Source organism: Scomber japonicus, chromosome 14 (genome assembly GCF_027409825.1).
Source record: "Scomber japonicus isolate fScoJap1 chromosome 14, fScoJap1.pri, whole genome shotgun sequence".
NCBI lineage: Eukaryota > Metazoa > Chordata > Actinopteri > Scombriformes > Scombridae > Scomber > Scomber japonicus.
This window is the reverse complement of record NC_070591.1, coordinates 13,998,726-14,142,904: the sequence shown is the minus strand read 5'-3', so window position 1 is coordinate 14,142,904 and position 144,179 is coordinate 13,998,726. Positions and strand designations below refer to the sequence as shown.

The following is a 144,179-nucleotide window of genomic DNA, read 5'->3' as shown; positions in this document are numbered from 1 at the left end:
GAGCCGTGGCTTGTTGAGGTTGGGAAGGCGGGGTCTTTCTGTCTCTCTGCAATGTCTCTTGAGTCATCATCACGCAGACATTTGAATGGTTATTGGTTGAATGTTGTTTTGGATTCTTATCAATCTTGTTTGGTTTTCTGCTCTCCCTCTTCTCCTCAAATGCCCACTCTTCTTATGGCTCATTGTGTCTGCTATATCTGCCTGTCTCTCCCACACACACACATATACACACACACACCCACACACATACACACACACACACACACACCTCGATCAACCCAGTCTGTCAGCCAATCAGTCAGTCAGTGCCGAGTGCAGTTCTGTTCTGTTCCATTTTCCAGTAAGCTGATCCTGCTGGCAGAGGCTAGTGGGGAGACTTCCTTTTCTGGAAGGACCTGATGCATCGTGTTAATGATCCTCTCTCTCCCTCTCCCTCTCCCTCTCTCTCTCTCTGTTTCTCTCTCTCTATCTCTCTCTCTCTCTCTGTCGCTCTACTGGCCTGTCAGAGGAGCAGAGAGTCTCATTTCATATCACAACGCCTGTGTAGGGAGCAACAGCGGAGATCATCCAGCCGGCAGAGTGTAGCGACTGAGTGGATCACACCCACCCTTTCTTCTGTCTCTGCTCGTTCTCTCTTTCACTAACACCAGTAACACCGTTTCACACTCTTTTCCTTCATTCTCACTCTGTCTGTCTTTCTTTTTTCTTTCTCTCTGACCCACCCATTTTTCTTTCTTACCTTTCTTACTCTCTTTGTATCTCTTCTTTGTGTGTGTGTGTCTGTGTGTCTCTCTCTCTGTGTGTGTGTGTGTGTGTGTGTGTGTGTGTGTGTGTGTGTGTCTTTCTGTTTTGGGAGAGTGTCTCCAGTCTCCAGCCTCAGGTAGGCAGCACCACATCTAGTCAGGAATACACTACTTCAGTCTACCTCGCTTTCTTTCTATCTATTCCTCCTTCCTTCATCACACATATCAACACTCCTTCCTCCTCTAAATCTTCTTCTTCTGCCTCTATCTCTCTACTCTCCTCCTGCCTCCACACCCTGCCTCTGAGTGAGCTGGAGAGTGTCACCAATTGCGCACGCCAAAGGCAGCAAGTGGGAGTGGACCTCGGCGAGCGTGCTTGCAAGTGTGTGTGTGTTTGTGAACGTGGAGAGGAAGAGGAGAGGAGGAGGAGGAGGAGGAGGAGGGAGAGCATCAGCACAGTCCTCCCAGTCTCTCCTCTTTTTGCGCGCACTCCCACTCTGCATGGAACAATCCTTCCTTCACTGCTTCTAAATGGACATTTCTGTGGCAACGTTTCACCAGTGAAGACAGCAGCTGCCGCCGCTCCACTTCACAAGCTCCTACATGCTGGATTTTAAAAAAAAGTGAGGAGCGGAGAGGAACAGGGGGAGATCTCTGATCATGAGTGAGGAAGCTAAAGAGAAATCAGGCAGTGGGAAAGCAGCCCATCGCAAGAAGAAAGGCAAAAAGGTAAGAGAGAAGAGCTTTCTTTGTCTTGGCGTGTGCTTCCTTTTGCTCAATTGTTGCTTACACTTGGCAAAAAGGTGTTTTTAATGTTTTTGAATGGGAAGTGAGAGGTAGTTGGATAAGGTGAGATTAATGGGTGAGCTTTGATAAACCCATTATAAAGTGACTGAAGGTGTGTTTGACCATGTTTTTATTGAGGTTTTTTTTTCTTTTTTTAATGATTTATTCTGATTAATTGATTTGATAACATCCAGTTGATTCAAAGTATAGCCTGTACACCTGGTTGTTTTCTGGTGAATCTTACACAAGCTTGCATATGGCTTTTCATGAGCAAAAGATATTTGTTTAGTCTCACCTGGAATGCTACTAAAGCCCGTTGAAATGCCGACTGTCAGTCACCAGTGATTATATTCCTGACGATGCGACTGGTCGGTCTGGTTGTTTTGCTCTGGGTGATTGGTTTGGGGGGAGCGGTGGTATGTAAAGTGGAGAGAGAGTGTGTATAATCGGAGGCAAGGGGATGTCCTCGGGGGTTAGGGTGGGGGCAGCAGAATGCACGCACCGCACAGGCATCTGTTGTGCTGTCAAACTCCTCCACAGTTGCGTGTGCGTGGATGTGTGTGTGTGTGTGTGTGTGTGTGTGTGTGTGTATGTATCCAGTGACACATGCACTGTCTGTAACATATGCATTACTGTCCTGTTGTTTCCTTCAGGAGCTGTTATTATGGTTTCTAATTGACAGCGTTTGGAACCACAGAAACATGTTTTGACTCATGAAGTGGAATGTTGCTTTTTGTGTGTGTATGAGCTTGTACTCACATCTATGTACTCATATGTGATATGCTGGTTGTAATGTGCTACTTAACACTGTGAGCATGTGTTTTTGTGGTATGAACAATACTAAAGCACAGCTATGGTGAGCTCTTGTGCTTCTTGTGCTCTTGTGTCAGTGGGACTAGCATATAATAAATATGTTTTTGTGGTGAAAGCAAATGATCGTACACACAGTCTCACAAAATACACACACTTCCCAGATCATTTGAGCTTGGATGGGGCTAAAGCTACACTCAGGGTGGCCCTTGAGATCAGGGATTTGTAGGATGGGGAAAGACCAAAGCAGATCAAAGGAGCACAGTCACAGTAGATAGCTGCTATATGTTGTATAAGGCTGAGCGAACTGGTTCTTGAGAAGGAAACGTTTTTTGTGTTTACTTTTAAATGGTTTATACGTGCTGTGATATGTGCCAGTCTCTGTGGTAGAACATAAGCTGTCAGTCTGGTTCCTCAATGGCTCCAAGAGATAATACGTTAACATTATTGACTTCAGTAATGAAATGTTGACTCACCGGAATCTCACTCTAGTGGTGGATGATCTGTTCATTACACCAACTCTCATTTACCTAAACTACGAACTCGTATATAATAACAGTGGCATGAAAAGAAAAAAGATCCAATATAAGGAAATTATATTTAGTATATATGAAAATATATCTAAAAGAGAAAGTTTTCATGATGGTCACTTGGAGCCCAAATATATTTGAAAGTTTAGGTCAACTGAAAAATGTACTGTGCCAATATTGTCTTATGCATATTGGTGGGAATGTCAGTCAATAAGTAACCAAAAATTGCTGTAAGATATTTTATGTTTTCATTTCTAATATAGAGGCAGTGTCTCCATTACATACTTAGTCCACCAAAAAGATCGCAAAATGTCCTGCTTAATACATTCTAATTTTCATGTTATATATTCATGAAAAAATACAAAAAGAATGTACTGTATGATGTCAGATTTTTATCAGCCTCAGAAGTCCAGTATCACTCAGGCTCTTCTTGATTGTACGGAGACATTGAAGTTTGAATATTGATTTTCAAGCAGAACTTTAGATATATCATTGTCAGTGCAGCCCAATATTTTGGAAGACTCAACTCTTCTCAACATTGGCTCCATTTCCCAACGGATTAAGATAAAGAAGGTTGGGTTAAAATTCACCAGCAGGATTATCACAGAGGCCCAAAGTTCTCCATTTATGCATTTCCCCAACAAGCCTTGGCCCGTTATCTCTCCCACACAAGCTCCAGACTGCAGCCAAGAAACACAAAACGGCGCAGAGAAATCATGCATATTAATGCTTTCTACATATGTATGTTGTTAGTTTGTTTGTTGTGTGTGTACATGTGCAACTGTGTGTCTTTGTATGCGTGCGTGAGTCACTCAGTTGCGCATGTGCATGCCAGATAACTAAGCCAGATGTGTTAATGATTGTAGCCATGGCAACTAGTTTCTCTTCTGAGCGAAAGATGTCGAGGGTGAGAGCAGGCAGGAGTGAGAGAGAGTGAAGAGGGGGTGGACTGGTGAACTTGGTGGCCAGAACAGAAATATATTTTTCATGAGGCAGCTGCTGTGATGGGTGAAGCTCAAGGATACAATCAAGTATCTTTTGATTCAAGGTCCCAGACTTAACCCGATTATGATGGGGGTTGTAAATCAACACCAAACATAATGTTGTGTTAGCCTTTTTTTGTGGGTGTCTGTGCCCATCACAGTCTGTGTGTGTATTTAAGTCTAGCGTGTGTGTGTGTGTGTGTGTGTGTGTGTGTGTGTGTGTGCATGCATTTGTGTTTGACAGTGACTTTGCGTAGCACTTTGATGTGTCTCCAAATGCTCCATGATCTCACAGAGGCTTAATGATAAGAATTTGATGTAGTGATAGAGATAATGAGGTTTACATAACACGCAAACACACACACACATGTACAGGCACACGCATGCAGCATTAACAGAAATTCAATTGTGCACATTCCCAACACAGAAGCATTTGTTGGGTCAAGCGAAAGCCGTTTTATCGAATATTTGTGTGTGGGTTTGCTCGTGCACGTGTGCATGAAGTACACACTTGTCATTGGGCATCTGGTTTGCTGTGTTCTTTTGTGTTTTAGTGAAGTTTAGTTTAGCTGCTTGAATTGCTCACAGAACGGTTTTCTTGCACTAGAGCAGACAGAAATAAGGGGGAAAAAATGTGTCTACAAGATAAAGAAGACCCCAGGGGACTTGATATAGAAATATCTCACTTCCAGAATCCTAATAACTTTAACCAAGCTCAACAAAATGTAAGCCTTTGATATGAGAAGCAAAGAAAATACTTAAGAAGTGAGGATTGTAAAAATGTATTTTAGTTGCACAGATGCAGCAACTTACATAAGTTTCTTATTTTGTTTACATACAGTAGCCTATACAGTTCCAAATACAGAGCAGGTCCAGGGTAGGTGCAGATTATTAGAGGATCTGATGTGAATCTGCTGCAAATTAAATTCAAATTGAAGTCTTAGATGACAGACAAGGCAATAAAGATAACTCTCATTCGTCTGCATCAAATTACTTTCCCAAATAAATCTCTTCAAACAAAGTAAACACAATAATAGTAAGATATGCTCAGAGATAAATGCTTTAGGAACAGGTTTTACCAGGTTTACATCTTCTAAAAAAAGACGGCTCTAACTACAAGGTGTGGTGTATGTTTACACTGTAGATGCTCGTGTGAAGAACAATGGTATTTCTGTCAGAAAAACCTAAGCAGAGCTGTTTGTTAGTGCTGCTGCTGATGAATGGAGACAGTTGAGAAATGTGGTACCACTAAAATCAAGCCACTGCTACTGATCAGATTTCACCACAGCTACTCCTACATATTTCACAACTAAACACGACACAGAGATTTCATTTACTTATTGCTGTATTTTTGCAGCTGTTAAAAGATAGAGATGAAACGTCAATAGCACACATTAAGAGATAGAGAGATGATAGAAAAAAGATGATTTCGGCTCATTTTCACTATCATTCCATTTTGCACTGGACTATGCACTTCTCTCTTTTGTGCCTCTGTTGTCTTGTGCCTAATGAGACAGCCAGGCAGCAAGCTCGGGCAGCTCTGTTCTTTGTCTTGGATGGAAAAACCCTGGTAGAGACCGTGAGCCCCGCGTCTGGAGGACTGGTGAAATAAGCTGTTCTGTGACAGTGCCTTCAAAGAGAAATGGCACATCACATCCCCCCAGATAACAGTGGGGCACTGGTGAATGTGCTGATGGAAGATGTGAAGTGTGTGTGTGTGTGTGTGTGTGTGTGTGTGTGTGTGTGTGAGAGAGAGAGAGAGAGCAAAGTGCTGTTTTTGTTTTACAGATTAGTCTAATGGACTTGGCACATATCAAATCCTTAAGAGGTGTAGGTTATGGGCAGATGAGAGAGAGAGAGTATATGGAGCAAATGTGTGTGCTTGGAGGAACATACTGTAAAATAAATACAGTATTCTACTTAAGGAGGAACCAATGTGTTGGTTAATACCAGCCTCAACATGTTCAGTATCTAGCTGAAGCTGATTTGTTTTATTTGCAAGAATACTGAAAGAATGACGACTGACAAACATTTGAAATGTCAAACCTGGTTAAGATTCATTGTAGAATTACTAATATTTAACTCTAAAATGTTTAGTTTTCCTCTTTGCAAACATTTTGCAGTACCACACACACAGAAAGAAAAGCCTGAATATTGATATTGGTATCAGGCCAAAGATAAAATCCTATAACCCGTGATTCCCCATCACATCACCTCCACCTGCAGCACAGAAATGTGATAACTTACATAAAGCTGTACACATGCACATGTGCCAAGTGTGGAGGTGTGAGTATGTGCACATGTGTGCTCCCTCGGTAGCTCTATAAATGTATGCATGCATGCGTGTAGGTGGGTGTATTCCTGCCGTTTCTGTGTGGATGTGTGTTTGGGGAGGTAGGCGTCGCAGGGCTTGGGCACAGCTGCACGGCCTGGGGAGAGGGCAGAGGGATCAGCCTGTCAGAGCTCCATCACACGCAGATGAACTGTGTCTGTTCTCTCTTTCCACTGAGGGAAGGGGGTGGGGGGTGAGAGGGGAGATAAGGTGAAAAAAGAAGAGAGGATCCACGGGAGAGAGGGATATGGACGGGAGAGAGAAGGAGGTGAAATAGAGAGGGCCAAGAAGGCCGACTGAAGACAGAGAAGTGTGAGTGAGGTGTGAGCTGGGGAATGACAGAGGAGTGGATGGAAAGGACGGAGAGAAGAAAGTGTGAAGGAGTGTTGCTGTCTGGAGCTGCTTTATCTCTTGGTGTCCAAACTGCTGGAGAGGCGTTATAGGAGTCCTGCATGGATGTTTACTTACCAGTTGACTGGATTGAATAGGACATAACAGGTTGACCAGTAATTCCATTGATGTGACTCGTTGGTTTAATCACAAGTCAGCTTTCTGGATACAAACCTGAGGCAGGTGTTGTTGTCAAACTAAGAAACATGCATTCAGATATACTTGAGCAGACTTTACTATGAACACAATTATACAATACACTCAAACCTGCTCACAGACCTTAGATAGAAATAGAACAGCCTTGGCCAACTAGCAAAGGCTGATAAACCAGACCTAATCAACAAAAAAGCCTAACAAGAGCTTGTTTCTCTTCACTCTATCAATCTATCCTCCTAACAACAAAAGCAAGCAATTTGAAAAAAATGCCTGGGTGAGTTTTTTTATGTTCTGTTGGTGAGAATAAATCGATACCAGTGAGAGCCCAGCACAATTTAAAATTAGTTTCTCTGCCTGTAAGAAACAGCCAGCGTCAGTGTTTGACTGTTAGCCGTTATCAAAACGCTTCTGTCTATTAAACACATGTGACACCCTGTCAGTAAGTTTTAACAAAGGTCAGGCCCAAGGGCGTAGGAATGAGTTTAACATTGGGGGCGGGGGCATATCGGAATCCTGACAGATCTGTTAATGGTTTCAACAGAAATATGTCATAAATTAACTACACTGCAAAACATTCACAAATATATTTTATTGTACTAAAAAGATACATTTGTAAAGGTAAAGGAAAACACATTTTGAATAGCAGTAATGAACTGATAAATATCAAATATCAATTCTTTAATTGCGGGCCTAATCCACTAACTGGCTGATATAACTCTGTCCAGTTTGTTTCTCTTCACCCGTGAAGAGAAACAAACTGAAGAATGAGGAATTTTTTGTTCAAAGGTTACTCCAGAAATGTTATAATTAAGATAAGAACCAGTTACCTTCCCTTTCCAATCCCACCCAAAGCTAAAGAAGTTCACTTTAAAATGTTGAATGAAATCTAGCCATGCAATGACTTCTTACATTAATGTTAAGGTTTAATGTAGAATTAAATATTTGTATTTTTTGTAACACAGATATTGAAACAATAGAACATCTTCTTTTTTTCCTTTTGCCCTGAATATGTCATGCTACAGGGTTCACAAAACCTACCTCATGTTTTACTCAACCGTCTCCTTACTTTGTTAGCTAACGTTAGCAGAAAGAAAGACGATACCCATTTTTTTCACGATTAGCTCATTAGATAGTGCTAAATCTGAATGTTGATAAGTTTTCATATATTTTATGAGACACATTCTGGGTTTTTTCTTGCAAATTTTAGAAATTTAATTTAATTTATCTGTTGATCCACAAGATGATAGACTATCCTGTAGATCCACTTTGGCAAGATAGACTCTCCAGGGTAGGTTACAATTATGGGCACATCGTGTAGGCAAGTCATTCTGAGAGGTACTGTAGGTTAAATTTTCAGAACACCGGCTCTCCCTGCATCACCCTCACCACTGTTAGTGTCCAGCTGAACTTCATCTGATCTCTAATATGAAAGCAGTGGACATGAGTAAGGTATAGAAAAATACTGATGGGAATGTCAAGAACAAGCAAAAAACATACAGACTAACTCCTTTCTAGATGTGGGAGATGTGTAACGTTACTCGTTTCCAAGTTACATGGGTTAAGTTCATAGAAAAATCATGTTCTTTTACATCCATCTTAAATACTGTATTTAGTGTCAAATCACTTTTGTCCGTTACTGGAAAGTCCGCTATATTTTTGCCAGCCAATGTTGCCTAGTAACATTAATAGTAACAATGTTTACCTAGCAAGAGTGTACTACACTCCCAAACACTCTGAGCAATTGAGGGGGCGGTCCGGTGACAAGATACTCTGTTGCACTTTCAAAATAAAAGCAAGTGAATTAATGATTTCAAAATCAAATATTTTTCTCTTCCGCAGTATAATTTTTGGGTGGGACAAATGCGTCTGTCTCAAATCCTACGCCCTTGGTCAGGCCTGAAAATTAAGTGTACATTTTGGACAATCAAAATTCAGCACTACAGCAAAAAATGACCCATTTCATATGAATAGAATAACTGAATAGCAACCAAATTTGAATGCAAATAATTCCAACCTGCACAGCTTGGTGACCCAGACTGGCGTTGCTTTGAGACGACTACATTGTATTAATGTGTGCTTTCATATCCACTCTACTGGTATTTTCCTCTGCTGGCAGTCAGTGCTGCCTGAACCCCGCAGCCTCTTCCGTTTCCCACAGCTCCGTCCGGAAGGCTCTTTACTTCTCGCCCTGTTGTGCTCTTTCCATCCCTCTCTTCCCTTCTTTTCCTCTCCTCTTCAAAAGACTCCACAGTACGAGTCAGTAATGGAAAACAAGAGAAGAGAAGAAAGAAAGAGAGCGAGTCAAAAAGAGAGTTGCACTGTCAGATTTAGAAACCCCTTTTATCGAGTTGGGGATCCTCCTTAAGCCTCTCCTGGCTCAGTGTCGCCATGGCAACTGTTAAATGCAACAGAGCAGGATAACAAAAGCTTTTGTTCTGTACCAAAAGCAATAACAGTGGTTTATGCTCAATGTGTTGTCTGCTGACCTTGTTGTGACCGCGGCATTGTCTCACCTTATTTCTCAATTTAACATCAGTGCTCTTACTGTAGCTCGTACAAAAAGGGACATAATATACAATCCGATTAAAATAGCTGCTTTATTTATAGTTCAACTGAGTCACAGATGCACAGCCTGTTAATTATTCTGAACCAAAAAATTAGCACCACAGAAATTGATGTTAGAGTTGTTAATAGGGCTTATGTCACGATGCAGGGAGTACGGTACATTAAAACTATTGTGTAAGAATTGACAAAGATCACACTCTTCCCAAGCTAATTCCCACAATAAAGCAGCAGGGAAAAGACATCTTGTCATGTGACGTAAATTCCTGTGCATCGTGTTTGATGTGCAGACTGATTGTGTTTGTTCACAATAAATGTGCACTGCACACTGTGGTGGGTGAAAGCAGTTGAGATTTCAGTTTCAGATTTCATTTCAGTGGCCCTGCCAAGAGGCTGATGCATGCTTGTGACAGAAAACCCAATGTAATTTGTAATGTGTAATTAAAAGAACACATTAAACAAAGGAGGAAAAGGGGTCTGCAACCCTCACTGTGTCTTTGGATCTCAGGTGTTGTTTATTTGACTCATACAAAGAGCGATGTATTGTGGGATCAGTAATACATCTGCAGTGGAGCCAACCCAGCTGGCTCACTCCAGCTTCCTCCATGGGATGAAGAATGAAACCTCGCTAGTGAATAAAACAACTATATGAAATGAAGAATGAACTGTGTTATCCCAGTCAGAGCAAATAGCTGCTGTCTGCACAATTTTTTGAGAGTGCACAGAGTCTGCACTCTCAAAAAGGCCATGTGTTAAGACCTTTCTGCTGGCTCCCAGCTTGAAGACGCACTTAACAGCAGGAACTGGCTTCCACTAACATTCAAAATGTCTGACAGAAGTGACGCCGTGTTTTGAAATGTAGAGCAGATTGCCAATTTAGCACTATTCACACTAAACTGTTACCGGAAAACCAGGTGAGGGAGACATCCTGGAGATGTGCTGTACTTAGAAATATTTGTTCACTGTCATCCGTTAAAGCTTTTCATGGTCTACTTGTGTTCATTTGCATTTTTCATACAAACCTTGTCTCTAGAAATGACGTTTATATACTGCTAATTTCTTTTTGCCAGTTAGGTTTTTCTGCCTGGATTATAATCAGTTGGCATGTCAGGGTGGATGTGGGCATGGAAAACTTTTTTTTGCCTTTTTTTCTAGAACTAAACCAACATTACTATCTTTCTCTAACCATAGCCAAGTGCTTTCAGTTGTCTAAAAATAGCCATAAAAAAAGTCATGGGAAGTCATGAAATCAAAGATATTTAGATAGAAAAAAGCAAATTAAACATTTGACTGTATTTTTTACTCTATATTTCTAGGATACACATTGTTCAGACAGGCAAAAAATCCTCTTCAGACAAGATTTGTTCAAATAAGTAATCAGTTGCCTTGAAAGGTTCCCTTTTTCCCAAAATGCAGGGCCTTTGTTCTGGGCTTCTTGTCAAAAGACTGCCCTGCTATGAAAAGAAGGATTTCCTTTTGGTGATCAATGAAACATTGGATAACTGTAACACTCATGTGTGCATATCAAATTTTGCATGAATATTGGGCTCTCTGTCAGCCTTCAGCAGGGGTTCCACAGTGTTATGCTTTCCTTACTCATGGTTTTATGGTTTTTCCCAGGCTGTCTGGAGGATTTCTGCAGGGGCAACCTTATCAGTGGGGCTCTTGAAACAGCAAAAGGGAAGAGGTGCGGGGGTGTAGGGAAGTATGCCGACTCTGAGGACCAAATTAAATGCTCCCCTTTTTCTGTTCATGGATGACAGCAGTGTAATGTGAGCCCAGAGGCAACATCACCTGAGCCAAACGGTAGTGTGGGGGAAGAGGATTGAAAGGGGTGAGTAGGTAAGGCGAGGCAGGGAAACGGTGATGGATTAGAGACAGGAGAAGACTGGGAGAATCACATCTTTAAAAGAGAATGAAGCACAGAGGATCATGGCAGGTGAAACCACAGGAGACTGTGAACTGTTGAGCAAAAGAAAGAGTAGGAGGGAGGAGCTGTAGGAGAAATGGTTCAGAATATATGCGAGTGAATCTTCACATGTTCACCTGAAATAAAACCCTCCAGGCATGCATGGAATTAATTCCCAGAAGCTTCAGTGACGGTGATGGTATCCGCACAATTTTCTCTATCACAGTGTTGCATAACTCAAGATATAATTTCCTTGCTACTGTAATGAAAGCATGACATTTGTTCAGGTTTCCAAGAACAAAAAATGTTCACCTCATCTCTTCTGTATCACCCACTCTCCATTCCTCTCACTGTTACAGAGTTGAGGAGCCAGACAGACGAGATTTGCTTGATATGGATATGGATAACTCAATTTCTCTTGTCGACAATGTGGTTTTGATCTGATGATATTCTGTGTGCTCCTTGGGGATAAAAGGAGCCTGTCTGCTTGCTATTTATGTGGCCCTCTGTTTGCCTGGAGACATTTTAAGCCTTTTCTCAGCAAGTTATTGCCCAATGTTGCAAACTTTATTCATTAATGATTAGACAGCCTTGTTGAAAACACAAACAGCAACATCAGAGTAGCCACAACCTCTCCTCTCTCCAACACACCCATCCATTCTTCACATCATTGAATTTAATGAGGGGCCTGCAGTGTTTATATGTGCCATCATTTTCCAAAACACCTGCTTCGCTCAGCAACACACATCTCAAGATGTTATTGTTGTTCGACTCAAGACTTCCATTTATGATATACACAGTACAAACAGCACTGATTTAATGGCCCATTAAATGGAAAAGTTGCATACCATTAGACCACATTTCATGATTGTGTGTACGATTCCTGTGGACAGTAAGGGTAGAAGCCATATTTTTCCCAAGCTATGCATACAGTACTGTGGATAAAAGTACTCAAATAACCATTTGTTCCATACCGTAAAACAAAACTGTTATGACAGAACAAGAGATTAACAGCTAAATCTCTTTTTCTCTGTTTTCTTTTGGGATTCAACTAGATTATGTTCAACATTAGACCATTTGACTAAAATGACGTATTCTGACTGACCGAGTAGGTTGAATCTCCCTTCTGTCCCTCTGTGATCACTTCAACAAGGCTGAACACTGAATACAGGTGTTATCATTGACTGTTTTCAGATGACAGCATGAGCATTAAACAGTGATTTGATTGAGGGTCAAAAATGCTTCATGCTAACCGGCAAACTCATGTAACTCCTGAGCAGCTGTGTGGAGAATCTCGACAGACAGTTGGCATCTATAACCTGACGCGCCAGATGGTTTGTTAGACAGAACCATCTGAAAGTCGCCCTTGGAACCTGTTTGGTGAAGGGCAGGCTCTTTCAAAAAATACTTGGCAGGTGATTGGATGAACCATCTGTCTGTCACTGTCTGTCACCGTCATACATGAGGCAGCTGGATTCACAAGATCACGCGAGAATCCTCATACTGTAGGATGCTGATTGGTCCAAATCATTGGTTTATCAAAGCTTGATAAAATGGATTCTCACATGATGCTGTGATGTGTGATCTTGCAAATCCAGCAAATTTGCAAGGTGATTGCATCTAATGATTGCTGCTACATTCGAGTAGTTAACCATGTTGGCCAATGTTGACGACCACTTCAGCAATTTTGTAAAGATCTGTTTTCTCCGTCGACATTACTTGACTCTTTTGGTATATATTTGGACCCTGGAAAGTGTTTTTTTTTTACTTTCTGGGCTTATAAATTGCCAGGTTATTATGAAACAGTAGACATTTTGTTGTAGACAAGTGATCATTTATCATGGCTGTAGTGCATACTGCCCTCTAGCCACAGTTGCCGTTGTTGTTGTATAAATACACTTCAAGCTGAGGTGTGAAAGTAGCAGTCCCCGAGGCTTGGATGGGGCATCTGAGAATTTTACAGGGATTGCTTAGTGATTATCAAGCTATATATATACATATACATATATATAGATATATATCTATATATATGTCGTCTGGGTTTCCATTTCTGTTTGTGTGCATGTTTGTGTGTTTTAGTTGTGGATTGCCCCAGTGGTTCTGCATAAGGTTGGTGTGTGTGGGTTGGTTTATTCTTACAGTCTGAAGGGTTGATCTGCCCTGTGATCAGTGACAGTACACACAATGTGACAACCTCCAGCTGTGAGAGTGTGAGTCTGCTAATGAGATTCCCTCTGGACCTGTACATTGCAGGAATGTGTGTGTGTTTATATGCATTTGTTTGTTAATGGAACAAAATGGACAACTTACTAAGAGGTCATGCAGAGATCTTTTCTGTGATGAGCTGCCATGCTGATTGAGCCAGTAATTCCCAACTATTTGAAGGGAGTTAAATAAAAGTGATAATTAAAGCTAAAAGGCAAATTCTGTGCTCATGACAAATGTTTAAGTTATCACATTAAACTAAATACACTGCCTTACAAATTCAACTTCTGAACAAATTCATGTTTTTTTTATATGCTTGATGTGAAATAGTCTATCTGTACACATGTACCAAATGCAAGGGGAGTGAAAATGAACTGCTTCTGACTCACAGTGATTTGATGTGATTAATATAAGTAGGTAGAAAATTAAAGGGGGGTTTGAGGGGGGATGTGGGCACTGTGGTGGGATACAGCAGAGAGGATGTGAGGATGCCGTGATGGTATCCAGGAAGCAGCTTGGGAAAACAGGAGCAGGGATTAGAGAGGAACGCTGAGTCTTCACCCACTTGAGTCATGAATAAATCACCGCTGAGATCTCCTTGCTGTCTAGTCCAGTGTGGACCAGTATGCTTTCATAGTTATAGCTCATCCCAGATGGCCTAGTTTACCAACAGAGAATAAGCCAAGTTGTAATTTACCAGCTGGGAACTCTTTATGATTGCTTCATCCATCATCAATTACCCAGCACAACCAATTTAACAACGTGGACATCCCCAGTACTGAAATAACGTGCGTAAGCAGGAGGGAAAAAAATAAATTAAAAAGAAGATTGATGAAACTGACAAATGTACCTCAATCCCCAAAATATTAAATATAAGATACTGTCTAAAATTCACAGCCCCCTCTAATACAGTCACAAAGGAGGGTGTTATATAAAAGTGAGTAGGACGACATGATCAGTGCCGAAAAAAGGAAAAAATTGAGTCAAAGTTACTAAATGATGTAGCCTCGTCAGCTCGGTACAGTACTGCACACCCATACAGACAGTAATGGAGTTGTAAGGGAACAAAGAGAAACCATTTCCTCCCTTAGTGTCATTAAACAATGGAGACATCCTCCTCGCTGGCCAAGACAGAGAGGGATTGAGTGGTTCTGGAAAGACCTATGTTTCACTATGGCTGTGATTGATAATGTTATTCGTCACAGCTTCTGTGTGCGTCTGTATGTGCGTTTCTTTATGACAGAGGCATGTAAAAGGCACAGAGACAAAGAGGGAGACTGAACTGAGCGCCAAGGATGAAATTTTCCATTTTCTCTACAAGAAAAGCATTTATCACTAGTAATTAGGACCATCCTGGATTAACACAAGTCAGAATGTAATGTGACATGTAATCCAGGATAGCTCACATAAGCCTCAAGCCACTTGAGTCATCTGGAACATATGATTGTCTATTGATCGCTGTCCACAGACTCAGTCTCAGCAGGTATCACAAGCTAGCTGCAAGTAAATAAAACTGCACAGTTTGTGTAGCCAAAGACACTCAATAAGGGAAGATATAAATCTCTCCAATACCCTGTTTGCAAGTGAAGCCACATTTAACTGCAAACTACATTGTAACTACAAGTTCTGGTTCAAGCATGATATTGGGAGATGATTTGTTTTTGGTTTTATTTTGGTTTCCAAATCCAACTATGTCCATCCACTGTCTTGACTCGTGCAGCAGTGTTCAATAGATAGTTGCAGTTGACTTGCTGTACCTGACTACATCCTTGTATTTCAGACATGGACTTTAAGGCATCCTCTTGAGCAACTGACTGCTGAAACATCTCTTGGGCCATACTTAATGACTTTCATCAAGATGGCAAAACATTTCATAAATGTATTACATATGCAAGGTGGCATGACCAAAAAGACATTTCAAGCAGCTAACATATTTTGATTATCCACATATTATCTCTGAGAGATGCCATCCTCCATATTACTATTTGTCACAAGGCTGCTCTGCTGGAAGCTTGTGTTTAATTCAATAACATCAACAGATAGTTTTCTCATTACCATCATGGTATTAATGGCTCCACACAAGGCCCTCCCTGTGTAATAAAACTTCCAATACATCTCCAAGAAAATATTATTTCCTAACTCAAACTGGCAGCTAATTGTCTGCTTTACCAGCAGAGTCACAGCCAGAATCGGATAAAGACAGCATTAGTATTGACCCTACATGGGCCTGTGACTGGGTAATGTGCTGAGAGCCGCTCAAGAAGAGATGTGGCTGACAGCATAGTAGACAGATGCAAATTAAGTTAATGTGACTTCTGCTCTGCTTTTGAAATCAGCGCCTAACTGGGTTTACACACAAGAGCAGCTTATCTGTTTAGGTCTAGTAAATTACAGCAAGAATGTTAAAAAGCCAGAGGCATTTAAGGCGAAGACAGAGAGCTTCCCTTTTCAGTGGCTCTCCTCGATGAAGTATCTATCTAACTTTGTAGTTATAAGTGAACTGAAGAGTTTCATTCAAAATTCTGAGGGGATGTTCTCTGTTTTTTGCTGCGAATGAGAACATAGAAGAAGAATGTCTTGAAGCATGCAGGCAACGCTTCAAGACACTGTAGTATAGAGCAACAATATAAAATTGTTTATTATTCATAACATGAGCACCATATATCCACCACCACTCCATCCACGCCTGGACCAGCAACTAAATGCATGCTTGAGTTGTTCCATTTCCCATAAGCATAGTTTCACATATGGTTATTAATTGTGGGACACCATATTATTCTCATTATAACAAGAAACTGAGCAATTTTTTTTTCTTGTCATGGTGGCAGCTATACGCTCCTCTGCATTCACACTTTCTGGCTCAGTGCAACAAAACATTATCCACTGTTTGACCTCCTTTTTACCTCACACTCTCTGCCTACTGTGTCTCTCTCTTTCTTTCCTTCACTGTCTACTTTCTTCTCCCTCTTTCTCTTCGGTTTCCTCGCTCACTGTCAGCTTTCTCGTTTTCTCACAGCTGCCTCAGAGTGACAGGAAGGGACTGTGAAAATCCAAAGGAGGGCAGAATTTTTGACTAGTAACACACACACACACAGTCCCCTCATCAAAGCTCCCGTTATTCTCTGCCTCCCGACTTGCCAGATCACTAGGAAGACCAGGAAAGAGAGAGAAAGAGAGTTAGAGGGTTGGAACAGCATGTGAAAGAGATGGAAAACAATGTCCAAATGTTCTAATGTGTGTGTTTTGTACATCACTATATGCCTCATGAAGCTGTAGAGGAAATGTGTGTGTCATGCCCGGTCCTACGTCTATTTCCTCTTCTGGCATAGCTGACAACCCTTCAGCCCTGCATGTGGCATCTGGAACCTGCCTGCAAGCACACACTAACAAGGCCCCCAGAGTGTGTGTGTGTGTGTATGTGTGTATGTGTGTATGTGTGTGTGTGTGTGTGTGTGTGTGTGCACTCATAGCGTGACTATGATGAGAAAATGTCTGTTCATCTGAGCTTGCAAGTGTGCTCTGTTTCTCCTGTTGCATTGCTGTAAGTTGGTTGCATTAGCAGTGATACAGGTAAGATGAAGAGGATGGTGTTTCTTCTGTCGGCGAGGAAAGACCTCTCACACTGTATCTCTCTCTCTCGTTCAGTTTGTCTGTCTGTGCCCCTGTCTCAGTCGCCCACCTCCTCTGTCTGGGTCATCCACTTATACTTTGTCATCTGTTCACTTCCAAAACATTCAACAGCCTATATGTCTGCAACTCATATAGCTACATGAGCCAAAGTTTAATACTGAATAAATTAGCTACAGCATATTTCAACTAACAAAGCAATACGTGATTAATATGGGCAGTTTTTTTCTGGCTGGGATGGATGCTATTCCAATAAAAATAGTAAAATCAAGTCAATTCTATTTGTATTACGCTGTATCGCAAATCACAAATTTGCCTCAGAGGCCTCAGTGTGTGCAACATCCTCTATCCTTAGATTCTTGATTTTAGAAAAACTCTCCAAAGCTCCGCAATAGAGCAAGAAAGCAAAATTACAGAAGTACAACATGGATAAACAGGATGACAAAATTATAGATGGATTGATAGAAGAAGAATCTGATCAGGAGGATGTCGAGCAACTTCCAGGTGTCACCAAAAACAGATAGGATCCAAACCACTCCATCACCATGGAGACCTGGAAAAAAGACACACTCCACCTACACTCATGGGGAAACTCACAACACACCATTCACAGACACACAGACACACACATAGGAAGGAGAGACCAGAAACCACACACATTTAAGTTGTTGCAGAGCAGCCACTGTTTGCATAGGCTTGACAGCAAAAGCCATTTCCCACTTTTGTGACTGCAAAGTTTAACAAACACTGTCTTAGTGTGTTTACATCAGTTTACAGATGCTCTTGGTGGAACATTAACAGGTATAAGCACAGAGTCATTACCAGACCGTGTCCATATCCTGCTTTGGCACTGACAAAAAAAAAGAGAAAAAAAAATCCATTTAGCATTTCAGCTGAGATCAAAATGCATGTAACCAGGCAAATGGGGGACTGGGTGAGACATAAACACCATCTTTTAAGAGAAATCTGTAATGGCTTAAAGATGGATTAAAATGACTGGCAGCGCAGCCATAACATGCTTAAATATGCCAGACACCGTTGTGTCTGACATATTTTTTCATCAGGCTGTAGGCTTGTTTTTTTGTTTTTGTTTTTGAAGCACAATTAGACAAGATACACAGTGAAAGACAGGAGGCATCAGGTGTGCACAGAGACGGCCTACTCTGAATTTGTAGCATACAAACAACACTTTGATTCCAGAGGGTGTGAAAACGTCTGGACTGGAGTCTGTGAAATGCCAGTAGGAGGATGCTTGTTTTTCTCTTCCCTTTGCGAGGGTCTATTCGAGGCTCCCGTGTGTCTGAACGTTCCTGTCCTTGTTTCCATGGAGACCAAAAAGAGGTGTGGAGAATCGTGAAGCCCTTCTGTGGTCATTGGCTTTGTCATACATGCTGCCAGCCGCCACCGCTTACCCTTAATAGCCCTTCACAGCTGGACGCTTTGCAAAGGTACAATGTCTTGACATTGCTAATTAAAAAAAAAAAAAAAAACAGGTGGTGAACACGTTGGACTAGTTCCTTTGGAGCCCATCCAGTGCTCTCAGTCATTGTCAAATATTATGCTTTCAGTACGTCACTCAAACAAATGAACACTTTTCCAGTTTGTCACATTTAGATACTTAAAAAACAAACCTTCAGAGGATGTGTTGTATCGAGACATCAGGTCACTTCAACAATCAGTCCAATAGGAAATTATTCCAACTGAAATTCCCACCAGCAGGCACAGCTTAATGCCTCTGCTGTAAACCACATCCTCATTTTAATCTGAATTATGATAGTAATACGCCCTTTGTATTCCTCCTGTTGTCCTCTTACACAATGGCATTGACCTGGTCTATTGTCTGTGGAGTTGTGTCCTCCTTTTCAGCACTGAGAGGCTCATTTGTTGATCTCCTAACTAGATTAGCACTTGTCTGATTAACTGCCTGTAACCCCTGCTGCTACTTGCAGCTGAAGTGGGTTGGGCACGGCTTTATGTACACTCTCACTGGCACGTCTTTTCAGTTCATGGCTTGCGATATACTTTCCATTTTTGAACCCATTGCCCTTGACGAGTGGACGATGTCACTGGCTGTCAGAATTAACTGAAGATGCGAAGAGTTGGAGGGGTGAGTTTGAGAGCCACATGGAGTTGAATGTCAGTGATTTTCTGTATGTACAGTACAAGCGTCCCGCAGAGTGGCTAATGCTACGCTGGCAGCGCTGTGGTTTTGCTAATTGGAACACACTGGTGACCTATATATTTGCTAGTTAGATAAGTCAGTGAGTAAGTAAAGGTAAGGTCAGGTTAAGCAGGTTCCAAGGTTCCTTCTCCTGCCACTACCTTGATGGCCAATGAGTTGGAGCACTATTGCAATACCTGAACTGCTTGACAAATATTTGATGGATTGCCATCAAATTGAGCATACGTATTCATGCCCCCCTCAGGATGAATTGTAATAACTTTTGCAATCCTCTGCTTCTGCGTGTAATCTGATGTTCACATACCTGGAAAAATTATTGACATCATCATCAGCTGCAGTTGTAATTTTGTGTTTAGTGCTAATTGGAAGATGTTAACATGCTACAGTAACATGTTATACTAAGATGAACTTACACAGCAGCCACTGAACTTATTTGCATGTTATCATTAAGCTCAAAGCACTGCTGTGCTTAAAGGTATATTATGCAAGTTTTTTCCCCTAAAAACACCATGCTTATAAAAATATAATCCTTTTTAATCAAGCCTCTCTCTCTCTCGCTGCTTACGTGACTGTAGTCTCTCAGTTATGTTCTTGAGTAAACAACATACAGTCATTGTTGATTAAGTCTGTCTGATTACAATTAATTTTTAAGGCAATATTCCAAATATTCCAAAAAACAAAACATTTAGGCTTTGATTGATAGAGGAACGTGGCCCAAATGACTTCCTGTTTCACCTCTGACCCCTCACCTTTTCATTCTGGCCCTTGCCTGAGTTACCATGACAGGTTGAACTCTCAGGACGAAAAGGTGAGGACACGATATGAAAGGGTTGAGGGAGCCGAATCACAGTGGGGTTTTCAGACACAAAGATACATGCATGGCTGAACAATTTTTGCCTGCGAGTGCCGAAGTCGGGGTGACAGCCATCGTGTGGGGACAAGGAACAATGGGGCGAGGGAGTATTGTATATATGTCCGTGTATGGCCTTTGCAGCAATACTCCCCACGCTATCCAATCATTCTGGCCGTCGACTGGAGTGACATTTCAGGAAATTTCCACTGATGTGGGACTGGGGCCCCAGCTGTCAAGACAGAGCAGCAGGGATGGGTGGGGTGAAATGAGTAGGAGAGAGGGAGAGACAGAGAAGCGTTGGATGTTGCTTATCAGACTTGGCAAGATCTCGCAGCTTTATGGCTTATGGCGGAGAACATTGATAAGTTCTCTCTCTTCCTTTCTTCCTCTGTCTCTCTGCGTTATTGCTTTCAGTGATAGAGCAAATGATAGCCCCTCTGTGGTGTTGGCAGCATTAGATTTATCCCGCAAAATGGCTTTGGTTTTGTTTTCTGAGCTACCTAAGATGAGATAAATTATGCTTTCAGCTCCACATTTATGAAACCGTGTGAGTGCATTGACTGTAAATGGGTTTCTGGTCAGGAAACTCTCTTCATCCCAGTACTCTAAGTGGTTTTAGCAGCATTTCAATTAATATATTTTTATGTGGTGCTTTCTTAAGAGTTTCACTGACATATTTTTTGCAAAGTTGAAAAATATCTATATGTAATGTTTTAATTACTTACTATAAACATTTATATTTGATTCAAACATTTTCATCTCTTATGTGTATGCATGAGGCACGAGATGGAAATGTGGAGTAAGAGTCTTCAAGTTTGTAATGTGGTTAGTGAGAGGCCTTGACATTTACACCACCTCTATCTTGCCCTGCCCTCTGCCTAGGATCGCGACCGTCCAGCAAGTGTGTGTGTGCATGGCGATCATTGCTAAGGTGTGAGGAAGATGAGGTGATTGGCTGCATCTGACCCAGACTTTGTTTGTATGTACAGTATGTGAGCTTGCACATGCAGTTCGCCGAGTGCGCTGCTCTGCTCTCACCGTGCAAACACAATTATCTCATTTGCATCCAATTAAATCTTCAATAAAGTCCATCAGTAACCTTTCATTGCTCTCTCATTTCCAGATACTATATCATACGCCATTTTGACCTTTTGCCATCTTTAATAGTAGAAATGAGATGAGCTAAGTGTAGTAAGGCTACATTTTCATCACTACGAACAGGTTACAGACACTCAGTGGATGGTTAGCACCTTTGGCTGACTCAAGACCTCTTCTTCCATTGACTGAAAATTAAGCTTGCATGTGCTCAAACGTCTGAGTTGTTACTGTTATTGGGCCAGAGGTTACTACTGGAGCAAGTCCAGCTGAGTTCCAGTTTGTTGCTTTTATTCTCCTCTGAATTGTATATATTACAAATGTGTATACAAGCATATTTTGAAAAGAAACTTGTGCATTATCTGTTTCCACCGAGGATAGTACAATTGAAAAGTGTTTTAAAACACAACTTGAGCTTTGTGGAATTTGTCCACATTAGATCTTAAGGCAACCAGCTGAAAACCACTTAAAAATCTGGTCAATGGACTATTCCCAAAGAGTATATTCCACCTGTTTTGAATGATTAACAGTGTGATGTAATTGAGAGCATTGAGAAACTGATAGTGGTGAGTATTTATATTTCACCTTGCTTTGAGGATACTGCTAAAAATAGAAAAAGTTATGTTGACCTTACAGTGTGTTTATTGGAAATTATTTTATTGAATATTGCTTCAACACACACATTTAATTGGCGAACCTAATAACCATGATTGACTTTACATTCTTACTCTACAGTATCTTGTTAAATCACCTGTACAGCACATTAGCCTGTAGAGGTGAATAAGCCTTATGTGTATTAGCACCATATTTATAAAACACTGTAATCTATTTACAAGTACTTTTGAGATATATATTAACAATTATTATGGCAGAGACCAGAAACTTTATGGTATAAATATCTCCATGCTCATAAAACATACAGACTGTAAATACCCAGGTAGCATTTGACCTTTCCTCCATGAAAAGATGCAATAATATATGACAGTGTGTAAGCGTATTTGTCCGTGCTTGGATATGCGTGCTCTCTGCAGTAACATTAAACTTTGGGGTTCTCGGTGTCGAGCAGTACTTTCCAGGTGGTTGCTTTGTGTATTTGTGCGTGTGTGTCTGATGATACTTTGATATGGGGCTGGTGTAGTGAGTGAGAGCGAGAGAGGCTCCCCAGGCACAGCGCTTCTTGGCACATCTCTGTGATTCCATCATGACGGGGAAACTCGACACTAGGGAGGATATTCCACTGCCCAGCAGCTTAGGGAGAGTAACAAGGCAGCACAAACACACGGCTCCTGCGATTCCAGTAACAGGGTTTGGTGAGGTTATGCCAACACACAGCTTCACACACTCCTGCACTTTATCACTTCAATGCACAAACTCATGCAAACATGGTCACAGATATTGAGCTGATATGGAACTCTTTGTTGAAGTATGCACAACGCACACATACAGATAAAATATATTCACACTCGTGCGCACACCCCTATCCCAGGACTGCACTAATGAACACTCCCCTTGCTGAGCGGACAGTGAGATGATTGGCACAGAGAAAGCATTACACCAGCACATTCAGGCATATGGCATGTGGACCCACTGATGGGCACACACATATGGTGCTGGTGGCTTCTGCTGCTTCGCATGGGAGAAAGGCACTGTGCTCGCCTTTGATCAGACTCCAAATCGCATAGCACAGCACACAGAGTACAGCCTAAAAAATCTCTAACTGTTTCTGTTGCATCATTTTGTCTCATTATTTAAAAAAACAAAAAAATAAATCACAACTGAATGCCTTTTGTATTGAAGCTCCCTCTTCAGTTTTTGTGATTCTACAATGACAGGATTCATCATGAAATTAAAAAAAAAGAGTTGTTTTTTCACAATGCAGTATAAAACGCTATCATTGTATTGCATCATTTGTCTTTGTCACACACACATCAGTGTAAAATTGCACAAAGACACAGTTGTCTCATTGAGGAGTCAATTGATTATAAACCAATAATCTCATAAATATATGAGGAACTTGTTTGTTTTTAAATTGAAATTAGTTGAAATTAGATAATTTGTGAAAGAAAGACAGTTTTATGGACATTATATTCTTTTGGCATTTTGTATAAATAGTAGTTTGTTTTTTTAAAGGGACAATGCTGTTTGAATTCATGTGAAGTGCCTCTGTCTAAAATGCTAAAACCAATGACATCATATTTTTTGATACATCAATCTGGCTTAATAAAATGTATTTTTGTTTTTTGAGAAAAGTGGTGCAGTTGTCAGTCCTTTAACACCATCTTAATGCCCACCTCAGCAAAATCAAGCTGAGTTGCCATGGCAACATTTGTTTTCTTGATGTTTCCTGTGTGTGACGTTCTTGGAAAATCCCTCCACCTGGCCCATCACAAAGAGTTTCTGAGGATCTCCTCTGGGACTGTCATTACCCAGAAGTTTATATGCAGGATGTAGAGCTGAGGTCTGTGATTGGATGGAGCAACTGGGGACCTTTTATCCCCATGGGCCAACAGGTCACTAATTCAACAAGTCTCTCTCTTCCTCTTTATTCTTTCTTAACACATCACACCTTTATTTATGTTGCTTTGTTCATCAGATGTCTTTCCTTTCCTTATCGCCCCTTTATTGCTCTCCCATGAGATTAATGGACCACAATTTTTTTTCACTAATGTTTCCAATTAAAAACCTCTCAGGCTAACTCATAATGTGTTTAATTAAAGGGTGGGTCCATTATTATTTTGGTTTTTGAGGTTTATATTAGTGATCCATACTCAAAAATTCAGAGTTTGGTCAAAGGACATATGTTTTAGCTTCAAAATACTGTTTTCTCCAAGCAAGCTCTTCTGAAAACTTTTTCCCATATAACTTGATGAGGGTTTCTGCATGATGGTACATATCAACCACCTAGCCTGCCTACCACGGATGGAGCACTCATTGCTGCTGCTGCTGCTCTGCTAAACATGCTAACAGACAACTCACTGTTGCTGCAGCTCAAAGTTTAAGAAATGAACTCTGAGCTTTTCTCCCGCTGGTAAACAGCTCTGCTCTTGGCTCTCTCCTCCAGAGCTCCCAGCACTCAGCTATCCGTCCCTCCGCTCCATCCGGTGCATTTATCTCAAATCTCACAGACTCAGGCCTGCAACATCGCACGTAGCTTATCTGGACAATCTTTTGTGCTGTAACTTACAGCAAGTGAGTATGTTAGGAAGACATTGTCAGCGAACTGCATGTGTGTTATTGGAGGGGACATTAGTGCTTTTTGCTAATGGCTGAGTGAGTGTTTCAATTTGGGAGGAAAAAAACACAGATGGAGTTGTCCTTTAATGTCATCATTTGAACCTATTCCTCTGCCACAAATTTAATCACTCTGACCATAATCTAATTGGACTTACTGTATATCAGCAGCAAAGTAAAGTTCAAGTTCAAAGTTCAAAGTCAACTTTATTGTCAATCCTCTACATGTACAGGACATGTAGAGGATTGAAATTATGTTTCTCTCAGACAGTGAGGTAGACAACAATAAAATAATAATAATAATAATAATAATAATATTAATAATAGAAGTGTACAGTGGGACATATAATGGAAAGATGACATCACTTTTATTAATGATAATAATAATAATAATAATGCATTTTATTTAAAGGCGCTTTTCAAAGCACTCAAGGACACCTTACAAGGCACATACTGTAAAACACAACAACAGTACATCAAACAATATAAATCCGGTAACATTTAGTGCAAAGATAAAGAATAAATATGAATGTGACTATAAAGTGAAAAAAATAAACAAGAATGTGATTGCATAGTTAGTGTGAGACAGAGTATTCCACTCTGAATAGGGGCATTTTCAGGCGGGATTTAAAGGTGGAGACAGAGTCTTTTAAATAAGTTTAGACATTTTCAGCACCTGGCTGACCAATTCTGTCTCTCATTCTTTTTTACAGCATATTTTCTACTTTTCTACTCCACTTGACTGTATTGTGCTGTAGTGAAATGACTTATTGCAGTATGCTATACTGATATAAAGCAGCCTGTGACTAGGAAGACACTGGGTGTGATTGTGCGAGGCCATGTATTACTGTTCCCAACAGACCATGAAATTGTTTATTCTTCTGCTGCCATTTCTGTGTAAAACAGAAAAGGGATCACTTCCCCCCACTGAACAGCCATCGCTGTCAGACCACCACTTGTTTCAGCCAAGAAATTAACTCCCCATTGATTACTGGAAATTCTTAATCAACAGGCAACTGGTTTCTGTTCTTGTTTTTATGTGGATATCCGACTGAAGTCACAATAGCCTGAAGGATATAGGGAAAAAAGCTTCCACTTTAAAATTAAAATGATTGATTACATTTTCTTAGTTGTCCTTATATTGACTGGAGTTTATTCTATAATACTACCTTCATGGTGAAATGGCAGATGAGACAATGTGGATGTGAGCAGTTTTTCCAGTGTTTCATATTGTTGTTAGGTCAAATGAAGCTTCTCTTGGCTAGTTTAGATTAAATATATTGCATTTTTTTGCTCTCAAGTGATGTCTGAGCTGTAAGTATGACTGCTTTGCGTCTACCATAATGGAGAGTGGTTTATAATGCTTGTGGCTAACATTTCACAATGTTGGCCTTTTTATAAACTTATTTGAAACCTGATGGGCTTCAGAAATCCAATCACTTTTTTGTTTTCTCATCTTTTTTTGTCTGGTGCTGCTGGTGATGAGAAGGAGGTAGAAGTAAAGCATGCATGTAATATATAGCAGTGGACAGCCGGTGCAGTGTATACTCTACTGTTAATGCTGCAGGGATCTTCAGCTTTCTAAAAGTATGCTTTGATGTGGAAGTTGATAGAAATTCTAGCTGGTTTCTCTGTGCAGATTGAAATGAGGGCTTGTGTATATAATCTCACTGTGATCTCATATTTTGCACTGTGACCACATTATTTATTTATTTTAGTGGCCTCATGACCCACACACATTTTTGTGGATGTATACATGTGAATGAATGTAGATTGGTTTGAATGTATGTCTTATTTTTCATTCTTACAGCCTATTATTGCATATTTAAAATGCCATGTTCCTGCAATTCTCCTCACCAAACCGAAAAAGAACATTCCTCCTCCTCCTCCTCCTCCTCCTCCTCCTCCTCTGTCCCTACAGACAGTCAATTCTTTAGGACCCCACCTCAAAGCCATCCTCCTGTCTGCCTGTGTGTGTGTATGTGTATGTGTGTGCATATGTGTGTGTCTTTTCGAGTGCTCATCCTCTCAACTGTGAATGTCTGTCTGCCCCTCAGTGGGGAAACAGCGGAAGGACATTTTGGTCTGGTTTGAAGGGGGCCGCTTGGTCGTGACACACATTTAGGTAGGTTATTGATAGCTAAGTGGGTTAAAGCACACGTCTCATGATGCATTTTGCTTATCTGGAGGGGAGACATTGGAATAATTTAGGTGATGGAGTAGAGAAAAGGGGAGTGAATGAGAGGGATATCGAGGGAGAGGTGGAAGTGGAGAGAATGAGATAAATAGTGGGTGTGAGAGAGAGATTGTGTGTATGGTTGAGCCACAGTGGACATTAAAATAATGAAGGAAGAAAGAAAGATTTTTTTAAAAACCCTAATAAAAACAACTCCTGTAATTTGCCTTCAGCTGTGGCCTTAATTTCCGGACTGCAAACATCCTTCAACTGTGGAATATAAATTGATACTTCATTATGAGTTTTTAATCTATTTTTTTCTTAGATGTTCTGTGCTGCTCTCACATTTTAATTCTCCTTTCTTGTAGGCAAGTATTCCACACAGATTTTGCTCTCACCTCCTTTCTGCTGTGTTTTTCAATTTTTTCTTCTTTCTTTTTATGATTTCTGATTTCTATTTCTAACTCAGTTCCCTCTGTCAATCCCCTGCCTCATCTTCTCACCACATCCCCCCACGTTGATGCACTAGCCTTTGGGGTTAGTGTAGGTGGTGAAGGGGGTTTCTCTGTGTGGGCGGATCTATTTCCCATCAGTCTAAACCACCTGCCATTTGACCTTCCACCTTTCATACCTCCTTCTCTGCTGCCTTTTTCTTCTTCCTGGAGGCGTTTTCAGTCTGGTCAGAGCAGACAAAGATTTTTCGACACTTGGGGAGCAGCAGAGAGTGGAAAGGTGTAGATTTAGATTGCGTACTGGCTACATCTCAAAGAGAAAGTCTTTCCTGGTGTAGCACAAATATGCTCTCATATAGATGCAGTGAGGCAGGAGCAGATGGTTTACTTTCTGTAAAAATAATAATAATGATAATAGTGATGGTGGTAATAATTTTATTCATAGGCGCTTTTCAGGACACACACCTTTCAAGCACAAAGTAAAATCAAACATATGAGAAAATAGCATCAATAAATTAAACTAAGCAGCACTATAAAAAACTGGGTTGAATATGTTTAGAGAGCTGAAGGCTGAAGAAGGGAGGCAAAATAGAAATCCTAAATCTTAAAATCTTAAAAATCAAGATTCCATATGAGTGAAAGTATGTATTTGGGGATCAGATTAAATGTTTTCCCATGTTGGCTGAATTTGAACCTTGTTTTGATGCTCTTTAATCAGTTTAAGTTGTTAAAAAATACACTGTACTACATTAACTGTGCACTTTTAGGACATTTTAGACTGTTAAAGCTGATGAGCACTAGAGGGCAGCAAAATACAAAGAATGAGTACAGTTACTGCTAAGTGTTTTTCTTTTTTCATAACCTCTGAATGCATTCATTTCAATCATCATGCAGTCATTTGACATTACAGGCACTTTTTTTAAATTAATAAATTAATTTTTTAAAAGTCAACAAACTAAATAATTCAGATGAATCTTTGTCACTCAGCTACTTCCAGCAGCACCCTTCCAAAAAATCTTATCACACCATCCTGTAACCATTTTAATTAAAGGAATCCGTGTTGTTGGTTATTCTGTAACCTCATACTGACATGTTGAGCTCTAAACCTCATGTCTTTGCCTTCGCTTGGCTTTGTCTTTGGGGACACACTGTTATGGCTGCGGAGGTCAAAAAGGCCATTGAGACTGATACTTGGTCATGTTACACTCCTGGGAATATCAGTAGTGGGGCAAGGAAGCTCACTACAGATAAGAGACTGACCCAACATGATCTCACAGGATTTTAAAAAATTGTTCTCCCACCTGTCAATCTTTTTACACCTTGATATGTATACACTATAAAAATGAAGTATGAATAATAATAATGAAAAAAAAAATTGTTCTGACAAGAATACAGCTAAAACATATAAAAAACACAGTAGTGCTGTACAAAAATGAGAGATAGGGTTACCACTAATTCTTTTCACTATCTATTAATCTGCAGATTATTATCTTCATTAATTTATTGTTTGTTCTATACAGGGTCAGAAAATAGTGAAAAATCTCTAACCATTTCCCAAAGTGTAAGTTGACTTATTTAACTTGCTTGTTTTAATTGTCCAACACCTATATGTTCAGTTTACTGTTAAAGAAGACTACATAAACTAGCATATGTATGTTATGTATAGTACACATACATACAGTGTATACGGTATATACGCTATACTAAATAAAATAATGCAATGATTTGTCTAACCTGTCCGTAACACACTTAATGTAGAACAATTTTATGCCAACATAATCTTCCTTTTATATTTGATTTTGATATTGATGATTCCTGGCCACCAGAGTCTTTCATTGGCTGTATTTATATGGCATAGTGCCTGGAAAACGGTGGAAAACTTCCAATAATCGTCCACTTCTAGAGTTCACCGGCCACCAGCCAACTGCCAACTCTGCTCTCTTGTAGTAGTTGTGATTTTTCTTTGCCTGCAAAATGCTGTGGTTTGAAATATGGGACACCTTGGCAGTGGCTTTTACTACAAGTATGGCTTATGGGAGGTTAGGATCTTGGCTATCAGACTATGAATGGAATTTTATCAATGAATGAACTGTTAAGAAGGCTACAACTGGAAGCTACTAAATGTTTGTTTTTGTACCGTGAAGCAGTTTTTTTGTGCTTCTTCACATCATTGTTATTTCACTTAAGATAATGTTTCTTTCTCTGTTCATTGGCAGTCATTTCCTCCATATGTGGCACAACTTCTTAGTTGCATATTAGTCCATGGACAAAGGATTTTTATTTTCAGAATAGCGGTTTGTTTATCATGTGTACACATGTCCTGTCTTCTCCATGCATCCATATACACTCACGCACATGTACCCACCCCCCTGCTCTCTCCCATCCCAATCCCTCTTCTTACCTCTCCACGCTCCTTATCCATCCATCCTGTCCTCCCTGAAGCCACCCCATTGGCCCTCGCCTAGCAACCGCATGATAATTTGGCATAATGTGACACCCCCTGATGCATGATGGGGGCTGCAAGTCAGCTTCCTCCCCCTTGATGCTGGTGGCTGGTGTTTGGGGTTGAAAAGAAAAGAAAAATGAAGCAGGGACCATGAATATATTTGCAGAAGAGAAAAGGGAATTTCACGCTCATATCGTTACATGGCTGGTGTCCACCGGCTAAACCTGTCATGTGTCCCTGGAGGGTTGTTCCCCTCTTTCTCTAGCAGCAGTGGGCGATCATCTCTTTTCTCACTCTCAGCTTTTCTCCATATGGTTCCCATTCAGTCCATATGTACAGTGAAAGGCGAGCAGAAATACTATACACTACATACATACATTACATTTTGTGGAAAAGAGACAGGCATGTGATGAGGCAGCCTCTCGGTATTGGCAGGACCCAGCCAGGCTCCTGGGTGCCTCTGACACGCAGGCAGGCAGGGAAAGAAACACAAAGATGGCCGCTGTGTGCTCCGTATGTCTCCACACTGCCATGTCTGACGTGAGCACGTTGGATGTCTAAATAAGACGTCTGATGGGGTTTTTTTTCTTCCCCCTCCTCTCTACCTCGATTCTGTCTTCTGCCACAGAAAACAGACTTTTTTGTTGTCTCTCTCTCTCTCTCTCTCTCTTTCTCTCTCTGCCCCCCTCTCTCTGTATGTGTGTGTATGTGTAGATCTTTTTTCCTCTCTCTCTCTCCCTCCACCTCCTACTTCTTCTTCTCTTCCTCCTCCATCCATCCCTCTGTTCTGTGCTCAACAAAGACCCAAGTGATGTGGCAAAACAAAAGCTCCCCTGGTCCTGTTTGACCTCTCCATCATGATGTCAATGAACCCAGATGGTGAGATGACCACACTGTGGTTAGAGAAACACAGAGCTGAGAAGGGAAACAGGCGTTTATTTCTTTAATTTTGACTTTGACTTGTGCAATCATTTATTTAGTCAACCATGTATTATTTGTTACCTAGTTCATTCATTTGACAGGCCGTTGGTTTAGTTTGCCATTCATTGATTAACTGTACATATGAACATGTGAATAAGTCAAACACATGCTCAAAGTGGAAATAGTCAAGCTGGGACTACTGAACATTTTCAGCTATAGCTCCCTCTTTCTAGTGTGTATTTATAAATGTGCGTGTGTGTGTGCGTGTGCGTGTGTGATTTTGTACACTACTATCATAAGGATCATTCAGTCTCTCCATCCTCCCTCTTTGACTTCACCCGTGTCCTTTACATGTTCTCCATCCCCTTACTTGGCCACCCCCAGCTGATAATGTGTTTCATGTGTGTATGTTTGTGTGATGGTGGATAGATGGGGGGTGTAAACACACACACACACACACACACACAGTCATCCATTCTGCTGTTGCTGGACGCCATCGTTTCTTCTCTTTTCTTTGCCCGAGCCTTTACTTCACTCACTCACTCACTCACTCACTCACTCACTCACTCACTCACTCACTCACTCACTCACAAGCAGTTTATCTCTGTCATGTCACACACACACACACAGACACACACACACACACACACACACACACACACACACACACACACACACACACACACACACACACACACACACACCGGTCTGCATAGTGGAGTACCAGGCAAGGTTCAGCAGCAGGGACCAGAGCAGAGAGAGAGAGAGGACAGACTGAAACAGAGCGTGGTTGCCATGGTAACCATCCCCCTCGCACCCTCCCTCCATGCTCTCTCTCTCTCTCTCTCTCCTCCCTCCACCTCTGTGCTGGTGATGCTCGTGTCTCTTTTCTCTCCATCCGGTTTGTCCTCACCTCTCCTGGACGCGCTCCTCTCACACTGCCAGTGGATGACACACGAGGAGGAGGAGGAGGAAGAGGAGACAAGGAGAAGCTGATGTCTCTTCTCTCCAGTCTTTCCATCACTTTGAAAGAAAAAGAGAGAGAGGGCAGACCAGACCAGAGCAACAACCAAAAGAAAGGACACACAGGATATACACATATATACATAAAAGAAACCCTACTCTTCTCCATTCTCCTTTTCAAGGAGGGCATTTTTCTTCCCTTTCCCCCCCTTTCCTTTTCTACCCCGATTTTTTCCTCTGAGATCCCAGTTTTGTCAATTACAGCCCCTGAACTTCTCTGGGATTTCAGGTGAGGCACGCGTGTGTAGTGTGTGGTGCTTCATCGGTTTTTTTTATTACCTATCATGGCTCACGCGGCCTCCCAATTGAAGAAGAATCGGGGGGAAGTGGATGTGAATGCATTAGAGGACGAGAAGGAGAAGCGGAGGAAGAGCAGGAGAGCAGCGTCCCGGGAACAAAAGAGAAAGGTAACAGACCAGGGCTGGCTGGTGGCTTCATCTGCTCCGCTCCACAAGCATCATTGGAGCGTGACTCTGTGTGTATGTGTGTGTGTGGTGTGTGTGTGTGTGTGCGAGCATCTGTATATCTCCCACAGCTTGAGTATCTAGATCAGCCGAGCTTGGAGGTTGCCTCGTCACACATAACACTTATGTACATATCTGTGTCTGAATCAAAACACACATGTGGAGCCTCTGTTTCATATTTACACAAGACATGCAGTGCATTTAAAAAAAGCATCAAGCATCTCTTTCCATGTGTAGTGCGTGTGTGTGTGTAATCTGTGTGTGTGTGTCGCTGATGTGCATCTGAAGTGTTTGCACATGTTTGTGTGTCTTTTCTATACGTGCACCTGATCATTATTAGTCGTGTTGGTGTGTGATAATCTTAGCTGCCCTTCTCTCGATGTAGTGAAAGCTGCACACGCTGAGTATTTTGTTGTCTTCCATTCGACTCTTCCTGCATGTCCTAATATTGTTTGCGTAAAGCCCGACACACATGGCTTGTCATACTAGATGAGAAATGAAGGGTTCAGTGGTCGTGATTATCCTGTTCAGTTAGTGAATGGTTTAGTAGACGAGTGTTCAATAACTTAACCCTGTTGTGTTCACTGTAACAAATAAGATGAATGGTGGGAGTTAGAAAGAGTGAAGGGGCATGCACACATAGTTGTTTCAAATGGCAAATCAAAACAGATGTTGTCAAACTGGGCAAGATGCAGAAAACTCCTCTCGTACTGTTTTTTTTTTTTTTTTTTGGACTTGATCATGGTTTTGAAAAAGTGTGTGAGTGCCTTAGTGGGTTTACGTTGACTCTTACTTGTGTGGTGTGCGTGTGTATATATGTGTGCATGTGCTCGGATGCACAGACAGCCATGTATAATGCATACACGACTGATTTATTGATGACAAAGCTTTTCATATGATGGAGGGGGAGCTGAAATGCACGTGGGTCTCCCTCCTCTTCCTCCTTTCTTACATGTCAGATGAACACAGTTGTCTTTACTTGAGCAGTGAGGTAGACTCATGTAAAAACATTATAGCAGACTGTCAGCTACTACTACTTGAAATAGGAGCATTAAGAGTTTACTATTCACCTTTGTGTATCAACATAAATTGTGCACAGTTAAATTCTAGTGTTAAGCAAAAGCATTCGTTACATTCTGCGTATTGAATGTGGGCAGATTTGACCGTGAGAGATCCATTCAATAACAATGACATTTACTGTTCTTTGCGCCCATGGGTGCCTGGTTTTGAATTATGCTGCTGGCGACGTTATTTGACCTGAGCATAAACAAGAAGTGAGCCACCACTGCCGAATCTTTTCCAAACCGAAATTTAAAAAAAGATTCATAAGGTCAAGTGAATTGACATTTCTGCTTTTCTGTACAGTGGAGCATGTTTAAGATCTGCACATGTGCCTAAATCCACATGCGCCCCCCTTTTCTCTGTGATTGTGTGCATGTGTAGATACATATAGGCATGCGTGTGTGAAAATGATATGAAATGCTGATGTATAGGAGGTTTTATAGTTCTTACTAAGGGTCAAGTTTCAGTAGACAGGAGAGGAGGAGAGAGGAAAAGAAAGGAGAGAAAGAGAGAGGAGAGAGGAGAGGAGCTGGGTGTATTGATTGGATTGTGCATAACGCCATCCATGAGTATAATAAGCTTTCTCTTCCCACCTCAGCCGGTCCTGTGTCCTTCCCTCTGTCCTCACACCGGTTTACTCTTCTCTACAGCTTTCCCTTCTCTGTCTCTGTGTCTTTGTCCCTTTTGGTTTTTTGTCTCTTGTCCCACCAACCCTCCGTCCATTCACATATCTCTTCCTTTGAGTTCTTTATATTATATCAGTGCTGTCATTGGGCTCACACTGCTACATTTGTTTAACACAGTCTCAAAGCAAAGTCAAACACCAAAGTTCATTTATTTGACATTTATTTGTTTACTTGAGAACTTAAACAATATCAAACAACAACAAAAACCAGGAAATGAGAATGACTGTGCACATATTGACCTCACTCCCAATAATACAGCTGTCTCAATTTGTTGCTGATTGGACCTTTCAGTTCAATGAATTACTATTACTATTATTAAGAAATTCCCTCCATATGTGAGTTATATCATCAACTTCCCTCGATTATTCAACTTCAAACCCTCTATTTCTGTCTTGTTGCCACTGTACTAAACTGTTTGGCTGTCTTGGTGCACATTTCTGCAACAAATGGCTTTGAGTCACTGTTTTCACAGCTCTACAGACACTATATTTAGACGGTATGGAGCTGCTACAAAACTCTTTGTAGAGAACTCTTGTAAATGTAGAGTGGTGTGTCTTCCTATACTGCAACAAGCAGGTGGGTTACTGTGTATGACACAACATGCTGCAAAATATTCTACCTTTTTGGCTTACTCCAATGAAACTGAGCAGCATCAGCTTTTAAAGCCCAGTTCTTGTTTTCCTATATTAATCACAGCTGCATTCACATATATCACTCAAGTGTTTCATTGATGAAAAATCTGCAGGTCTTAACTGATTATAACTGAAACTATAAAGCTGTTTTACAGCAGTGTGAGAAAACATGAATACTTTATTAGTATTAAGTTTAGTATTAGTAGTAGTAGTATTCGATTTAGATCTTTTTTTTGCTAATAGTTTGTGAATTATAAGATGAATTAATTATGAGGTTCCAGCCTTGTCTTCTGCTTCCTGTTTACATTTGGATCACAGTTTGTCCCTTGTTACCTGGAAAATAGTATTTCCCTCATGATTTGTCATTTTTTCCCCATCGAAATTTAGAATACAACATAATCATATGACTATCAAAACGCAGAAATGTGAGAAAGATGAGACTATGCATATTAGCTGCTTTTTTAGACACCGATCAGTTCAGTGTAGGGCTAATGAGGTCCAGGGTGTCCAGATCCTCTGCTATAGATGTAGTGTGTGTGTGTTTGTTTGTTTGAAGTATGTATCATCATCAAAGCGGTAAAGATAAAGTTCCCACCATTTGCACGCTGGGAATAGTGGTATGCTAACCTGAGAGACAGACAACAAGGAAAAGAGAAGAGAGAGCTCACTGGCGTGGGAGGGGAAAGAAGTGGACACTCAGTCAGTAGTCGCATTGGTCATCTGAACGGGAAACCCCTGTTACACTGTTACATAAAATCTCCAAGCTGCTTCACTTCTAATGACATTATCTAGAGCCAGGAGCCCCCAATGGATTCCCTGAGAGAGAGGAAGAGCTAAGCAAAGCATAGGTTTCCTGCTGCCGTGTCCCAGTTTTATGCACCGTTCCGGTACACAGATTGTGCGTTGGTACCTATTGTTTCTCTCAGAGAGCTTATATGGGCCATGTGCTAGCTTTTTTTCATTGGCTTATTCTCACGTATATCAAATGGAATTTAATCTTGCGAGTAAATTTGGTGCTCGAGCGCCAGTGTTGTACTATTTTCTGTGTTGGAAGCTTTCAAAAAAATTAAACTGACGAAAGTGCATTTGAGAAAATTTGATGCACTTCATTTAAAAATTCCAGAGATCACTGGCACGTCTCGCTCATCAGAGGTGAATGTCATCACCATTCATCACCGTTATCACTGTTCATTAGAGGTCTGAATCTGGATCACAGTGCTGAATCGAAAGCAAGACTTTGGAAGGACTGGTGGAAGACGAGTGGCAATGTTGAAATTGGATGTCAGCCCTGTGCAGCCTTCAGAGCAAGCCCATGGCAACAGTGGCACAGCAAGAGTCTTCCGAGGAAAAATTAACCGTGGGGAAAAAGAGTCATGAGGCTATAAGCAGGCAGGCAGGGAGGCAGGAAACATATCAGTGCATATTTCAATAGATTCATCTCCTATTTTTCATTTCTTTCTCTCCACGTCACTTTCTGGTTTGGCTGAAACAAAGCCGGGACGCGTGTTGTATCCCTCCTCCATCCCCCTCACCTACTCCATCGCCTCCTCCTCCTCCCCACCACCAGCCCATAAAAGATGGAGGTTAATGAATTCAGCGCTCATGCATGCTTCAGCTAATTGCATTGGCATTGGGAACTCCTCCCAGTACTACAAAATGTTTTCACCATCAAGATGGCCACCGGCTGGACGGCCGGCAAGCCCAACTTTCAGGAGGCTGCCAAGCTTCTGTTGGAAATAATGGCAATTGATGTAGCTTGAATTGCATTTTTATATACTTTGATGTGGTGATTTTGTCAGATTAGATGATTCTGATCTATCCTTATATAGTTTCTCTTCATAAGAATGTGTGTGTGTGTGTGTGTGTGTGTGAGCATTAATCCCAGAGGGGCAGTAGTGACCCTAATCAGTGAGAATAGCTTCATCGGTCAATGTCCACTAATCTAAATGAACTGAACGTCAAATTGCAAATGCCATCCTGAGTGTACACACAGACAACACACAGACATAGACACACACACTCACACGTTTATACAGTGAAAGACATACAGATAGAAATTGAAACACACAAAGGGCTTGTTTGGTGTGTTTTTCTTGTTTTCTTTTATTCTCTGGTAGCTCGAATGATGTCTATTCTATTGACATTCTTTACTGGCCTCAAAATACTGTTAAGACAATGTAGAAAATATAAAGTAGTCACCATCCTTGAAACTTTTTCTCTTCTAACAGTAAAACATGAAATAAATTTAAAGCATAATGTAAATTCCATATTTGTGTTACGTGCCTGTCACATTTGTAAAGAGATGCTTTCAAATCATTTTCATTTTGTCAGTTATGTATTTCCAACAATAAACTTCCCTGACGAAACACTTTTAGGGCTGACTGACTCGCACTTGAAGGAACTCGCTAGCCTGGAAACATTAAAGCTTCAAACCAACCCATAATGAAGCCCTATTTTTAGGAGCTGGTGTTTCATTGCTTTTCTATTCATTAAGAAAATATTGTGCATCAAACCCAGAATGTCATCAGCAACCAACTTCTGACGTTTTCTGACTGATCAAACCTAGATTGGGTCTGATATCTATAGATCAAACTACATAGATTAAATCTTTCGAATGCAGGAATCAATATCACTTCCTCAATCTTGATAATGTGTGTTTTGATGTCTGTATGCATTCTCATCCACACACATCATCATCATATAAGTTATTCAGTCCATTTTAATCCACGCTCCTGTATTTCACATGACCAGAAACGTGCAGGATCCTCCAATGAGTGACACGGCGTCCTCACACTACTGTATGCTGCTATTGTTCTACATTAGCTCCAGTCTCTAAGGGGAAATGAGAGCGTGTAATAGGGATTGTTCTAATTATTGATCCACCACTTCGAGGGTCCTCACAGAAAGCTACAGCTGGGGGGGGGGGGGGGGGGGGGGGGGGTGTGTGTTTGCATGTGCGTGTCTGTGGTGATGGGATTTCTTAGGGAGCCATCGTAACTGGAAACCAGTGTGTGTGGGGATTTGTTTGTCCTATAGGGAAAAAATCCATGTTGTCTCGTTGTGGTTGCTGGTCTGTCTCTTTTTTTTCATTCAACACTAAATTTTGTCATTCTTCCTCCAGACACATGGGTGCTGGATAAAGTGTGTGTGCATTAAAGAGTCAGAGAGAGGGAAAAGCGATGAGAAAGAGAGATGGAGGTAGGAAGAGAGTGGAAGAGATAAGGACTAATAGATGTAGAGAGAGAGCGAGCATGTGTGTGAAAGAGAGGAGAGAGTGAGAGATAAGGAGAGGCTGGAAAGAATTAGAGAGAGAGGCGAGAGCATGATCGTAAGCCTAAAGGTCATTTGAAGGTGAGTGGAGTCTTCCTTGCTTCTCTCCCAGGCTACGTGTACTGTCCCTCCTCTTCCTCCCTCTCACCCTTCTCACTCAGTTTAAATTGGAGCCAAATGCAAAAAGACACCTATATCCAAAATATAAACAGTCTAATATTAATCATTGTGACAAAGCTGATTATGCATGATTTTATTGGATATTTCACATCATAAATGTAATGAAACCACATGTGCCTAAATGTAAATTCTTCATTTCACATGTGATATCAACGGTGAAATTGTTGTTTACACGTGATGTCTTTCATTTCACAAAATATGTGTTTACATACACATAATCGGCATGTAATTTGTTTTAGAGAATTACTGACATAATGTCTGCATCCAGAGCTGAAATGATTAATCGATTAGTCCATTGACAAAAAAGTAATTGCCAGCTATTACGATAATTGAATATAACATTATAGCATTAATAATTCTTCTCAATTGTGCACATTTTCTGCATTGCTAGTCTCATGTGACAGTTTACTTAATATCTTAAAGTTTTGGAGTGTTAGTTAGACAATATAAGCAATTTGATGGCATCATCTTGGGAAATTTAATGATTTATTATAGACCAAATTATTAACTGTTGAAATAATCCACCAATTAATCTACATTGACAATAAATAGTGGCACTTTCTAATCCAAACACAGAAACAACATATCCTGCTGCTGCAGGAACAGAGAATATAATGTAGTATGCATGTAAATACATAAGCTACAGTTTATTGCATAAAGATAAGAGGCTACACAATGTGTTGGCATCTGAAACACATGATTCCCCAACGCTGCTTAGTAACAGAGGGTAAAAAGTCCTCTCATCATAATACAGTACTATATTTGCAGTTTAATAGGTGTTCCACGCTGTAAATATAAGCTGATATTTCTCATATCCGATTGCAAGCTCAAATTCAATGCCAACTCATGTAGCAGCCAAATGAGAGGATAGTGAAATTCAGTGGAGGAGATGTTGTAAAGAAGCATATCCAATGCTTCCATGAAAGTGAAGCAACACCAACTTGTACCAAACTGTAGTATAGACTTGCCTCGCCATCATTCATCTCATTTAAATAGAACCAACTGACCTCCGATGTTAAAGGGTGACACACAAAAGAGAGCAGTGCAGTAAGTGCAGCTCACCGTGAGATTATTCACACATAGTTACGGATACAGTAATGCTGCTTAATGATGTGATTACAGGGCTGAATGGTATGTAAGGGGGAGGGGAGGCCGAAGACAGGGAGAGAGGGAAAGAGGAGGAGATGAGGGAGTGTGGAGTTGATGAGGCAGGGACAGAGGGAGAGAAAGAGAAAGAGAGGCCAAGGGGGGAGCAGGTGTGGAGGAGATGCAGAAAGGAGAGAGGGGAAAAGGTGACATTCTGAAAACATGGAAGGAGAGAAAAGAAAGACAAGAATAGAAACCTGGACGACAGGTGATGCTACAACTAGTGTTTAAAAGGCAGCAGAGAAGACTATTCATACACACAATCTGACAGTGAATGAGTAGTTTTCCCTTTCTTACACCTACTACTAACCAGTAAATGTAGTTTAAAAACAGTTTTTCCCCCTCTTCCTGTTCACCTGATGTCATGGGGTCAAACACAATTCACTGTGTGTGTGTGTGTGTGTGTGTGTGTGTGTGTGTGTGTGTGTGTGTGTGTGTGTGTGTGTGTGTGTGTGTGTGTGTGTGTGTGTGTGTGTGTGTGTGTGTGTGTGTGTGTGTGTGAGTGAAAGAGAGAAAGTGACAACGCCCCAACTCCACCATCACATCCATTAATCCCCTGCTGTGCATCAATGCCAGACCTCTTCCATCAGGCTCTTAAATGCACCAAATGGTGTGTCATGGCCTGTGCATGTGTGTGTGGGTGTGTACATTTATGCATATATGGCAGGTGCTCCTTATGCATTCACAGATAAAGGCCTATCCCATTGAAATGGCGCTGTCTTGCCTTCCCTGTCTCTGTCTTTCTTTCACGCACAAGCACACACACACACACACACACACAAAATGCTCTGCTGACCCTTGGGACTCACGCCTGTACGGCTTGATAATTACTTTCTTTTGCTCTCCCCCACCTCCACCACCACCACCGTCTCCCTGTCCTCCATTTAACCACCTGCCACTCCAGCATCATGCGCAGTGATAACTAGAATGAAGTGGTCATCAATTTTGTCATCCAGCTGGATTTGCGACTTCCAAACAAGACTGAAAATGCGAAAGACAAAATGTCTTTTCTACAGTCTACACTTTTTCAAGTTAATTTGCTTAATATCAAACCTCAGATTCTATATTTACAATCTCTGTCAACAGCTCTGGGCGTGTCACCCAGTTTCCTCACATTTTCCTTCCCAGAAAAAGCTTCTGTCCCTGGACAAGGGCAGGAGCAAGTGGTCATGGACTTGTGGCGGCCCTGGCAGCCTGGAGCTCCGAGGCTCTGGGGCTGAGGAAATGGGCTGTGTTAGGACAGATCGATGGTAATCACACCTCTTCACAGTTAGCTCTCCCACATGGGGGGAGGGAGACGAAAGGACGGAGAGAAGGAGTGTGTGCAGAGGGAGGAGGAGGTGGTGGTAAGGGGTGTTTGGGGAGGCAGGGTATTTGCAGAGCCCCCTTGGGAACAGAAAAACGCCTAGATTCATGGTTAGAGAAAAAATATTCATCCCACCCCCTCCCCTCCATTCCAACATGGACGCACTCCTCAGTGTAAACATGCTCCAACCTGATTGTGCTGGGAAAATGGTTTTAGCTTTAGCACATGCAGACTTTCCTGTTCTTTTGCTTTTTGTTTTTTTTTACACTGTAAAGGATAAAAGGTGTTATGGTCCTTATGTGCCGTATTTCTTCTTCTCTGAAATGTGTATTATTACCCTCTGAAGCACAATAAAGCTCTTGCAGTGTCCAGCTAATAGACTCAGCTACAAGACAGGCTCTTAATACCACTTTGTCACAACATATATAGTGTGTATTTTCGCTTTTTGGCCCTGAGGGAAAGCCTCCATTGCACCTTTTTAAAGGGGATAATTTAGTGTGAAAAGGTTACAGACTTTATTGTAGTGTAATCTTAGCATGGGAATTCTTTTTTTTCAGTGTATGTGTGTGTGGCCTTGGGTGTACTGTGCGGTACAGTGGGAGGTAAAACAAGGGGGACATGATCAGTTTTGTCATGTACTGTACGAGCTAGTTTTGTACATCCTTAAAAGCAAGCCTGAGCAGAGCACAGTAATCCAGCATAATGCCAGTTGATAGGGAAAAGGTTGATTGTAGCTTAGAGGTGGGATTGGTATTCTTTCACACAGCTATGTGTCAGATCACTGGAAAAATAGACCTTTAGACAGTACAGCATTACACACACATACACACACACACACACACACATACAGTAGACAGAGTGTAGGCAGACAGAGAGCATTTCATGTGTTTTTATTAACAGTTGTGTGGACAGCAAGCATTCTGTCTACTTTATGTTTCATACTGAATTCAAAAGTGGCTTTGTCAAACATGTTTTCACTCTTCTGTTATCTTGTGGGAGGGAGATGTGTTTTTTTTCATCCCCATGAAGACTGTCCTTACTGAAAGATGACTGCAGTAGTGGAAACATTCAAAATGATAACACCACCCGGTTTACCAGAGACTGACTGTACACTCGATTTAGAAAGGTCAGAGAGGATTCCCGCAGTGGTTTGACAGAATCGCAGTATCAAATTGTACTATGTCTGAAATCCAAGGATGAGGCTGAGGAGAGGGCAAAGTACTGATTTTAATCGTGCCTATATTTGTGCTCCTCTCCAAATGTCCTCAATTTTAAAAGTTAAAGTTCCTCTTTTAGATTTTTTTCCGCCTCTGCCCTCACTTCTTGTCCTCTTCTTCCTGAGTAACCAAAGGAGGGAAATCAATGCTTGGTCTGGAGTTGTTAGCAAAATAATTGTGAGCTCTGCTCTGTCCTCTGCCCAAAACCACCTCCATCATCTTTTTCATCATGCTGATGACCCAATCCAATCAATCTCATCATTGTGATCTGTTATTATTTGTACATTTTCATTTAACAATTTATGTAAGCAGTGGTCAACCCCAAGTCATTTTAATTCGTTTTATGTTACTATTTCTGTCAAAAAGACAGAAAGCTTGCTGCTTATAACTGTAATTGAGCTTTTTTGGTCTATTCCGTACACCAATGTCTATTTCATGCCCCTCCTTCGCACTTCCTGAGGTTTCTTCTATTATTTCTTTAAGCCCACTGAGACAAACCTGTGATTTGTGATTTTGGGCTATACAAATCAACATTGACTTGACTTAAATTATATTTGAATGCAGTTTGTTGATCTATAATACAGTAAGATAAGAACGCTAACCAGTGTGAGTTTACATTTACTTTTGATAGCAAACACCACATTATCTTTGGCACTCCAGAATTGTCATAGACTATGCTTGGATTATTTTAATCTTTGGCAAGTAAATTTCTGTTTTCTTTTAGAGTGAATTAAACTGGGCTCACAGTATATTGTGCTTTGTAAATTTCATTACAGGAAAGGATAGCTGCTTTGAGGGGCATTGTCTGCACAGGTTGTGATGCAAGTTTACCCTCAGGGCAGAACAGGTATTTAGGATTGATGCTGCTGTGTGCTGCTGGCTGTAGGTGCCCTCTGAGCCCACTGCTCCTGCCAGAAATCCATCACTAATACTTTACAGCAAGGGCAAAAACATAGGGTGAGAGGAGATGAGAGGAGGAACCCTTTTAGGAAGCTTAAAAAGAAGCAGAAATGCCAAACATTATCTAGTGGCAGCTTGTCAATTTTGAGGTTTTTGCTGCCTTTCTCTGTGTAATACGATTGTAAACTGAATATATTTGAGACAATTGAAGATGCCAGATTGGGCTTTAGGAAATTGTAATATTTTTCACTGCTTTTTAACATGTTATAGACCTAATTAAGTATCCTGCATTTCATGTTACTGCATGGAATAAAGAAATACCACCACTGCTAATGTTAAGCATCAAAACAAGGAGGATGACTGTTATCATACTGATGATGAAGTTGAAATTTAATCTTTGCTGTATCAGCTTTCACCTCACAGTTATCTCATTACCAACAGTGCTTTCCCAGACATAACTGAGTCACGGCAACATCTTTCATTTCCCACGTGATTGATATTTATTCTACACCATCGCTAAGCAAGTTGATATCGCTCATCTTCAGCATCACCCCTTCCTCCTCCTTTCATAGTTCTTTCCCCTCTGTTTGGTTACAGCAGCTTTCACAAACACCCAACATGTTGAAAATAGAAAAGCCTTAAAGCAACTTCTCCCTAGCTCTCTTGATGATGAGTATTGTCATGTTGACAATCACATGGGATATTTTGGGTTTCCTTTCTGGCTGTTGCTTTGAAAGCAGCTCGACTCAGAGGCACCCGACCTCCTGTGTGTGATCTGTATCATCTGAGCTTCATCGTACATCTTTAGTAGTATGATCCCACCCAGCCACTTCCCACCTGGAGGGGAAGTGAGTAATGATGGCAAGAGCTGCAACATTGCTGATACTCTGTTATCAGTCTGTTGCTATTTTCCAACCAAAATGGATTGGGCTCCTATACTTTTTGAGATTTCATATGATATGATAAACATGTTTTAGTTGGATATTTAGGTTCTGAGATTAAACTTTAGCTGTCCCTTGACAGATATGGCAAACATTTACTGGTTACAGCTTCTCAGATGTGAGGGTTTGCTGATCAGATGGTTTTAGATTTAATATATTTAGTTTTTTGGATGATTAGTTGGTAAAAAATCATGATGAAGACATGACTTTTGACTGAGGGAACTCGTCGAAATAAAAAATAAAACATTTTTTAGACTCGATATGAAATGAATCAACAGGTTTATTAATAATGCACATGATTAATTGTTGGTTTGTAGAATCCAATGTTACTGTAGGGAATAATATATTTGTGTATTCAAAAGTGGACACTACATCATTCTCTTTGTTTATATGAAGTTCTGTCTAATTGCACACTTCGCTATCTGTCAGCATGAAAGCTTGATCTAATGCAGCAAGGCGTAGCAATATGAGTCAGGTTGTTGTTAGTGTTGCTGCTGACTAGGTTGCTGTCACTGTGTGTGTGTGTGTGTGTGTGTGTGTGTGTGTGTGTATTGCTGACTGGGATGTTGTCAGCTGTGTGTCAGCCATCTTGACACCCACAGTGCACTTTTAACTTTTCTGGGACCTTCCTTCCTGACGGCCAAATGGTTGCTCCAGTCGTTAGGAAAAACCAGGCAGACGCACACACACACAAACACACACCATGACACACATACACACTTAAGTTGCTGAAGTGACCAATTAGAAGAAGTGTTGGAACTAAGCAGAAATGACACAGTAGACAACAGCAGAAAAAGCTGTGCTTGTTCTTCGTTCCAGAAGGTCAGCATGACTTTTGTATTATTTAAGTCTCGCCTTTTAGATTTTGTTGTTATTTATAATGCAAAGAATTATTGCCAAAGGTACTTTTATATTATATAATATATATATTTGCAAATACCTTTCAGATCTTGTTAATGTCTGTTATAGTGTTATAGCAGAGATGTAAAGAAAGAGATGTAGAGATTTGTTTGTATCTTCACAGTTTGTATCTTGTGTGTATATGCACAATATGTGTGTGTGTTTTCTGCATCAATACATCTGTGCTTACATCTTTGTGGCAATACCCATCTGAGTGTGTGTGTGTGTGTGTGTGTGTCTGTGTGGAGTACATACATGGTAGTGTAACATACTCTCCACTGTAGGAGGCACTTGAAGGTGAGCTGTTTGTGTGGGTGGAGACTAAACAAACGTGATTTGATCATTTGAGTTGTTGCTGACACTGTCATAACCTTAAAGAGTCCTTATGGGAACGTGTAACGCCCTTAACCTGTTAAAGATGACCTCAATTTCTCTGTGATCGCTATAAAAATGTGTGTCTCTCCTTTCCCGTAGTAAAAGAAATACATCCATGTCATCAGAAATTTCACTGCAAAGTCACCAACATGTAGGAAAGAATTTCATAAACATGGGACCAGCTGAAATCAATTAAAACATATTCTTCAATAAGTTGGAAGTCATTAGGATTGACATTCTGTTAAGAGGTTTTATCAGAATGTTTGGCAACAAAATACAATAAACACAAAGTTTAAAAAACGGGACAGATAGAGTTGAGATGGGAGAAAAAAATGAGGTAAGATTATTATTAGAAGAATCCAGCTGAGTGAAACAGCACAAGTCAACACAGCAGATAAACGATGATGCTGAGCTGCTGCGAACTAAAAGCAGAGGAGTGTGTGTGTGTGTGTTGCTCTGTTGGCTGCTATAGCCGAGCTAACTGACTGTACCCATCAGTCAAGGTTGAGTCTTATTATAGGTCATTAGTCTCTCTGCTCAGCTGCGACCTTGACGCTACCTGCTGGAGCATGTATATGTACCATAGTAGGCAAAATGAGTGTGTGTGTATGTGTGCAACAAAGCTGCATAATTGCACTGGACAAACGATATGGGTATGTGTAGTTTTACGGTAATATGTGTAGTTTCATATACACATATACGGTATGTGTAGTTTTTTAAAATGTGTGTGAGAGAGGGAGAGAGAGAGAGAGAGAGAGAGGAAAAGAGAGGGAGGGAGAGAGAGAGAGGAAACGAGAGGGAGAGGGAGAGATAGACAGGGAGAGAGAGAAGTCAGCTCTGGCTGTGTGTGATGGATGGATTGACACAGGAGGGTGCAGTGGGTCAGAGAGGGTCAGCCAACACGCCCTCATACAGAGGGGGGCGGGGAAGACTCACAGGGATGTCAGTCACAGATTTTAGTGCTACAGGACCCTAAAATAAAAGTGCTGCCGCCCACGATAAAAAATTGTCTGCCGTGCAGAGACAATAGGCTGAGTCCCAACTGCCAGCAGTCATTAGCTGGTTGTTGTCTTTTACTTCCCCTGACAGTTACACAGGAGTTTGCAAATCACTGTATATCACCAAGCTCTCACCCAGATATTGGATGTATTGTCCAACCACCAACACAACTAGTGAACACCATTATATTGGAAGTCTGACTCATATTTTAGGGAATAAGGTTAAACTTGTAAAGCAGTTTGTCATATTGGACCAAAGCTGGTTCTATTGTGCAGCTTGTTTAGATTTGTCTGTGTAATTGATGACTATTAAAGTGAAGCTCTTAAACCTCACATTTGATTTGATTGTGAATAAGTATGCATCATAGTGATGACAATAAATATTTAATTAGATTGTGTAGGTTTTATTTCATCATCTAAATGCTCTTTATGAAGTGTTTTCAAGCAAGTTTCATTCAAGTGAGCATATTGATCATATTCTTGTGTTTTAGATGTTGCACCATTTAAATATACTGCTCTGCTTTTATTTAGTACCTGTGTGTATTATGCTCCAAGACTTCTACAAAATGTCCATTTGTGTGTTGTGTGAGCTCCTTTAGCTGGCCTGCATCCTGACTGAGCCCAGCGGTGTAAAGCAGCATCTAGGTTACTGTATTACCGTATGGCAGTGGATCAGATTCATATTGCAGTCTCCTGCAGAAAGAAAATATCCGACCAAAATCAACTCAGAGAGGAGAAGGAGAGAGACTTTCTGGATCATCCTGTACCCCTCCCTTCATCGATCTCCATGTCTCATGTCCTGAGCTAAACACAGCACAGTTGGTAGAGGGACACTGCCCATAAGTAGAGCCCCTGTTAGAAAGAGAGACAGCAACAGAGATAGCTTATTTTCCTTTTTTTCTTTAGAAAGTCACATGATATGACTCTCATGGCCATTGCACCTCAAGTGTAAGAACAAAGATTGTTGCACTGACATCTGCTGGTGTTATGAATCTAAATGATTTGTTCTAAACAGACTGACTGAATGGCCATCCCGCCGCTCTGTCCTCTTAAATATACTGAAATCCTTCTCCAGGCCACGCTTGACCCAGTTGACCCCTTAAACTCTTGCGACCTTTGTGGTTGATGGTGTGGGATGGTCGTGGCATCATTATTGATATAAGGGAGACTGATTGAAGCTGGGCTGTTTCTGTTATCCAACCAGTCACAACAAAAAATAATTAAAATTCATAAACGAGGAGAATTTTACTTTCAAATCTGAAATGTTAAAATACATTTCAGAATACAGTTAAACCATTAAGGAAATCCTGCAGCTGTAGCATCTTATTTCTTGTGGGGGTGCAGGTGAATTTGTACACTCTAAACACCCATATTGCCTGTCTTGTTGCCACGTTTAGGCAGCGTTAGTTTTATGGATCTGGGCCTCCCCATTCAACAGCCTATTACTTTGTGTTGCCTGAGGGGCAGCTGGCTGTTTCAGCATCTAATAGCCTTCTGTTTGCCAAGCAGAAACGCCAAGATCTGAAAGGCCATTCCTCTGTTATAATGGACTGTAAAGTATGTTTGTATTTGTGGAGGAGGGTAAATAGATTTAAAAATTAAGTAAGAGGACAAGAGATGAGAGATAATGCGATACTGAATAATGCTCAACATTCTTCTTCACCATTCTTCTTCATCCTCCATGCCCAGTTGGAGCATTTGGTCCGCTTGGTCTCGTGTCAAAGGGTGATCAAGAAGGATTAGAATATTGTCCCCCGAATTTAACATGTTTACTGAGCCATTCGTCTGTGTGTGTGTGTGTGTATGTATGTTTAGTTTTAGGTGCTTGTGTGCACATTCGTGACTGTGCCTGCATGTGTGTGTGTGTGCACACTGTGTGGAGGCTGAGGGGGGGCTCAGGGAGGACAGATGGCTCGTGGTCTGCTCTCGTCTGGTGCTCTCTGCCTGCCAAAGATCAGGCGAAAACGGTTACAGCCCTCTCCACTTCATTCAGCCCTGCTAGACAGGCCAAAATAACAGAGCTCTTTCTTTTTTATAGGTAGCTTTATAAGCTATCAAAATGTTATTGTAGAAGTTACAGAAGTGACATTTACAGCAGCTTTTGTATTGTTTCACTTTGTTCTTCTGGGTCTTTTGTGTGGGAAATTTTTAGTTGGAACATTAAGATATCGTTTTGGACCAACAGAAGGCGTGAGATTATATGCCATGTTTCAATCTGCAAGACATTGTTTTAATGATTTGTAAGGGAAATTCCTGTTAATGTCAACTCTTTATCACTTTTTGTTTGGTTCTTACAGTCTTAAGGGATCATGAATAGGCGTGTCTATCATCAAACCCTATCCAATATGTCTTTTCTTATTTGATTTTTTAGATACTAATTATGATTGTTTAATTTTTTCCTTCTTTTCTGTTGTCTAGTGTCTTTTGTTAAACAAACGTCCAGTAACGTACCAGGAATACTCCCACAAGAATACAGAATTCTCACTGGAGAGAGATTTTTGTAAATCTCCCCATACAAGTGAAGCGTGGTCACTCCTTTACTGTAGATGTTTCTCTGGATGTGAAAGCATCGATATGAATGTACAGCTCTGTTGTGGTGGTTTTTATGAGAAGTAATAATGTTGTGAACATGAAGCTTTTAGACTTGGCTTTTTCCTCTCCTTAAAGTCTGGAGAAGAGTCTCTCTGTCTGCTGAAGGGGTCTCAGAGGAGAGATAATTATCACCACACACACACACACACACACACACACACACACACACACACACACAGACACACACACACACTGTGTTACAACTGTGTATTTGTGCTAGAACCATACACATAACTACTTACACCAAATGTGTCATCTGCATACAGAGATTGTCTTTAGGTTCCGATTTGCATGTTTCCAGGTTGACATTACAAGGTCATGAATTCAGCTAAATTATTTAACTCTGTTTAAATTCAGATAGACAGGCAGACAGACCAACTGGCAAACATCACGCAAGAGACAGCTTCAAACTCCTTGATTATGTAACTCTAAAAGTCATCGTGACTTCACATTAACTGCGCCCTGTTGAATTCAGGGGCCAGATGGACAAACAGTCTCACACTCTGTGCAGAGCACTTCCTGTTGTCCAGCTGTGGAGCTAAACCAGTGGGAAAAGCTGGTCATGTAGCAATATGTGAAAAATAATGTATACATAATTTGGAAAGAATATGCAAAACTTGTTGCTCTCTGTTGTTTATATGGATGATAGAGCATCAGGTAGCTGGTAGGCTGATGGCAGATGGCAGTGGATATATGAATGAGAATGAGTAGAAACTGGAGATTTGGTGGTGAGAGAGGTGGAGGAAAAAAGAAGAAAGGAAGTAAGAGAGTGAGTGTGAAAAGTAATGGAGCTTGCTTTACATCCATCTTCCCCTCCCTCACAACCACTTGTTTTCCACTAGAAATTAATTTGAACCGGTTGAGGGAAGGAGAGGATTGACGATCATCAGTAATGGATGTCTGCAACTGATGAAGTGGTTTAATAATGCACCTTTGCATGCTGTTGTGAGAGAGACTTAGAGAGCCATTTCTCTTGTCACCTGCAGTACTATCAGCACAGAGGAAACAGTGGAAGATAGAGAGTAATTTCTCGGAGAAAGCACAATCTTCCTGTTCTTCTTGCTACTCTGGATCAGTGGCTGATCTAAAATTTTGGTGACAGAAAATAAAGCAAACCTGCTTACAAACCCTAATGGTAAAAGTCAGTCTTTTCACTTGAACTCAGACTGCTCAAGTAGGAGCATGTGTCTCTGCTTGGTAAAGAAAAGTCTAGTTATAGCAGTTCTGATGTTTTTAGCTATTTCTGGTAAAGCATTTTGAGTCTAGAGACTTAAATGAGAAGTTAGTAGCAGGGATGAAAGACAATCACTAGTTGCTGAGTTTTGGGATTGTGAAAAAGGCTTTGTTAATGTCAACTTTTGTAAGCCTTTGTCTTTGTTCTATGATGTCTATTCAATGCATCTCTTTCTTTGTCACATTTTACCCACGCACTCATTGAAATTCATAGAATAACATGTTAAACGTGTGTCTTCCTCTCATAGCAACACTCTCATACTACAACTCATCTCACTTTCAGCTCCTGCAGCTCGTGTGTGCTACCTGCTGTTCACACAAGAATGGCTCTTATTATTGGAAATTGTAATTTCAGTCCATTTACCGGCTAGTCATTTGCATTTTTATGTCCCATTACTGAATAACAAAGAGTGGGAGCCCACTCATAAGAAAATGTCTCTGTAAAGAACTGCCTCTCTGACACAAAAGGTGTTTTAAGATGGTTTATGGACTTGGCTTTAGTCATTATGTTGAGATGGCATCACCTCTTGCGTGGGAAATCATTTGACGCTGCTTGCATGCGTGTTGCACTGCTGTGTAATTGCAGTTGTAGAAAGAAAACCATTCATTAAGTAGTTATATTAAAGCAGCTATAATTACTATTTTTATATTAGCTATAGTTTGAATGACCATGTGTAATGTGAAAGTGGTTAGGCAGACTGACAAAGTTAGCAACTAACTAGTGATGATAGTGGAGCATTAAGCACCTAAAGGCGCAGATATTTCCCTAAGAAGTTGGTAGAGAGCAAAATTTGAGATAAAGGAAAGTAAATATTACACAGATTTTACCCAGTTAGACAGAAACATGACTCCAAATGATAATGCTGCTCTGTATCTTCTGTATGTGTAAATAGCCAACTGATCGCTAATGAGTTTGCCACATCAACTTAAAAACTTTTGTGTTCACAGCTTGATTCCACTGACCCCAAGCGGCACCAGTTATCTGGTGACCAAACTGTTGATTATTAGGTCTTCAAGACTTAATAATGAACAAGAGAAACAGGTGGATGCTGTAAGTCAATACTGTAAATCACATCTATAGTTATAAACCTTTTTTCATACACACTCAAATCCATCCTGCTGTAAAAAAAAATACAAGCTGCAGAGTCGTGACAGACATCACAGAGACGCCTGTGATGTTGTCATGCAGGAGACTGTCCACCAGAGTCCAGTGTTTGACTGTTGAACAGAGTCTGCTGCAGGTCAAACTGAGGCTAGAGGAGGAAGAGCAGACAAGGAGGAGGAGGAGGAAGAGGAAGAGGAGGAGGAGGAGGAGGAGGGGGGGGGGTGTCTCTGACATTGTGCCAGATTTAGCTAAACTCTGGTATGTTGTTTACTTTTCTTTGCTCTCTTGTTGCTGTTTGGCGATGAGCCCTGTCCCTCTGTTTCCTGACTCAGTCTTTGCCTCTCTGTAGCCATCTATGTGACTCCTTCTCTTCTTCTGTTTTCTGTTATCACACTTTCTTACTGTTTCTTGTGTGTATAACAGTGCTCTCTGCTCATTCTCTGACTCTTCTTAAATCCCACCACCTTGTCCTCTGTTCTTCTATCTCTCCCCCTCCTCTGTTTGTATTACACTGTCCCACCTTTGCTCCTCTGGGGCAGGTTTCCAGGTGACTTTTTGGCGGGACGGTTATTGATCCAGCATGGTGCACTAGTGTGTAGATTTCACCTGCACAGCTGACTAGTCAGTTGGAAGAAATCCAATGCGACTTTGAGGTTCTCCCCATGTCACTGTCAGCATTATTGTTCCTGGTCCTAGACAGCAGAGAGACAGGAGACTTCATGTATGTAGCAGCAGTAGTACAACATACTGTAGTATTACATATGGTTACATATGGTAATGTTGTAAATGATTTAAGTATTGCAGTCATACAGAATTAAATATTAGCATTACTACGTGTGGCTAAAACAAGCCCTTATTGGATTAAATCATTATTATTTTATCAAATTTTTATTTTATTTTCATTCAACATACATAGGATGAAAAATAATAAAGTATTTTAAAAATATATATATATATATATATAAAATTAAAAAAGAATCGAGCGACTAAAACAAACAACAATAACAAAAAGAGAAAAACAAAAACAAAAAACAGACTTGTGGAACAGTTAATTTTAGACCTATTGAGTGATTCAAAATGCTAAGTGAGGTAGATCAGATACACAACAGACCACAAGGATCAGAGTGAGCCCTTCAATGCTTAAGCCGTAGTGAAACCTGCCAACATTACACGTTTCTCACATTCAAAGTGCTGAAAGATCATTTAATAATAACACTGGTATGGTCACAGGCACTGTCTCCGATATGAGTGCCGTCAGCTCAGCGGCCACACCCTGCCAAAATCGAGCAACGGGGGGGCACTCCCACACTATGTGGAGGAAAGTGCCAGGGGTTTTTAATGTACACAGGGTGCATGAGGGATCATTGATAACTTTCATAAAATGTAGCTTACGAGGGATCAGGTAGGCCCTGTGTACAAAATTATAATGGATCTGCAGGTGGTCAGGATTTCAAGAGGCGAGTTTGATATTGACCCACACCTTGTCCCAATCAAAATCCTGATCTAGTCCGGGGACATCACCCCTCCATGTCCTGTCTACTGGGAGCGTTTTGTAGGAGGCTTCAAGCAAGTATAGGTATAGAGTTTTAGTAACGATCAACTCATGAAGTGGATGTGTAGGCAGTGGTTGCTGCATTGGATTTAATATTTATTCTATAAATATTTTACTCAGGTCGACATCAGAGGACTTTTCTTTGATAATGAATCAGACAAACATGTATGTCAGACAAACTAGGTGGTGGTGGTGCATGCTGACGTTTGTGTATTCACTTGCTGCTCTAGTTTCACCTGTTTTCTTTTTCAAGTTCTCCTCCTTTCTTTCTCCCTTCTACACTCTGTCTCTGCCTCCTCCACTCCGTCCCTCACTTCCTCTCCTTCACCCCTCCTTCCATAGCGGTTTCATGTCCCGGGTGACAGAAGGGAGCAGTGCCCTTGAGCGAGCTCCAGTCTGATATTTTACAGCTCCTCTGAGATGGCTGAGCTCGCCTATTGTGTTTGTGAAGCCACGTAAAGACAGCTAGCTCTGAGACGATTGGATTAGCCCAGAAGCCTTTGAATATATATGTACATCTGTTTTTTGGGGGGGCTCTTGGTTTTGACAAGCAAAATACGAATCTGGAACAAAGCACTAAACCTTACAGTGTTTTTGATTGGTGGCAGAATTCATTGCACATTTAGCAAAGTTGGTGAGAAATAGCCATGTTATTATACTTTCTACTATTCACTATTCAAAATTCCCATTCTAATGTTGCAGTACTGAAAACGTTTTGGTGGAGAATAAATCAATACATTGCAGTGTAAGATGTAATATTGACTTGGATTTAGTTATCGTAATATTGAGATATATCAAAAATCCTGTATTTTCCAGATTTTTATGGCTAATTTTAAAATCTTATTTGATCATCATATTCACATTACATGGATATATATTTTGTCAGTACCATCTTAATCTTAATTAATTATTCACATCTTTTAAATTAATTTAAAAACTGTTTCTCAAATGAATGTCTATAAAGTGTACTTTATAACCATTGTATTATAAAGGTACACATGCAGTATACCATATTGACCACCTCTTGGGCTGATAAACTTCCTACGGATATTATAGTGCTCAAAGTCTCAATCAAGCCCATAAATAAGGGCATAAATACAATGTAAAATAGCACAAAATCACCACCACATAATATTTAATTGCACTGTAATCTTTCTGGATGATTTACTGAGCTTTACTGTGTGTGTGACTGTTGATAGACACATAGGAATGACTGTGTGTGTGTGTGTGTGTGTGTGTGTGTGTGTGTGTGTGTGTGTGTGTGTGTGTGTGTGTGTGTGTGTGTGTGTGTGAGCACAACTGTGTCAAAAGAGATAATTTTCCATAAGTAGGCTTGACTCCCTTCCTCTTCTGTTGTAACCTCCCCCCTGTAGCCATGGTAACACTGCTGTTTCCAAGGAGGGCTGTTCACTGCAGTGTTAGCATGAAGGGCCTTGTGATCCACCAATCACATGTTCAACTCGTCTGGTCTGGTCCAGAGCATCTGTCACTCCCTCTGTCAGCTCTCATCTGCACACCTCTCTCTCCACCGTGTCGCTCTCCTTTTGAATTTCTCCGACTCTTGCTCAGGGTCTCTAACTCTCGTCGTCTGAAAGTTGATAGCACTGGAACATACCCGTGATCCAAGTGGTGCCATTCCTCTGGACGAGTGACAGAATGTGAATGCTGTGACTGTTTGTGTGTACGTGTAAATTCATGTGTGTGCGACGTTACGAGCAGCTCTGCCAGAACAGCAGCATTCCTGCTATAAATAACACTTATTGGTGTAATACTGATGAGATGTGCTTAGCATATATTAAAAAAATACCACAGACAGGAAGAGAGAGAGTGTGACCGTAGAGTGGCACGTCCCAAGGATTTTCCGTACGCTGGAAGTTAATGACCCCAGATTTTGTTTACTCACCTGTATCTGTGTATCTGTATCAGTGTTTTCCACTGAAGAAAAAAATACCCATTCAGCCCAGTATCCCAATAGGAATTACATTACCTTTGGATTCTGAATGGTTGTAAAGGTAGGGTGATGAATTGGCCTTGACCAGAATTTGCATCCCGTCAAAGAAAAGCAGTGGCTAATCTTTTCTTAACCTTAACTAAATTTGTCATCCTTAACCATATTTGCCTATAAACACGATGTTTCTCTAAACTTAATAATCAGTCAAGTCTGTTCATATTCTATAACTTTTTGTCAAAAAACCCATTTAAAACACCTCACTGAGTTGTCCATAAACTGTTAGACACACATCAATGAGCCACATTGCTGTACTAGGTGACATATTTTGTTATCATAATAAACAGTAGCACATTGCTAGCACACAAGATCCACAGCTGAAAATGGCTCCCAATAAACACACTTCACTTCTGTTTGAATAATGTTTGCTAAAAGCTATAGAAGCTGGCTATGTTAGGAAATGATCAAGCTTTTTCAAAATGACTATGTATACATTTGTGATTCGTTTTTAAAGATTTTCATCTTCAGTGGATACCAGTTGACTTGTAGCTGAGGTCATAGAGAGGATAAGGATACCAGAAAGTACAGACAGACAGTCTAACACATCATTGCTCTTGAGATTTGTTGACAATAAGAGAAACATAGAATAAAATCTTTTAAAAACTGTTGATATTAAGTGAAAAAAAAAACTGTTATTGAACGTAATGCAGATTTTTCAAAATCTAATATTAAAACACTGTCAGTATTTTTGTGTTTATATAGAACAAGAAACAAGGAAAGGTTTGGCAACGCTACACTGTCAGGGGTGGTCCTACAAGTAAACATGAGCAGATCGCATACTGTACCACCCACAAATATAATAACACAAGATCAAACATATAACATGGATACGGTAGTTATGCTGCATGGTACGCTTAACCTCAATAGTATTTTCCCTTCTGCTCACACAGATAATGATCAGATCCACCTTTTCCAGGAGAACAGTGAGTGTGCTCAGCTGCTATCTTCTTGTGCTGGGGCTCAGCTATGAGCAGGATTTGAGAGGAGAAATCAGTGGGGGTGAGCTTCTCATCCCCAGCTCCCGCTCAGCTGACTGCAGTGGGGCGTGTCTGCTGAGGGGTGAGAGGTAGGAGGACAGAGGGTGTCCCTAATACCAAAGGAAAAACCCCTAATCCCCTGTTAAAGTGTCCCCATTGACTGTTGGGGGAGGCCCCCACTGCTCCATTTGCCCCAAAATAGCGTCTGGTATTGTTGTTGTTCTCCGCAGTTATTGGACCCCCCCCCCCCCCCACACACACACACACACACACACACACACCCTCCTACACACAAACGCTCATTGATTCACTACTGCCAGCTCCCACGCACTGAGATCCCCCCCTGGTTGAGTCAGTGTAACCTGGTAGAGTTAACCAAGCCAGGACACACTGGCAACACACACACTCATAGTGGTCTTTGTTAGAGGGGAGAAAAAAGCTGATAAGCAGGATGACAATAAAGAGCCGCGCACTGGCAGAGGCTGAGGGAGGGAGGGAAAGAGGGAGAGTGAGCCACAGAGAGTGAGTGGGAGGGAAAGAGGGAGAGTGGGTGGGATAACAAGCGGGGGGGGGGGGGGGTGGTTGACATATCCCAGCCGAGTCATTTTAGCTAAAGTATTTGTTTCAGCTTCTATTTTCAGTTTGGCCCCTCTCCCCGTTTGACTCCCCAACCTTGGATATCAAAATCACACTGACACCCGTCCCGTCCCCACCCAACCGCCCCTCAGAGTAAATGAAGGTGAGGAAGAAAAGGAAGGAGGCAGAGAGGGAGGGAGAAGCCTCAGCTATTATGGTAAGTCAGAGTGCGCTTCCTGCACCCTCCCTTTTCGAAGGTGCTTTCTGGGGCATGGGGCCAGCTTCTGCGAGACAGCAGGGATTTACCCTTATAGACACATTAAAAAAAAGACGAGATAAACGAGACAGGGAGGGAGAGAGGCAGCAGAGGGGATTTGGCGTGTGTCCTTTTCTACAGCGTGAACAACTGCAAGAGGCTCGGTGCTTTGTTTACTCATCACTGGAGAGTTAGATAGACCCTCATATTCTCTTCTTCCCTCCCTACACACTTCTTTACACTCATCATCCCTCCACCTTATGTGCAGAGCATCGACCAGGCAGCAGAAGGAAATCTAATGTTCGGCATTTCTTGGTGTGCTTTGATTTTTTGATTTTTTTATTTTCCCACCAATGGTACCTCGCTGTTTCTGCCGAGTAGGATGGATGCACGTGAGGTTGAGATAAGGACAGACTGACTGAGTGACTGCATACATGACTGGTTGGTTACTTGACTGCTTGGCTGCTTGGCCACTCTGAGCTCAGGTTTCACTCCTCTTCATACAGAGGAGAGAAAGAAAGAGGGGAAAGAGTAAGGGAGAGAACATGGCTGTGGAAGAAGGTGCTGTCTTCCTGACACAAGTGAGTAGTGCTAACTTTTGCATTGATTCTCACAATTTCTGTTATATTTTTTAAATTTTAAAACATAGATTAGTGTTGTGATTTGGTATTAAGTTGAAAAAAAACAGAAGCATGGTTACTGACTCTCTCCAGGATTAATATTGTGAATCAGTGGCGTACCAAACTGCTGGAATGACCCGTATCATGCGTCATGACTGTTGTGTGTGTTTGTCCGAACATTAAGAGTCAGCTGATCGGCTACAACCAAATTAAGGAAATTCGGTGTTTAGACAGGTAGCTGCCCATGCACCTGCATTTCCAAAATGTACAGTGTGTCTTTAATGTTGTTAATGTTAATATGTATGTTGTATTACTGAGCAAATTGGATGCTTTTTCCTTTAAAAGGAATAGTTGTGGTATTTTCAGAAATATACTTTACACTCACTTTTGAGTACACTGATGACAGCAATACAACATGGTAATTCGTGAGCTTTTGAGGTGTTAGTAGGCAGACTTTTTTAACCCTTGGACAGAGCCAGTCTAAATGCTTCCTCCTCCTTCTATTTATCACCAGCTTCATATGTAACATACAAACATGAGAGTGGTATCAATCTTCTTATCTAACTCACAGCGAGACAGCAAATTCCTCAAAATGTCAAACTATTCCTTTAATATCAAAACCAGGCTGTGAGGAATTCATACACCAGTGTGTTAATCTCTTCACACACTGAAACACTCTCTGTCTACTAACATTTAACTCTGAAAGAAAGAGAAAGATGTGACAGAGGATATTGAATGGAAACACATTATGAACAGTATCAACGGGGAATGTATGAGGAACATTGAAGTCTTTTCAGAGGTGAAACACTTAATGGATCCAGAAAGTAATTTACTCTCTTTCATTCATTCATTTACTTCCTCCCTCACTCACACTGTTATTCACACTCACTCCTCCTGGTGGCCTTCAGCAAGCATGACCAACCAACCAACCACTTTTCTTGTTTTTTTTTTTTTTTTTGCAGTGTTTGTGAAAATATGCGGTGCTTTCCATTAACGCGAGTAGAAGGGAGGGATGTTTTAGAGTGGTGCTGGCCAAAAATAACAGCATACAGTATTATATTTACAGGCAGAAGGGCAGTGAAGCAGAGGTTGATGCACTGTGCATTGGGGATATCTGGGGAGGATTTAAAAGACAAAGAATCCAGTTGTAGGTAACCATTTAATGTGTGACAATAACTTTCTTCACCCCCTTTCCTCTCAAAGCTTTAGTAAGGATTTTCTGTTATGAGCATGTTGAGAGTGAAATGGGGCCATTAATTTATCAATAGCGTTGCTATATTTAGCCTTGAAAGAAATTGAGAGAAATTGGATGCGACGAGGGGCTAAGCAGGTTGGGGGATTGGAGAAGTTAGGCAATTTCGAGATGAGAGAAATTGGTTTTGTTGGTGGGTTGGTGGGGTGAAGGTCTTTGGCACTGGTGGGTGTTGTGGTCCGCCACTTGATGCCACTGGCTTTGTGCTGGTAGAGCTGTGGAGCCCTGTGTGTTTTGTGCTGTCAGGAGAGCAGGGGATAAAGTGAAACAATGCAGCCGCTGCTGGTTAGGCTCTCTGGTCTGGTCCGGTTCTAAGCTCGCTCAGTTCACCCTGACATCAACATACCCTGCATGTCTGTGTTTGTGGGTGCATGTTTTGCCTGCATGTGTTTTAAATAAACAACGTCCAAAAATGTTTGCATGCATTATACATGGCCGAATTGCAATATGCGGTGTGTTGGTGTGAGATTTTGTTGTGTTACATTCTCGGTGCAAAGTGCCAAACTGACATCACCAGAGTCTGGCGCCCAGGGGATATCAGTCTCTATACAACTAAATATCCTCTATCTATTGAGATAATCACTCGGATGATCTCATGAGGAGAAGACGTGCCAAGTACAAATCAGCAGAACTGAAAGCAAAAGCTTTGTGGCAAAAAAAAATTAGATGACTCTCCGTACTAAGAAAGATGGATGCAACAAAAATGTGAACACTCCCAAAAAAAACTGACTGCTCAGCTGCTATATGAGATCATGTCAGATGCTGTGCTCCAATTCCCTACTACATACTAACTGAATACAAGATGTACTATATACTACTCTCCATAGGATACTGTTTTCTGAGATAGACAAAAATCATGTGCACTGTGGAAATCAAACTACAGCTTTGGAATGACCCAAAGAGTAACCATCAATTTAATACATATATTTAGTTTTATAAAGATCTCTATATTGTATTCTATCATGTATTCTAAAGTTTTGCATCTATTTCTTTTGTCCAATTCATTGAGGGTCAAAGGTGTCCATCAAGCTCAAAATCAAGCAGTTTTTCCATGCATTTACTATTGTCCATTGTGATCATATTGAAAACCTTTGGATTATTATGCTTTTGGTGTTGGGACACTTTCACACAAGCATTAAAAATTAACAAGTTCCTCCAGAGTTGGCTATCATTGATACAGTAGAGCATAAGTAGTTAGTTACATTTCTTGTTCAATATTGCTGTTATAATGCTTATATTTGCTTGACTCGCCAGTACTTAGATTTAGACACTAATACTGTGGAAACATTACAGAGTTTGCCTTTTTTGATGCAGCTTTTAAATGTGTTTTTCATCTTCAAAGATTTTGATTGAAAATGAGAAACAGGAGTAATGTGATTCAACCTATATAATCTATGCAACACTAAGAGACGCTGTTAAGTTCAGTTTTTCCTCTCCCTTTTAAGGAGCATCTGCAGACACCAGTCAGTGACCAGAGGGCATTTTTAATTAGAACTGAGATGGTTAATTGTCGTTTTTACAGTGACTTACTCGGAAATTAGCTGCATTTTTGACTTTGTGAGACGTTAATTGGGGGTGATGCTATAACTCAGCTTTTCCAGCTATCACTTGTGTGTCAGATTTCTCTCTCGGCCTCTCTTTCTCTCATCCTCTTGCTTCTATCTAACATTAGATTAATGCTTTCCTTCAGGCTTAACCTAGTCTTTAATGGCCCCATTTTCTTTGAACCTCTGATCTGCAGAGGCTTAATGATATTTCTCTTACTAATCTCTTGCCCTGTCCTATATGTAATGCTTCATTCACAAAGACTTCAAGATACGTCATGTTGGACATAGATGGGATGAGGATGAAGGGTTAGACATGTTGGTCAATGGTTTTCACTGCAGGCATTAAGGGATAAACTGACGAGTGCATTGAATAGTGACTTATGGATGAAAACTACTCAATGGCTTAGACAGAGAAAGGAAAGAGAACTGTATAATATTGGTAATATTATAACAAAATGGAGACATTTAAACTTGTTAGACTATTTTTGGGATGTGTCTCTTTCTAAAGAGAGCACGTTTCTTTTGTGGGTATGTATAAGTGCGTCAACATTTAATTGAACCAGTACAAACCAACAAGTGGTCTTCACTTTTTTGGAATGAGGATTGGAAGACCACAGTATTACATATGATGTTTGACTTACATAATATTTGGTGTGTGTGTGTTTAAATCACTGAGAAATTGTCATAAAGGCTTCCTGTCCACAGCCGTGTAATCCTCACATTTCCGTGTCAGATGCCCACAAAAGCCTGAGAGTTGCGGGTCACACAGGCATGTGATACACACCATGGCACACACTTTTAGGACACATGCCAGTTATGTAAGAAACACTGACAACTGCTGGGATGTGTACCAGAATGCAGACGTGCACCCACACACATTCACACACACACACACACACACACGCTGCACTGATATTATATTATGTGAGGAGACATTGAATTTAATAACTGATAATAGAGCAAGGAATGGTGGTGGTGTTATGAGATCACATCCAAGTTGGAGTTGAGTATGAACTGGGCTTTCAGTCATTAAAGTAAAGTCTTGCTAAAAGTTCATTAAATGTATTCATAGAGCACATTTACAAACAACAAATGCTGGCCATAGTGCATAATACAGTTAGATAAATACAAGAACATGATACTAAATGTAAAGATGGCTAAGAAATTAAAATAAATTATGGTAGATTTTGCAACATCTTAAAAAAGAATGTCAAATGTCAAAAGTAAAAACATCAGAAGGAGAAGAACAACAAGACGGAAAAGTAGAAGAAGAAATGAGAGGATTTATGAGAATAAAGTTTTTGTGATTTTTCTGTCATTTAAATACTGTTATGATGTCAACCATGTTAGACAAATGGTCAAATATTTGTAGCCTTTGTGGCTGAAGTTGTTCGAAGAGTTGTCCACATCGTCCACTTACATATTTTGGATCGGATTCAGACTCAAACATGTACGGATGATTTGAGAGGTTTATGTTTCAAGAACAGAATGAGGACAAGAAGTGAAATCCTGCTACTACTAAAGCTTCCAAGAGCTGGACAATCAGGGCTAATCTGTTTCAGAGAGAGGCTAAACTGAGAGGCTGCATAAAGGGCCACTTTGTTGAACTGTAAATCATGCAAAGATATTTTAGTGGAGCCCCAGAATAAAAATTCCGACCTGGAAATGTGCATGATATGTCCCCTTTGAATATTCAAAAAGTGTGTGAAGGTTCTTTTGAGGAGAGGGACCCCATGGTCTTGCTCTGTTTATATTCCCTTGTTTCTATCATGCTTTCACATCAAGACAATATTGGGTTATTTTCTGCACAGCACCGTTTGTAAACAATAGTCACCATGAGTCATGTTGATACCATGTGACATGTAGCCATAATGTAGCGGATGGACAAAGTATCATAGAAGAAATAGCAAGGAGTGAATTTCAGCAGCAGTGTTGAGGAAGTACGCTGTGCTAAACACGGAATCAGTGAAGCATGTCTACAGGCTGAGTTACAAGGTGTTTCTTACAGGTCATCATAAAGGACACTGATTCTTCGTGTCCATGTCAATGACTAACAAGTAGAAGATCTCAGTCTGCGCCTATAGGGACTTTTGTGAATGCTATTATGTTGGATTATGATATAGAATTACAGTTAATCATACACTATATTTAAAAGTGTGTTTCTAGATTTCAATATATTTTTGATTTGTCTAGTTAGTAGTCAGTTTATCGCAGTTGAAATTAAACATTTGTGTCTTCTCATCCAGAATAACAGAAATACAACACAGTCTACTATACAAGCAAAGATATTCTGTTCATTTGCATATTCACACTACTTTTTGTAGTAAGGCAACAGCAGATCAGATTCAGGCCAACGTTTTGGAGTTTTATGAGGTCTGTTTCACTGTACAGTGCAGCCTTGCCAATATTAATGATCTTTTTGCAGCTGGTGCCAGAGACTATCACTTGATTGCTTACAGTATCCTCTGATCAGGAATCTCTTTCACAAAGTAGCTGCGTCTCTTCAAAGCTTTTACACATTTATAATGTTACTTTGTCTGTTTATGGTACATGTTGCTTTATTTATGTAGCTGTTCTTGACCCATGTCTCATTTTTTTGTAGTTCAATGATCATGCTGGTTCAGGCTCTGTGCCAGTGACACAGTCAGGACTTTTCTTAAGTTCCCACTGGAACAGAAATATCATTAGTGGTTCATTGCTATCAAACAGTCCTTTGGGGGTTGGTGGTATTGAAAAAGGAGGAAGACATTTCTAGATATAGGCTGATTAGCTGCAGAGATACGAGCTTTAGCTTAATGGTCTCACATAATCAGGAAATGACTTGGTTTCCAGTTAACACTGCCTCATCTGCTTTTATTTGGTTTGTCCACACATGCGTGCATGTACACACACAGACAATCTAATGCTGGATGTCTTTGTTCACTTACATTTTGGCTTTGGGTCATATCCCTCCATGTTCATCAGAGTTATTTCTGGAAGAGCATGGTGGTGGGGGAGGTGGAGAGTACAGTGTTGGATAACCGCATGTACCGTTTGGCCCTACTGAGTTTATCCTAAGTGTCTCTGGACGCAAGGCTAAATATAGCAGGTCTGGGCTTTTGATAATTCAGGGGAATTTGGCTTTTGAGCCTCTATTATGAAGCAGCATATCAAGCTTCCCTCGCTCCTGCTTTCAGCAGCTCCAGAGCTGAGTTTTACAAAATGCTGTGTGCGTGGCTACTGTGAAGATGGGTGACAAAATGTGCAGAGTTTGCTGTGTGTCACTTTATGTCAAACACAATGTCGCAAGAGCCAACATGAACACAGAAAAGAAACTCAACCCCTTCCTGTTCTTCTTTCTTTCAGTTTTCTCCATCTCTCTTTCTTTGTCTACTCTCATCCGTCTTTCGATCTCCACCCCCTCCCTCTCTCTTCCTCTCTCACACACACACACACACACACACACACACACATACACACATATGCACACCACATTTGTTATAGGGTTAAAAACATGCTTGCCTCATCATTTTATTTTGGTGTGCAAAGCCCTATTTCTGTAAAGGACAGCCTAGCAGAATAGAGGATGCTGTGCTTCTTGTCACACGGCGACACAGACTCTCAACTGTTTTACTGGTGGATACAGAGAAGATCTCCGTGGCAGCTGTGAGGATCACTCGGTCCTTGAACTTTCTACCTTTGGGAATCAGAGACATTTGGATTTGATAAAGCTTAGAATCCTTTGGGATGTGATGGATGACGGAGGATGACGTGAATTGTTGGGCTGATACAGTATGCTGAGACTCTGTTGTCTTTCTCATGGATTCACTTGCTGAGATGTTTTTGTTATTTATTCTGTCTTGCTTTGAGCCACTGACGGACCTTTAAAACATGGATTTTAATGGGACAATGGATCTATTTTGTGTATGGATACTGGCTTTGTTTTTTCCTTTGTTGAGATGTTTTGTGGATGTCTGAGAAATGATGACAGAGTTCTACCTGGTACAGTAAAATTCTGGCATTTGTATGTGCTTTTTACTTGTATCTGTTCTCCTGCGTGCATAATTGTAACAGTTTGATAATTTGTTGAATAGGCTTGTTGCTAGTGCCTGACCTGATCTACTCCTCCCCACCCCCCACACCCCCGTCTCTCTTCTCTCTCCTCTCTCCAGTCTGACAGTAATGCCAGTTACCTACGAGCGGCCCGGGCAGGGAACCTCGAAAAGGTTCTTGACTACCTCAAGACTGGGGTTGAGATTGACATTTGCAATCAGGTGAGTTGTAGGAGTTGTTGTTGGAGTTTGTGCTGCTTGATAAGAAAAAAGAACTTAAATGTATGCTTTCTTCTACAACTTCTACTTTTTTTTCTACATGAACACCCTCATGTCATTATGCTGCATCGGCCAAACTGCAAATTGATGGCAATTGATCTAAATGGCTCTAACTGGACAATCAGGATCAGCCTCTGGAAGAAATATGATACGATTTGAAGCCATCCAATTAACAAGATTATTTCATAGTGTATCACTGTGAATGAGCCACTCTAATTCAGATGTGTATGTTTCTCTCTCAGAATGGTCTAAATGCTCTCCATCTAGCCTCCAAAGAGGGGCATGTGGAGGTTGTTGCTGAGCTGCTGAAGCTTGGAGCTACTGTGGATGCAGCCACAAAGGTAAGGCCCACCCCCATCACCTATTGCAGCTCAGCTGATGTTACAGAGGACTATATTTGGATCCAGCACAAATTCTGGCTGCAGTGTGGGATTAAACCACATGCAGCTACAGTACAACTACTGTAAGTGCACTGGCTTCAATAGGGTTTCATATTGGATAAATATGTAATGATCCATGTGGGGATTGCTGCTGGAGTGCTGCAAAGGAAAATTTAAATATATAACAGAATTAAGCAGAAGGAGTAAAGTAGAATATACAGACAATTTCAATATTAAATTCATAAACTGGAAATGTGTGAAATAAAGTAGTGGCAGTAATAGTGTTATATTTTATGTCCTGAACAATGTGATATCATGTAATGCATCAGGGGAGGGTCCCTCCCTTTGCAGCCTCTTTCCTCATATGCTCAAAGGAGTTGAGAGGGAGAACCATTGAAAAAATTATCCAGATCGTAGCTGGAAGGCTCACATTCAGTCGTCTGGTTCAGACTCTTTGCCACAGGCCGCATGCCTAATGCTGACATAAACACAGGACACAATGAAATATTCAAGATCAAGGAGAAAATCTCCCCAATTAAAGACTCTCAATTGTGACCCTGAGGACGGTGAGGGATTAGTTTAAGATCTTGGGAATTCATTGCCTGTGCCCTAACGCCTATCAATTGCTATTTTATGCAGCCGATAGAGACAATCAAGGAGGCAGTGCTATCGAGGATAACTAGATTCAGTAAAACAGTGTTTAGTTAGGCTGTGTGGGTGTTTGATCCTAGAGTTAATTGTGTATCTGTCCCCCTAATGTTGCACTACTCTTATGTGAAAGTTAAACAAGGCCTTGTCCTCGCCTCATTAGCTTCCAACAGCTCTAAAACAAATGCTAGACTTGTGAAGTTTACAATGTTGAGACTGTCAAAGACATGATGATTTAGCTCTGCTGTGATGCTGGGGCCTGTAGTTTTTTGAGTGAAGCTTTTACTGTTCAATTTGAAAGAATATAATATTATTTTACCTAAATCTTTTAGGCTGTAATATTGTCATCATTCAAGATGTCCAAGGCCAAGTAGTGCAGGGGGCCGTAGTCAGCATCTCTTCAACATTGTGCTGTGTAGCCAACCTCTCACAGAAATGACAAAAGACATGAATCAGTTCTTCTCTGAAACTTGTCAGGTTTACCTAGGTAGTGAGTGTATATTGCAAATTTTGCATTGGATTACACTACATTGCGTTAATGTTCATGACATTGTGTCCACTTTTGTAGAGGTATACGTTTCTATATCTGTATTTTCTACCATTTACTATAAATGTCCCTGAAAAGTAGCATTTTACAAAGAAAGAAGAATGCACGAAAGTTACTGTGAGAACAAGGAAGGAGGAGTATAACATTAAACATTACCGATGAGAGCCTGTCAACTGTGTCAAAGTAACAATATTTAGATTTATGGTTCAGATCATTAACTAATAGAGGAGCAGGATCAACTGCTTTTGTGCTCCCTGGCTATCATTAGCTACATTTTGTACTAAACGGTCTTGTCTGTCTTTTTATTAATCTGCCTTGCGCCTGCTACTGTATATAATACATATGACGATCAGTATTGTGCAACAGCACACGGCCAGGAGGCATGCTTGGGGGTCGACTCTGCTTTCACAAGGACCTGCACAGGTTCATAAAAAGCCTCCTGTAGTTTTATTTATGTCCGAGGCACAGTGGGAGCTCATTAATGTGTGGGACATAGGGCATCGGAAGTGACACATTGTTGGCAGTGCAGGCAGAGGGGGGGGGTGCCAGGGCTGGAACACCAGTGGTATGGTTGGTGTGAGGGGATTCAGTAAGACACATGGATACTGTAATGGATATATATACAGACTTTGGTAACCTGCGAGACGGTCACACACACAGGACAGGTGGAGCAGAGCTTAACACACATTCCTGTCGTTGTTCCATGTAATCCAGAAAGGAAACACTGCTCTGCACATATCTTCGCTGGCTGGCCAAACGGAAGTCGTCAAGGAGCTGGTTACTAATGCAGCCAATGTCAACGCACAATCTCAGGTGGGATATATACACGACACACACATAATGTCAGTGAGCGAGGTCATGGAGGAGACATGTTGGACCTGAAACAACTTCAATTTACTTACACTGCTGTGATGAGAAGCGTACATCACAGCAGATGACACTTTATCATCAAGTCACTGACATTGAGGGAATCACTCAGTGGAGAGATTCTCACTCACAGAATCTGGCCTCGTGCCAACTAGGCCTTGGCCTCTCAAGGAAACTGCTTTCCTCGTATTTTACATTTAACTCTATCAGATCAAGGTGAGAAGGGGGATTTCACAAACCTTCTTTCCCTCTGATCTTGTCAAACTCTTAAACAACCAGTGAAGATGTACCTAACCAAAGTTAGTATGTCAATGAGATCTTTGTATATTGTCAATAACAAGTTAATAACTCAATTGATATAATTTAATGTATTCAAACACACTCAAAGTACTTTTTCAAGAGCTGGAACACAAAACAAACTGAAGGCAAAAACTGAGACATTATTTCATTGTGTAGTCATCATTATTTCAAGCATGCTGAGACAATTTCAGGATATTTTTATGATGTTGTTTATGTACACAAAAGACAAAAAAAGCCTGCAGTTCTATGATAATTAAAAACACACCCAAACCCAAATCTTAGTCTTTTTATCATGTGGTTTCATTTTATTCCTCATTGTTGTTGTTGTGGGGATTTCTGAAAGGCTGCTTGTTGAGCTGGTTTAAAGTAAACATTTTAGATCTGCCAACAAACCACTGTGTATAACATGTTTCACAATTTAAAGTGTAAGTGTCTAGCCTGTTATAACTTTATGTGTGTTTGTATGTGCAGAATGGCTTCACCCCTCTGTACATGGCAGCCCAGGAAAATCACCTGGAGGTGGTACGGTTCCTTCTGGAGAACAGTGCAAGCCAGAGTATGGCCACTGAGGTACTGTGCATCAGTGTGTGTGTTTTTGTTATTGTGGTTTGTGTGTGTGTGTGTGTGTGTGTGTGTGTGTGTGTGTGTGTACGTGTGTGTGTGTGTGTGTGTGTGTGTGTGCGCACACACTCATATGTGTATGTGTGCCAGTCCTGCATTCCATCTCTCTGTAGTCGTACTGTTGTGTCTCCATGCATTTTTATGTGTGGTCTTTACATCTGTTGTACTAACCACCTCCGTCTCCTTCTCTGTTTCCTTCCCCTCCACCTTTGAGCATCCTAACCCCGCCACTCGCTCTACATCTGTCAATATCTTATTTTCCATCTTTCTGTCCTCTTTACTCTCTTTACTCTTTACTTTCCTGTCTCTGTCTTCGTCTCATCCTGTCTGTCTCACATTTTCCCCATCTTTCCACCCTCCTCCCCCTCTGCCTCGCCCCTTCTTCCTCTCCTCCCTTCCCCCCCCCCCATCTCTTCGTGAGGGACTAGGCAGAGCTTCATTGATTGGTAGTGCACGGTGGTGGAGGCAGAGTGACCTTGAGTGGGTCACTGATGAGGTCCGCTGCACTTGCTGCCTCTCCTCCATGGCTGCTGCCACTGTTACTGCTCTGATTTACGTTGCTCAGCTTGTGGAAACCATACACACACGCACATACTTATCAGTCACCACACGTATACACACACAAGCACGTGCACATATGGAGATAAATAGCTGATGGGGCTAATGGGATACCCAGGAAGTCTACAATCCACCGGTTAACATCTATGGGCTACATCGTAGAACACAGGATGCCCTTCAGGACACGCATACACATAAAATATGTTTGCACACACACACACGCACACACACATACACACACACACACACACACACACATACACACATGGATCCAGTACTTGTGTGAACATGATATATGAATGCAGGCACATATGCATGTATACCTCTGCGCATACACATATTGAGGCATGCAGTATGCAGAAAAGCATGTTATTATGCAACATACTGTAAGAGCAATGTGTGTGGGAGATAGATGTGTTTTTTCAACCACATCCACTCATTATATAACCTACAGTAGAGATCTATATGTAGGAGGCTTGGAAATGTACAATAACCTCCTTATCTGTTTGACACATTAAGTTATGATGTACAAAATGTAATCTCTGACTTGTTATCCTCAAAAACAAAACGTTTGTAGTTTAACATGGAGCCATAATACTTCCCCTCAGTTTAGCTTTTTTAGTGACATTTATGAATATTTATGCAAAACCAAATCACATATTCAAGTTTTAGCAAATTCCCAGACTAAAGTACCCTTTGCACTATAAAACAAATTTGTCCATAAAACAAAACAAAGCCTGATTTCATTGTATCATTATCTCTTTAAAACTTCCTCAGGATTAAGGGCTCTTGCATTGCTTGCCTCTATGTCTGAAGATAAATATTAATTCAGAAAAGTGTAATACTGCATACTCTCTCTGTAACCTGCTGTTAACCTTCACATATCATCACTACCATCCCTTATCGTTTCCGTCACCAGTAGTGCATTCGGCATCAGTCCCACTGACTTCCTCTCTTTCTCCTCACATGCAGGATGGGTTCACCCCTTTGGCGGTGGCCCTCCAGCAGGGCCATGACCAGGTGGTCTCCTTGCTATTGGAGAACGATACAAAGGGCAAGGTACGACTGCCTGCCCTGCACATCGCTGCCCGCAAGGATGACACCAAGGCCGCGGCCCTGCTCCTGCAGAACGACCACAATGCAGACGTTGAGTCCAAGGTGAGCAAAGACAGTAGTGGTGGATTGCTAGACAGGTTGTTTCTTTCATTCTTGATTCCTTTAGTTGTGTTTCTTTCAGATTTTTGTTCCTTACTACCTCTTTCTCTCTCTTTTTTCTTGGTTGAATTTATTTTTGACTCACTTTTTGGCAGACAGGGGAAAGGAGCAGAAGTACATTTTTGTTTTTATGCAAATTTGTATATGTTAAATTACACTGTTGAACATACATTTTATAAAAACGTGTAACCTTCAGGATGACAGGTGTGACTGAGATTTGGATGTACAATCATGCTGGAAGATTTTAGTTTGAGAAATAACTTTCTCAAAATTAAAATCTCCTTAAATAACAACGCTTACTTTGAGTGCAGAACATTTTTTCCCTTTAATTATTTCATACTGAGCTCCTTATCCCTTCTTTCTGCTTCTCCACTTCATGTCAGTGGAAGCCCTTTTCTGTTGTTTGCTCACTAACTGCCCATTTTCTCCTCTCTTGGCTGACTTTGTAGATGATGGTGAATAGAACAACAGAGGTACACCTCTACTCTGTACATTACTTAGTCTCTCCATCGCAGCTCATAACAGTCTGAAAGATACAACCCCAAACACTTCAGTGCCCCTGATTTAACACAGTAGTGTTTCTGCAGCCCTTTGTCATATCCCCTTTTCCATTTTAACTCAGTCTCGTCTTCCTCCTGTTCATTGCTTCATTCATGTAGCAGATATCTTTAGTCTTAGAGAAAGTCAGAGTTATAGCGCATGATTCACTAATGCTGATTTAGTAGGTCTTGAAGCTGGAGGCTTGGGTATCCAGACTGTCCATTTTAATGGTTTCATGGTGCCTAAAGTTTAAGCTTTGGCTGTTATTTCTTGCAAATTATCTTTGAATAACTGTTGTCTTAATGTGTTCTGACAAAATCAATCCATGAAACTGATTAACGTGATAACCAGTGTTAGCATGAAAAGTGGTTATCATCCATTGAAAAGTAGTGGTTTGTCCATAAACGTGCATGGCAACAGATTCTCCATCAAGCTGTAAAGGAACCCAGCCTTACAGCAACAGACAGCTGGTCTAATTAGTTGACTAGTTGACCCTTTATTCATTCTTGGTGGTTCTAATCCTCAACCCCTTGCACCTCAAGCATTTTCATGGGACCAAACGCACACACTACCTAAACACTGCTTCTATGGTTATAAAGGCCCCTTCATCACATCATAGCCAGGCGGCCACCTTCTGCGTTTGCCTGTTTTGGTTGGCATTGTTTCTGGCTTTGGCAGGCTGACTATATAACTGCTACGATTTATCCAAAAATGGATTTGTTGATCCAAGGCTCGTGCATCATGCTAAACAAATTGGTTTATCAGTGGATGTTAGATGGAAGAAAGTTACTGCAGATTTGATAAAAGAAACAAGAACAAGATTAACCTATTCTTAGGCCATCAAAGTGTCAGGTTTAAAATGAGTTTTCTAATGTGATTATGTAATAAATGTTCACAGCTGTAGTGTTTTTGGTCCGGATGTTTGAGACATCAGATATCATCACAGTGGATACACGTCTGAGACACCTGCTCACCAATGGATTATTAATTATTTGAAACTGAGATTCAAATTATTAGCCAGCCTAATGCGGGATTCAATCACTTATTGGATAAGACCTTTTCCAGTGTCCTGCTGCTTTGACAGCTGTTGCTCACTAAGCCAGGGTTTTTTGCCAGGACATGACTCTCATTCATGATGTTCACCAACGGACATTAGGTTCATTTTCAGGACAATTTTAGCACAGCAAATTGATCAAAATGTTGTCAACCAGATGACTTAGATTTACTATAATTATCTTTGAACAGTAGGCCTATCTGCCAAACTCACACAACATTGTAAACAATGCATGAGTTTGATAGATAAATTAGTTATATTTCAGAGCACATAGAAGCTCATATGGTATACTGAATTTAGTACCCTCTAGTTGTCAGCATACCATTGGCCCCATGTTTGATGCTTCAATAAAAAGACATTTTCTGCCCGTGTGAGAAAAGTCAGGTGTTTGTGTAACAGTTTATAGCTGAGTATGTCCTAGTTTAATTGAGTGTGATTGTATGTTGGCTATAGGCCTTTTGTAGTCCGCTACAAAACTCAAGGTCTGTGTTGACTTTTTCAACTTTGGTGTGTTTCACAATTTTTAATATGATGTGTGTGCTTGTTTGTGTGTTTTCATGTGTGTGCTGTACGGCTTTCTCCAATCCTCAGAGTGGTTTCACCCCGCTCCATATCGCAGCTCACTATGGCAACATTAACGTGGCCACACTGCTGCTAAACAGAGGGGCTGCTGTGGACTTCATGGCGCGGGTGAGTTTATGCTGTCCTCTGCTGTCTGGGAGGGGTATTACTAACACTGAAGGTAAACAGTATGAAAGGTGTACTAACCAAATAGGTTGAGACGGTATAGTTTACCAGCCTTTTTATTTAGCAATACTTTGTATTTAATTAACTCCTTCATGTTAGACTGCGAATGAAAGTCATTAATGAACGCTACCTTATTCTACAGTTTGCATACATGTTGAGTGCTTCAGAAAAGGAGCATCATCTAAAGACACAGCATGTAAAACATGGGATATGCTGCAGGGTTTATTAGTAGACTTGGCATCAAGAGGTGAAGGCACATATGCTACTTCTACTACAAGAGAGAAAACACTGTGAAACCAAAACCACCCAACGTGAACTGTAATAATGACTTGTTGAGTTCTCTCTCTTGTTTTTCTTTTATATCTTAAGGGACTTTTAAACATGAGCAAATATTAGCACACAGTAAAAGACCAACATCTTGCATACTTCTTTTCTAGTACACTATACATTGAAAAAAAAGAAAAAGAAATCAAGCAGCACATTTCATGGAGATGAACCAGAATCTAGTCTCTACCCTTAAATATATAAGAATTGAGAAAATATCTCTTTCAAATGCAGAAGGAGATTTTGAGATTTTCTGGATTAGGGTGAAAAGAGGAATGAGAAAGTACACTTATTTATATGATGACTATATTTGTTCTAAATTTAATTTAATTCTTTTCTGAGAAGAATGGAAAGTTTAATTATAGAATAGATGTTTTAAGGTCAACCACTTATTTACTGATACTGTGTTTTAAAATATAAACAAGGTTGAAGGAATACAGAATTTGCTGTTTGTATATAAGGAAACTAAAAACCTCAGAGGTCACTCTGGTGAAGGCAAGATGCCAAAAACATTTGGAGAATACTGGAGAAGAGTCGTGAGACCTGTTTTCATGTTGATGGACTCACATTGAAGCTCATATTGGTCTACACCTCGCTGTGGGTGCACTTTTAAAGTTACACACTGTAAACAATGCCAAATAGCAAGGGGCATCATTATACTTCATTTAAATAATCAAATTCTCTACTGTCCATTAAATAAAGTAAACAGCAGTGTGTTTGTCACATGAGCTGACCCTCCTCTCAGTGTTCAGCACTCTTACTTAACGGTTGATATAATAAGCAGAGTAGCATTCATTGACTGAATTACCTATTATAATCCAAGAGAGCCTGCCTTTGAAAATGTGTTTGTTGTCACATTAGACATTAGCTAATCAGAGTCAACAGTGGTCCATAATTATATCAGCTAGTGTCTGAGTGTGGATGCTAGTACTGCTTTTTGACACTGATTACATGTTGGGTCCAGAGTGTCAAGCTACATAAGTGGAGGAACTGTAAACAATGAAGCGGTTTTACCCCTGTTGCCTGCGTAATAATTAAAGACTATGCACGCATAACGAGGAGTACTGTAGGGTTTTCATTAGAGCTGTGAAAATATTATTTAAAGCATTACAATCTATTTACAGCCCACAAGATTATATGTTCCAATATATCCAATTAAATACTTCAATTTAATTAGAGTGGATGACTATTACATTTGCTTTTGTGCAAATAATAAACTATTAGATTTATTTTTATGGTTGAATTATAACACAAATGTCCTTTTTTTTGTTCAGAATGACATCACACCGCTTCATGTGGCGTCAAAAAGGGGCAACAGCAACATGGTCAAGTTGCTGCTGGACAGAGGGTCCAAAATTGACGCCAAGACCAAGGTGAGAACCCATTTCTCATGAGAGCAATAAGAAACACTCAAACATGAGGCGCATGACACTGAAGGAAATTCTCTGTAGGTCTAATTCCCATTTGTAGTTTTTAGAAAAATCAGCTGCTGAAGTGCATCAAGATTATCAGTTCTTAACTTTCAATATGGAATAAATGATCAAACACAAGCCATGTCAGATGTGTATATTCTTCACTCATTTTGTTTCCATAAGGTAACTACACTCATCAGTTCTTTAGCCAAAATTATAACCTTTAACTTTTTATTGTAAGAAAATAGATTTATTCATGAATTGCTGAATGAGCCAACGACAATTTCCCACTTTAGGGAACAATAAAGTTGTATATTCTATTTTATTTTATTTTATCCTAACGCTGTTGTTCTCTTCTTCTCTAGGACGGTCTGACACCTCTTCACTGTGGGGCGAGGAGTGGTCACGAGCAGGTGGTAGAAATCCTTCTAGACCGAGGAGCTCCTTTCCTGTCCAAGACCAAGGTAGCTACTGGGATGCTTAATTCAGGAGATGCTGCTTAACTTAGAATGTGAAAGGACAGATCACAAACACTTTGCCACTGGCAGTAATAGAATAGACTTAAATACAATAGAATAGGTTACCTAGTGTATACACTCTGTAACACTATAATAAACACAGCTGTTTGTATAAATTACTGTTAAAATCAGTTATCCAGTCAGATAGCAGGTCTGTTGTTGTTGCTGTAGTGTTGTCGCATTGTCTCCATAACATCTGTGCGACCTCTCCAGAACAGCCTGTCTCCGCTGCGTAGCCCTACAGTTTGACCGCGCAGGACGACCAGTGTAACAAAATAGACATTGTTGTAATGGCCTCGTTATAACAATGCTTCTGTAACCTTCTCAGCAACTTCCTTCACAGTCTTTCTGTGCAGCACTCAGCCACGCCCTAACTTACTGTGTCTGTCTGTCCATCTGTCTATGTGTCCGTCTGCGTGTGTTTGTCTCTCTCTTTGTCTCGCTCTCTGTCTGCCCCTCTCTTTCTCTCCCCCTCTCTCTCTCTCTTTCTTTCCCTCTCTTTCCACCACTGTAGAACGGCCTATCACCGCTCCACATGGCCACTCAGGGGGACCACCTTAACTGTGTCCAGCTCCTGCTCCAGCATGACGTGCCGGTTGACGACGTCACCAACGACTACCTGACGGCGCTGCACGTTGCTGCTCACTGCGGTCACTACAAGGTGGCCAAGCTCATTGTGGACAAGAAGGCCAATCCGAACGCCAAGGCCCTGGTAGGAATCTGAAGGGGTGGAAAGAGTGAAAGAGTGGGACTGAAAGTAGAAAGTCAAAGGGTCATATGGGAGCAGATTCTGGACCAATAGTGACATTTTTGGGAAGAACCCACGGAAAGACAGTATTTTTCTGAATAAAAGTGTTCAGTGTGTTTGTAAAGAATAATGGATCAATAATTACGATTTATAAGAGAGAGCTTTTATCATACACTGTAAATGGTGTAAAATGATTAATCCAATAGCCTATTACTGCACTGATACAGTCAGCAATGGAAGAAGTATTCAAATCCTGTACTTGAGAAAAAGTACCAATACAACGATGTAAAAATACTCAATAACAAAAACAAAAGGGATACAAAAGGAATTTTCTAAGAATCAAGATTTGAGGAGGAGGAGTAAAAGAATTGAGAAAGAAAGGGTTTCCTCCTTGCCCCTGTGGTTTGCAACTGTCATTTTCTTTACCATTCATTTATTTCCTGGCAAATTATTTATCTCCCCTTATCAGCCTAATAAGAAGAGTCACACAGTTATTCTTGGTTTTTCGCTGTGGCTTAAACTGATTTTTTTCCCCTTCTTCTTTTCTGTCTGAATGCAGAACGGTTTCACCCCACTACACATCGCCTGCAAGAAGAACAGAGTCAAAGTGATGGAGCTGTTGCTAAAACACGGAGCTTCTATCCAGGCTGTCACTGAGGTACTACAGTATAATGGACCACAGTTTATTCTGCTCTGCTTGACTTTTCCTTTTAGCACTTGGTACCAGAAGTGGTTCCTATATATCCAAGTGACTTCTAACTATTCAAAGCTATACCAATTAAAACAGTCCAGCTTGCCTTTTAATAGGGCTTTGTCTTAATGCTACTTCTAAATAAAGAGAGTAAAGTGACATGTTTTGATAATGACCATATCTCTTCCTCTACAGTCTGGCCTGACACCCATCCATGTGGCAGCGTTCATGGGCCATGAGAACATTGTCCATTCACTGACACACCACGGTGCATCACCTAACACCACCAATGTGGTGAGTGAATAAATTATTTTTCAGATTCAGATTTAATGATGCACTGTTAGATTCCAAGTTAATGGATACACATTTTTAAGTAATATCTACTCAGATTTAACTTCTCACATCACTTTATGTGGAAAGCTAACACTACTGTGTGTCTCCCAGAGAGGTGAAACAGCTCTTCACATGGCAGCCAGAGCAGGCCAAGCAGACGTAGTCCGATACCTGCTGAAAAATGGAGCCAAGGTGGAGACCAAGTCCAAGGTTAGAACACTGAGCCCCATGACGAGTCTCTTTGTCAAACAATGATAAAACACTGGACCAGATGTCACTTTCTCCTTCTGTGCAGGATGACCAGACAGCGTTGCACATCTCCAGTCGGCTGGGGAAAGTCGACATCGTCCAGCAGCTGCTGCAGTGCGGCGCCTCTGCCAATGCTGCCACCACCTCAGGCTACACCCCCCTCCACCTGGCTGCCCGCGAAGGACACCAAGATGTCGCTGCCATGCTACTGGAGAACGGAGCCTCACTCTCCTCCTCTACGAAGGTGGGTTTTGAGGAGGATCTTACACAGTTATATAGATTCATAGGAGCACACAAAGTATATGAGTACATTATGTAGAGGAGTTAAATATTTCTTTCATATGACATCACATACACTCATACATATCTGGAGAACCAAACATCACAGCACAGACCATCTACCCCAATTTCAGTGTCACATATCTCCACTAGAGGGCACCAATCTTCTGTTTCCAGTAGCTGTCATGGTGATCATTTTACCTTGTTTATTATTCAGCGTTTGCATCCACAGTCTCTGGTTATGGGGCTCATAACCTGTCTGTAACCAGCAGATGAGGCTCACCCATGTTAGGATCTTTTATAGTCATGTAGTCGTATCAATCCTATTGTGTTCACTATCAGGTCAGTACTAGTATTAGTTTTGGCTAATTTAGTACCTCAAGAGGTTTATTTTTATCCATGCAGTCAACCATTGGAAGATTACGTCAGTTTTGGTGGTATTGGTTTCACATATGACTAATTGCACAGAGCAAGGTCAAAAAGAGATGTGGAGAAGACTTCATGGAATTGGTTTAAACATGTGTGTGCTATGTTGCTGGGGGCTGTCCTTGAAGATGACCTCTGTCAGTGGAACAGATTAATGAAGGGTAAACCCCATGGTGCCAATGCACTCTCTCTCTCTCTCTCTCTCTCTCTCTCTCTCTCTCTCTCTCTCTCTCTCTCTCTCTCTCTCTCACACACACACACATGCACACAGCCTTTTGGGACATCACCTGAGTCAGCTGATTAAGGAAATTATGTCACAATTTAATTTTCTAGGGGGGGGGGGGGGGCGGGGGGTTTATGAAGAAAATATATCATTAAACTTCCCATGTTAAAAAAAAGAAAATCAAATAAAACTAACCTTTCTATCAGCTACCCATCACGTCTTTAAAATGACCAGTTACTGTATAAACTATATGAGGACTGACTGTAGCAAATAAAACAAATGAGGTCAAGTTTTTCAGAGCATAGAATGGGAATCTGTGGGAGTCCCACATTCCTCTGGAAAATATGACCTAATGTCTTTAAATATCTTCATATACACACAGGAAGGAAACCGAGATTAACATGATTGCATTATACAACAGCCAGGATTTATGGATGTGGAATACATGAAGAAATAAGGGCCTTCAGCTCAGTTTCTCAGGGTATCACATGCCTTAAAAATAATGTTGTTTTAACTAAATTAGTCACATATAAAGACAACAGGAATAGATTATTTTTAAATTTTATAATAAATAAAAATAATTAAATTTCCACAGTTTTTTGTCTTTGCAAAAGATATTTTGGTTTATCAAACGGTAATGTCACATTTCAAATATGATTTAAACATTGCAGTCTGTTTTTAATAGTCTAGAATAAATTTATATTGTGAAATAAAACAGATTAACTTAATTATTCAGATGAGTTTTTTACAACTATGAGCTAAACTATGATGTTATGTAGAAAGACTTAACCCCAGGTCAGCAAGAGCTGACCTATGACTCATACAATACAAATATTTACTTCCTGTTTGTACACCCCTTTCTGTTATTCCTGTCTGTCGTCTCCATCTTCCTATGTCAGTCATTTTGATGATGTATCTTATTCTGTGTTCAACAGAAAGGGTTTAGTCCCCTCCATGTGGCAGCCAAGTATGGCAAGATGGAGGTGGCCAGTCTGCTCCTACAGAAGAGAGCTGCACCTGATGCTGCTGGAAAGGTGAGGTTTCATTAACAAAGGGGAAGGGGACACTTAGGGGAGTCAGTCTCTGTCTTTACTGACATTTTAGGGTGTTTTACATGTGTTGCCACCAGAAAACATGAACTATCCGAGGAGGGAGGGTCCTGGCACAGAAAACATGTTAGGCAGATGATGATTCACTTAAACAGAACAAACGAAGATAAATAAGAGTGGAGCATAAACTCAAATTCGTTCTTTATTATTACAAGTAACCAATAGCAAGGTGGGCCAGGATCAGAAACATAAGTAATCCTCCAAAGAATGAGGAAAAGTGATTTTAAAAAGCCAACAGGGTTATTACCAACTGTTCGTCAAAGATAACTTGATATAAAAAAACACACAAAAAACCCCACAAAACATCAAAAGAGAAACAGACACATGCAGTGGCAAATATATCCTGATGATTTATTTAGTATGGATAGCACAGTCAACATTTCTAGTGAGATGTGGCCAACAAATGAGCCAAATCAGGAAGTCATTCAGATACTGAGGCCATTTATCAAACTGCAAGTCTTTCTGTCGCCTGCCCTTATCCAACCTGTCTCAAGGAGAGTAAACAGAACCCTTTCTGAGTTGGTTTTTCCAAGCTGCAGCTGGACAGGGGGTGGGTGTTGAGGAGGAGCGGCAGCTTCAGGACTAACCCCAGGACAACCGGCCCAACAGATGCTTGTCCTGTTGCAAAAACTTTCTGGGCAGATTTGCCTCATTCCACCTCCACATGCGTCCTTGTATAAATGCATTTGTAAACACACATACTGACACATTTACTTAGCACAGGCCTACTGGCACTGATTACAACATTAGCGTGTGTGTGTGTGTGTGTGTGTGTGTGTATATGTGTGTATGTGTGTGTGTGTGTGTGTGTGTGTGTTAGTGTGTGTGCCACCATCTGAGAGCATTTAACATAATGGCAGTTAGGTATGATAATGAAACTTCCACACTGCATAGTGGTGTCACGCTATAATCAGTCCCATTGTAGTACTGAGTCTAAGCACAAAGCAAAATCAGGCCTCTATTGCAGTTTAATTACTTTATTCCCTGTAGAAACACATCAACTTATTTGGTTTGGACTAAAAAACACAATTTCTCATACATTTCCATGACACTTGTAACAACACATCATGACATCAAATGAGATTACCAGATTTTCTGCACACTTTTCCTGAATATTTTGATTGTTAAACGCGCGGGACTTTCCAGTGGCTTAGTGAGCATCCTGGTGAGTCAGTTGTGGTCACTGAGTGGGATATAGTAGCGTAGTACTTTGGTTGTAGCACAGACGCATAAGGTACCATCAACTAACTCTAATCCTTTGTTTTAACTTTATAACAGTGCTAAAGGAAATATGTGTAAAGACAATGAAAAAAATATGAATTTTAAAGACCCCCTCTACTTAAAAATGCAGTGAATCATATATGTGTAGTTTGGCACTAGAAGGTTGTTTTAAAATTAATCTGCTTAAGGGGGAAAGCTCACCTTAAATCTGAGTCTAAGATGTGTATCCATACAAGAAAGATCTTGTGACATCACAACTGGTTTTGGAAACATGTCTGGAGGGGGTCTTTAAATAATAACAACATGCTGCTGCTCCTGCTTCTGCTGCTTGCACTCTTAATACTACTACAACTGCTACATCTGCTAAATGAAGAATAATAATTCTCATGTGTTGTTGCATCGCTGTCCAATGAAAACCTTGTATCTCTAGATTTGTTGATTTGAATTTTTTTTTCAGCTAACACTGAAGATTATGTGTCCTGTTATGAGCTGAACATTTAGAAAACTATTGGAACATTTTAAAAAGTTGACATTTTAGAGATACGATTCACAGGACAGTGATGACATGCTCATCTTTTGATTATGTCATCCTCCTAAGCTTTTTCCTCTAGATTTTAGCATGAAGGTTTTGCTCTAAACTATCTCCTGTGGATGGAAAGTTCTTCAATTTAATGTTCATCTCCCTCCATGTCTTTACATTCTGTTGATTCGGTACTCTCATTTTACTTATGGGCGTGTTTGTGCTTGTGGGTATTCAATGATCTTCTAACCGGGTGTTGTGTTGCATGTTTGTGTGTGCGCAAATGTATTTGTGTACTTGAATGTGCGTGTGTGTGTGTGTATGGGTGTTTTAGAGTGGGCTAACTCCACTGCATGTAGCCGCTCACTACGATAATCAGAGAGTGGCACTGCTGCTGCTGGATCAGGGAGCTTCCCCACACGCTGCCGCCAAGGTATCCACACCAACACACATTAACAACCAAACTAAAATGAACTCACCTGTCTCATTCCCTCTGTGCCATAAATAACTTTCATCTGTATACATGAAGAGCTAACTCTCATCCTCTTGCTCCCATTCCATCTTGCCCTGTCTATAATGTTGTGAGTGAGTGTGCAGCTCTTTCTTTAAACTCGGGAAAGTCTTTGAAATCACTCCACCAGCCAGAATTTAGCTCATACTGTCAGCATATTGAGCGTAGTGGTTTACAGGATGCTATATTTCATATTTCTCATAAAGCAAAACTGGAAAGCATATGCAAGAGGGACTGGTGATGTCTTCTATATGTTGTAAATTACTCCAGAGTCAGTCACTACTTCAAACCACCCACTTTTGTGATGTCTTTTCCAGAGCTGTAAATTTTATGTCTTCCACTTTAGTAACTCCCCTTGTTGAAATATGTCTGGCACACACAAACACGAATGGTCAGTGACATACGGTCAAGTTGTGGTTAGTCTCCTGCTAGGCTTTGGTATTCTGTCAAAACCACAGAACAGCTATGAGCTGGATGGCAGAACTGGCAACCAAAATTTGGCAAGAAATGCCTGTTTTTGGTTGGTCCATCCACTATCAGAGACTCAAACTAAAGCTAATTTGTCCATGTTCATTGTCTTCACTTTTTGTCAGTGGCTCTGTTGCCTGTTAGCTCCCTCTCCTTTAATCTGTATCTGTTTCTGTTGATTCATTTACTTTTCCTTCCTCCCTCCCACACTCTTACTCATTCCCTGCCTCCCTTTCTCTCTCCCTCTATAAATTGCTTTTCATTTGGCTGGGTGCTAAAGTTAATGTGCTTGGTCTAATTTAAGTACTTTGGAAAGGAATCAGTCTGGGTGAACTTAAAGGGTTGTGTAAAAGCCTTTGGACATGCATGTATACAAACACATGCATGTTTGCAGAGAATGATCATCTCTGTATGTCTCTGACCACACCAAATTGAGATTCTGACTTTTGAAATAGGTCTTCACACAGACCATAGAAAGACATCAGTTTCTCCTTTTTTCCACACACCTTTTACTCACTCTTCTTTAAGCTAAAATCACCCCACCTCAAGGCTGAGAGTTGAATAAAGCCCACCTGCAGCTCACACTACCACTAAAGGAGCTCCCACCATGGAAATGTATTTAAATGCAGTCTTTAGCTTAATTCTGTCTCTAGTGTCTTCTCCATGGTGACCAAAGTGAGGAATGTCTCTTCAGTCCTCTTCTTCAGCTGCTCTTGGTCTGTTGTTTAAGTGTTGTACATGTGCTCAGCCAGCTGAGTGAAACCTTTTGTGTGTTTGCCTCTGATGCTCATTGACAAGCTCTTTGTGGAGTAATAAGTCAAACCTGATCTCAAGGGTCATTTTAAACAATATTTACAGCAGGGCTGACAAAATGTGTCTGGCACTTCAGCCTTTATGATTGTCATTGAATTGAAATCTAATCCTATATCATTATTATCTTATATATAACCTCTTTTTTGTCAATCCACAAATTAAATACATGTTTAGATGCAAAACCTTGATATTTTAGTCAAATATTTTTAATCATGATTACTCTCTGCACTGATTATTCCAGTTTTATACCAACACTGCCACGACCGATGCCAGTACTTCTCTTGGCATTACCTCAGTGCTTACAGTAATACTGAACCTCTCTTGCTCAACTGCTGAACCTTCTGAACCTTTTTTTTGGCAGAGGTTCATCATTCCGCCTCATGTCAGGGTCTTGATTTAAGTTTGGGTCTTTCCAGTCCACAGTCATGATTACAAATACATTTTTTTCTGTTTTGAAGCACAATCTTTTTAAAATAAATGTATTAGACATTTATTAGAAGCTTCCTAACCATAGCTGTCATCCTGCAATCTTGACCACCTTACGGTCTATAATGTATGAAGTGAATTCCATTTTGATCCAGAATGGAATAAAATACATTATGTAAATCTTACTTGATTTACACAAAGTATAACAATAAAATAGATAAAATAATACACTAATCACCAAATGAATTGAAGCTCGTCCTGCTAACTTCTTCATCTCTTTCATCTCAGAATGGCTACACGCCGCTCCATATTGCTGCCAAAAAGAACCAAATGGACATTGGGACCACACTGCTGGAGTACGGCGCCGACACCAACGCGGTGACGCGGCAAGGCATTAGCCCCATTCACCTGGCAGCACAGGAGGGCAGCGTGGACTTAGTATCACTACTGCTGGCCAAGAACGCCAATGTCAATGTGTGCAATAAGGTAAAATCAGGGACGTACTGCAGATGTAGAATGTAGAGTTAAAAAACAAGTGTGGGATCATGCTTGCATACTGTACACCCCTGCAGATACAAGTAACACATTTATAAGTTCACAAATACTTCATAACTACACAAATATACTCTTGTACTAGGTAGAGATTAGCCATCCCTGGTTCATTCTTGAAATGAGATGCACTCGTCTTGTAAACTGCATCACTGGCATGCTAATTTTCATCTGATCATTCCCAAGCAAGTGAAAAACAGTGATTATCCCATTCTCTGTGAGACACTAAAGTACAGTATGTTTCAGTCCTTTTTATGTGCTCCCACCATTAACAATTTCTTAGTTTGTTCACGCGTTTGTGTGTGTGCCCTTTCCTTATGTACAGAGTGGACTAACACCACTCCACCTAGCAGCTCAGGAGGACAAGGTCAACGTTGCAGAAGTCCTTCTCAACCACGGGGCTGATGTTAACCCACAAACAAAGGTAAAGCTTTCTTATGATGCACACAATACACACTCTGTAAATACACAGTCTTAAAACCTGTTTTAGTGGTTAAATTTAGATGCATAACCTTTTGTTGACATGCATCTTTGACTTTGCCATATATGCTTGTATTTGTGTTCCCATTTAAATTGGATTTATCTGAATAGTGTATTTAAGCCTTTAAATAAATACACTCACACACACTCATTGACGCACACACATTTGTCTGCAATCTTCTCAGGTGTTACATAAATAAAGAATTGATACCTGAGTCGAAGGTATTAATGTCTTTATGGATGCACCACACACTGCAGCAAACATGCGCATGCACATGAACGTGTGCATGCTCTAATATTCAGTGACACTCTGTTACATTTACTCATACACACAAAGACCCCATAACAGGCTGCTCACGTTCACGGAGACAAGCCAACACTAGCTGAAGGTTATATTGTGTGTGTGTGTGTGTGTGTGTGTGTATGTGTGTGTGTGTCTGTGTGTCTGAGTGTCTGTGTTTGTGCTGACAGGACAATTACAGTGAATAGTTCATTCACTCACTGATCCCCTCCATTACTGTTTTGCACCGTTCATACAATCCAATGGGGACATGAAATATGATACAGTATTGAAATGTATTTAGACATAGTATGCTAAGTAGTGTAATATTTTCTTACAAACTTCTTGCAAAATCCTTACAAAATCCACTTTACAAAATAACTGCCACTATTTCTCTGTGATGTAGCCAAATGAGACTTCTGGTCAGCATATGTAACTATCTTCTTTTCATCTGTGTGCCCTTTCATGTCTGTGTCTCCTCCTCTACCTACTCTAATTCATGCAGATGGGTTACACGCCGCTGCATGTGGCTTGTCACTATGGCAACGCGAAAATGGCAAACTTTCTGCTGCAGAACCATGCCAGAGTCAATGGCAAAACCAAGGTAAACACATAATCACTCACAAACATGCATGCCCCCATCTACACACTTTTACACACACACTCACATGCAAAGTCTTGTATTACAATTACTTTACTTTCATTGCGTTTTTACTCCGTCTTCTGCCCCATTTTGAGGATTTAGTTTAATAATTCCTCTTTCTCCTTGACTGTCTTTGTGTGTCTGTTTTTCTGTCTAGAATGGGTACACTCCTCTACACCAAGCAGCTCAGCAGGGCCACACACACATCATCAACTTGCTGCTTCAACACGGGGCCTCAGCCAACGAGCTCACCATGGTCAGTGCACACTGGCACACAAACACATGCAAACTCCAACAGAGCTGTAGCTTGATTAAATACTGAATGCTTTTTATGTTTCTGTCCATCTCTTGTTCCCATGAATAACTTCCTGCTGGTTCATCTCTGGTCAGAACGGGAACACTGCCCTATCCATTGCCCGTCGTCTTGGGTACATCTCTGTGGTTGACACTCTGAGGCCCATGACAGATGACAACCTGATTGCTATGGTGAGACACTGACCTCCTCTGATATACTCAATCTGTATCGAATTAATAGAAATTCTTTCATTTAAGTCTCAAAGTCACCCTGGAAATAGCTTGTATCACGTTTTGTTTTGTACTTTTAATTTTGTAACTGTTAAATTTAAACATGCAGAAGCACCTTGGTGCTACATTCAAGGATTCACTGACACTTAGGACTTAAGAGTCATCTACCAAAAAGCACTGCAAATAATGTCCAGAAGTTGGACAATGTGAAATTAATAGTATAAGTTTAGTAGTTGAAATAAGAATGCTGCTGTTTGATATGTAAATTATTCTCAAATGTGGAATGAATGGAAACCGGGGAGGGATATGCTCCCCAGCAGTCTGATTCAAATGTATTTTGTGACTAGCTCCCATCCCAAATTGAAACTCAGCCAGTCAATTAGCAACATACAGTCAGTGGAGTCACTGTGTGAATCCAGCAAATCAGCCAGCAAGTCAGTCACTCAGTCACGCTGTGTCACATGTGTGATTGAAAGAGAGAGGGCTTAGATCTCCTCAAATAGCCCAGGTCACTAACAGTGATCTGAGCCACACACGTGTCTGGGAGGAAGAGTGGGAGGGAGAACGGTGAAAAAGCGGGAAAGAAAGGATGGCACTGGGATGATGAAGAGGTGACAGGCGTGTGAGGGGGACAACGAGTGAGTGAAGAGATGGACACAGAGGTCGCTGAGGAACCTGCGCAATCAGCAGCAAAGTGTATTACTCTCAGCTATCTCTATGTGCTGTGACGTAGCTTAAAGATCAAGGTCATTTCCCTTTCCCTATGTGTGATTGATCTATTATTTACTGTGCAGAGGCATCTGCTCTTCTTTGATGTCTGTTGAACCTACAGCTGCAGTCTGCAGGACCTTTGCTGGTCAGTGATATGTGGAAAAATGGCCTTCAAACATACAGTATCACTACTTTCATTACTAACAGGGACCACGGCCAAGATTCAGTTTAGTGTCCATGTTTGAAAAAAACGTGTCAAGGTCAGACTTAAGTTGGATTGTAAATGCTGAATTTCAATTTTAATCGACTACAACCACTTCAGTTACAGGTGATATGGTTAATCTTCCAAATATATCTCCTGATTCTAATATAGCACACCTAAATCCCAGGATTTTCCTCTCAACTTTGGAAATGTGGGGATTTGTGGTGTTATTGGGTGTTTTCAGTATGTACCTTTAACGTTCACAGTGTGCAAATGTGCAACAAACCAGCAAGGAATTAAATGAAGTTGTCTATCTACTTCTCATATTTACAGAGCGCGTCAGAAAAACATAAAATCAACGTCCCAGAGACCATGAACGAATTCCTCGACATGTCAGACGATGAAGGTATGTGAAGAATTCTCCTCTTTCTCAGCCAAAATTAAATGAATTGATACTTGGAGGCGGTTATTTTTGGCTTGTTTTTTTTTTATATTAATACACCGCATGCTTTTCATACACTTGTGATGTCATTTTTTTATTAACATTTGCATGTTTCACATGTATTCAAATCACACAGTCTGGGCCAATGTGCCTGAAATTCTCAATGAGGAGTCTTTGTCAGATGTTGACGAAGGTATTTGTCATCAGTTTGCTGTCTGCGCCGCTCTATTGTTTGTTTGTGTTCCTCTAACATGACTCATTAGAAATAACTCACTTGTCTTGTTGGAGAGCTAACCCCTCAAGCCCTTCATATACTAGCATTCTGCTTTGTGTTTCATTTTCCATGCAAAATCAGAATATACTCACTCAAAAGCCACAACACTCACACACATTTCCCCTTATACAGAAATCGGTGGCTATGCACTCAAGTTACGGTACAGAGTACAGTGTTATGAATCAGATAGGCTGTTGACAGATATTCTGCAATGTGAGCTTTGTTTTGTTTTATTTACTGTTTTATAGTCTGCCAGCATCAGACCAAGTGCAAAATCTCCATCCTAATTTTGTCCAAGAAATCCATTAGCAGACATCACATTTTTAAGCAGGTTTTTTAAACACATTTGATATTTTTAACTACTTGAAGATCGTGAGTCACGTACTGCATGATTCTCCTCATCAAACGCACCTTGTGATGCATCATCCTAACATCAGTGCTGCAATCTCTTTGAAGGAGCTGCTGTGAGAAAATGAAATCGAGGTCAACTCACTCACTCTACAGATGGCAGACTGAGTATGCACTTACCTGACTGAAACCTACATATATTCTTTGAAATAATCACATCTCAATGATTGTAAAAACATCAATAAATTACATAATATCATAGTTAGCAATAGGATAACTGCTGTAGCACTGCACAGCCAAATAGCACTGCCAAGTTTATGGTACATTCACATTGTTTGAGGCTGCCCACTTCAGTCTTCTGTGCTTTGTTTTGGAACCACTGAGCCACCAGACCTGTAAAATTGATGAGCTTGTTCATGGGCTGTTGCTTAGGGGACAGCCGGTGGGGGTGTGGAGTTTCTTTGTCAGGTGATACAGCTAGACTCAACAAGTTAGGCGCACACACATATCAGGTGACAATGGATGAAGTTGTACCGTAGCTGTAATGATAAAGATCTTCCTCGGCATATGTGTAATTCAGTGTGTTAGCACTACCATGCAGGAGTTATAAATAATAAGAGTATCCATGGCCTTGTGTGCACAACATAAACTGTTTATACAGTGTACATAATTCATCTGCATTGTACGTGTGCTGTGGCAACCTTTCATATTCACTTTGCAGCACCATGCAGGTTTCGGTTAGCTATTGCTATCAGGCCTGGGATGTTTTTGTTTTAGCTATATGTTTGTGTGTGTGTGTGTGTGTGTGTGTGTGTGTGTGTGTGTGTGTGTGTGTGTACACGTGTGCGTGCTTACGTGTAAAAGAAAGACTTAGAGTAAGTAAATAGTTTCCACGTCTCTCTTTAATCCTATATGGGGGAAGCCAATCCTATTATGTTGGAGTAAGTGTGACAAGTCATTCCTGGACTATGGCGGCTGTGCGTGTGGCCTGCCTGTGAAATCGCATGCCCATCTCATTCCTTCTGTAGACTTCTGTAGCTACTAATGGAACCATTTTAACTGGTCTGCTTTCATCACATTGTAGAGGCCTTACAGGATAGTATTACTTCATGTGTACTAAAAGTCTTTAACTGTCAAACACCTCTTGCATAATTATTCTAAATTTCCTTATTCTTGTGCAAGCGTTAGTCAATCTGTGCAGCACGTAGCAGGAAGAACTAGACAGAAACTGTTGCTCAAGATTTTAAAAAATAGCTACATGATGCACGATGTGGTTATTTCATAATTATGTTAGCCCCCCTCCCAGTTTGATATCCAGCCAAACTCCCTTTGTAACTTCCACCATAGAGGGAGAGAAGGCGGGGGGAGTGTTCAGTGAGAGTTTTCTTCTTCTCTCCGTCACTGTCTCCTCCGCTGAGGTTCCCTCTATCTCAGTTAAAGCATTTGTCCAAACGACCTGTCAGCTGACTGCGCCCAGCACACAGCGGTAAACACTTCCAGTGCGCCCCCGGTGACGCGCTTCAGCCGGAGTCTGTTATGGATGCTGTTGAGCCAGGGACGCACCGAGGCTCCCTTTCTCTAAATCCAATGAGATGAGCTTTTTTGAGCTGACCGCGCAGTAGAATTAACCCTCATTTCACCTCCGACGGCAGATGGCATTGACTCTTACTGTTTCTGGACAGCAGCTCGTTCTGTTTAGCGGGAAAGAGACGCCAAACTTACAAAAGTTTTAGCTTTTTTCCCCTCTGTTTTTTGGCGAGAGAGCGGCAGAGATGTGCGCGCAAGTTGGTCTAAGTGGAGTTAAGTGCGTGGGGTAAAAAGAGGGCAACATTTTCCATCAGCACCACAAGCCCTGAATGGACTGCTTGATAGTCTGCACCTCTCTCTGGATTTACTTTCTTTCATCCTGGGAACGTTTTGTGAAGTTTTAGAAAAAGCATATAAGAAGAAGAAGTGATCAATATGGCTGCCAGTGACAAAGGTAAGTCGTTAAAGCATCAAAATAAGTTTTGATGTGGTTTAGAGAGGCTGCGGTGTGAAAAACTGCTGAGTGTCGTCATACATTATAGAACCCACATTTCCCTTTTATTGATTTAGTTGTCTACCTGTGGATCCAGTTCACTTAGTATTTTAATTGATGTGGACATTTATTTATTTATTTATTTTTTAATTTATTCATTTTATTTGCGTATTTATTTGGTTTTGGTTTTGCTTATGATGGAGAGAGAAGCTTGCTTGTGAAGGAGAAAGATGCTTCAAGGTTCGAAACAGGATGAGGTATGCCTGTGTGTGTGTGTGTGTGAGACTGTGTGTGTGCGTGTGTGCGTCAGTGGCATGGGTCTATGTGTATCGGGGGTATCTGAGCTTGAATGGGATGGTGACACATTACAGCAGTAGGGAGACGATTGTTTCTCAGTTGTGTAAAGTCAGACAGAAACAGAAGGAAGTAGTGCAAATAATTATACCTTCAGAATAAAAGCATAATATATGTCAGGAAAAAATGAAGGAAAAAAAACAACAACCATGCTTCTTGTCTGTATTCAAAATGCCTAACAGTCTATGCATGGTAGTATTGTTCTTCTTCCTGCGTGGACAACTGATGACTAGAGTGGTTTTGACTCTTTATAAAGAGTAAAGAGGCTTAGATGTCAACAACCACCAAACACACAAAGGAAAACATATACAGCAAATGATCAGAGTCAGCACTTTATATCACAGTTTTCTTTTTCACTTACTAGAGCAACCTCTTTTGTATTATGACGGGAAGTAGGCTATTTCAAAATTAATGACTCTAACAACACTACTGCATTTGTCATCACTATCCACAGGTAGCTACTTCATACTGGTTAATGCAAAGCTTTCTCTTTTAATAAGCATATATCCATTTATAAGTAGGAAGCTGAACTAGTCTCAACAAATAACATACTAATGCTCGCAATTTCTGCATGCTTTAAACATAAAGATATATAATTACTAATTGGGTGTACAGATTAACTGTGTGCTGTTTTTCTAGATTGATTAATTTTGTGTATGTAGATTGTAGAAACTGCAACATGTGGGTCGGTTAAAGGCAGATGGAAGTACTGTAGTATTGTCTGGATATGCGGGTCAGTGACAAATAAGGGTTGGCAAGATGATCAATTCAAAATATCTTAATACAATGTCTTAAAAGCAGCATCAGGTTTGTTAAAATGACATTTTAAAACCAAAAATAAGACTGAATGCGCCTGAAAACATCAAATGGTGTAACCACGAATGATAATATTCAATATTTTATCCACCTATAGTGTATTAAAGTGTACTCATACAAATAATTACTGTGAAAAGTGAAATGGTAGCTGATTTACAGGATTCCCCAGATAAAATTTAATATTTAGAACAATTTTTTAATGTATAAAGAAGTTATAATCTAAGATCATGCAAAACTAGTTGATATGGTGTTTTATTGTGAATTTAGCATTTCAAGCAAATTTAAAGTCCTTGTAAAGTAAGAATAAATATGTGTTCTGAGTTTGACATTCCACAGAAAAGTGTGTTGTTAACCACCCTGCCAAATTTGAATGATTAAAAAAATGACCAAATATGAAATTAGGCTTCTTTTAGAAAGTAGCCCTTTAGATCCACAGTGTGATGATAATTTGTCCAAATAACACCTGTTTAAAGTTGTGTTCCTGCGAATTCGGAGCCACTCAAGTTAGCGTAGCGAGTAACGCACTTCCGGTCATTTTCACAAAAATAAAACACCCATTGTCTTTTATTATTAAGAAAACCATAACGATAGAATTGGTGCTTTTATTTTGAAAACAGGAAGAGAACATATCCTCGCTGTAGCTAATTTGAAACCACCGAGGTGCTGATCTATGACATTTGTATTTTGTTTTTCTCTTTAGAAGTTATGTTGCATCTTGGGTAATTTGAGTGTGTCAGCTCTTGATGCATACTCTGCATTTCTGGAGAATCTAGTAAACCATCCGGGAACTTCTCGCATACTCTAAATCGCAAACTACGCTCTTATATACAGTCTATGATACTACGCAGTTTAAACCATACAGTCTATGGTTTAACACACTACTTCAAATGACATCAGAGTTAGTACAAGTAGTAGGAAAGTATGCAGTTTCAAACAGACCCTAGGTCACTCTACCCGAGAGCTTTCTAACTACTGACTAACTGGGTGACTGTAGACTGTAGCAGTAGTAAGTGTGCTGAATGTATTACAGACCCGCCCACTAAATCCTGAACACAGACATTTTGAAACACAGTTTGTGAAGCCTAGCTCCACAATTCAAATCTAAATGGTTGAAATGCTTTTTACACATATTTAGAAATTACATTTATGACCTATTTAATCAAGGCAATTTCACTTTACACGGCCTTTAAGTATTTGGTACTATTTTTTATGGTGACACCTCAGACATTTTTGCCCATTGACTCACACACAGACAAACCCAGCATGTGTCTTCAAGCACACCTTTCCCCAAATGACCAAAGCATAATTGTGAGAAGGTGAGACGTTCAAGTGGCTCTACTACATTTGTCCAAATATTAATAGTCTATATTCATCATTTTCGGTGTGTTCATGGAGCGACAGTATAGTTGCCTTTATTTAGAAATGTCACATCGGAAACGCTTTTTAAGGCTTCCCGCTAACTTGACAGTGCTGGTAGTGCTGGTGTGTGATCGGAGTGCGGCAGTATTGAAGGTAGGGGGAGGGGCTGCGGTGAAGGAGCAGAGTGTTGCAGGCAGGATAGAGCCGGACATGAGGGAGAAGGGGAAACATTGTAGCCGCGCCGCCGGCTTCATTGACCGGCGTGTCATCGTCCACCGGTCCGCCGATCGAGGTGCGGTCCGGTTCTACACTTTCTGCATAGTCCCTGCTTTTTGTACCCAGGCTTTTGGTATCTTTAAATATCCCCTCTCTGCTGCTGCGCCTTTTGAGTGTTGTGAAAGGAGCTGCGTTTGGTTTTACAGGGGAGCTTCAGATATACCGCAAAGTGGCTGATGGCATTTCTCTCTGAAATGATTAATCGCGGGGCTGCTCTGTGCTCCAGCTTCATGTTGTTGTTATTGTTATTGTTGTACCACAGTGAGATGAATAGACAAAAGAAAAAGTTGCAGTGGGCTATGCAGTTGCAGTGGGCTGCTCTATGTTGGGGTTGAAGGCACAGTGATGCTGATAAATTATCCAAGGCCTCCTGTAAGTATAATAAGTGAGAGATGATGTCGGCAGTGAGGGCTTGTTTTCCTTCCTTGGAGTGCCGCATTGCCTCTCTTGCCCTGGATGGCCTTTGTGAAGTTAACATGAGGATTTTATGATCTCATCCCTCCAACCAGGTGAGGATGCGATGACCGGGGACACAGACAAATACTTGCGGCCTCAGGACCTCAAAGAGCTGGGGGATGACTCTCTCCCTCAGGAGGGCTACATGGGGTTCAGTATAGGAGCCCGCTCAGCCAGGTAAGCACCTGTCATACTTATTATAAACACACGAAAGCCACACATATGTATTCTGGTGCAGTGCTGACATTTGGTCCGACTTGCTTTTAGATCAAACTGCTGGTCAGATTATTTTTACAGACACTAACTTAAGTGTTGCATTATGTTTTCCATTGATCCCATGGTTGTTTATTCTATGCACATTGATTTATGAGACCATCACTGATATGGTATGCAGTTTTTCCAGAATGGACAGAGAATGTTGGATTGAATCAGGCTAATTAATGTACAGTCCCTTCCAACACACACTCACACACAAACTGAATAATGGAAATTGCCAGAGAAAGCCACTGGAAAGTTGCCATGTAATGATTCAACCTGACAAAATGATTCAGCGTTTTGTGTGGCCTCATTCAAACCCAAGCAAAGATTACAAACTGTCTATAGTGTAATACAAAAGATGTAAGCTGTTCCTTTGAACTTTGATACCTTTTGATAATATCAGTGAACAGCTGCACTTCTAGCACCGACCCAACAACAGTTTCAAACAGTGGACAAAGTATGTAGTGGAAAACTGGCAGGCTCCAGTGAAAACACATCAGCGCCACACAGGACAAGCGTTGTGCAGCTCTACAGTCTATTGTAGATACGCTGACAGATGGCAGATGCACTGTGATGGCTGGATTGATAAAAAAAACAACTACCCTAACTGTGGCAGGAAGCTGCCACATCAGCGGGCACGGCAGACATGAAAAACACTGAGCTATATGGAGAGATTCCACGTAAACAAGGCTTGTTTGATGAGGCTCCAGGGTTGATATTGGAAAGAGTTTTGAATGTGTTTATAAATGTCATACAGTGGATTGTTATCAGTCTAAAAAATATTAACATAAGATCACATCTGCAGGTTTGAATTTTCAGTGATTTGCTCAATCTGTGTACTGGGTTTATTGGTATACCTAGAATAAAAAGATGACTCCAGATAAAATTATTACCATTATTTATGTCTTCATCTGCTACAAAATCCAGCTGAATACGCTAAACTGTTCCTGTTATACTGCTGCTTTTCTGTGATTGCATATGCAGTAGAAGATCAGTTTGTGAGCCAAAACAGATATTGAGATGGTTGTTGACGTGTCTCTCTGCAGGCTGGTGAATGTATTTCTGTGAAACACTGTATTTTATTGATCAAAGAATGTATGATGCTGAGCAAGTTCTTTTCTTTTCCTTACCTTTCTGTTTATGACATCGACATTGCATGGTTTGCTTTTTGACCGGGCTGTGTACACACTTGTGCCTAGTCGTACCTTACAACCATGCTCAGCATCAATGTCATATGGTGGGAAAAAAAGAACGCCACATCATGCTTGAATATCTTCAAAATGCTTTGCTTTTCACTCTTCTATTTTGTTCTTTTCCTTGTTTTCCTGCACCCTTTCCCTCATTCTAGCCCTAGACTCAGGTAAGAAAGGAGTAGTAGTAGTTGTAGGAAACATTAGCTTTGAATGGTGTCTCTCCCCTGTGATCTTACACCCATGAATCCTTTAACCCCAAATGAGAACCATCCCTTGTAAATTGGCGTTATCCAGTCTTGATGTTTGTTGTTTGTGGTAGCAGATTTTCTCACTTTGTCGCTGTTTCGTGATCACCATTCATCATCGTATTTGCTCATCTGCCTAACAAAACCATCATATCTTAACACAGTTGTGGAATAGAGGCAATCTTGCCAGAAATGAGAAAATCAAAGCAACACTTGTTTTTTTCGTGACTTTTCTTCAGTTTGAATTGTATGGACTAATCCCCCAACTTTTTATGTGGCTTTTTTTGTAAGTGGTACTTTATAATTTTTGTAGTGCCACTAAGTGTAACTTCCAGGGATCAAGCACGTCAGTTTATTAATAATCCGCCCACTTTTATTCATTCTGTTTACATTTGAGTAATTGGAGAAGTCCCAGCAATATTTGGGATGATTCAGGATATTCAGTCATGGTTTGCAGAGATGGAAACTCAACATTTAGAAACGTCCGACACACATTGAGGACAGACACTCGGTCACACATACATAGATGCAATCATGCACTTATAAAACTTGTATACATAGAGACGTGAGACAGAAAAGACCGGAAAATGGAAAGTGCAGTTTGCTGGAAGGCAGACAGATTGATCAATAGTAAAATGAATGGAGTGGTGTTGAAAGAGGAAGGAAGGCAAATGAGAAGGTTGGGGTAAGAGAAGCATAGCAAAAAAGAAAAACAACTCTCAACTGAGAGAATTGAAGGTTCAACTTCACTGTAGATACACAGCAGCAGGACTCTGAAATGGAGATTGTAAAGGGAATAAGAGATGATGGGGCAGCTTTGTAAAGAAGAGTGCTGGTTGGTGCCGTGACAGGAAGACAGGCAGCAAACAGAGCAAAGAAAGGGGAGGAAAAGCAGAAGGAATGAGAAGTGAGGAGTGAAGAGAGGATGGACGGAATGAGAAAGAGGAGAAAGCTGTGAAGAACAAACAGAGTCCGTCCGAGAGCAGCAGCAGAGAGAGGGGGGGGGGGGGGGGGGGGTGGTGTGTGCTGCCATGCCAGCGAGTCCATTCAGCTAGTACAGAGTTGCTTGGTAACTTCGATGGAGGGGTAGGCAGGCTGTGCTGAATAAAGGGCTTCTCTCTGTGCTGAATGGTGTGCCCACTCAAACATGCTGAGCTCTGCATTTTCTCCCCCTCGCTGACCCGTTCTCACCCCTCCCGCACTCGCACACAACACATCAGTACACACGTACAGTATAGCCTTTGAGAAAATAAGTTGCAGAGTTGTCAGTTTTGTCTGTATGGACGTATCTTTTGGAGAGCCTTTGATACTGTGATGCACAAACACATACATAAAACTCATTATATTCTTTATACCCATGTCTGTACACACAAATGCGCACACAATACGAAGGGGAGTGTTACTGCATTCACATAAACAAATTTTGGCTCAGCTGCATTGATCAAATCCCTGTAGCAAAAACAGCACAAGAGAGGGGAAAAAAACTGAAAGGACTCACCGACAGCACCGCATTGAGCTGTAAAAATAGGCACACATCACTACACACACTGTGCCATAAAGCAGACTGGAGAAAAGACCAGCTTTGCTTTTGTAGTTTGCTGCTCTGAAACATGTCTGGGTCAGCTGCTAATCTTAGACTAAAGCAGTGTCAGTCTTCAGTGTTGTCAGCCCAAGCTCTAGTCGGATTAAACACTTTCAAACACTTCTGAGTAAATCTTATTTCTTTTTTTAATGTCATTCTTGTGATTCTTAGACTCCCACCTGTCAGCCAGGTGCTTATACTTACAGACCACTAATCTGTCATTTCATCAATTAGACACACTTAGTTACACCTGTTTTCGTAACGCACACCAACCACACCCTCATATAGAAATAGTCGTCTGTGCCTTCTTTTGGACTGCCCACTTTCCCTTTTCTTCTTCTCTATCTTTTAATGCAAACAAAGCTCATTTCCATCTCTGAATAACCTGCTGCAGTATCTTATCCTCGCTCTACTGCGGACTCCTCCGCCTCTCTCTATTTTCCACATTTGGACTCTCTCTGTCCGCTAAGTCAAACAAACCTGGTTCCCTGGAGGTTGCATGTAGTAATGGATTCCTTGCTTTTTGTTTTATGTCATGTTCCCCTGCCCATCACTTGTTGTTACCCGCGGCGCTGGGTTGGGTGGTAACATATAGCCTCCGCTCCTTCAGTTCGGATAGGTCCAACACACTCAACCGGAGTTCCTTCGCTCGCGACAGTATGATGATTGAGGAGATTCTCGCCCCCACAAAAGACACGGTAAGACCTATGTTTTTCATTAGGTACTTTTACTTTTATCTCTCGTTCTTTTCTTTCTGGTGGAAACACAGGCTGGGTAGAATAAAGATGGGAGCAGGCTAGATTTACTTGTCTTGCACAAAGGTCATAACACAAACAGTGCTGCCATGCAAGTGTTAAGAGTGAGTGTTTAGCACCTTGACGAAGAGTTTACTCAAAGCTAAGGGCTTCAGGAGGCCCCCTTTGCTTTCTAATGGGGAAGCGCAGAACTCATCCTGTCTGTTGAATGCTTGTTTTAGTAGTTAGGAGCGAAAACAGAAACTGTAACCTCTTGTATTATAAACATTATTAGTAATCCAACCTACAGGTTCAATAACATAACCCGAAACCTCAAACTATACATGGCCAAAATATGCACTTACTTCAGCCTCCCCCTTTTTACAAATATTTTGACATCCTAACAGTTTTTCTTGTCAAAAAGCTCTCCATTGGATTGGTATTTATATCTTCATGAAAATATACAGTATATATGGGTTTTTCTTCTCTTCAGTGATCAGTTTCAGTGCTGTAGTACTATTATCTGCCCCATCTGATAGATGAGATTTCAGTTACTATCACATCTGCTACAATTCATAGAGAGATTGTTTTAGATGCCTCTATCGTTGGACTTTCTCATCTTCACAGAGATAAGATCATGTTTTCTTTGGTGGAAATTAAATCGTCCAGTTTATCCTGTCATTTCTAAACTGGCTCTCTTCTCCTTTAAGCTTCAGAGTGTCTGTAAAGACATTTCCTACTTGGTTGACCCACTCAATAAGGTATAAAGTGTTAATGGATGTCTGACTCATTTGTCAGTTTTGTTATTTTCACGTCAACGGTCACCAGTGGTTCAGCTCACATCTCTCTTGAGTTTTGTCATTGTAGATCTGTTTGTTTTGGGTCTGTGCCATTCTCATCTCATTCAATAGTGCTGGTTTAGTAAATGGATGTTCCCATGCTACTTTCAGTGTATATGAGTTCCTGTGTGTCAGTGTTTATATTAATAATGATTTATTAAATCTGCTTGCATCCTGATTTTCAGGCTTCATAATGGTCATGTTATCAGATTTAAAAAGAGGGATGGTCATAGATAACTGTTGTTTTTTTGTGCATTTTTTCATGATGTATCTCTGCAGCTCATGATTTAAATGATTTATCTACTGTCATTCTTTCATCTCCTCCCTCTCAATTATTTTCCTTCTTGCTTCTTCTCACCACTTTTTCATGCTCCTTTTTATTCACCTTTTCACTCTTCCTCTGCTCATGATTGTGATCATCCTTTACACCTCTCACATCTCTCCTCATCATCTGTCCCATCTCTTCCCTTTTCCCAGCACTTAACTGTGACCAGAGACTACAGCACAGAGAGTATGCGGCGTTACAGCTGGACTCCGGACACCGTGGACCACAGCCACAACACTGTGTCCAGCCCCATTCACTCTGGGTAAGAACAGCTGGTCTGTCTCATCTGATGTACCTGGATATGTTTACTAGCTAAATGTGTGCATACAAAGGAACACACTCTGCATGTACAACTGCAGAAATCAAACATTTTATAAGCTTTACTGCAAACTGCTGTCGTATTGTCTTGTTTTTTCCTGAAGAGTCAATATTCAGCAAAGGCTGCAGTACTGATGCAGGGAGGTTGCAGGGCTGTGAGATTTCTGCAGTGCTGCTACTGTACACTTTACATTACAGCAACAAAAGACTCAGTTCATCCTCTAACGTTCACGAACCTGAAGTCACCCTCATGTTCACTGACAAACTATTCTATCATCGCAGAAACAAAATGCTGACTCTGTTTGAGTTGGTCATGTGTTTTCATTTGAATTAACTGATAAGATTTTCTTGTCATGCCATTCATTCATATAATTTGAATATATGGCATTATAAAAAGATGTAAGCTCTGTAATAAATGGAGCTGTTCTTGCAATGGAAATATCAGAAATGAAATACTGGGGTCTGTCATGCTGTGTGTTGATTCTTTTTAGTTCCTATTTTCACTCATTATTATGCCTGGTGTGTTTTGTCTATATATGTGTTATTTTGCAGATTGTCATTTTCTCCTCATTGTGTATTTTGTTTTTCTGTTTCCTTTAATTTGCCACCCAATTCTGTCAGCCTCAGTAGTTATTACAGATCCCAACAGTGATTTTGAAACTTTGATACTAAAACTAGGCTTGGGGGGGGTTTTCCTCCTGCATTGTCTCCATGTGTTTATTTTACAGCTTCTCCTCCCCGCTCCCTCAGTATGACTCCAGGTGATGACTGAGTTCGCTGCTCTCACCCATGATGCCTCTCAGTGATGTCACTCGCTCCTCCACCTCTGTTCTCCCTCTCGTCTCCTCCCCTCTGTCTCTCTTTCTTCCCTTAGCCCTTTTCTTCTCCTTCAGTGTGTGCTTGTGTCATCCATGTGGTCTGGTGTTTCATTTGCACTGCCTAGATACTAGAAGTGTGAAGTCAGTGTGTTTGGGAGTCTTTCATTGATGTGTCATCTCTTTCTCTCTCACAGAGCACATTGAAATAAACCTTCTCTAAACTTAACAGGGATTCTGATATTTTCAATATTTATTATAGCATTAACAGATAAAGCAACTAAACACTACATAACACAATACCTCTATATATAAGAAAGAGTTTTTCTGTGCCTGCACCCTACTACATCCTCACTTATACTTGTGTCATAATATTAATGGGATGCCAAACCTTCACATGGGACCCATCACATATTAATCACATTAACCCTATCTTGGTGATACATTTGTGCAGGTGTTTAATATTTGATCACCGAATGCTGCTGTAGAGGAACTGAAACGTTGGCAGCTATCTCACCTTTAGCCTCCGAACAGGAAACTAAACTTTCTGCAACTTTATTAGCACCTTGTTTAGTTTCACACATATTTTAATGTTCTAAATTGAGGCATGTAAAGGTGAGAACTGCCAGTTTTCAGACCTCAAAGCATCTTTTTCCTCCCCTCTATAGTTCTGTCTCTTTCTCTTTATCTATTTTTGTTATTTTCTCTCTTTTCCTTGTTTGGATGTACAGTGATCACAGCATGGGAATCGTCCTCCTTACTTGTGTCTGTGGTATGACTTCCCTCTATCTTTTTCCCTGTTCCTTATTTTTCATCCTCTAACATTGTTCTTTTTCTTCTGGTAGGTTCTTAGTCAGCTTCATGGTAGACGCCCGAGGTGGTTCCATGAGAGGCAGCCGCCACAATGGCATGCGCATTATCATTCCTCCCAGGAAGTGCACAGCGCCCACACGCATCACCTGTCGCCTGGCCAAGAGACATAAGCTGGCCTACCCCCCACCCATGGTGGAGGGAGAGGGGCTCGTCAGCCGGCTGGTGGAGGTCGGCCCGGCTGGGGCTCAGTTCCTCGGGTAGGACTCTTGAGAGTGTGTGTCTGTGTTGATGAGTTGCAGCTTTCAGCAGTTCAGCTTCAAGTCAAAGGGGAATATCTACTTGTCTCTAAATGTCATGACTCAGAGAATGCTTATTTTTTTGCTAGTGCAGTTAAACAACAAGTAATTAAAGAAAACTTGTCAGCAGCTCTAAGGTTCCATGATTTCATTAACCATTTACTTTGACTATGTATTATTCTTTCAGTCCTGTAATTGTGGAGATCCCTCATTTCGGGTCCATGCGAGGGAAAGAGAGGGAGCTGATTGTGTTGAGGAGCGACAATGGTGACACATGGAAGGAACACCAGCCTGATGCCAGACCAGAAGACCTCACTGACCTGCTCACTGGGATGGATGAAGGTAAAGGACATTTCTTCAGTATGGTCCTAAACTGTATTATCTAGCGTGACATATGCTTATGATTTAGAAAATCTCTAAAACCATGTTTTTTTCTTTTTTTATTCAAACTGTTTAACCTATTCAGTAAACTTTTTATAATGAAATCTCAGTGGTACTGTACATTTACATGCCTTTATAAAGTCATAATTTGTATTCAGTGAGTTCTTAGGTACAAAACAGCCATTAAATGTTTCTTGAAAGCATGTATGTAAATAATAATTTGTTGTTGCCTGCTAATCTTTTCCTAACACTTGTGTCACAGAGCTGGACAGCCCTGCTGAGTTGGAGAAGAAGCGCATTTGCCGCATCGTCACCAGAGATTTTCCTCAGTATTTTGCTGTGGTGTCGCGGATCAAGCAGGAGTCAAACCACATGGGTCCTGATGGAGGCATGCTGTCCAGCAGCACTGTGCCAATGGTCCAGGCCTCGTTTCCACAGGGGGCACTCACCAAGAGAATCCGTGTCGGCCTGCAGGTACAGCAGGACTCCTTGGATCAGCTCAAATTCAACCTGCTCCATGACTCGGCTTTTTTCTTGCAAACACTGTGCACTGACTTATTATTTATTTATACCTGACCTATTTTTGGTTGAATATGTGATTCTGCCTGGTGCTGTGCTTTCATTTGTTGGAAAGTTCAGAAGAAGAGGATTGACTGAACCTCTCTTGAGATTTAATGAACAAACAAACACAGTTTTCATCTTCTCCATCCTTTCTCTGTCTTCCTGTGTCTTTTTTTCTTTTTTTTGGTTAGGCCCAGCCTGTTCCTGATGACATGGTGAGGGCGGTGCTTGGAAACAGAGCCACCTTCAGCCCTATCGTCACTGTGGAGCCCAGGAGGAGGAAGTTCCACAAGCCAATCACAATGACGATCCCTGTCCCACCTAGATCTGCAGAAGGCCATCCCAGCGGCCACCGAGGCGATTCTGCACCCTGCCTGCGTCTGCTCTGCAGCATCACAGGCACGTCTTGAGATAACTAGAGCATATTTTATGGATACCTCTTATCAAACTGTATCCGTAGGACTTGCCTCTAATTGAGTTTTAAGTCATTTGAAAAGTTATTGTAAAATTAGATGCTGATTGTATGTCATTTGTGATATTAGTCATATTTGTTCACCCGTTTATTATACACAATATAGAGTTAATAAATCAAGAGTCACTTTTAATTGAATAGCTGTGGGCACTTCAAGCCTACTTTGATGTCAAAAGCCACTGGTCGATAGAGGGAAGATGAAGAACTGAGAAGATCAAAGGATGAGGATTATAAAAGCTAGAGCACTGTATAGGCTGTAAAACGAGTGAGCTCATCTTCTTGCCCTTGTTGCATACAGGAGGGACCTCTCCTGCCCAGTGGGAGGACATCACAGGGACCACACCACTCTCCTTCGTAACCGATTGCGTCTCCTTTACCACAAATGTGTCGGCCAGGTGAGACACACACTCTCAATACACACAGCAGCATACAGAAAGAAAAAACAATACCAAGAAAAAGAGATTATTTTCAATGTCAAGTAGTGAATTGTATTCATATGTTAGAGCAACAATATCTTGTCGATTGTTTAAGCCAAGTTTGACTGCTGGAGCAAATTATGTGATGGGACACACTATAATCAGTTTGGTCTGCATTTATTGGAACAATATAAAGAATGCAGTTTACTGTTTACCATTATTATATACTAGATATTTATTCATCTGATAGGCTGTGTCCTCACAAAAAGTCAGAAAGTAAAGGCTCAGTGTCCTGTCTCTCATTTTAATTTTGGGCTAGACACAGAAGCATTTTTTTTAAAAGTTAGAAATGAAATGAATATTTGTCCTCCCGCCCAGGAGGAAACAGAAATCAAATCCAGGGAATTTGTGATCACTGCCAGGAGATACCACAATAAGCCTCAAGAAATGGTGACAGTGCAGACTCACAGAGCAATGGAAAGTTGGCAGTGAATCCTGAAATCTATCACAAGAGAAAAACTCAAATTACTGTCAGTTGACTATTTATATTGACCAAATTTTAATCACTGCTCCTTTTCTTCTGATCAGTCTCTGTATTATCTGACTTTATATGTTATTTTCTGACATCATTTATTAGATAAATTAGATAAAAAAGAGACTTGGTTATAGTATTTTTTCCTCTGTAGCCCTCTTTACTAACAGGATTACACTTCATATAAAGTCATGCAAACCACTCATTGTTGAGGCATGCTGAGTGAAAAGACTGTGACCACAGCAAGTGAACGTTTTGGTTACAGTAACCAAGGTCATGAACTCTTCTTAACTAGATTGGAATCATGTGGTGAATGTGTGGTCTGATATTAACAGAGCACCCTTTAGTGATCTGCAATTAGATTACTACACAGCTGTCATGTGCCTGGTTCACCCTTCAAAGAAATCAACCAGTTTGTTTGATTTATTACTTCAGATGTTCACTCTTACTACAGTGTTGCAAGCCTATGACAAGAATAGCTTAAATGCACTGACTTTTACACCTCAAGCACTTGTAAATAATTCTTGTGTTAGGCAAATAGTTTTCTTTGCTAACTTCTGTTTTTTCCCCCTTCTCCACAGGTTCTGGCTCGCAGACTGTCACCAGATTCCTGAGACGGTGAGTCTAGCGTCTCAGTTATACCGGGAGCTGATCTGCGTGCCGTACCTGGCCAAGTTTGTGGTGTTCGCCAAGATGAATGACGCGATTGAGGCCCGGCTGCGCTGCTTCTGCATGACAGACGACAAGGTGGACAAGACCCTCGAGCAGCAGGAGAACTTTGAGGAGGTGGCCCGCAGCAAAGATATTGAGGTGAGGTTGTCTGTTAATGTGGTTGTGCAAACACTGTAATGCTATACAACATCAGTTTCATCATCTCATTTCCAGAATGTGTTCAATTTGTTCTACTAACTTTTTGGTCAATGGGCTTCTGTAGGTTCTCGAGGGAAAACCTATCCATGTGGATTGCTATGGCAACCTGTCCCCTCTGACCAAAAGTGGGCAACAGCTGGTTTTTAACTTCTACTCCTTCAAGGAAAACAGACTTCCTTTCAACGTGAAGGTTAAAAATTCATTTTAATCACCATCTCTTTCTGCTACTGTTTACTTTGTATGTGATGCACTTTGGCATCCTCTGTAAATATGCCTTACTGATTAGATTATGTCAGAAATGATCATCCTCTTCTAATTAGCTGATATTCATTTGAACAGCAATTTTCTTTTGCACAATCTGATTGTTTTTTTTCCTGGACATTTTCTGAGTGCATTTTAGGACATTTTTCAGAAAGGCTGGTTTAATTGTGTATAATTATGAGAAAAAATGAAAAAAGTGTAAAAGTAGTTGCTTATATGTTGTCATGCAGTTTACACACTTTTCTGTCTGTTAAATAATTGTTACCAATCAAATTTATTATGATTTTCTGTAAATTAAGAACTACATTTCAAACTAAATATATTGAGTGGGAAAATGAAGATTTCCAGGAAACTAACTTGTAATTAAATTGAGATTAAATTGGTATTGTTTCACTTGAATTAAGGAAGAGAACAGCTTTTTGTTCACAATTTTCACTTTGCAGGTATAAGATCTCTCATCAGGTGGTCTTTTTTGCTGTCTTCTATAGATCAGAGACATGGGCCAAGAGCCATGTGGCCGTCTCTCCTTCCTGAAAGAACCCAAATCCTCTAAAGGTCTTCCACAGACTGCCATATGCAATTTGAATATCACACTGCCAAACCACAAGAAGGTAGGCGCGTCATGTTTGAATAGTTCATCCTTTCAGGTCATATCATATCATCTATATGTAAATGAATTTGAGAGACAGAAAGACAGAAAGCAATGTTGTCCTGACATCAAAAAGGAGCCATTGAACTTCATTTGGTTTAGAAATGACTGCCTGCTGCTTGTGTCTTTTATTACTGTTTCAAAAGCCTGTGCCAGTCCTGAGACCCCACAACGTAAACATACAGCTACACATGCATACCCTGCTTCGTTCTATTGCCTGGCTCACTGTGGATACATATGAATTATACAAAAAAAAAAAAAAAAAGGACACTTCTCATTTGTTTCTTTGTTGTGGTGGTGATTGATCACAAGAAACTGTAATTGTTTTGCTTTTGCTTTTGTTATGTTGCGGTTTATTATTTTATTAATCCCATAGATTTTTTCTGATGCCTTCTGTTGTTTTTGCTGCTCCATTTTCATCCCCTGAATTTTATTTCCACCTCCCCGCTCACTATAACGTCCCTGCTCTCCATTGTGTCATCTCTCTCCTCTCCTGCAATGCATCTTGGAATACCACAGGATATGGAGTCTGATCCTGATGATGAGGTAAACAGATTCTTCATCATCACATGGAACTGCTTCTTCTTTGTCGTCCTTTCTGTTTGGCTTTACTGCAGACGCTGTAGTAAATATGTGTGTCGCAAATACTTTCTCTGTACAGTACCTTGGCACGTGTTATTTTAACACAGCTGTTTATGCATGAGTGGAAATGGCAATTTCTTTGTTAAGCAAGGATTTATTTATTGTTGTCTTCATCCCAAGTCCAGTGGAGCCAATTGCTGTACACCTCGGCTTGTTTATCATCTCTATCTTCCTTTCCATACATGTTCAACAGGAAATCACCATCTCTCCATCCTAGCTATTAACTCAGGAAGTTTCATACAGGTCTATGGTATCTTTTGTCAGCTAAAGACGAAAGCATAACCCTTATCATTTGTCCACTTGGTCATTGTTTTGTTGTATTTAGAGGTTTCCTTCTTCACCCTTGTCCTTGGCTTTACAGAGAATACTAACACTCACCTGCATGCCAGAACATTTATATGAGAATTTAATCAAAGGGAGATAAGGATGTTTTCATGTTTGAGTTTATACATTATATGTAGTGACCCAAGGTGTTATTCTATAAAATCCAATTTTCCAACAGAGTAATTACTTCAACAGTTAATCACACATTGTAACCACAGTAATTGGCCAAATAATCAATTAGTCAATCAACAGAAAATGTATCAGCAACAATTTTGATAACTGATTTATCATCCAAGTCATTTTTAATCAAAAAGGTAGAAGATTTGCTGTTTTCAACTCCTCAAATGTGATGATTTAATGCTTGTCTTTGTCATACATGATAGTAAACTGAATATCTTTGGGTTTTGGACTGTTGGTGGGTCAAAACAAGACATCTGAAGACATCAGCTTCAGCTTTGACTCTGGTTGAAGAGGTCACACATACAGTGTGTGTGATTACAGTTTGGTTATGATTTGGCCATAAAAGTTGGTTCGTAAGACTCCAATGATAGACTCCAATCAAAATGTATTACATTAATTGTAGGTCTGAGAGGGACACAAATGGGTCACTGGTATGCAGACACATTGGACCCACATTCATCGCCCCAGCCTCCACACCTTTGTACTTTCCACCTTGTTAGATAAAGGGCACTCTTAGCACTGAGTGTTGGCAAGTACTGTAAGTCACTTCCTGCAGAATTGCCCAATATGAACATAATTCCTAGAGACTGGGCTGAATATGTACAATTGTCCTTACATTGACATTTTAATAAGGTGTACCATGTGTCATCACATTTGATGATGATTTGAAGAGCACATCTTCATGATGAGAGGACATTTGCTGGAGTAGGCCATACAGACAGAGCTCATATCATCTGTAGATATTTCATTGCATTGACATTGAGAAATGCAGCGAGTGAAGAGATGCAGCGAAACAATTCATTACTCTTCAGAGGAAACACTACAATACACCTGCAGTGGCTCTTTGTGCCAGTACTAACCGCATGTATTGATTGACTAAAGGCAGAATAGTATCCATGCTCTACAGTATCTAAATTAACAAATTAACAATAGTGTTTCAACCTAATTCTGGTAGATTAGAATCACTTTTCACCATACTTTTTATGTTAAAGCATCTTTTGTTCTTTTTTGTTTGTTTCAGACTGAAAAGCCAGAACGACGTCATACCTTTGCCTCCTTAGCTTTGCGTAAGCGCTACAGCTATTTGACCGACCCAGCAGCGAGTGAGTTTCCCATTTTTATTTACATTAAATATTTTAATTGATTTTAGATTTTTATGTAATTTTAATTTTAGTTTTAGTGTTGGATGTTCCCTTTATACAGTGTCCATATTTTTTTAATATACCCAAAGAGATCTACCTGACAAAACTTGTTTTCAATCATTATTATCTTCACCTGACACATACTCTTCAGTCATCTGTCAGTCATCAAACATTTGCATGGTTTACTGTGTTCCGCTTTGCTTACCCATCCCATTTTGAAAAAAAAGTGTCCCTGTTTCAACTGTTATTTTGTTTTACATTTGTGGAAACACTGGGATTACAATGTCTGTCTGTTCATTTATCATTTGGACAAAAAATGTTTTAATTCATGTTGAATAAAAATATTCTTTTTAATTGTTCTCATTCTTCTAGTGGCCATTTCACTCTTATTGGCTTTATGATTGTGTGCGGCTGTGTATATTAATGTGATAACAGGTTGCACTTTACATTAATTTGTTCTCTACAGTGAGACAATTTAAGAGCCAGCCTTTTGGTATTTTAAAAAAGATTGGCATACTTTTAATCCTGCACTTTATATATTAACAAGACACACAAGTATGGTTAATTGGTGCTGTCTTGTTTTATTGTTACACCCCTGTCCATCTGTGTCTTTTGTGAAAAAATTGTTAACATTGATTTAATAAGTTACAAAATATATTCATAGGTATAAAATGTTAATGAAACTGACAGTGGAGACAATTGCATGGCATACTAAGCAGGCATAAATGGTTGATGTACTGTTACTTGTAAAGTGCAACCTCATGTTTTATTTTAAATCATGACCAAAAAAGTAAAGTGATATTTTTTTTACTGATGGTATACACTTGTGGGGTCATCTCTGGCATTAAAAAATGAACCAAATGAAAGGATAAACACATGTCAATCAAACATGTACAGTAAAAGGCACTGTTGCAAGAGGGCAAATAAATTAAGCACATCAAAAGTCAATGGATTGTATTTTTTGTTTATCATGTCACTTTTTTGTCATCTCTACCATGTCAAGTCTTTTTGTTCCAACACATAATCCATATTTATTGGGTGTATTATGTCATTAGTCACCGATTTTTGACTTTTCATGTCATGTTGGGTTTTTGGTTAGGGGCCTTTCTTACATTTCATGAGTAAAATTTTGACTTGTTGCTATGAATAATGCTGTTTCTGACTGACTCAAATTTCTCTTTCTGGTTTTTATGTTTTATTTCAAATTATTTTACGTTACATTTTATGTTCACTTATTGCTTTTGATTTAAATTATTGTGGAAGAAACAACTGATCGAAGCCCGCAGAGAACACAGCCTTCTAGCTACCCTCACAAACCTGTCTTTTCAACGAGATCTTATCAGGCGTGGTCGCCTGTTCCTGTCGCCGTCCCTGGCCAAGCCAAGTCTGGGTTTGGCTCCCTCTCCAGTTCGTCATCCAACACGCCCTCTGCCTCTCCACTAAAGTCTGTCTGGTCCATCAACTCTGCCTCCCCAATCAAGACCAACATCCCTGGATCACCTGCCTCTTCTGTCAAGTCAGTTAGTGACATGGCCTCTCCAATCCGATCTTACAGAACCATCTCCTCTCCAATAAAAACTGTAGTACAGCAGGCCCAGTACCCAGTCCAGGTCAGCCCCAGTCCCCTGGCCTCACCAGGGAAAAGTGCCCCAGACTCTATATCAATGAAAGGACTGGTGGCATTGTCTGCTAGGACCTCCCCTATAACTACACCTGGAGGAGGAAGCCCTCTTCTTGAGAGAACATCTATAGCCATGACCCCTCCAACCTCTCCCAAATCCTCTCTGAGTATGTTCAGCTCACCCCTGCCATACAAGACCGTTATGGGGGGCTCTAGTGGCACAGCATCTTCCTCCTCACCCATAAAAACAGTACCTGGTCTCTCCTCTGTTCGTTCCTGTGCTTCAGATATGTCAGGCCATGCAAGGAACCTCTTCTCCTCTCTTTCGTCACCTCATAAATCCAACACCTCTCCAAGTGCTGCAGCTCTGATCAATGGAACTGTGTCGCCTACACAGTACCGTTCCTCATCGCCAACATCTCTTCTCACCAGCAGTCTGCAAGAGAGAATACAAGCAACCACCAATGCTGCAACAACAAGTGTCAATGCAGCCTTTGATGAGGTTGAAAAAACATTTAATTCTTGTTCGGCAGGATATGGCACCTTGAAGTCCTTGTCCTCTTCTGCATCCTCCTCATATCAGTCCATTAGATCATCAGCTTCTAATTCCATTTATGCCAATCTAAGGTCTCCTCCTAATGCCACCACTGCTGTAACATCTAGCACAATGACTGTTCCTGTGTACTCTGTTATTAATGTGCTGCCAGAGCCACCGTTTAAGAAGCTACCTGAGGTGTCCAAGTCAGCTGCTGCCCTTGTGTCCCCTCGGAAGATGATGCCCGCTGAGATGAATACTCAGTCGCAGTCTTCCTTTGCTAGAACTCTTTCCCCTGTCAAATCCCCTCTTTTCTCTCCTGCCCTGAAGTCAAACACTGCTTCACCGCTGTCATCCAGCCAAGAGATTCTGAAGGATGTAGCTGAAATGAAAGAGGACTTGATACGAATGTCAGCCATTTTGCAGACAGACCCAAATTCTACAGCCAATAAAGGATTTCAGTCTGATTCTCCCAGAGAGGCTAAGATAGAAGATGAGGAGCCATATAGGATTGTGGAGAAAGTGAAACAAGATTTGGTAAAAGTGAGTGAAATTTTGACTAAAGACACTATGAAAGATGGTAGGGTTTCCCTGTCAAGGGGTTCCTTGGACGATATACATTTCTCGAAAGTACCTGTTGAACAACCACCAAGCAACTGGAGCTATCCACCAAGATATGAGACTGTGGTTCCTCAAGCCAAATCAAAAACAATACCAGATAGAGATTTCAATCTTTCCAAAGTGGTTGACTACCTTGCCAATGATGTTGGTAGCAGCTCTTTTTCTAAAATGAACGACACAAAGCATAAAGCAGATGAGGGCAGGAGAGAAGGAGAGGGCAAAGAGAAGCAGAAACGTGTCCTAAAACCCACCATAGCAGTTCAAGAGCATAAGCTCAAAATGCCTCCAACAAACATGCGCTCTTCAGCTTCAGACAAAGAGATCAGTAAAGTAGCAGATGCACTTTTTGGAACAGACACTGTGCTAGAATACCCGGATGATATCTCACATGAACAGGATAAAAGCCCCCTCTCAGACAGTGGCTTTGAGACTAGGAGTGAAAGGACACCGTCTGCCCCTCAGAGTGCAGAAGGAATGGGCCCTAAGGCCCCCTTTCAGGATATCCCAGCCCCCCCAGTCATCACTGAGACTAGGACTGAGGTTGTCCATGTCATCAGGAGCTATGAGCCCCCAGAGGATAACAAACAACCTGCAATGGAGGATGCATATCCTGTCAGATATATTGATTCTGATTCTAAAGGGCATCTTAATCAAGCTACATTAAGTCCAGAACAGAATAAATGCTATTCAGTAAAAGTGAGCCCTGATGAGGATCCAATGGGAAAAGGGATGAGGGTAAAGGAAGAGACTCACATCACTACTACAACCAGGATGGTGTATCACAAACCTCCTGGCAAAGAAACAGCATCAGAGAGGTGTGAGGAAACTATGTCTGTTCATGACATAATGAAGGCCTTTCAGTCAGGCAAGGACCCTTCCAGAGAGTTAGCTGGACTGTTTGAACACAAGTCTGGCAATGAAGAAACATCACAAAGAGTCCTCGAAGATATCAACTCCAAGCCTAAGGTTGAAAGAATAATTGAGGTTCACATTGAAAAAGGCAATAAAACAGAACCCACAGAAGTCATCATCAGAGAGACAAAAAATCATGCAGAAAAAGAAATGTATTACTATCCAGGGAATAGACAGGAAGATGAGGAGCCTGAAGAGTCACTTCCAGTGTACCTTGATTCCCCCAGAGTGAACACACCCATGTCACAGGAGGAAGACAGTCGCCCTAGTTCAGCACAGCTCCTGGCAGATGACTCTTACAAAACACTAAAGCTTCTTAGCCAGCAATCTGTAGAGTACAATGAGGATGAATCATCAGAACTTAGGGGGGAATCTTATAATTTTGCAGAGAAAATGCTACTCTCTGAGAAATTTGACCAGTCTCATTCTGACACAGAGGAATATTTGAGAGATAGGTCTCGCTTCCACTCACCTGATAGAAGCAGTAACAGTGAGGGTAGGTCAGTTGGGCCAAGGACAGAGTATGTTTTCAGGTCATCGAGAAATGTGTTTGACAAATCAGGAAGAATGGCTAATGTTGATGATAACTTTGACAAACTGACACTTTTGCAGTATTCTTCTGAGCCTGGTAGTCCAAAGCAGTCTGTTTGGATGCGTGTGTCAGAAGACACGCAGAATAAGGAGAGAGAGCTCATGTATGAGGACAGAGTGGACAGGACTGTAAAGGAAGCAGAAGAAAAACTCAGTGAGGTATCTCAGTTCTTTCGAGATAAAACAGAACAGCTCAATGATGAGCTATCATCTCCAGAGAAGAAATCTCGCAGACCAGACTTCAGGGAATCTCGATCAGGGCCCAGTTCTACACACAGCAGTCCAGAGAGGTCAGCTTATAGAAATGGGGGTAGTGGGGAGGAGTGGAGTAGAGACAGACTAAGAGACCGGTTTAGCTCCAGTGATAGGAAGTGTGCCAGCTTACCCAGCAGCCCAGAGAGGAGAGTATTATTGCAGTACAGTGATTCAGACCCAAGAAAACAAGGAGATGGTAAATCACAGGGTACCACAGGTGAAAGCCCTAAACCTTTTCAAATGTCTTCCTCCAAAGTCAGTGCAGTGAGGCTAAAGTTTGAACAAGAGGCTCAAAGGCAAGATAGAAGTCCACAGGGTGGCCAAAATTCTCCTCCTATCAGGAAACTCCAGGAAAGTAAGCTACCTGTGTATCAAGTGTTTGCTGGTCCAAACATTCCAAAAACACCAGACAGTCCAGGAAAAGTCCAGAGAAAAGGTCTAGATAGTGATTCAAGTAAGTTTTCACCAAAGCATGAGACTAGTGCAAAAGATCAGGAAGAGAAAAAGTTATTCAAAACATGGGAGAGCCAAGGGTATGGAAACTATAAACCACAATCTCCCAAACTATCTCATTCTGTTAAAGATGGCAATAATAGTGATTCCCAAAGAAAGGAAACCACCAAGAAAATTATCTACACAGAGTTTGTTGTCCGAGAAAGTCAAAATAGCAATGATAGTCTAAAAAAAAACTCGGAATCAGAAATTCCTGTAAGAAAGCCATCTAATTTTTCAGAAAATCAGAAATCAACCTCTTTAAAATTAGATACCACTGTTGAAGCATATGAGACAGCAGGGTCTCATATACCTACTTTAGCTAGAAATCGATTACACAGTAGTTCTGAATCCAACAAGTCTACTCATGGATCGTCAGTAGGAAAATCCACAGACTCATTAGACTATAGCCAGTCAAATGTAATGTGTAATGGTGTTGATAGTGACCAAGTAGAGTATTTGGATCAAGTAACTCCTGTAGTTGTCACAGAGGGTTTCAAAGATATTAAACCCCTACCTGTGTATGTCAGCATCCAAGTAGGAAAGCAATATGAGAAAGAAACAGCTTCTGGGCAGCTGGGAACATACAAAAAAATTGTAAGCCATGAGAGTAGGACAGTGCATGAGACCAGGGGTGCATTTTACACTGTTAAACAAAAGCAATCTCCATCTCCTCAAGGAAGTCCAGAAGATGACACTCTAGAACAAGTGACATTCATGGACAGCTCTGGGAAGAGTCCTGTTACCCCTGAGACCCCCACCTCAGAGGAAATGAGTCTGACTTCAAGAACACCAGACTCTGTGATAGGTTTCATGCCTGGCATGCCAAGCCCTATCCCAGAAGAGTCTGAGGAGGAATCAGGGAAGACCTTCATCTACAGGGAACCTTCGAAGGAAAAATCAAAGCCAGCTTCCTCAGAGAATCACAGTAAAAAGCAGGATACAGAGAGACAGAAGTCAAAGGAGAAAAGAGTGGCTTATATAGAGTTTCCGCCGCCTCCTCCTTTAGAGGCAGAGCAGTCAGACCCTGAAAAAAGGGGGTCATGTGCTTCTTCTGAAGCAGAGACAGAGATGATGGAGGTGAACCTCCAAGAGGAGCATGATAGGCACCTCTTAGCTGAGCCAATCATCAGGGTCCAACCTCCATCCCCAATTCCCCCTGGAGCTGATAACAGTGACTCTAGTGATGATGAGTCTGTCTTCCATCCTATCCCTATCAAAAAGTACACCTTTAAAATGAAAGAAGAGGGAGAGAAACGCCTGAAACAAAAAAAATCAGAGAAGAATGGAAATAATAAGGAGATTAATGGTGAGGTAAAGGGAGAGGATGCTGACTATGAGCAAAATGGCAATGACCAGTCAATCACTGACTGTTCCTTAGCAACTACTGCTGAGTTCTCTCATGACACAGATGCCACTGAAGTTGACTCTTTAGATGGGTATGACCTTCAGGATGAGGATGATGGACTGAGCGAGGACCCTAAAACATCTAGCCTGTCTAATGATGGAAAAACCACTGACCGCTCATTTAGTCAGTCCAAACTCGAAGTGATAGAGGAAGAGAAATGTGAGGAAGGAGGGGAAAATGGAAAGACTAAAACCAGCACATCATCTGCAAAAAGCAGTGGAGATGAAAAAGATTATACCCTTGAAGGAAGACATCCGGATAGGCAGGTGTTTCCAGAAAACTATTTTGGCTACCAACTTGAAGAGGAGCTGAATTCAACCTTTAAAACTGTTGCCACAAAAACCCTGGACTTTGACCCCTGGTCCACCAAAGGGAGTGATAATGATGGCGTTTTTGATTCGAAAGCAAAAGAGGATGACCCCAAGCCCTTTGGTTTATCGGTGGAGGACAAATCACAGGCTACAACACCTGACACAACCCCTGCTCGAACACCGACTGATGAGAGCACACCGACTAGTGAGCCTAATCCTTTCCCTTTCCACGAAGGGAAGATGTTTGAGATGACCCGCAGTGGTGCTATTGACATGAGCAAGCGGGACTTTGTTGAAGAGAGGCTTCAGTTTTTCCAGATTGGTGAGCATTCCTCTGACCCTATATCAGGGGAAAAGGGGAGAGGGGGCAAGATGCTGGGGGTAATTTCCTCTCAGTCAAAAACAGGGGCCACAGTAGATGGGAAGGTGAATGTTATAGATACTGCCACAGACAACAGCACTACACCAACAACACCAGCAGCAACAACAGCAAAATGCAGCCCTGCACAGCCTGGCAATGACCCTGGCTATACCGGTACTGATGCCCCTACCTGTGAAGCCATAGCTGAGACTGCCTCCTCATGCACAATCACAGCCTCTAAGGTTGATCCCAAATTACGCACTCCAATTAAGATGGGCATAGCTGCCTCTATAACTGTGAAAAAAGACTCAGGCGATCTCGCTGATTGTAAAGCTGAGATGTCAGAGGGTCAGATGGTGCCAGAATACATCAGTATAGAGGGTCAGTGTACAGAGAGCCAGTCTAGCAGACACACTGAGCCCAAGTTAGAACGAAGAGATTACCCCTCTGAAAACTGCAACAACAACAATAACCTTGAGTCCTCCAGTGTTCAGGCCAACTACATTCAGTGTGGTAGCGTGGTGTTTAATTTGCAGTCCTCCTCTGAACCCACTCTTCAAAAAGCCAGTAGGATAGAAACACTGTGCTGTAGGGATTTAGAGGAGAGAGTTGAAATACACAACAGCAATCAAGAGCAAGAGCAGAAAAATGAAACAGTTAAAGAAAGTGAAGCGAAGCAGCCCAAGTCTAGGCTTCCAGTGAAAGCATCAGGGTGGTCATTTCACACACAGGGAACAGCCATAGGAAAACAGAAGCCCAAACAAGCACTAACAGTTGAGGTCAGGAAAAGAGGAGAGCCAGCCATAGCCAAAGTAGAACCCAGGTCTAGAATACCAATCAAGGATGTTAAAAAGAGCAGTTCTGCTGCCACAGCTAGCTCACTTGTTTCAGTTCAGGTTACTTCACATCCAACAAGGGCATTGGACACAGAGAGAGCAGCCATACAGTTGCCCACAAGGCTACCATTGAAGGACAGACATCAGGTCAGCAATGTCACAAGTGAGGGAGCTTGTAGACAAGAGAGACAAGAGAACCCTAGTGAGGTTTGTAAGCGCACCATCGAATACTTTAAAGACATTAGCGGGGAGACGCTAAAGTTGGTGGACCGCCTGTCAGACGAGGAGAAAAAGACGCAGACAGAGCAGTCGGAGGAAGACAGCACCTCCCGGAGCACCTCTCTGTCGGACGCCTCCCAGCCTTCCCAGCCCTCCCAGCCCTCCCAGCCCTCCCGCTCATCAAGGTCTGGTAGAGGTTCGAGGGCTGAGGCCGGGGCCGCGTCCGTAAGGGCAAAGGTGGCGACGACGGACAGGGCCTCCGGCAGTGAGAGGAGCAGGAGGAGTAGGCGGACTGGTGGGAAGGAGGGCAGTCAGGGACTCACAGGGTCTCGAACGCCTCCCATCGCAGAGATCAAGCCTAGTTTGTAAAATTTTCACACTATGTTTAAAATACATCTATATATTTATATATTTCACTTTTAGTTGCATGACTTCGTTGTGATCGTTTAATGGATTGACTGGAATGCCTGTGGCGTGTTTATATATTTCCTTAAGAACAGTAGCTGTCATTTGAATTTATTTTTTTGTCATTGATGTACTGTGTACTGTATTGTCCTTGTTGCAAGATTCTCTTCCCCCTGTTCTCCTCTTTCAACCCTTTCTAAATCCTGTATAGTAGAGTGAGCATGCCAGTAGTAGTGACTGGTCCACTGGCACAACCAGTCCCTCTGTTTGACAACTCCCTGGTGTGTCTGTCTGTCTGTCTGTGCAGGGTGGCTATCGAGTTCTTGTAGTACTTTGTTCTTCCAGAATATTCCATGCTATCAATTGTCATTTAAACTAACTAGTCTTAGCAACAAACACTAAAAAGCGCCTTCGCATGTTGACATATTAGATTCTAACATAGACTTTTCCAATCTAGATTTGTAGAACTATGAGTCTTTTGTTGAGAGTCATGTTATGCTTTGTTTTGTGTGGTTCTCATGACAATTAATGCCTGCTTAGAGGATACATACCACAAATTGTCACAGAGCACCACTTACTCTATGAACATATTTAAGTTGCCCTTAATGTCTCTAGTGTGACATGTCCTTTTCTTGCCATACTGGGGAAATAATTTGACCTATATTATAACTATATTACAGTAATATACTAACCATTGCATCATATATATTTTAAACACTACTTTGATTAATATAGTGTTAATAATGATGATTAGGTGGCCAGAAAAGGAAAATGATGTACGTGTTTATTTTTCTCTTACATTCGTGTGTAGGAGGAGAAGAATGTGAAAGGTATTGATGAGTCATTGTCTTCTATCTTCTCAGGTCCCCAAAGTCCTTGTGAGCGAACAGACTTGCGGATGGCTATTGTTGCAGATCACCTGGGACTCAGTTGGACAGGTGAAAACATTCAGCATTGTTTTTTCTCTCTCAAACTCGTTGTGTCTCACTCTGTCTTTGGCCCTATCTGCGTTAATCCCTGTTATTTACTGCCATCTTCAGGCAAACAGAATATCTTACCCAGAATCTATGCTGTTATTACACAGTCCTTAAAATGAGGAGCTAATAATCATTTGATGAGGAGATATAATAATAAAAACAATCTCCTTTTACAGAAAAGCTTGGAAATTTACTATTGATATATCGATGGCATTGATGAGGCAACTGAAATTACAAGTTGTTTTATCAGTGACATGATTTATGTTTTGTACATAGCAAGTGTATGTTACTCCCTGCCAGTTGTATGTTTATACTATAACATTTGTACAAAATGATAAAAATTTAAATACAGAAGATATTGTTTTAATGTGTATGTCTTACATGCTATTTCTGTCCCATCACAGAGCTGGCCCGTGAGATGAACTTCACAGTGGATGAGATCAACCACGTCAGGCTAGAGAACCCCAACTCCCTGACAGCACAGAGCTTCATGCTACTAAAGAAATGGGTCAGCCGGGAAGGGAAAAATGCCACAAGTAAGACTATTTTTATATGTGAAAGAAAATATCATTTATTTGATTGTTCTCAACATTGGAAAAAGTAAAAAGTATATCAAACAAACCTTGTTTCAGGTGTCTGATTTTTTTTTTCCTCTTCTTCTTCTTCTTCTTATCTTCCACAGCGGATGCCTTAACTGCAGTGCTGACCAAAGTCAATCGGATGGATATTGTGACTTTACTGGAGGGCCCAATATTTGACTATGGTAACATTTCAGGCACGAGATGTTTTGCCGATGATAACGCTGTTTTCCGGGATCAGGCTGATGGTAAAGTTTAGCTCTGTTTAGCTGACCTCTTACCTCTCCCTGCTACCTTTTTTGTTTTACCAATGCATGGATCACATATAGTTCTAGTGCTAATCTCTAGAGAACTTCAGTCAGATTTGGATGTTGTTTGGACAGCTGGCTCCTAATGTTCCCTAAATGCACTCCTGGTTTCCATGCTTTACAGTTTATTAACCTGAATCCAATATTGCTTTTCAATTTGAATTATACCCATATATTTAATAGATTTTTAATTGGCTTCTGTGGAATTAATCACTTTATTTATGCATAACATTTTTATTTAAATCAGGCTCAAAGTGAATACCCCTCTACACATGGATTATCCAGTTGTCACAAATGAGCAATATCCACTGTAAAATCAAATTTTAAGTGCATGCCATAACATACTACTTTAAATGTTTTCCATGATGTCTGACTTAAGTAGAAATTACGTAACCCGGTAGAGTCTGCTTTCCTCTGTTGATTTAGTTTAGTTCTCCTAGTTCTCCTCCAGTTCCTCTGAGCCTTCCTTGGATAGATGAGAGAATCTCTTCTTCTGCGAAACCAGACTGCCTCCTCCTCTTCTTGTTCCTCCTGCCTCCCATCACCACCCCACAGCAGTATGCACTGCTGATAACAGCACATAACATCTCTTAATGAGTTAAGAGTCATGTATTGCTGATCCTTGTGTGCCTTCTCCTTATCCATCCTCCACGTGCCTCCTCCTCCACAGATCCCTCAGTCACATTATTCATTCATTCAGCATGTTTCACATTAAACATTTATGTTTTTTCCCTCTTTCTCTAATTGACTTTTTGTTTCTTTTGGTCTCTTCTGCATCCCGTAGTTTGTGTCATTATCCCTCTAACTCCCAGAAGCACTCAGGGTGCCTTCATCCTGCAGACACCCACTCCCTTCTCTCCGATGCCAACACCAACACCCCCACCCACTCCCCTCACACCTACTGCAGCACTTCAATGCCGTCCCTTTTCACAACGCCGCTCTCCGAGCTATGAGTCTTCCATTTCACTCAAAGATTTGGCACCTCGAGCACCATTTGAACAACAATTTAATTTCCTCTGTCCTCCTTCCCCAAGCCCCATCTCTCAATTCAGCCCTGCTGACTCGTGTCAGTCCCCTTCCTCCCCTTTCTCACCCTACCCATCCTCCCCAATTCCCCTTATCACTTCACCATTACCTTTCTCACCATTTGCTAACTCCACCTCACCCAATCCTTTTTCAGCAACGCCTGTACCGTCCTCTCACGCTTCTCTCCCAACCTCCCTCACACCCGCTCCAAATGATTCACAAGAAGAGGCAGTCACCTCCTCTATCCAATTATCTGGATCCATCTCTGATGTGTCTTGTGATACTACTGCCCCTTCCAAACCTGCAACCACACCTACCAGCCTTGTACCCTCATCTGCTACCTCTAACCAAACCATCACCACACCTGTTTCACCCATCCCCTCTTCTCCATCAGGCAGGGCCTCACCTTCTGTCACTGTCTCTCTGAGCAAAGAGTCTTTAGGGACCCAGCTAGCTGCCTCTACACGCTCTGTCTCACCTATCTCCTTGTCTACTCTCCCACCTGTCTCTCCCTCTGGGTCACACTGTCCTAGTCCCAGTCCCTCTTCCCCTCCTCTCCGCTCCCTGTCTCCTTGTCCTGCTTGCCAGTGTACTTGTTCACCCTCTGTCAACCCAGCTGTCACCAAAACCCATAATGACTCTTCCACAATGGAAATATTTATTTAGCAAGCATCTCTCAGCATCTCTCATCTGTTAGCTATCCCATGTGAGCATGTAACTGAACACCCTGGCAAATATTAATATCTTATTAAACTCATCAAAACCCACGCTACATGATTAATACGGCCTTATGTCATTAATGTGTCACACTTTCAATTTCTTACCTCAACACAAAGGTTCTGTCAATAATCACACAATAGCAACACTCACTAAATTCAGAAACAGATAAACTAGACATTTCTTTTGTGATTACTGTCAAATTGAATATGCTTTTGTTTTTTTTATTATTGTGTTGAATGTGACATTTTCAAATATACATAGTACAATGTATATAATACATATGTATATAATTGTACTGCGTATGTTTATATTTCATATTGCCGCTATAGTGGCTGCTACTGGTTGTCTGGATACATGCTTTACACTTCAGTCTCTGTGCCATTCCCCGTGTCATATATGTATGTGTCAGGGTGTGTGTGTTGTTCTGTGATTCTTTTGTAGCATGCTTCAATGCGTGTACGTCTCTACATTTATCATCCTGTCACCTACAGATTATCAGAGCATTCTAGCGGAGCTGCAGTCCCCCGCCACACTGCACTCTGATCCCCACTTCCTGGAGCCTGAACTCCCCGTCACCCCCATCCCTTCCCTTGCCCACCAACACCACCACCATTACCCAGAACCAAGCACCCCTTTGCTGGCCGAATCCCAGCCTCAGGCCCTTCCCTGGAGTCCAGAGATAGAGCCCGGTACTGGAGAGCCAGACAGCCCCCCTAAGAGCCCCCCCAGACCTTGTGAACTTGCCCTTACCGTCTCAGTCTTTGAACTCCCTGATCCTGTCCCTTCCAAGATCAGGAAGCCCCACATCGCTCTGAACGATCAGCTGCTTTTGAGCGAGGAGGAGGACAGGTCTTGTCAAGAAATGGAGCTGAGCCACAAGCCCAAGTCACTCTCCTTCCCTGCGATGTGTGAGTTAGACATTGACATGGCTTACTCCACATCTTCCCCTTCAGTATCATCAGTATCATCAATAACCCCTTCATCACCTGACAGAGCACTAATGGGAGACGAAGGAGCACAGATAGGTACCCCCAGTGGGGTACAAGAGGATGTTGGTTTGAAAGGAGGTGAAAACGAAGCGACAAAAGGAATAGAGACGGTTGTTGAGACGGTTGTAACAGAGTTAGTAGAGGGAAATGGATTGGTGGAAAAGTGGGTAGAGCAGGATTTGATTAAAAATGTGGAAAGAAAATGTGAGATTGTAACAAAAGATAGGTTTAAGTTGGAAGAGGAAAATAACATTTTGGAGGAACAGAAGGAGGGACCTGCAGAGGAGGAGAAAGATGTAATAAATCAGCAGCCAGTACCTATTCAAGAAGGAAATAAGGGGACCATCTGTGAGGTGGAGGAGGTGAGAGATGTGCAGCATCTGTCAGAAAAGCAGCATCATTTGACAAACATTGAGCCTGAAGTGGAAAAAGACAGAATAGAAGTAGAGACTGCTGAAGAGGGTATTGATGGAACATCTGAGGTACAAAAACTGGATGTGAGCAGTGATGAAAGGGTCTACGAAGGTGACAGAGTGGATGACGCAGAGGTAGAACTTCAATTCAAGGATGAAGGAGGGCTGTCTAGCAAGGAAATTGAGATTTCCCTAAAATCAGAAGGAGACCAAGCTACAACTGACCTCTCCCCTCAAGCCTGGGTTGAAGCGCTTGGGGAACGTCAACCCAATGAGTCTGGATCCGATGAGGAAGAGGATGTGGGAGATGGAGACAAAGAAATTACAGAAGAGGCATTAGGATCTCTGTTGGAGGAGGCGAAGAACGAAGAAGAAGGCTCAGAGGAGAAGGAGGAGGACAAGGAGATCACCGAGGTCAGGGTTCAGGAGATTCAGGTTGAACAGGCAGAAAAAGACGTGTGTTCACTTTCAGGTTGGCACAGTGACTCATCCAGCGTCAATGTGGAACCACCAACACCAGGCCGCAGTGTCAGCTCGGACCTGCTCGACAGGCGGGAAAGGTGAATAACTTAACATGTTAGGTGTTTCAAACAAAATCCTTTATAAAGATTTTTAAAAATCGCCAGCCTAATTTGAAAATCTTCAGTTCTTTACACTATCTTGCAACTACAAACCTGATTCTGGATTTTTTTTAACCCAACAGCCAAGAGAATTCTAGTGACTCCATCACTTCCTCGTCCAGGGGCGAATCAGGGAGGTCCCGACAGAACGGTGACAATTCAAGGCACTCACCTCAGGGCGGCTCATCTGAGTCATCGAATGGCAAAAAGGAAGAGGGATCGCTGGTGTCAGAGAAAAAAGTCCAGGTAATGTTACAAATAATAATGATAATAATTAAGTAAATAAAAATAATGTAGATTCCCTCCTTGTTCCATATCAACTAAGCACTACATTGTATTGTGATTATGTTCATGCAACCTATGTTATAACTTGTGTTCAAGAAACATAACCCTAACCCTTTTTCTAGGTGTCTCTTTTTTGATGCAGTCAACCACTGTGCTGAAGAGCATAAATGACAACTAAATGTTGCAACTGACCAATTCTCTTGCCTTTACATGTATTTCCTTCTCCTACTGACTCTCTCAATGTGTTGATGGTTTTGAAATGCCCTCTCCAGCAGCGGGTTAGTGTAGATTCCGGTTCAGAGGAAGAACAGACTGTAACCACCAGAATCTTCAGGCGCCGTCTCATTTTAAAGGTACACTGCGAGCCTGGAGCAGAGGCTGGCCTGTGCCTTGGTTTGATTTGGTTGGTTTAGTTTCAACTGGTCAGTCTGGTGTGTATCATAGTGGTTTTGCTTGGTGTACTGATAGTTGTGCTCTTTTTGTGTGTGTGGATATATGGGGTGCATACAGTAGATGTTTGTGTACATGCACTCCTGAGCCTGGCTTCTTGGTTCATGGCACCTCATTGCCATGCTGTTTAGATTGTCTGGTTGCAGACTAACCTAGTGCCCCAGCTCTTTCTGACATAAATGTTCCTCTCTCTTGAGGTGTCATTTTGGTGTGGTGATGGTGACGGATTGACGTTTTGTTTGATCATTTGTTACACAATATTCATGTGCTAACCACACACACTTGCAGGGAGAACAAGCAAGGAATATCCCTGGCGAAACTATGACAGAGGAACACTACATGGACCGAGATGGTAACCTCATCAGTAGAAAAGTAATGTATAACTAATAATTTCCATTTTACATTCAACTATCCAATACAGCCTATTACAGGGAGAGAAGATTATTGGTTTTATAAAAAACAAACACCATTCGATCATTTTCTTCCTTGTCGACATCCTTCTGCCTTGGGCAGGTTATCAGGAAGGTCATTCGGCGGGTGTCCACTCCCACACCAGAATACCAAGGAGACGACAGGTGGCACCAAGACCTTCAGCATAGTCCCACTCTGCAGGAAGAATGGCCCGAGGTTGGCATGAAGATACCCTTTAACATTGATCCAGGGTTCAAAGTCTGACCTTGATGGGATGCCTGGAATGTTGTTATCCTTTAGTCAGAAAACAGTAATTAAGAGAACAAAATTAGAGGAACAACTGATGCAAAAGTAAGACTTAAAGCTGCAGTAGGGAACATTTTATCTGAGGGGAAATACTTTTCTTTTTTTCTTTTTACACGAATGACTCTTCTGCCCTGTGAGTCCCACTGACAGGCCCATCAAAAAAACGTGTGGCCAAGCATTATTCAAACCCACAGAACTGTGTTTTATTTAACAAGGTTTCTGAAAGTTACAAATTAAAGAATGTCATTGGTATGTGTATAAAATGCTACAAATGACATTTATAAGATATCTCCAATTCTGTAACAAAGTGTTACTTTGTTATTTTAAGGTATTGGACTCCTTGAAGTTACATGTTATTGCAGCTTTAAGTCACTCAGTTGTATCCAGGGAGTGTTAGATTTTATTATGTTTTCCTCCAACAGTGCAGGTGGATTTTTTGATTAACACTTCATTAATTGGTTTGGGATAACTCCTCTGTCTCTCTTTTGGGGTAAAAAAATACAAAACACATTTATGCTGCCATTTGAGGTGCAACCTTGCATGTTGTGTTTTGACACTGTGTGGTATCCATTGTGTTTCCGTAACAAAGAGGAAGCTGACTGTGTGGTTTTAATGGTCTGCTGCCACATTTCTGGTTATATTTTGAACTCATTTTAAAGTGTTTAACTGATTAGTCAGCAGTATGACTAACGAGTGTCGTGACTCTGCTGTGAAAACACAATCTGTCTCTTTTGTTTCTAACTCTTTCCATAATTACACAATTTTTCAGCTTCCAGGTGTCTGGTTGGTGTGTGGTTTTGGCCCTATTTATATTACCTAACAACAAAGCTGCTACTAACATTGGCTAGTTTCAGATTGCTGTTGTTGCGGTGTGTGGAGTGTTGCTTTTTCTTTTGTTTCTCAGCTTGCTATTTTGGATTTCAACTTGGCGTCCTCCCAGGAGATAAAAATACCATGTCTTAACTGTATTTCTGTGTATGTTTGTGTTTTATAGCAAGGAGAAGGATCAAGGAATAGCAGGCGAAAGGAGGAGAGAAGGTCTGGAGATAAAAAGCACCACTCATAGGGATGGTTGTGCTCTGCCAGGTACAGTAGCTTCAGTGCAACACAACCATTATTGTTCCCTTGTCTTTGTGGTCCATGTGCATATGCATTCTTTTCTTTTTTATCTATACTTACATTCACGTCATGCCCCACTGCTCCATCCTCATCTTTAATGTGCTGCACATCTGCACTGTCTCTGCCTTCTTTACTCTATTTAGCTATTCTGTTCAGTGCTTCTGTACTGCAGACAGTTTCTAGTCTACTCTTCTCTTCTTAAATACATTCAGTTCTATTATGTTCAGGTCCTGTACTTGACTCTAGTTGCACTCTATAGTGTATTCACTTCAGTACACTGCACTTGATGACTCTTCTCTCCTCTGGTCTTGACTCAACAGGAATAGTTTAACGTTTACAGCATTGTTAAACCACATCCTGTTTCATTCGTATACTAACAGTAATGTAGAAACAACAGTTTGTGATTTTAGGAGCAGTTACATGCTGCAGCTATTACTTGAAGAACAACAGCCAGGCACAGTGACTTCTCAGAGTCACAACATCACCGTGAAGTTGCCTAGCAACCAGCAGAGTCACTCCACTGAAGTGCTGGGCAGATGGATAAACCGTTGTTTGTCAAAAAAAAGTTACAGCACGAAACTTCCTGTGAAACTGCAAATTGTAGTTTTTTACAATTTAGTTTCTGAGCTGAGTAAACAAGGCGTATTCAATATGTTAATAAGTGAGCTTAAAAGGTGCTGATAGACATATCTGAGGCAGACTTGTTGTTTTCCCCTGCCTCTAGCCTTTATGTTAAGCTAATCACCTCTTAGCTCCATCTTTGAACACAATTCATAGACATGATGGTAGTTTTTATCCTCTCATCTAACTGTCAGCAAGAAAAATGAATTAGCATATTTCCCAAAAAGGTCAAACTATTCCCTCAGTTGCTCCGTTTCTGCAACACAGACTCAAAAGTTCAAAAGGCTGACTGATGTCTGAGCCTGGTTATCCCCTGGCAATATTTCTGCCCTGTGTGTTCACCGAGTGTGTGTGAATAGAGGACAGTTACAAAGGGAGCAGGGGCAATGGCCAGTACACAACTCAGCATTATATTGTCCCACTGATGCCCTGTGTGCCTGTTTTTGTCCAGTAAATCCCCAACTCACAACAGCATTGTAGTATCCAGAAAGAGTTTGTTATCCCACTCGCCAGACTGTTAATCCCTACTGCTGTTCACCCTTATGTTACATTCACAGTGAATCACTCCATCTGTACAAAAACCGACTTAGAAATAATATATGAGGTCTGGCAGTGGGTTTCTATGGTAACAAAGGGTCACCATAACAACCCACGGACCATCAGGCCTTGTCATCACATTGTCATCCAAAGATCATGATCAAGATTTGAAAAAGTCTTTCAATCTGTCAAAGTTTGCAGTTTGATATTGAATTTAATATTCAAATGATGATATTTGACTTAGAAATCATTTATATCTGTTAATATTGTGAAATACAGTCCTACCAAAATAAAGAAACTGTCAATTATAATCTATAAACTTGTCTAATTTACTACTTTCTGTCTTACAGATGTACAGGAACCGTGTTACATGTTTCCTGGGGATAAGTGTTACAGAAGACTGGAGAGCTTCAGTGTGAGGACTTCAGGCAAAAGTCCAGTCTGCAACTTTCTGCTTCAAACAAATGGTTTTCACGTGAGAGGAGTCGACCCTTCTGACTTACGCATGAGCATGAAAAACTCACTCCCTGTCAATCAAAGGACCCGGGAGGTTCTCACTTTCTGACTGTGGACCCGTGGACAATGATTCTGCTTCCTGTTTTGTGTGAAACAATACGTGCCATTGGTCCACTGGTGTTGTGAGAGCCTTTGAGGAGCATTATTTTGTTGCAAGAAACGACAAAGACTCCAATTACTGACAACCACACAGGTGCAACTGTGACCAAAGATGGCACAAGAGCTCAATCCACATGTTGGGTGGAAAATATGAAATAGACACAAATAACACACAAAAAAAAAATCTAATGGAACACTTCAACCAACTTCAACACTCGCCTTATAGTTTTTTCTTGAACCCATTGTTGTCAGGATGTAAATTGTTTGGGAATTTTTTTCTTCCTTTTTAAAAACTTAAACTAACACAAAAAGCTTTTTTCTGTATATAGAATTACAATGTGTAAAGTTCTTAAAAAGGATACGGTTGAGAACGCACTGAGGAGAGTAACCTTTTCAAGTGCTTTCAAAATGTATTGAAGCAGTTCCACTTTTAAAGATTTGAGTGTAACACAGGTTCTTGTATAATTAATTATTAGAACAGGTATAATGTTTGTACATGAAAAAAAAGCTGGTTTGATTTTAACAGAGGAAATTTCCAGAAAATCAAATTTCAGTCATTCCCAGAGTGGGAATGGATCTAATCCTGCAAAAGCAGCCTTTCAGAGTACTCATATTTTCATGCATGCTGTTCACATTATTTTAAGTACAATTTTTACAAGTTTGCAAACACTGTATTCAAATGACAAATAAAACCCTTTATCTGTGTACACGTACAGTATAGCCCTAACATTTGTCACCAATTTTATATTTTAAATTGAAAAGGGATACCATTAAAGCATTTATCATGTTGGAAGTGAGGATGAAAAAAAGTTCTATAGCTTCTTGAGGGTGTGATGTCCTGTCTGTCTATGTAAAACCGGAGGGCAGCTTCTGCTACGAGAGAAAGAAATTACCTGAATGTAAATGCTAGTAGGCTGGCTCGCTGTAAAATTATAACTGTATTGTGCGTATTGGCTATAAGGTGTAGGAGTCTCTGTACACTGTTAGACTGTTTGTAATCATTTTAGCAGCGTGTCAATTTGGTTTTCTAACGGCTGCTGTGGTATTAAAGGAAAACTGGGGCATTTCATTTTGAATTTTTTGGTGAAGTATTTCCTTCATTTAAAACCTACTCACATTAAGGATACATAAAGACATTATTTGATTGTAGCTCTAAATAGCATATTGTATGACAAAAACACTGGATGGTCAAAAACAATTATTTAAGCATTAAATAAATTGTGTTTAACTCTGAAACTGTGTGATCTTTTTAGGCTTGAGAGTCTGTAAATGCAGTGTCGAATAGAATTGTTTTCACTAGCTCATTGGCAAATTTTACTTTACAAGACATTAGGAATTATCTTTGTATTGGTTTTCATTAGATGCCCATGTAGTTCAAGTATGGTGTTCTACTGGTGCGATGGCTCAGTATGCTGATGTCTATGCTGTGGACATGAAAACTATGTAACTTTTTTTTTTGGGAGGGGTGGGGGTGGGATAAAGGAAATCAGGAAGGGTGCTGTACACATCCCCTTATTCTACTATGTCAATCAGGGGGTAGAGGATCCTTTGATATGGTTGAACTATCAATTTTGTCAATTTTGTTTGATATGTGTTTTCACCTGAGCAGATTTTTTGATGTACAATTCTTACTAACAGAGTGAAGCCATTGAAATGTAACTATTCTAGCACTTTGGTTATTCAAGGTCTTTTAGAGGCTATAGCAGCAATGATGCCACCACAAATGTTTCAGACGTCTTTAAAAAAAAATCAACCTAAAAATAAAAAAATAAATAAAAATGCATTGATTTCGCAATACAGTGGTTTCTCTTCTTATCTTTGTGTCCTTGAATTTTTGTGTGTAATGTAATGAATGTACTGGCAGCAGGGTAACAGTGTAATGACAGACAGTGTCCTTCAAAATGTCTGTGTTTCTTTCCCACCAAAGTGTCCTTGAGCAAGAATCTCTAGGGCTGCTTGGAGGCTCTGCGGAGGCAAGCAGTCAAGTTTCAAATAAGGTTATTTCTCTGTATCATAAAGGGGGGGAGTCCAACCTAGGCTCTCATGGATTGATGTATGATTTATTTACATAGCCGCTAACAAGTGGATACTTGCAATATATATTCAACACTTTTTTGCAACTTTATACAACTCACAAAGGGATAAGACTGCTTTATACCAGTACTAGTTACTACTATCATAGTAATACTAGTGGTCCAAAATGAGTGTGGTAGTTTGTTACAGAGGTGGAACACAACAGGGAAATGTTTATTAATTATCCTTTAGACCAGGGGTGTCAAACATATGGCCCGTGAGACATAGCCGGCTCACTAAGAGGTCCAAACTGGCCCACTGGATAACTTTGCAAAGTGTGAAATTTGCAGAAAAGTAGTTTAAATGTTTCTGCTGCTTGAGAGGTTTTCCCACCCCGAGAAGAATACAGTTATCTGAAAGAAACAATGAATACATATTGGGATCATATGTAAACCATTCATATATTAAACATTGTACAAAATGTTGTTAATCACCAGCTTCTGTGCAAATAATCGGAAAGGAACTGAGACAAAATATTGTTGAAATTAATAAACTATCTATTTACAAAACAGATGAGCACCCTGAGATGTCTTATGAAAAATGCGCAGTTATATATACAAAGTTATGTATACGTGGCCCTTGGACTAAAATGAGTTTGACACCCCTGCTTTAGGCTAGATCAGATCTTCCTTTATCATCCTATTCAAAAAAAAAAAGTAAAATACTTGCTGCCAATGCCATGACACTAAATCATCAGTGGGCCCTTAGAGACTCCCATTTGTAGTGCTTCGGTTAAACACAAATGTATTTTTTATAATATACAACGTGTTTATTTTTACTCAGGGACCATCTACACGACAAAAAAGGACAGATGGTCAAAGTAATGCCACAGGACCTACTTGGCCCTCCAGATTTCAGCTAATGAACTGATTTATGATCTGGTAACTCACATGTGCACGGAGCTGATAAAAAAAAAGAAGAAGGATGTATTCAAATGTTTCAGTTTCATTTACCAAGGGGTGCATCATTCATTGGGAGGTACTGGAGACATCCTGATGGTGGCGCTGTGCAGACACGCGTGAAGCAAGGTCACACGGTGTACCAGTGTGCTATCTGCGCTGCTCTCACGCTGCAGCTGCCGTCGTCTTCCCCTCCCCTCGCTCCACACTGTCGCACAGCTATGGCGGACAGCGCAAGCGAGAGCGACACCGACGGAGCGGGGAGTAGCTCGGCCACCCCGATGTCGTCCTGCGCTTCAAATTCGGGGAAACCGAGCATAGTCATTTCACAGTTTCGTCTGGAGGAGCTGACGAACCGCCTGGCCTCGTTACAACAGGAGAATAAAGTTCTTAAAATTGAGCTGGAGACGTTCAAACTCAAGTGCAAAGCCCTGCAGGAGGAGAATCGGGACCTCCGCAAAGCTAGCGTCACCATTGTGAGTAACGTTAGCCAGCACATTAGCTAGATGCTAGCGCCCACGACAATTATTATATTGCATTTGTCAGTAATTTAGCCATGGCCAGTGCTGCTTGTTTTGTGCCAAATACTAAATATTAACCCATTTAACGTGTCACATGTGTACTGTATTTGTAACCCCGATAGTTTGCTAGCTCTACTAACATTAGCAAGGTGGCTAAATTAGCCAGGGAGCTAACACTTGCTAGGTGGCTGGTCAGCGATAGCCAGCCAGCAAGCTTTGTTTTGTTTTTGCGTTGCTAATCTCGGCTAATGTTAGCTAAACGAGCTAAGTTAGAAAAAAGCCGTACAGATGAGCTGTGTGCACCTCACGATGCAAGTTGCCGGACTTGTGTCAGCTGTGTAGCCACTGATGGACATTGTCACTACCTTATATCCAACCAGGATGTGATTACTGGGTGAAAATGAACACCCCAACAGCACTGGCATGGACCAATGCGTCAAATGTCTTGTTGGTCGGTTAATCAGCGTCAAGCTTCATAAAAATGTGTAACCGATCTGGATAGATGGGAAGTATGTAGGCCAAACTTAGCGAGCTAGCCTAATGCCAGCCTCATATGTTGGGGAGTAAGCCACACTGCACCCTGTCCAACCTCTGGGGATGTGTGTGTGTGTGTGTGAGAGAGGCTCATAACTAGATGTAAGGTTTTAGTTTGTCGGCTCTCATTGTTCTTTGATAACGAGCAAATGTCTCCCAGAAGTTAGCTTTGAGGTCAGTGAGGAAATGAGGATGGAGAATTTGAGACTAGTGCCGTATCATCACGGCTGTAATGGTAGCTGTTAAGAGCAGCAGTCTCAACACATGTCATCAGTGTTCCCACAGGTCTCACTCTTCCCCTCTCTGTTAGTAAAACTAAGACACCCATTACTGCAAAAAAAAAACAAAAAAAAAACACCAGTCATCACAGAAAATTCTGCTTCCTGTTTGGCTGGCATACTTCACTGCAGCAGATTTTGGTTGATTCGAGTATGTGTGTTTACAGTAAGTCTGTATGCACAAAAAACTGCTGGTTGTTGCAATGTAATTAAGATAAATATGCAAATCCAACATACTGACGTGCCAGATCGATGACTCTACTTCACCAGTGCTTTCCTCTTCATTTGTCTCTCTGTCACAGCAAGCACGAGCAGAGCAAGAGGAAGAATTTATCAGCAACACCTTGTTTAAGAAGATCCAAGCCCTACAGAAGGAGAAGGAGACCTTGGCGGTCAACTATGAGAAGGAGGAGGAATTTCTCACCAACGAACTGTCAAGGAAACTCATGCATGTGAGTGATGGGAACAGGATGGGGAAAATGCCATTTCGTGTCCACTGGTCAACGTTGATTATACCAGACTTCTTATTTTGTACAATGGAGAATAGCATTAAAGTAGTTTGAACTTACACACTATTTAATGACCTATCACATTAATAACAAATATCACTGTGGTACATAAATGTTTATTTAACACTCTCTTATGCACTGTATTAGGTTACAGTATTGTTTAATGTGAGCTTGCTGGGTGTGTGTGTTTCCTGGCTCACACCCTCCATGTATGAGTGTTCAGCAGCTAGTGCATTATCATCAACTGTATTGGTAGTTGCCTGAAGCCTGGAAAGACTCAAGATGACTTCACTGTGGCTTGTAGCTACTCTAAATGACTCTCAAATTACTCCTCCCGTCTGTCGGTTATTTGGTTCAGTCTGTTTTCCACATCTTATTTTTCCAACTGCAGAGCGCACAGCATGCTCTCACACTTCCAACGGATAACTGTAGGCTGACTAATGATTTGTTGATGTGTATGAAGTGAGAATCTGGAAGGGACACATGCCAGTGCCCCACCAGACCCTGCTTAAGGTCATACAGATGGACTTGTTAGGGATTTTGTTATCTTGCATTCTCACTTAACATGAAACAGGCCTGTATCTGCCCCTGCCTGTAGATGGTTTATAGTGTGTGTGTGTGTGTATCCAGAGGCATGTTTTACACTCCTGTGATGATAGAGGGAGAACTGAGGAAATGTGGTGATTTATTTTACTGGGTGTGTGTGTGATTTGCTCCTGTGCTGAAGCTCTCGTTTTTAAACAATTTTGTCTGACTTTCCATTTTACCTGACATTTCCTTTTTGGTGATGGACGTTTTGTTCAAGTTGTCAGTAGCCAAATGACGCAAGTGCCTCAGGAGAGATTTGAACACTTCAGCTCATTTTATGACCTACACACTGTCAATTTGATGTACAATGTAATTTGCCTTCCCCTTTCTGATATCTTTTTAAGTGCCAAATTTATAGAGTTTTCTTTTTGAGAGCACCCTGATAAAATGTCTAAAACTGTTTTGGCTATATTATATTACTAATGCATGAGAAAATGATTGGGAAAAACCTTCACACAGTTACTTATATGTACACACACAAACTCAGAGGATTTGTTGCTTACAAACAGCTTGAAAAGACAGAAGAACCCAAGTGGGATAAAACATCTCTGGAAGGTGTCCTTAGGTTGAAAATGACACACTTCAGATCCGCTATACATCACACAACACAGTTGGGTGGAGGCGTTTTATACAATAGCTGTGATGGTAGTTGGATTGGCTAAAGGGAGGCACATTATCAAAACAACTCCTCCAAATTGTCAGTGTGTTAATTAGAGGAAAAATGGCTGCACTGGGTGTGGCAAAACTTGGTGCCTGTTCTTCAGCCAGAATACTCCAGAGCGGTCTGTATGAATGTAGTCATTGTAAGTTAAAACAATGTTGTTGTTGTGAGGTGTTGTACCTCTTCCCAGCATAATGGAAATGGTTATTTTTCCCTCTCCAGTCTTTTCCTATAAATGAGTGTGCATCCCTCTCCCCATAATGAGTAATCGCTTATATAATCCATTAAACAGCCATCCGATTTGGAATCAGTGCTGAGCCGCACCCTTTCTTTGTATTGGTTTACTGCCAAAGGTGGTTACTTTTGTTGCCAGATCCTTATTTTACACAGTTTATTCCTTTGGGAAGTTAAACCACGAATCTGATAGAATTGTAATATTGGCTTCCTGTTTGGTTTGACTGTCAATGTGTAAGCTTAAATGTGATGACCTGACAACAGTGTGTTTGTTCACTGTGGTCATCAAATAGTTTTTATGTGACTCACCGTGAGCCTCTTCTTGTGCTCTTGCTCCTCTCCCTATTCTCCCATCTCTTATTTTCTTCTGTCCCTGCTCTATCCTCCTCTTTTTTTTTTCAATCCCAGCTCCAGCATGAGAAGGCAGAGTTGGAGCAGCACTTGGAGCAGGAGCAGGAGTTCCAGGTTAACAAGCTCATGAAAAAGATCAAGAAGATGGAGAATGAAACAATTTCAAAGCAGCTAACCCTCGAACAGGTAAACTTATCGTGGTAGTACAAGAACATTTCAGCGTCAAGTGTGGAACAACATGTCCCTGAACTCTCATGTCATGTTATTGTAGTAGTATGACATGCCAAAGGCTCACCATCTTTAACTTTTCCCACTGAATGTTCACTGGAAAAAAACATTTTTGGTCTGTGGCCGAGCCAAACACATGTGTTGAAGCCACTCCATAATATTTCCATGCTCTAGTGATGGGATTTTACAGTGTATCCATCCATTCATTGTTGCTCACTTGTTAATGTCATTTGTCAAAGTGATTTTTTTGTAATGTTACTTTGCATTTTGACTATACAGAGCTTAACAGCTGATATGTTTACAAACATATGACTTAATTTCACCTTGGGTTGTGTGATGTGACCAAAATCTCACACACATCCTTATTTTAACATGATTCTTGTGTAGGGGGTAAAAGAGGTTAGTGATGTTTGGGTCTGTTGTGGGGACCATCTAAGGCATAATTTGCAAAGTATGGTTTTCTGGTCAGTGTCAGACTTCTCATATCCAAACCACGTCCATGTGACACAAGTAACCCCTTTTTTTAAAAAGTGTCATTTTCTGCCTTTCTTTTTTTTTCTGCTGTAGTTAAATTGTACTAAAACTGCGGTGCATACTGAAATGTAAATTTAGTGTACCATTAAACCCCTACAGAGAGAATAACATGAAACGGTAGATGTTTTTCACACAGTATACATGGTCATATTGCGCAACTCTAATTTCAAAAGAAAAGCACTAATGGTTAGCTTATTTGATATCATTTGGCAATAAAAGAGCCTTTACAGACTATCCTGCTTTGTTGTTCTGTCACTATGTCTCACTCACAAGCAGGCGTAGGGACTGTAACTCAATGAACTAGAAGCTTATCAGGACAAAGACCTTGGGTTTGCTCTACAGTGTGTTTGTGTGCGGTCTTTTGAACGCATATAGATATCATGGTTTTTCTATCTCTTAATGTCAGTCTCTGTTGTTGTTTTCATCCTCCAGTTGAGACGGGAGAAGATCGACCTTGAGAACACATTAGAGCAGGAACAAGAAGCCCTAGTCAACAGACTCTGGAAACGGATGGACAAACTGGAGGCTGAGAAAAGGTATATAATGATCATACTACGCATTTTACCATTGTACTATCTAGACATGGCGGACCTCTTACAGTGTATGCATTGAAGGCCTGGATTTAAATCTTGTTTAAGGCCATTTCCATACATGAACATGTTTAAACATCAATAAAGTTGCAACAGATTTTTGTTTTCAGTAGACTCATATTTTGAGTTATTGATCAAATATATATCATGTGATAAATGAACACAAATGCCCATCACTTGTACCCAATGCCCAGTGTGTCATCTTTTAGTTGCTTTTTTTATGGACTGAACAACACTTAAATAAAAACCCAATTGGATTTAGTTTCTAATAATATGTTGTAGATGTTGCAAATTCCTGCACTGCGGAATCTGAAACCTACAAATGTTTGGCATTTATTTCATAGATGATATGTGATTAATTAATCAGATTGATGTTGATTAATTTTCCATGGATTGAATACTCAATAAAGCGGCTTCAGCACTAGTCATAAATATTAAACCTGCTTAGTTGGCAGTGATACAAACCAAATGAAAATACTCTACTTACATTCTAAATATGTAATAATATAAATATTTCACTTTGTTTAAAACTTGTCTGCAGTGGCAGTGCAGCTGTGATATTCCAAGAAGTTTTTACTTACATGAAGATAGATGCAGGACTGATAGCAGGTTTTAGCTACATTTTGCTGATGTTGTAACAATCCTTTGTCTCTCTTGAGCCTTTTTTCTGTCTCTGTCATACACAGAAATTCACACAGTGAAAACAAATGACTCCACTTCAGTGATGATGCAGACAAGAATTACCAATAATTTCTGATTTATATGAAACATTTCAGGATAATGTTTTTAGAAGAGTAAATTATATTAGGCTAAACAATTACCTCCTGATGGCCTGATAATATCTGTAATGTGACAGTAATTTCAAATTGCAGCCATTTTCAATCTTAGGGTGCGACAAATGAGAAAAGGATGAAAAAGTGTTTGACTTTTCAGATTTGAGTAAACAGTCCATCTAGGATTATATTACAGTTAGAGGATCTCAAAAAGAGTTTTTATTCTGAAATTAATAAGGTGTTTTTCTGTTCTGATTCTTATTATAATATTTGTCTTATGTATTTTTCTAAACCAGAATCCTTCAGGAGAAGCTGGACCAGCCAGTGTCAGCCCCTCCCTCCCCAAGAGATGTTTCCATGGAGATAGACTCACCAGAGAACATGATGCGGCATATCCGCTTCCTGAAGAATGAGGTGGAGAGGCTTAAGAAAAGCCTGCGCACCACTGAGCTGCAGCGTAAGTGGCCTCTCACACTGTCACATGATCCAAGGGGGCGTTTGCTCTGTAGTGGCAGGTGCCCTCAAGTGGTGATGAAGGATGTGGTCGGAAAAACGGATCCTCCGTTTAGAGATGAGGGGCAAATTCACCCTACACCCAGACTGGGCTTGTTTTACATAGACTAGAAAGAACTGGATACTTTCATGCCCGTCTGACACAGTTGATAGTAGTGTCATTAGGTCCTTGTTGTCCATTGGTCATCTTACATCTGAAGACATGTCATGGTATATGAAGTGGAGCAGTTCAATAGTCAAGAACAAGCCTCTCAGAAAAGTACATTATGTATGGTCACAATCACCCTTTTTCCTTCTTGAAAGAGGTGCCTCTGATATCTGAGCTTTATCTTGATGTAATTGAGTCACTGAAATGTACTTACCCCAAACAAATTCTGTCTGCTCTGAAATGAAATTATTGCTATTGTTTCTTGCAGACGGTATTCCCTACTTTCCATTAGATTTACATACACACATCTCTCAGAATGTGGCAAAAACATGAGGATGGACAGTCACTAACCTTACAGTCTACACCTGTGGTCCATTCCTGTTACTTCTGTTGGTGTAGAAACTTATGACGTATAAAATATTTAAGGTCCTTACTTTTGAGTTGCTAAACAGCTCAACTGTTGCACTGTATATATTACATACACTGGTGCTGCAGGAAATGCATTTGCTAGTAGATACCATGAGCAGGTTTCATGGTGATTGTGAAATGATATCTTGCTGGTGCATTCAATATCTGATACTTGGAGCAATCTTTTTAATGCATGAAACCATTATGCACATGATCTGTTCCATGACGTCCACTTATGCTTCTGCTTTGTTTAACAGTTTTTTTTTAAAATGGCTAGTAACTTGAACGTTATGTGGGAAGTGACTCTTAAGTCTAGGATAGGATAGTCAGGCAGATTTTGATACCATTTGATGGAGCCAGACTAACAGCTAATGCATCTGGATGCATCTGCAGTCCAGCTCCGCTCCGGCAGTCCGGAGTCCTCCGGAGCACATACACAGTTTCTATTTTTGCCGGATGCCGGATCATGGCGCAGCAATTCAGCACAGAGCAGATAGTGGCGGACAGGAAGTCAAGCACAAATACAAAATAAAAACATCCAGTTTCAAAATAAAATACACTGTGTTCACGGCGGATCATATTTCCCAGCACTATACCTTGAAAATGACAAGGCAGATCAACAGGTTTAGCAGTAATTGTTTCCCTGTTTCCAGTCTGTGTGCTTAGCTGGCTGTAGTCTTACATTTAGAAAGTAAGCATATTTCCCAAAATGTCTAACTATTCTTCAAAAGACAACATCAGGGAAAATCCACTGACGGCTTAAACAAAAATGCAATTTAATGACATTGTTTGCCTAAAACATGATGCCACTCATAGAGGCATATGGAGAGAGCACGACCTGGGAAGGCTTGTGGTTCTTGGAGGTGAAATCCAAACTCGTCCAGTGCATTATCATCTGCGTTTGCAGGCACACTGACATAAGAGCTTTTCACGTGTTATGATTTACACTGAATGACACACCATTATTCTGCCCTTTCCTTGTTTTGGTCACTAGAGGGAGTTGTCCGTCCAACCTTTATTACATGGTTTGAGAAGTCGAATGAAGGAGCAAAACAGTATTGCCACTTTAAGAAAAAAACAACCTCACTTCACAGCTCCTTTCATACATGTACTGTGAAGTTATGTGGACATTACCTGGAGGAGCTTTATGTGAGAATGCAAATATCCAAATCTGTTTGACCAGATATGACCCTGCTATCCCTCTAATACAAAATCAATGTGATTTCCGATTGAGCTCATGTGTGAATGCAGCAGGTCATTTTCTGGAGAATTCACAGTGAGCAAGTGGGTGTGTTGATGACTTCTCAGTCATGCATCTGGCGATGGATAAACACTGCAGCCAGCTAAGCTACATTGTTTTGACTGGGCCTGAACGCTCTACTGTGAAGCTAGAGCTACTGGGATTTTATTTCATGTCATCTCTTGTAAAATGACAGCAGATTTATTTCCTGTGAAAAGCTTAAAAATGCTGGCTTACAAGCGCAGCATACCTTTTGCATCATGTCCTGCCTTCTCCACCCTTGCCTAAACCAGACAAAGTATTTCCAGTAGACGAGAAGGCGGTTGACACGGACGGTCTCTTGTTTTGTGCTACATGTGTGAAAGGGCAACTCCGGATAATGTCTGAACCTGATTCTCCTGTGATTGTCTGTAGTTTATATGAGAAAACGGCTCCTGACATTGCTTCCCTTTATTATAATCTATTGAGTTACTACAGACTGGCATTGACCCACTTTCAGTTCCTTTTTGAATCAGAACGAACACTGTACTGCAATAACAAGCAAGGATTTTGAAGGAGATGATGTCCATTTCTGGGATAAAGCTCTTTATTTTCATTTGTACAGGTGCAATGATATTACACATTCATTGTTCATGTTTTTATACAGTGGCCAGGATGTGAACTTGTCAATAAACCTGCAATGGTTTGTCAATTAATCTATTGATGGAAATAAAAATTAATCTGCAGCTATTTTGATAATGGATAAATGGTTAACTTATTTCAAGCAAAAATGGCAACAGCTTTTCTTTGTCTAGTACATATTACATTGTGAATGTGAATGTGAGGTGTGGACTGTCGGGAAAAACAACACATTTCATGACATCGCCTTAGGCTCAGGCATGTTATGATAGCCATCTTTCATTATTTTTTTGATGATAAATCAAACAAAGTGTTAGTTGCAGCCCAGCTTGACAATGTCTTGTCTGATGTCATTCTTTCTGTTTTTCCCTCCCAGACACAGAGAAACGTGCCCAGTACATAGAGGAGGAGCGACACATGAGGGAGGAGAACATCCGGCTGCAGAGAAAGCTTCAGAGAGAAATGGAGCGCAGGGAGGCCCTATGCAGACAGCTGTCGGAGAGTGAATCTAGTCTGGAGATGGACGATGAGAGGTAGAGGATGGGGGCACATGATAGGACCGATGGGTGCAAAATCACGTCACATGCATCAGCAGATACACGGCTGACATTGCTGATTGGATGAAGGGGGCTTGAACCTGTGAGAATGAAAAGATGAAGGCACAAAAGAGAGAGGAATACAAAAAGCAGGCATGTGTGCCACCTCAGCACACAGCAGCTGCTCTCCCTGTTGCCAGTCATTGTTAGTGATGTTTTCTGCCTTTTTAGCGATTAGCAAATTAACAACATGGTGTCCGTTAGGCAAGGTTGTTGTCAAACACACAAACCACCCAGCTTAAACAGCTCCACACTGCCTCAGTATTTTTTTCTTTTTAGATGTTTTGAATGTTTAATACATGCAGTTCTAATTCAGGCCGATGCTGCCAGGATTACTTCAGAAACCAGTGTTTACTCTGCACACAATAATTAGCAGTGGTGTAATTTCATTTTACCAGATATGTGTTATCTTGTTGTAACTGAAAATGGACCCAAATTATCACCATTTAGGCAAAGACTGCCTTCTCTCTTTAAGTGAACAGTTTATTAGAACTCCTGTTTCTGATTCCTCTTACTGCTGGCAGTTATCACCTGGTAGCTCAGGCAGCCCAGTGCTACCAAGATGGCCCACATCCAAGCTTAAATCTAGACAGGACTTTCAGGGGTGAAATGATTACTCGAGTAATTTGAATAATTACATTACAAAAAATGATCGAGGCAATTTTTCTTGAATCAAGGCTTTGTTTAATTCAAATCACTCGCATTATATGACATGCTCTACTTGTGTTTCAAACGGATGGTTATTACTAACACCCATTGCGTAAAGTAAAGGGTGGATTTCTATCGCTTATTTGTACGTCAACCTTGTTGTTCTAGTTAGTGAACTAGCAGCTTCTGCCTGCTTAGAAGATCTCACAGTCTGAAGTAGAGCTGGGGAGAGGGGCTGGGTGAGGTTGACCTCAGGTCTCTACACCGAACACCTGTTGAAACAAATCAACAGTTTTGTGATTTGCATTTTTCTTTTGTTTTATTTATTGTTCTGACAGCTCAGGTCCCATTAAACAACAACAAAAAAAAACTCTTTTCGTGAAGCATGCATACATTTGTATGTTTTTTTTGTTAAAGCTATCTGATCTGTTTTTTTACATTGAAATGTTTCATTTAATATTACTTTGACAGCTCAGAGATGCTCAAACAGTAACCTGTTTGTGTACTTTTTTGCATTGTCAATTGAAATAATGTTCTGTTTTTAAATGAAGGGGTGGAAATTCATTTTTTAAAATCCGATTAATCGAAAACATTGACTGATTAATTAATGATATTCTATCTCCCTTAGTGTCATCTTGTACAGTAAATACTGCACTGACATTATTACTTGTCATGTCAGTGTCCTTTTTATTTACCTATTTATTTTTTGTTCATTAAGCTTTTATATTCTTTGTGCTCCTGATTTCTAATGCACCTTTATAGCTTTTTAAAAAGATATAATAGATATAATAACATAATATATAATAGCAAGATATTTATTTTTGATTTGTTTATTCGTTTTTTGGAAAGGGAGAGAAATGGGTATGTCATGCAACAAAGGTCCCTGCCTGGCTGGAATCAAACCAGGGATGTTGTGGTTATGGCTTTCAGCTGCGGGGGCAATTCACAGTTCACATTTGCACCAGTACCTGAATTTCTGCACCAGTACCCTTTTTTGATACTTTACTCTCTTAAATAACAAAATTGTTGTAAAAGTCAAAACATGTCAATTTCAACATTATTTATTTAGAATATTTAGTTGTAACACACCACACTAAACGAAACCCCTCCCTACCTTCCCCTCCCCTCCCAAACTCACCAATGAAAACCTGTAGCCAGCCAGTCTCCAGGGCATAGCATGACAACGCTACACTATACTATTTGTATTTCAGAGTGACCGTATCTGTTATCAACTCATAAGGAATATTATCAGTATTTAATTGAATACATTCAATTGAACACGCCCTCAAGGTCGCAAAATGTGTCTCGTTAGTACAGACATTATTAGGTGAGAGCTCAGAGTTCAGTACCAAACCCTATTAAGGGTACAGCTATTAAGGTCACCAGATAGAGAGAATTTAGTGAAGTACAATTTTCATGGTTGACTTCGATGCCAGTTAGGTGAAAAAAAAGTTGAAGTATTATAAAATAGTTTTTCACCCTGCATTCAGCAGGGGTTATCAGTTAGTATCCAGATTGATGTTGCACATGAACCTCTTTTCTTTTTCTCTACTTAAACTTTCTCTTCTCTCTACTTCAAGTTTGTCTTTGTGGACTTCCTTTAAACAATTCACTGAATTTTTATTAACTGGTCATCTTGTCCTCTCAGGTACTTCAACGAGATGTCTGCGCAGGGTTTGCGAGCAAGGACCGTGTCCAGCCCGATCCCCTACACCCCCTCTCCCAGCTCCAGCAGACCCATATCACCTGGTAGGTGTATTGAAGTTTGCCACTGTTTATGTTAAACAGTAGAGAGAAAGAACTGGCGTCGCAACAATAAAAAGCACCTTTTTATTATCCGTTGCTTGGACTTGGTGCCAGAAAACAAGCTTTATCTTTTCTCCAGTTCTTGTCTTGTCTGGAACAAACAGTCATTAACAATAACGTCAGTGTAGCCATAAAGAAATCACAGTGGCTATCTAATCAAATCCACCTCTTGCTCTCCTGTATTATACACCTCACAGCATCTAAAATCTTTATGCCTTCAAATCAGGAGGATCATAAAAACTTCCCATGCTTGCGTAATAAATTCATTTTTATGATTACTAAGAACAATTCATAAAGGAAGGTGAAATGTTAATAGATTCAGTATTCTAGTGGAGTCAACTACTGAACTGCTGTACACAAAAAACAAAGTTGTTTTTTTAAGTATATCACATTTGAAACAAATTTACCCAAACATATTGGATAGTAACTGCAAATCAGTAGAAGTCATAGTATATCCCCACCTTCCCACTTTTTTCCCACTGCTAAATCTACTTAACCATGTTTGGTATTATTCACCAAGATATCAGATTACAGTCTAAAGATTTGCACAGTGATAGAACAGACTTCAGGTGACAGAGCGCTGCTGATTTTCTGTTCTGTCAGAATTATATTCACCTGTCATCCTTGCTTTAAGTAACCCTGCAAACAGGTGTTAACATGTAAAGAAATAAACAACACCTAGAGTTGAAGTCAGAGTTAATTAGTGTGACTGGCGCGCAGGTGGTCGAGTGGTTAGAGTGCATGCCACGTAAACAGCCGACCCTGGTTCGAATCCCAGCCGGAGGTCCTTTGCTTCATGTCACACCCCCCCCTCTCTCTCTCTCCCATGTTTCCTGTCTGTCTACTGCTAAATAAAGGCGTCTATGCCGAAAAAAATAGTGTGACTTGTACAAAAGTGCAGATCTGAAATTTTCTTTTCCTGTCTTCCTGTCTCTGTCATAGGTCTCTCATATGGCAGCCACACAGTTGGCTTCACCCCACCAGCGACACTGTCTAGAGCTGCCATCTCCCACTACAACACCCCTGCCCTGCACGTCCACGGAAGTTCCTCTCACGCTGTAGCGGTAAGTCACATCCAGTAACCAAACATCTGACACACTGTTTTTTCAGAATCTGTTTTTTTCCATTTCATTTTCCATTTTACTGTAGTTGTCTGGAGTTTTCAAACCAGGGCTCAAAGTGTAAAATGTTTGAGGATCCCATAAAGGTTTTTTTGCCCCAATTAAAATGTGAAAATAAGCAATTTAGAAGAATAACTTAAAAATTGTTGTATTGCAAAATTGCTAATAATAATAACCCTAACCCATAATAATAATAAATGAATCAAATATGATTGATTGATTTTTTTATTAACATGTCATGCACCAGAAGTGCCCAGCCCAAATGGGCGTACAAGAGCACATAATAATTTTATATTTTGAGCTCAGGCACATTAAAAGAGGGAATCTTTTTGTACCTATACAGGGGATTGATTGAGATGTTCGACTATTAACGGCCTCTGTTGCTAAAGCCTTGTTTAACCTAAAGTTCCAGGTGCCAGTATTCTTAAACTTAGAAATTTAAGTCTTGTTGGCATCCTGTTTGTTTCCTAAAGCAATGAGGAAGAGTTCTCACTGACCCAGCTTTTCTGTACCTGGTGATTATTCCAGAGTTACATAATATATGTTCTTCTGTCTCTAACTTGTTATCATTCTCATGGGAACTCTGCCAGTTTCATGCTGTTGAGGTCACTGTGACGGAGGCCTTCACTGGAACTCTGAGACATCTCCTGTTATGATTTTGTTTCGTACAAGTTTGACTCAGTATTTTTAATTACCTTTAACCCCTTTTTATCTATCATCCAAATCTTTGACCCAGTATTACCTCAAAATATGTTACGTGTAGGGAAAAACAAATTGAAGGAACAGTGTGTAGTATTTAGGGAGATCCATAAGTAGAAATTAAATACAATTTTCATAAGTCTTTAGTTTTAATTAGTGTACAATCACCTGGAAAAAAAGAATGGTTGTGTTTTCATTATCTTAGAATGAAACAAGCCCTTTATATCTACAGAGGGTGCAGGTTCTCCTCATTGGAGCCTGCCATGTTGCAACACCATGGTGCTACAATAGCACAGAATAGACTGACTCTAGAGAGGACCTTTTTATGTTTTTCGTGAGTTTCAGGGCCACCATAGGCTCTTCTACACATTTAAAGAGGAGGGTGAAGGTGAGGGGTTATCAGCTGTTTGCAATCTGCAACCTCACCGCTAGATGTCACTAAATCCTACACATTGGTCCATCAAAATGAGCAAAGCAGAATTACGTGGCACTTTGGGTGGGGGGTGGGGGCGCAAGCAAGTACTTCCAATTTCATGCTAGGCACTTGACATCCTGAGAATCCGTGATGCTTTAGAGGCCTAAATAATCCTGGTTTTGGGAACTGTCTCACCAGTGTTTACTGAACACTTCAGTGTGATTAGCACCCTTGTTATTGCTCTCTTGACTGAACTCCATGGCAGTAGCAAGACATAAAGCCATATTTATGTACAGACATTACAGAATTATTGATTAACTTAACAATAATAATAATAATAATAGTATTTAAGTTACTTTCAATGCAGCTTATTCCTTCCATATTTAAAGCTTTCCCACTCTTTCAAGTCCTTATAGACCCCCGTCTCTCGAGTTTTCACCCTCTCTCATACTCAATCATTTTCCCTTGTTGCATGTGGATTGCGCAGACCACATCTTTCCATCATCACTCAGCCCACCCAGAAGCAAAACTTTGAAATAAGTCTGTCTGGGTGATCAGAACATCAGACAGATTACATTTTTCTCTAAACTGCTTCTTTCTTTTCTTTCTTTTCTTCTGGCTGGATTGTAGTTGTCAGGTCACAACCAATAGCTAATAGGAGGAAAACGTGACTGCGACGAGTAACCCCATCCATTCACAATCTTATTTTCCTTCAGTAGCTTGTAACCTTGGAAACATTGTCCCACAAAACACATTGCCACAGTTGCCTCTCTTTTTTTTTTTTTTTTTACCTCAAAGCAAAGAAATGAATACAATTATATGACAGTATCCTCATGTGACATTGGTTGGGCTAACTTTCTCTAAAGACCTCAGTTTGAAAACCCCATTTCTGTAACAAATGTTTAGAATACAGCCATCCAGTTTACATACGATATATTTATTCATGTTTTTTCTTTCTTCCTTTCTTTCTCTCTCTCTCTCTCTCTTATAGAGGCCCTCCCCAAGAAGAAGCACCAGCCCTGACAAATTCAAACGTCCAACACCCCCGCCCTCCCCCAACACGCACTCAGGGGCCCAGCAGCCTCAGCCTCCGCTACCCCCACCAGCCCAGCCCATGGTTCAGTCCATGTCCTCCCCGGCAGCTATGTCGCAGCACGCAGCACAGCAGCCTCCCTCCCAGCCTTAACGCCACACACAGTCTCTGTCTTTGCGTGTGAGCGCACCCACTGAATGCCACGACGCTACCGCAACAGCAGCTTCCATCATTAACAGCTCTGGAAGTGAAGTTTCTTACTCTTTACCAACTCCACAAAAGAATCAGCTTCAAAAGTTTTCGAGGGGAGAGAAACGACGGCAGCGCACCCTCAGTGAAGCAAGTCGCCTGCCAAATCCACGCGTGGCGTTACTTAACTTCTCTTAAAAGGAATGGATGGACTGAAAAATAATCGCTTCTGGGATTTGTAGGCCAATTATCTGTTCCACATTATGTCTTGTACATGTTATGTTTTTTTTGTTGTTTTTTTTTTTTTTTTCTTTGCTTGGGACTTTAGCTGGTTGGATTGTTGTTGTGGCGCTTCTAAGATAGCACAAACAGCACATACAGTATGTGTCATGGTGGTGTTTTCTGATAGGTTGGATGTTTTGATCAGTTGATGGATGTATGGTTAGAGAAATTGATGAATTGATAAATGGATGTGGTCAATTCTTTTAATGCCTATAATATGACACTCGATTGCAGTAATGTCCTCCACTCCAGCTCACCCCACTCCCTTTGTCTCCGAGGCAGTGTAAACAATTCACCCGGACTCTAACTTTAACACAGCAATTGATTAGGTCAACAAAAGGTGTCATGGAAGACTGCTGGGAGTATCCATTTTAGGGCATTGATCAAACAGAGCTCGTGCCACAGTTATTTTTGTTCCTGAAAACATTCAAAGCTCTGCTGCTCTACGGTTAAAATGAAAACGAAAAAAAAAAACCCATCAAGGAGGATGGACACTGGTACATAAACCACAGATAAATGTCGCCTTTTGAGGTGTTTAAAATGTAGTCTGAGGTGTTACAACTTAGTCATGTACTCAGTCTCTTCTCTGCTCTCTCTCTCTGCTCTCTCTCTCTCTCTGCTCTCTCTCTGCTCTCTCTCTCTCTGCTCTCTCTTTCTCTGCTCTCTCTCTCTCTCTCTCTCTCTCTGCTCTCGCTCTCTCTCTTCTCTCTCTGCTCTCGCTCTCTCGCTCTCTCTCTCTCTCTCTCTCTCTGCTCTCTGCTCTCTCTCGCTCGCTCTGCTCTCACTCTCTCTCTCTCTCTCTCTCTCTCTCTCTGCTCTCTCTCGCTCTGCTCTCGCTCTCTCTCTCTCTCTCTCTCGTGTATTTCTGAAAGCTTCTATCATCCTTATGGATATTCCTCATCAGAAAAAGGAAAAAAAAACATAATGCTCTTTACACTAAATATACATACTGCTAAAACATTCTAAATGAATGGTACTGTTGAACTAAATTTCTATGTATGATTAAAGCTCTTGAGATGACAACTTACGTTTTTAATTGTCAGTTTTATGGATAGCATTTGTGTTATTTGTAATGCGAGAACTATGAGAAATAGTTTAATATTGACAACTGTTGCCCCCCCCCCCCCCCACACCAAGACGACAGACTGTAATTTCATGCACAGCGTGAGTTTAACATATTCTAACAGATGTACAGTTTCACAGTTAGATTGGTCTTTTTGTGCATTTAGCTTCACTGCAAACTACTGTGTGGAAATCATTCCATCACATCAAACCCCTTCAGTAGTTGATGGAAAATGTTTGTGCCTTTTTTTAAATAAAGCCGTACCATCAAACCACTCAACCTATCTGAGAAGGCAAAAAAAATGTTAACATTTCTCATTTAATGTTAAACTGACTAGATGTAAATTTAGTGATGCAGGATTGTGATTGTCTGTTTAAAAAAAACAGTTATTCATGTTCCCTCGAGGCTGAATCCTACAGACTTTGATGATTCTCCCAAATTTTCCTTAACAGCAAGTTGACTTTGTGGTTCAGAGTGAAATATTTTGAAATGTATTGATCCCTAGTATATAAATTGACTATACTAATGACTAACCCTAACCCTAACCCTTATACAATGACATATCAACAATCGCTCAAACTTTTTAACAGACGTTCCACGTTGTACAGATTGTATAAACAATGTATCACAATGAATTAATTAATTTGGTGCTGCCCTGACTTTACTGTGGCGCTGCCATGAGCTTAAGAGTTTGCGTTTTTTATTGAAAAGTCTCAGCAACTACTGGATGCGCTGGGAAATGCAATTCAAATATTCATGGTCCCTAGAGAATGAGTTGTAATAATGTGGATCCACTGACCTTTCATCAAAAGCCATCATCAGGTCAAAATTTTAGCTTGGTCAAATACTTTTATGACTAAATACTTTAAAAACTAACAATATTCTCATCAGCCTCCAATGAACATAGTGTTTAGTGCTAATTAGCAAATGTCAAACATGACTAACACCAGCATTTCAGTGGTTTCACTGTGAGCATGTTAACATGCTGATCTGTCTTAACAGTTTTTGACCAACGAGTCTGGGCCCAAAGTTTCAGCCAGAGTTTAGGAGTGACAACCATATTTATAAACAAGTTGTCTTGAGTTATTGTTAACTAAACCCAGACAAAAATGATCTATGATCAGAACATTCAAGCAAATAAAAGATTTTCTACAAGAACAAACAAACCTTAAAAAGACTTCACGAGGCAGTGCAAATTCCAGCATTTCAGATGGAATAGACAACAGCAAGTTTGGAT

At 40.8% G+C, this 144,179-nt stretch overlaps 2 protein-coding genes across 2 annotated transcripts; both read left to right on the top strand.

Annotated features, from left to right (window-relative positions):
- The first annotated feature begins 31,696 nt into the window (after window positions 1-31,696).
- On the top strand, window positions 31,697-125,179 carry LOC128373221 (ankyrin-3-like). The gene is made up of 48 exons (XM_053333514.1): window positions 31,697-31,819; window positions 63,359-63,460; window positions 63,760-63,858; window positions 65,807-65,905; window positions 66,731-66,829; window positions 68,411-68,596; window positions 69,103-69,126; window positions 70,839-70,937; window positions 72,593-72,691; window positions 73,096-73,194; window positions 73,763-73,960; window positions 74,556-74,654; window positions 74,883-74,981; window positions 75,132-75,230; window positions 75,316-75,513; window positions 77,133-77,231; window positions 79,382-79,480; window positions 81,554-81,751; window positions 82,140-82,238; window positions 83,080-83,178; window positions 83,375-83,473; window positions 83,608-83,703; window positions 84,989-85,061; window positions 85,234-85,290; window positions 91,054-91,177; window positions 92,607-92,618; window positions 94,874-94,976; window positions 95,723-95,773; window positions 96,329-96,438; window positions 97,223-97,255; window positions 98,155-98,379; window positions 98,606-98,760; window positions 99,062-99,273; window positions 99,552-99,759; window positions 100,131-100,227; window positions 101,362-101,590; window positions 101,715-101,840; window positions 102,400-102,522; window positions 103,080-103,106; window positions 104,728-104,809; window positions 106,112-113,371; window positions 114,279-114,353; window positions 114,797-114,928; window positions 115,075-115,218; window positions 117,516-118,986; window positions 119,130-119,292; window positions 121,493-121,584; window positions 123,126-125,179. Exons 1-47 carry the CDS (start codon window positions 31,697-31,699, stop codon window positions 121,562-121,564), a joined length of 13,875 nt encoding a protein of 4,624 aa, XP_053189489.1. The 3' UTR covers window positions 121,565-121,584; window positions 123,126-125,179.
- A 1,379-nt stretch (window positions 125,180-126,558) lies between these two features.
- Window positions 126,559-142,503, top strand: LOC128373223 (coiled-coil domain-containing protein 6-like). Its single transcript, XM_053333517.1, has 9 exons — window positions 126,559-126,838; window positions 127,998-128,147; window positions 130,096-130,224; window positions 131,233-131,336; window positions 132,460-132,620; window positions 135,467-135,623; window positions 137,983-138,083; window positions 139,083-139,204; window positions 141,367-142,503. Exons 1-9 carry the CDS (start codon window positions 126,584-126,586, stop codon window positions 141,559-141,561), a joined length of 1,374 nt encoding a protein of 457 aa, XP_053189492.1. The 5' UTR covers window positions 126,559-126,583; the 3' UTR covers window positions 141,562-142,503.
- Window positions 142,504-144,179: the final 1,676 nt, after the last annotated feature.

Bases quoted from the DNA above. Each gene is read 5' to 3' on its own strand.
- LOC128373221 (XM_053333514.1), top strand. From the start codon at position 31,697: ATGGCTCACGCGGCCTCCCAATTGAAGAAGAATCGGGGGGAAGTGGAT. The intron at 96,439-97,222 runs GTAAGAACAGCT...TTTATTTTACAG, and splicing joins TCCAGCCCCATTCACTCTGG to CTTCTCCTCCCCGCTCCCTC. The intron at 114,354-114,796 runs GTGAAAACATTC...GTCCCATCACAG, and splicing joins CCTGGGACTCAGTTGGACAG to AGCTGGCCCGTGAGATGAAC.
- LOC128373223 (XM_053333517.1), top strand. From the start codon at position 126,584: ATGGCGGACAGCGCAAGCGAGAGCGACACCGACGGAGCGGGGAGTAGC. The intron at 130,225-131,232 runs GTAAACTTATCG...TTCATCCTCCAG, and splicing joins AGCAGCTAACCCTCGAACAG to TTGAGACGGGAGAAGATCGA. The intron at 138,084-139,082 runs GTAGGTGTATTG...TCTCTGTCATAG, and splicing joins CAGCAGACCCATATCACCTG to GTCTCTCATATGGCAGCCAC.